Source organism: Sinohyriopsis cumingii, chromosome 13, assembly GCF_028554795.1.
Source record: "Sinohyriopsis cumingii isolate HCF-2022 chromosome 13, ASM2855479v2, whole genome shotgun sequence".
Taxonomy (NCBI): Eukaryota; Metazoa; Mollusca; class Bivalvia; order Unionida; family Unionidae; genus Sinohyriopsis; species Sinohyriopsis cumingii.
In genome coordinates this window covers 33,883,843-34,028,021 of record NC_142973.1, presented here as the reverse complement: position 1 = coordinate 34,028,021, position 144,179 = coordinate 33,883,843, and the positions used below count along the sequence as shown (strand labels likewise).

The 144,179-nt window shown below is 35.0% G+C and overlaps 3 protein-coding genes across 3 annotated transcripts; 2 read left to right on the top strand and 1 right to left on the bottom strand.

Annotated features, from left to right (window-relative positions):
- Positions 1–35,505: 35,505 nt before the first annotated feature.
- On the bottom strand, positions 35,506–85,503 carry LOC149785178 (methylthioribulose-1-phosphate dehydratase-like). The gene is made up of 8 exons (XM_089978977.1): positions 85,330–85,503; positions 80,468–80,562; positions 79,456–79,504; positions 68,777–68,894; positions 64,454–64,576; positions 45,802–45,875; positions 43,679–43,785; positions 35,506–36,467 (listed from the first exon to the last, which is right to left on the bottom strand). Exons 1-8 carry the CDS (start codon positions 85,348–85,350, stop codon positions 36,362–36,364), a joined length of 693 nt encoding a protein of 230 aa, XP_089835103.1. The 5' UTR covers positions 85,351–85,503; the 3' UTR covers positions 35,506–36,361.
- LOC149785179 (uncharacterized) lies at positions 38,134–66,974 on the top strand. The gene is made up of 3 exons (XM_089978979.1): positions 38,134–38,449; positions 66,094–66,287; positions 66,592–66,974. Exons 2-3 carry the CDS (start codon positions 66,137–66,139, stop codon positions 66,699–66,701), a joined length of 261 nt encoding a protein of 86 aa, XP_089835105.1. The 5' UTR covers positions 38,134–38,449; positions 66,094–66,136; the 3' UTR covers positions 66,702–66,974.
- Positions 85,504–89,318: 3,815 nt separating the features above from the next.
- LOC149785177 (pyruvate dehydrogenase protein X component-like) lies at positions 89,319–134,026 on the top strand. Its single transcript, XM_089978976.1, has 11 exons — positions 89,319–89,462; positions 97,177–97,254; positions 102,017–102,117; positions 103,103–103,320; positions 106,325–106,417; positions 118,704–118,971; positions 121,129–121,204; positions 125,881–125,942; positions 127,448–127,606; positions 129,093–129,157; positions 132,529–134,026. The coding sequence occupies exons 1-11, from the start codon at positions 89,339–89,341 to the stop codon at positions 132,800–132,802; spliced, it is 1,518 nt and encodes a 505-aa protein (XP_089835102.1). The 5' UTR covers positions 89,319–89,338; the 3' UTR covers positions 132,803–134,026.
- The last annotated feature ends 10,153 nt before the right edge of the window (positions 134,027–144,179 follow it).

Sequence of the window (144,179 nt, the reverse complement as noted above, 5' to 3'; positions counted from 1 at the left end):
TTACCGTTAAACAACCAGTCCACAAACATGCATAGCTTCCTCAGCTCTCGGCAGTGTGAAAGTGGGGGTGGGAGTGGAGCAGAGAATCTACCAACTCTTCCTTTATTTGTTTTGCGTCATCTGGTGTATGTCCACATCGATATACAGACGGACGCCAGAGAACGCAAAACAAATAAAGAACATTAGTTGTTACCGCTGCTTCTCCCGAAACGCTTGTGGTATTACAATAGATCATGAACATCCTAAATAAAAATGATGCCCCCAATAACGATTCCTCGCCGCCATGAGACCATCTGTAAAATAGTGTTATATCACGTATTTCCGTCTAAAAGACGCAGAGAGAGGTCATGACACTTGATTTAAGCATATGTCCCTCGGGTTAGTGGATCCAAATGAAAAATGTCGATTGTCTAGAATTCAGTATTGCAAAAGGCTACCATAGCAGCTATCTCATAAAGCTTCGATTCTTCCCTGGCAGCTTGTTGTATTGGCCAAGGAGTTTCATAACGATATTTCTCACATCACGAATCTCAAGATTGCCACTCGCTTCCATGCACTGCATAACTCTATATTGGTTAAACTATGATACCAATCATTAAGACAATGCAAAACAGGGATCACTTATACAGAAGTACCAGTGGGTTATTAAATGAAAATGAACCTATTTCTTTTCTTATGTATCAAATTTCCCAAATCTGAGAATGATATTCGACCCGATCATTACTTTTCTTTTGATATCTCTGAACAAACGAAAAGAAACAAAAGCCCTGCTAAGTGTGAAGATTTTTCGCCGCTGTTTCTCGTGAAGTAATATAATATTTAATCAGATATGCAAGAAAACTTTATTGTTATATTTACATGTATGACACCTACATATTTTATCACACTTTGCTTACTTTATAAGGAAATGGCCAAATGCCCGGTCACGTGACTGTCTTATTGACACTGAAATTTCAATTAAAAACATTACTAAATCAAATTAAAGAATCTGTATGTTAATGATGCTACTGTCATATCAGGTACATATTTTGTTCTGACCATCCTGAAAATTTGCCTTTAGTTGTTAATGAATAAACCATGCAGATCATCAGTCGAAATCTCAGGTTACGGCTTTTTTTTTAATTTAACTAACATAATATTATATTGTTTTAAAATTTTAATCCGCATACATATCGGACAGAGAGCAGTAATCCTTTCAAAGGACTCTTGTCCCTGTTCTTAATAGTATCGATGAATGACTCAGTTCATGCACCAAGTCAAGTAAGTTTATTTGTGACCAGATAAGAAAGCAAACAATCAGTACATCACTACTGAGCTTGTATTACTAACTCTAAGACAACCTTTCAGACAATAGTGTTACACACAAGATGTCTCACTCCCGAGGAAGTAAAACAACTTTTACGTGATTCTGGTTTGTATGGTCCATGTTGTCTATTTCCAAGGACCGCAAGACAGTAGTTGTTGTCAATTGATCATTTTCTTCTAATCGCCTAATGACCACATATGACGAAACTCTAATACTTTCACACTTGCATGGTTTTTGGTGTTTCACATCTGTATGATTCACAAGTATAAATTTCCAAGTCGAATATTAATACTTCACGCCATGCAATAGAAAACACGACCCAAAAATGCAATACAACAACAACGAATTATTCCTAAAATTTATCTCAAATTACTGAACACATTAACATGTCTAGATAATTCCATAATATTAAGAAATTAGAGAGGGTCCAGTTTAGAAACTAGTCTACGATGTCATAAAGTCTCGTGAATAATTACTCGGATTGAGATATATATATATATATATATATATATATATATATATATATATATATAGTGAGAGTGAGAGGGGGAGAGGCATTCGTGCATATGTAAATGTCCTTGGCATAACCAAGCATACCCAGTATGATGCAGTAAATTCCGTTTTGTATCTTCCGATTCACCTTGCTGCTAAGTCGATCAAACTTGCATTAATTTTAATTCGGACAGAAAAAAATAAGTAAAAGATCGATATGACTTAAAGTACTGGCTCATGTACCAAATCATCCTTACAAGCATGTGTCAGCTATTGAATGACATTACACATACACACCCCCCGACCGCAATAAATCTTTTAGATTTGCTTGTGTCATGAGCACACAAAATAGTCTTGTCGATTTTATTTATTCGTCATTATGGACAGACCTTCCGCTCTGCTTGTCAAGTATTGGGGAGATCTATCGTAAATTTCTATATCAATATATCTTTCAAATGTTTTATCAAGTCTTTTCTACTGCAAAAACAAATGTTGCTTGAATGATGCATGGGAGCAAACTTTTTAAGCCGTGTACCTTTATTAAAACAAATACACTTGTCTCTGTTAATCAAATGTGGAAAGGCGACTTGTTCTGATCAATTTCTTACAGGTCCCATCATTTTGTCCAGAGTGATCTGTCTCAACCTGACCGACATAGAAAACGCAATTAGTACTTGTCCAACATAGACAATGGAGTTAACACTTGTCCGACATAGATACTTGAATAGTTACAGCACAGAGCTATCTGATTTGTCGAGCTCTGTTCGGGATAGAATATCATGGATTAGGAGACGGCGATGGGGTGAAGGGGAGGGGGTGGACGTAATGATGCAAAATTCTTGATCTGCAGAATGCATGTGTATCTTTATATAAAGTTCGTCACAATACAAATAGCGTAAGGTGACCCAGATTTTAGTGCATGCTGCTCTTGCTACTATGGACTAGAGGCGAAAATCACAGACCATGATCTGCTGACGCATTATGCGACGAAAAATATGAGTCACGTGTCATTCTTCTCAGTTGGTGAGTATTATATTGGGCTAGACGGTATACAGAAGCCTCCGGAACAGCATGCAATGTACTGGGGTAGCGACTTTGTCCTTGTTTATCAGCATCCATGGTCATCGAGAAAAATGCATCTAATGCATGTCGGGCATCGATTTACAAAAAAAATAATCTTAAATTGTGTTGGTGTTAAATTCCTTCGCAAGAAGAAACCAAACTTGACAAGATCCGGTGCTATTCAAAACCGATCACTTCTATTTAGGCATTATGGACTGAGGACTATATGCACGATTAACTTACATCCGAAACTGAAGAGCTTAATACGTGCCAAACTACGCACCTTGAAATTGAAGATTTGACAACGGAAGTGTTCAAGAAAACTTTCTCAATTTTACGTTATCCAAAAGTATATGTTAATACATTTTGTTTACGAAGAACTGAACTAAGTTTTAAACAACAATCAAGAGATATAGTAGAATGACCTTAGTAAGTTAGAAAAAATAAATGAAGGAATGGAGCCAAATGTCTAGAACTATTTTGTTAATCGTAACAACCAGAAGTGACCTCCGAGTTGTTCCGCGTGTGGGTTAATATCCAAAACTGTATAGTATATCACCATATAGCCGAATCTCTTAGTTAGCAATTATGGGGTAAAGTGGAAAGAAACTGAAATATATTCGGATTACCTCGTCTATTTCTACAATCGGATTGACAGTAGGACTTAACGAGAAGTTGCGAATGAAAACAAGTAATTCGATGTATTCGCAACTTCTCCGTTAATCCTTGTTTCGCAAATAACCGAGATGGTTCGAACGGCACTTAATGGTAGATACCAGCATACGTTTAAAGAATAAACGGTATGCTTGACCTCGAAGTTACGAATGCTCTATAATTTTCATAGATGAAGACACCTGTGCATGTGCTCTTAAGTACATTTGTCGGGGCAGTTTCAAATTAACTTTTCAATCATTTGGACAGTGTCATTTTCTAATGAAGTTTATAAAACTAAAAAATAATCATTTTGTTTACGTGGCAGGTTATTCACTATTTGTACCCATTTTTGTTTGTGATTTGGATTTTTAACATAGTTGTAAAAAATGTTCAGTCATATCGCTAAGAGGACTGCAGTTTGAAAGTTTATAGTGATGTCTAGCATTGGGCCATCATGGTGTCACGGTATACAGTCTTCAAGATGACTGACCTGTTTGGTATACAGTATTCAATATGACAGACCTGGAATATAGTATTCCAAATGACAGACCTGGTATACCATATTCAAGATGACAGACCTGGCATACAGTATTCAAGATGACTGACTTGTATACGGTATTCAATATGACTGAAGTGGTATACATTATTCAAGATGACTGGCCTGGAATATAGTATTCGAGATGACAGACCTGGTATGCAGTATTCCAGATGACAGACCTGGCATACAGTATTCAAGATTATTGCCTTGTATACAGTATTCTAGATGACAGACCTGGTATACAGTATTCAAAATGACTGACTGGTATACAGTATTCAAGACGATAGACCTGGTATACAGTATTCAAGATAACTGACTGATATACAGTATTCAAGATGACTGAACTGGTATACAGTATTTAAGATGAATGACCCGGTATCAAGTATTCGAGATGATAGTCCTTGTATACAGCATTCAAGATGAGAGACCTGGTATACAGTATTCAAGATTATTATAGGCTCATTTTTTCTCCATTAACTTTACATTGTCAGAAACGTGCAATATTACCCGATACTGAACTCGCGTGCAAATACACATATTGCATTCACGTGCATAAAGGAACTACTTTCTATTGTAAACAAACAGTGGACGCAGATGCCAGCACTTTTGATTTGTAAACAAGTCATGTACACTCGCATAGTAGGCGCTTTGCGTTATGGTTATTTAAATTTGTTTCCGAATGAACTAAAGCATATGTTTCGTGGACCGCCACATACCAGCTGATTTGGCACATTCCGCGTTAACTTTGTTGGTACAATGTTCCGGATTTAGGCTAGTTATACAACAGACGCAAGAAAGGGTCCTTACAAATAACATACAAGTGGCAAGTCATATACTGTCTTCTTTAGCTGGTGATAAGAATGGCAAAAATATATACTTACAGTTTTACATCCTGAATTTCCTCAAAATGTACTTTCTTAGTTCTGCAAATCCGAATTACATGAGCCATGTCATAGGTTCTCAATCTTGATTACACATTTCGAAATTGTACTGTAATTTCGATGATAAGTGCACTTACACCCTCCTTACTACATTCAAAATGAAACAAGCATTAAATTCCATAGCGTCTTTCTGATAATTGCAATTAAAAGACTTCACATTTTTCCCACATTATGATTTCAAACATTCAATGACAGAAACAGAAAAACATTTGCAGATGTAAACAAGCTTCTCCCTAGCTTCTTCAATCCGACGTATTTCATGTGGAATTGTCATATATAAATCCAGTCCATAATCACGAAATTTCGTAGAATCGAAAATAGTACCAAAATCTATTCATTTCAGATCAAACGGAAAAATTGTTGCAATGGACATTCATTCACAATATGACCCCAAATTTCAATTTTAACTAGACACGCCACTTTCTTTCGAAAGTTATGTCGAGCGTGCGACTAAGTTCAAATTTAGCTGGGCGGAGGTATGTCCACAGTAATAATGTTGTTGTTGTATAATGATGAATCTGCGCTTGTGTACTTAGTTTGGAATACGGCATACATTCAGTTACTTTGTTTCTTGTAGTGTATTTTGTTTATATTATTAAGCATTAGGTAGAATAAAAAAAAATTAGCATATAATAAAAATGTTACCTCATTTGTATGGGAAAATATGAAGTCGTTTTGTCCGATGGATATAATGCACTCCCAAGGTCCTATTGTCCCATATAAGTGCAGTAACCTATAGTGACTGACTGGTACACAGAATTCAAGATGACAGACATAGTATACAGTATTCAAAATGACTGATTGGTTTACAATATTCAAGATAACTGACCCGGTATACAGTATTCAAAATTACTGACTAGTATACAATATTCAAGATGGCAGATCTGGCATACAGCATTCAAGATGACAGACCTGGTATACACTATTCAAGATAACTGACTGGTATACAGTATTCAAGATGACTGACTGGTGTACAGTATTCAAGATAACCGACCCGGTATACAGTATTCAAGATAACAGACTGGTATACAATATTCAAGATGACAGATCTGGTATACATTATTCAAGATGACTCACTGGTATACACTATTCAAGATGACTGACCAGGTATACAGTATTCAAGATAACAGACTAGTATACAGTATTCAAGATGACTGACTGGTATGGTGGCATCCTACAGTTTTGTGTTTTGCATAGGGTTAGAATTTTAAAGAAAAAGAATTTCCCCCGAGGTTCCTCGCTGGTTTTACTGACTGTTTAAAAAAGACATTTAACATCTTATGTATTGTTCAAAGAACCCATCACTCCCTTTATTTGGGTGTATGATTGATGGGTGTATTATGAGCTATAGAGTATACAGCTTGGCCTTACTTCACTTCAGCTGTGCACCTTTCAAAAAGCTGCTAGCTCCACTTGGTCATTTTCGCTTACTGGACTTCAGAGGTGAATTATAAAAAAAGAGCAGGTAACTCTTCTTACATTTGATATATTTGGTAAATCATCTATTGCACTTTCAGAAGCTGGTATTGTCTAGTTGGGCAAAATTCATTTTCCCAATTAAAAGGTGATAAAAGTTAGTATGCTTTCGACTAATCCAGGCTGATTTTGCTACCACAAGGGAGCAGTCATTTTAGTTAGCAGTGTCCATAAATCATGTACAATATCCATAAGTGCAATATCCAAAGAAGTGTCAGCCACATTACATCAAAGTAGCATATAGGTACGTCAACATTCTCTCAATTATGCATGTTTCAAATGCAAACAACTTCACCTTACATACGTCACTCTCTTAAAAGTACATAATGACTGGTGAGTGCCCCCTGTTATACAGTATTCAAGATGACAGACCCAGTATACAGTATTCAAGATGACAGGCATGGTATACAATATTCAAGATGACAGTCCTGGCATACAGTATTCAAGATGACATACCTAGCATACAGTATACAAGATGACAGACCTGATATACAGTATTCAAGATGACTGACCCGGTATACAGTATTCAATATGACTGAGTGGTATATACTATTCAAGATGACAGACCTGGTATACAGTATTAAAGCTGACTGAGTAGTATAAAGTATCCAAGATACTGATAAGTTATAAAGTATTAAGGGTGACTAAGTGCATTATCCTATTTTCGACCAATGTTAATGCTATACATACAAGGTACATCAAATAAACTAGTTTCAAGACGATAACATATTTTTTATATAATGTAGACTACTGATCAAATAGGTATACGTGCGATGTTCAAATCGCTGAAAATTCTGGTGCTTATCAGATATAGTTTCCTGGAAATTTTATGAATATGCATTCCACTGTTTGACATTAGTCTCTCTCTCTCTCTCTCTCTCTCTCTCTCTCTCTCTCTCTCTCTCTCTCACACACACACACACACACTTCAGACAAATTATTAGATATCTGATGCATATTGTACTAGACTTTATTGTATACCATATCATGTCTGGTGCATTGCATAGTTCTTAATCCCTTGTTATTTTGTCAGTTAATCAATATATATATATATATATATATATATATATATATATATATATATATATATATATATATATATATATATATATATATATATTTATGCATGTATTTCTTCATAATACTTGGATCCTCTAAGTGCAAAGTTTGTATGTTTAAACACGTCTTTTTAGAAGCTGATTTCAAGCCATTATACAACCACTCCTATATGCATTTCACAATTATCCTTCTGGTGGTATATTTTCAATCTTTCAAACAATCTTTAATGTCGTTTCTGACTTCTAACAACGTTCGCGCTTATATCTGGTTGAGCAAATGTTCAAGCATTGAATAGTAATCGCTATGCGACATCTCTGAAGCAGATCGATAAAATACAAATTTCGCTAAGGTCACTATAAACAAACATTATAACCTAAACAAATGACACGTAGATCATAGTATTTTCAAAATCCATGAGAAGATCAACAATGCATTCAGATCCTTACAAAATCGTTTAATAATCAATAAGCACTCCATTGAAACTGGATGGCTGCAATATTAAACCGTCTTTCACAAGTCTGAATAAATAAAAAATGCCTTTCGTTCAGGACTATCAAACGATCAGTTTGCACGAGACTATTTATTGTTCAATACAAACAATCGCATTTAATAATAACTTGTGTTCTGTTATTTCCATTGAGAATTTACTTTTGACGTCATTCCCATATTGATTCCCAGATACAGATCATGCCATAAACTGATGTTGGTTGTTCAAGCTTTTAATGTTGAAAGGCATTCTTAAAATGGATAATCGGATCTACCATTATATTCTGACTGCTCTTTATTGTATTTGCTTTACTTACAGACAGGTGTCAATATAGACTAGCTGTCAATAACTGGTATTATCTTAAATGAAAATTTATCTATTTGCATTACTAGCTTACAAAGATACTTAATCTGTCACTAAATCTGTATTGTCTATAAATAGTTAAACTTCCAAAAAATGCTTTGAAAAATTCCATCAGTCCATCAATAATCAAATATACTGTAAAATATGCACATACGTAAAGTATACATACAGTGGCGTAGCAACCGAGCAAGCGACCCTCTAAGGGATTGTGGGCGCAAGAGTCCAAAAGTCCCATCAAAATAAGTTTCTTTTGTATTCGGATGGGTCCCGTAATTAAGTTTGTCTGGAAATGGAGGGGAGGTAGAATTTCTTGTTCCACTACTGTTTACTTAGACACATAATTATTTATTTTTCATTTACCAACTTATTTACCATCCTACCTTTATCTTACATACCTATCAATCTATCCAATTACCTACTTTGAAATCTAACCGCCTAGCTACCTATATACTATTATGTATATTTCCTTTGTATTATTTGTTGGTTTTTCTCAATGATCATATGCAATATACATTTATATTTTGCACTTTACCGTGTCCAAAATCAAGTTCGCTGTGTACCTGATCTGAGGCAACAACAATAAAATTTAACAAAACTGGTTGGTTTTCGCTCTTTTCTGTTACTTAGGTTAAGACCAGAGAGTCGTACCATGGTAAAAATGGGGGTGATATATTTTGCCATCTTTTAATTATAGTATGCTGTTGAAACGAGAACCAACAGCCTTTTCAAAAGAAACACCAGGGTGTCTGGAACTAGCTGACTGGCTGATTTGGAACCCACTACTCTTGCATTGTGATTCAAACGCTCTGCCAACTGAGCTACCGTTGTTCTCTTACAAGAGAACGAACCTGAGTGATAGAGATGAGGAGCAATCATGATTACACATAAAGTAATTCTCACAGTATATTTCTGCTAAGAACTGTTAAGGACCATACATACTTCAACATATTCAAACACAGTAGTGATCAGGCTATTTTCATAGTAAAAGAGGAGCAGATAAATAATTATATTATATGTCAAATATGTATAAAATTTAATTATAATCAGGAATACACAGGAAAAAAATATTATTACGTTATTACGACCCTATGGTCTTAAAATAAGCAATAGTAAAGATTGAGAAACATCAAATTCTATAGATAATTTATTTCCCTAAAATATAAAATGAAACGTTAAAAAACGGAGCTTACGGAATTACGAATTAAATCCCAAATAATCATAGAATTACTAGTATAAGTACCAATGATTACAGTTGCGAATATATTTTAGTGGTAATACAAAATAAATCCAACGCTGCAGTGGTATTTTTTGGATCACAATAATAAGATCCAAGAATGTATCCTTATTTGAAATTTCACTATAAATTCAAGTTTCGTTTTCCAAGGATGTTATTTGTATGAGCTCTTAGTATTTCCAGTTAATAAATAATTCGAAAAAATAAATTCTAACCTCAACGAACACAAGAATGATTCTGTCTCAGGATCTTATGGCACGAATACATCATTGCTCCGATAAACAAGCCAGACCATCTTCTAGTTGACCTCAGGTCACAATTAGCATTTCCTAGGAGGAAAAAAAACATCCCCCAAAAACAGAAACCCGCCAAAACTATTATCTAATGGAAAATTTCATTCAGGAAGGTTCCAAATGTTTACGATATAAAATCTTACTTATAATTAGAAAGTACATTTAAAAAAATTATTATAAAGAGTACGGTAAACCCAATGCCTTTAACTCGGGCAAAGATAATAATTCTAATAGTTAACTCATTTGCCCTTTCCGTCAGTGGAATTAGCCAGAATCCTTTCAAACGGTCCTATTCGGTAACATACTTTGCATTTCCAATTTTATTTTGCAATGGAAATGAATCTGGTTTGGTCACACTGTTCGCCTTTCTATTATCTGTGTAGAAGCGGAAAATAGAATCTTGTTTCGGTACAAGAATACATGCTAAACTCCAGTCAGTTTACTCGGTTCAATTAAATCATTCTCCATCAAATTCTGAAGTTCTTTAATCAAACATTCTTGTTTGAGAGGGTTCATCTTATAAGGATATTGTTTCACAGGTGAGGAATCTCCAATTTCAACATTATGGTAGATTTTGTTCGTGTAGGAACATCTGGAAACAAGTGCTCATATTCATGTAACAGTTATTTTAGTTCATTTTCTTTTTTGTTGCAGATGTAAACGTTTCAGGTCCAGGTTATTCATAATTTGTGAATTCCGAAGATTGTTTACACCAAAAGTCACTACAGTTCGATTGCATTCCACCACTTAAATCCTAACTGTGTAGAACATGTACAACTAAATTAATTGCATGATTAACCTGGCTATCTCTATCAACCTGTACCTTTAAAAAAAATTATGACAAAGTTGTTTTGTGTTAAAAGCTTGTACTATCATTTTAGTTGTAATATTCCTCAAAAAATTGCCTCTGGGAATCTTGTAGACGCACACATTATGGTCAACAGGCATTGGTTGCCTGACTTTGTCTTAGATACAATTCCGACACAATCTACCATTATTCAGTTAAATAGTCAAATGCAGGAATGTGTTTCAGATGGGTCTTGGTATCTTCTGATTGGGTTTTATTACCATCTGAAAAGCGTGATAAGATCTGCCTTATGTACAAATATTACTTTTAGGTTTTGGCCCAAAAAATGATTCAAGATCGTATGATCCCTAGATAACCAGCTAAAGGAGGTCCATGAGCTAAACAAAGAATTTCCAGTGTATAGGACTTTTGAAGTAAAGTTGTTAATTCACTGAACACTCGTCACCAAATGGTGCCTTAGGTGGTATCCTTTTTCTCATAAGGATCCCATTTTAAACAAAATAAGAAAATTACTTATGTGGCTTCAGTTTTGCTAATAGCCTTGAAAACAAGCAGGATATCTCAGGATCATTATCCTGTTCGACGACAAGTGATTGTCGTTTTTCGTCATGATTAAAATGAAAAAAGAGTTTACCACCATGGTTAGAATGAAGAGAATGAGTAGTTAAAAAAGGTTCACTGTAATCAATACCTTTAGATTGATCATAACTCAGAGCAAAAGTGACTTCATCATAAGCCTGATATCATTCCCGTTCTTTGCCATAGCTCCCGTAACTGCACAAGCTGGGCATAAATCAGGGATATCGTTTTCAATAGGATGGACTTTCTGATCCAAACAAGGCTTGTGAATTACAAGTAGATTGATCACAACCTTATCTGCGGCTATATCATTGCTTAGTGTTATGTATATGAAATTGGCATTGTTTGTTTTGCTTTGGGGATTTTTTAAATAAACTTTAAAATTTCATTATATTTTATTGTAATATAGTGTTGTGTATTGGACTTAACTTTGTCTAAATTCAAGTTTATTTTCTACTTGAGCTGAATTACTCAATTTGTTATATATTTCATTCTGTAAACCACTAATACATAGCTAAAATATTCTCTATGTGTATGGGTGTATTATCAGGATCATTATTTATAAAAGTAAATATGTTTATGTTATTTGAATTTGCCTACAATTTACCAGACATTGACCAGGTTATACATTATAATTTTAGTAAAATATTTTCTAATAAACTAACATTTCATTGGGGGGGGGGGTCCCGAGTGGCCTAGTGGTCTGAAGCGTTCACCGTTCTTGATCACTGCCATCTCAGCTCTTTCTGCGCGGGTTCAAGTCTCAGGCTCTGCTTACGTGGGGTATGTGAGAAAGCCTGCCAGTAGCTTCTCGTGGATCGGTGGTTCTTCCCAGGCTTTTCCAGGGTTCTTCCTTCACCATTTATACTGGCCGTCATGTATAGCCTATCTTGTGCTGAAAATGGCGTTAAAGCCTACAACAACGACAAGAACAACATTTCATTTTGTAAACAGTAAGAACATTCTGGAAGGTTATCTTCCATTTGGTACATTTTTTAGAAAATGTTATTGTGACCTGCGGTGAAGTAGAGGATTACATAATTTTGTCACTGGAAAGACTATTCAGAACCAATTTATATTGTTGTTGTGAAGATTAGTTTATTTGGGCTGGAATTTATTTCTTTAAATTATTCAATGCAAGTGATTTGTCTCTGGAAATACAAAAGTGTTCTGATAACATTCTTGGAAATAGAGACTTGAAATGCGAAAATAGGACATATTTTCTGATTGTATTATTGTGATGCAACAAAACACTGTTTGCACATCATCATTACACATTTCATCACAGACACTTCAACACCTTCAGCGTTGGACTTTATTTCTACTAAAGTGTATTCAAAACTTCGAATTATTAGGACCTGTGTCTGTCATTCTACGAATGTTTTAGGATTTAATTCGCAATACAGTAAGGTTTGTTGTTTTTGTTTTTCAATTTCACGTGTACTCTAGGAAAATAAATTATTTGTTGAATTTTACCGAACTTTTTGCTTTTCACTCTTTTTTGATACTTATTTTAAAAGGATAGCCTCTTAACACTAGTAATAAATACCCTCGATGGGTGAAGACGAACCTGTTCCGACTGTCATGGGTCCAGAGACTAAGTCTGATGTCAAATTTACACAATAAAGATGAAAATTAACAAATCCGAACTCGACTCACGGAATAAGCACATTTCCATTTGAAGAAGACCTATCAGAGAAATACAAAGTACTTGAAAATGAAAGACTCTGAGAAGCTTCCGTGTCTCTTATAATGTTAATAGGGATAGGATTGGTAGAGTTATCAATAAGTGTTATAGAACACTTTAATGTGAATGGTTCAAAATTCTCCATAATAAAATCAGACTCATGTGTGTGTGTGTGTGTGTGTGTGTGTGTGTGTGTGTGTGTGTGTGTGATATTTGGATTTTTAACGTAGCTTTAACACTTTTTCAGTCATATTGCTACGAGGTCTGCAGTGTGGCAGTTTATGTTGCTGTCTTGCTCTGGGACATTATGCTGCAGACATGTAGCATCGTCTCCCACCTGACACCAGACCGACCAGTCCTAACACTAACGTCTTAATGCTGTGCGCCTAGCGAGGTAGCTGTTAGTACCCCTTTATATATGTCTTTGCTATGACTCGGCCTGGGTTCGAACATGCGACCTCCGACTAAGGCTTGTTTGACTCAACAGATATATTGCTTTAAATACATGTTCATGACCTAGACCTCTTAGAAATAAGAATATTTGGAATAGGTCTGTCTTGATTCTGTTTCTTATTTTCCAGTTTGATGCAATCAGAAATAACGTGCATTCTTCTGGCAATAGGTTCAATAGGCACAAGTAGGAAGAGACAAGGATTTCTGATCAGATTAAGATTCGGTGTGCTCGTATTGGACTGGAAAGGAACAAATAAATAGAAAGAAAAAATCAAAGAGGAGAGGAGGAAGAAGCAAAGAATAATCTCGTTAGGTGAAGATCGCAGACCTAGTATATGTCCATATGAATTATTGGAAATATTTCGGCGTTAACTTTTTTCTTGTGATTTGCAAGCAAAAGTGACGATGTTAGTACAAGACGATAACCACCAATGATATTGTTGATATCTTGTGTAAAAGTATCAAATATTATTTGCCTTGCTTCACGCCATAGAAAAAAAAATAACTTCATTTTGAGAATAATAAATTATCAGATCTTTAATTTTCAGCAATAAATTTCCTTAGCCAATATATGACCAGCTTAGATATGACAAAGCCAGTATGTGTATTGTTACGATTTGAAACCAACAATCTCAGTCAAATTAACAACCGATTTTTTATTCATCTACAATACAAAGTGAAAGTTTACGAGGAACTTACAGTAGTGTGACTTAAATCCCAAATAATCCTTAATGTTCTATTACAAGGCGAAAATCATAGAATACTTCAAATGAATTCCGGTAGTCTTGAATGTGCTGTTGTACCAATAATCTTGAATGTGCCGATATACCAATATTCTTGGTGTACCACACTGATTTGATCCAGAATGTCTTTGAATAAGTCCTCAATATTCCCAGTGTAGTTTTTAGCCCAAAAAGTCAATGAGTATTTTGTAATTCCAATGAATAATTTGAATAATATTTCCTCTCTAATTATAACCTAACACAACAGTAAATTATTCTAAAGACTAATTTTAAGATAGGAATTAACAATTGCTTCTTTTATCCTTTATTTGCAGACTGTCGCCTGACTTAATTCGTAAACAATGTCAGGTCTAGGACTTAAATTTAGTTAACATCTTGTTTACCGCTCATAAGCATGCGAAAACTTAGGTAGACATAACATAAGTCAGTTAGGCCAAAACATTACCCTCAGTCACGGACAAAGGTAAAGCAGACAATATAAATTAAAAATACACAACAGTATTGCCTATACTATCATGTAATATTTGTAGAAGTGGTTTTAATTTATCTTTTTATGCTTTGTCTTATACAAAATTATTGGATCGACCAAACAATATAAACTGTCCTTAATTACTATTATAAAAAGAATTAAACCGTATTTTTTTTTATTAAAACGAGTACTACACAAAAACAAAATCATTTTAAAATAAGAACAAGATTTCTACGATTACCCAAGTGCACAAATCGTGACGAAGTAATAAAGTTCTGAAGACAAATGTGCAATCATATTATTGGTAATTTGTATTAATTATCTTTTTAAAAAAAGACTTCATAGGTATTAGGCTTGGTTATTGATTTAGTTTTCGTGCGAAAACATTAAAATTTGCAAAACTCTGACTCGTAAGTTCATGTTCTGATAAGATATAAGGGCGGTGCCGTCTTTCGGCGCACATGAACTAAAGTAATTTTTTTAGTGCCGAGGCATTTGAAATAAGGTGATTTGCCTAAGTACGCTATATTATGATGAATGATCCAATTCACAAACTTCAAGGGGAACAATGGGATCGTGCTGAAAAGTTAAAGGTAGTCGCTCTGAACGGCTTTGTCACGAGTGCGTTTCTTAGATAAAAATGAAATATGTTTTTTGACAAAGAATATTTGCAAAGCCTTATTTGATACGGTCTAATTACATTTGCTGACCTCGGTTCTGATTTTAACCATCTCATTCCTCTTGTCTAAATTTCGTCCATTATACATATGAGGACTAATGAAAAGCACACGTACATGATTAGGGTCCAGATTGTTGTCGTTTTCGTAAAAAGTTATTTTATTTGCCCCCTAATACAGCTCAAAAGGAGTTGTACAAAAGTTCTGACAGCTTGGCTATGATTTCTATTTGTATCACATGAACAACTGGATACTAACATTGAACTGTAAACAAAACATGCCAATGAGAGAGAAAAAGAGAGAGAGAGAGAGAGACGGACAGACACACAGACAAACAGACAGAGAGAGAGATACAATACGTCAATAGTATCCTAATATGACAGACAAATGAAGTAAAGAGAGTATGTGCATCAAATTATATTAGAATATACACAAAAACAAAGTCCACATGCCATGACAGGCAGAAAATAAGAAAATAATAACTGGTATTGAGTGAACCTTGACATATCTACGAGTAAAGTTCTATATAATTGATATGTTTTAACAATTTTAAAATTTGCATGTGCATCAAACATGGAAATGATTCGTCGAATAATGAGAACTGGAGGTAACTGTACCTACCAATTAACGTAGCAATGGATGTAAAACTTGTGTGGTTTTTGTTCAAAATATTATCACTTCTTTTAGGCTTATAAAGAACATTTCGAACAATTTGCGTGAAAATTAATTAGAATTTTTACATCGCATGTAGTGCAAAATGACCATATATCTAACCTTTATGGATGCAGACGTTCCCTTTGACCAACCTTAGCACAGACCGGTGTCATTACATAACTTATGGCGGAACAAGATTGACTAGCAAGCCATTTGAATTTCAAATAAACAATAAATGACTGACAGCTTGTTGAAGATTCGAAGTTGGATTGGGTTTGAATTTTTAACGTAGCTTTTAACCATTTTTTCAGTCATATTGATACGATGTCTGTAGAGTGGCAGTTTATGTTTGATGTCTAGCTCTAAGACTAGACTGCCGCTTACAGGTGACATCATGTCCCAACCAGTCACATTATCCTGACAACAGATCAACCAGTCTTAACACTACCCAATTAATGCTGAGCGCCTAGCGAGTGCCATTTTTTAAAAATAAGTCTTTGGTATGACTCGGCCGGGGTTTGAACCCGCGATCTATCGTATTCGATGTGGTGCTATAACTACTTAGGCCACCGGAGCTGTCGGAAGACAGGAAAAAAATTTCTTTCGTTAATTTAAATTCTTATTAGGTGTGCCATAATTTGGATAAGACTGAATATAGTCCAACTATTAAATAATTTGAAAAAATAAGTCATTCGTTGCATATTTGCAGAGAATAGTATACTACAATACTTAATAAATTACAATAGAAGTCTAGAAAACGTTAGCGTATTGCACATGTTGTTATAATCCATCAAAATGACACAAGTCACAAAGGACCAAGGTTCATTCGGTTTATATACAGATTGTTTTCGTTTTTCAGTTATATAAAATTTTAATTTTCAATATCATAAGCAAATAACGCAATGAACTCTATGTTTCACTGTCGATCCAAATAGCAAAACTAAGTGTCTTTGAACTATTTTCATATGATTTTGTACCACTTTTACAAGAGTTTATGTCCTCCATTTTATGTACCCCACATACATATTACTCCACTCTGTCACAGTGGAACTCAAACACTCGTGTGCTGTCCAAATACCAATATACCGTATATTTACATTGCGTGTATAACAGGGCTCTATATCGTACGGCAGCTAAATTAATCTCAATTGCCTTGATAAACGTCTTGTGAATTTGAGAATAAAGACCGACTTTGAATGTACAAGCGAATTAAAAAGCAATAAGTAGTTCTTATGGTATAACTACCATTACCTTTAGATAAATATTTACTTTTGCGCCATGGGAATCAATTAGCAGTTATACTAAAGGCTGGCAAATGTAGAGTTTCTCCTGGATAAGATGATCTGTTTAATTGTGAACGCATTGAAGCCATGATACTTATAAGTCATGGGTCATTATACACGTCGACGAAAAGTACTTGTACATGAATTTTTAAAGAACACAATGTTTTATGCGAGAAGCGTTAATAATAATAATAATAATAAGTCCGCGATGCATTTAGTCTGACCTGCTAAGACTAACTCTTTGGACCTATTTATTACAAAAAGAAGTTAACATTACTGACGTTGCCGCATTCGGCTAAATATATAACTTCATAAACTAACTTAGGGGAGAAAAATATTGATGATGATAATGATAACGATGACGACGACAAAGACAACGATATCGATGACCATGATGCTACTACTAATACTACCAACAACAACAATTGGTTACACTGTTAGAACAGTTACATATTTTAATCGAGGCAAAAGCATGACGAGGCAAGCTTGCATCTTGAGAGACTCATATACCCGCCCCCCCCCCCCAGCATTTATTAAAAAAGAAATTGTATTTAATTTTCTTTCCACAAAATGAAAGTGAATAAAAAATATGTTTAAAAAGAAAGTTTGCTCAAATAATAATGGTACGTATGGGGGGGGGGGGAGTGTCTCGCCTGCAAAGACTTTTGGTTATTTATGATCTCGCTGTCTTTCAAAAAGCGATAATATATAAAGTCAACGGTCGCAGGCCTTCCAGACTGACAAGCCAATGGCCGCAGGCCTGCCGGACTCACTAGCTTTTCGCTATACACATAATGTCAGTGAAAAAATATTATATTGACGATGCCATTGATAATGCCCTGATTGTAATAACGGCATGTGAGGAAAAAAATATTCGACTCCGAGAAATGGGGGTGTTAGGTTGCTCGCTAGTTGTATGTTTACACATATGTACGACTCACGTCTGTAATTGCAGGACTACACGTACCAATCTTAGTACTCCGTGCAATAACATAAATCCCTTATGCTTTCTTTAAAAGTCTTGTTCATATTAAAAAATATTTTGCATTCTTTATAAACTTTGTCCAGAACGTTTTGTCTTCATACTTTGTATTAATTGATCAATTTACACAGGATAAATTGGACCAATTATGGACGGCTTTATGGACTTTGGTGTTATAATTTTCAAGATTCGTATCGTGCTTGGCCTTGGCTATCAAGTGCACATGCACTTTATTTAGGTCAACGATACTTAAAAACCGTTAAAACAAAATAAGCAACGAAAAAGTATAAGCAATGCTGAAGAGAGAGAGAGAGAGAGAGAGAGAGAGAGAGAGAGATATTAATGATTGTTAAATGTAAGCACAATATATCCTTATAGACGAAAAATTACCATTTACGTCCATATTAAATTAAAATATCGTATGTACTGGTTAATAAATCTAGTTCAAATGCAAACTGCATTTATCCGGGTCTACCGTCTGTACAGTATTGGTTTATGCAAGTTTTTAGGAGTTAATAATAGAACAAACAATACATTATGCGACGGTAGATCATCATGTCTATTGTTTTGTTTTTTCTTATGTTGGGCTCGACTTATAAGTGTGTATATTTTATATTTTCGACTTATAAGGGAGTATATTTTATATTGTCGACTTATAAGTGAGTATATTTTATGCTCTCTAATAAATATTCAGTAGTACTCCAGAGAAAATCCTCAACATGTTTTCCAATTAAAATAAATTCCTGGTTTTTAATTTGTAAAACATCTAAAATTGCTATTGTAACTAAATAACAAACTATGCCCATAACACGCTTAAAAATACGTCTTAGTAAAAATAAATCAAGCAAAACAATGTGATAAGCTATTTAAATGAATTCAAAATTGTTAAATGTCAGAACAGTTATAGACCTCTCCGGTGTCCTAGTGGTTAGAGCGTCCGCCTCTGATGAAGGAGGTCGCGGGTTTGAAACCCGGCCGAGTCATACCAATGACTTGTAAAAATGGTACTAACAGCTGCATCGCTATGCGCTCAGCATTAAGAAGTTAGTGTTATGATTGGCTGGCCTGATGTCAGGATAATGCCACTGGGTAGGAAATCATTCTACATGTCTGCAGCATGATGTCCCAGTGTTAGAGATCACTATAAACTGCCACAAAGCAGACATCGTAGGAATATGACTGAAAAAATGGTTAAAAGTTACGTTATAAATCTATATCAGACACACACAGAACAATTATAATTAGGTTAGCTGTTTTTGTATTGACAATATTTTAATTACATACATAAAAACATGCATATTTAGTTTCATTAGTTTACGTCAAGTGTCTTTAAAACTGAATCATGCAAATAAATAACTGAAGTCATAAAGGTTCCAAAATATGAAGAAATTGGGACAAAAACTGGAATTATAATTATATCAAAGGTATACAAAAATATGCTTATTGAACTGAATGTGTTTACGTTGAGTGTACGAAATAGCATCCCGTTACTTACGGACAGACGGACAGGACCAATCCAAAATGTCAACCCTGCAAACAGTGGTACATAAAAGCATTGATTTATGTCAGTTGTAAATCAATTTATTTAAAGAGCTATAACTGCCATAGACGCTATTGGCAACATTACAGGATGCAAAGTTTCTTAAAGTTATTCTTGCATTAACTTGTTAGTTTTTGGTGTTTGTGCACATTTGTTACTCTGACTACACTCAAACATTGAACTTTTGAGTGCTTCTGAAGTTCATACCTTTTTCGTTTCTAAAACCTCCCTTCTGAAGGTATTTGGTATATAATTTAAATACTTTTGTATTAATCTCATTATATAAATCATTATATAGATTTGATGTGTGCAGATGTTTGTGGCACATCGCTCGGAGAAGACTTTCACGGTCTCAAAGACTTCAATTAGGCAAATGTTTGAACACAGCAAAAAGTGCATAACCTCTGTACACGTTCAGCACCTTTGAAAGCTTAAATCCGACAAACAAAAGTTTATAAAAATTATCTTTCTTATTTTCTTTTTTGTTTTCTCCCTTGTAAGAAGGAAACGGAAAGATTTATAACAGAAAACAGAACATGTAAAATCAACACTTAAAGGACATTACCATACTATAACACATCAGGCAACAAAAATAACCGAGAAAATCAAATCGTGTGTGTGTGTGTGTGTGTGTGTGTGTGTGTGAGAGAGAGAGAGAGAGAGAGGGGGGGGAGGGGGAATTAAAACGGAAAGTGGACTATTCCTCTAGTGGAAAGTATCCACACCAGCTACATAAGGACAGGGTTGTAGTACTTTCAAATAAATCTTTTATCTGAACCTGTTAAAAGGGGACTTTTTGCATCGTACATGGCCATACTTGTTAAAAGGGGACTTTGTGTATTGTGCATGATCATACTTGTTAAAAGAGGACTTTTTGTATTGTACATGACGATACTTGTGAAAAGGGGACTTTTTGCATTGCACATGATCATACTTGTTACGTACATGTACAGTCAGTACAAACCTATTGTTCTTGGACATTTCCAGGAGAGAACAATGCGGTGAAAAAGTTTATTCTCCCTTTAATTGAATCGAAACGATACGTTACGCCTTTACAATCAACCACAGGGACATATTCCTTGGGTCACACCTCCAAGTCATTTATCGTTTCGTCATTATGCGCAACAGTCTAAATTGCTGATACGAATCAGGACATGGTAGACTGCAGTTAGGTTTTGTTTTGCTGACTTCCTGCATAAATCATTACGCTCCTGAAGGAATTCGGTAAAAAGAATTCAGAACATTTCTCCACCATCTAAGATTTTGCGTTATGAGGCAGTTGCTTTTCATCGTTGAAAACCGAGCCAAAGGCAGCAATATCATTAAAAAAAAGACATAAGAAACAAGCCTGATATTTATTTTTTCTTGTTGATTTGAATTTCTAATATAAACAGTACTCGTCTGCTTTTGATTACAAAATTAAACAAGACCATCTTCAGAAAATCTTAAAGAAATTCACGTTAATTCTGCATTTCTGACTAATGTCCAATGTAAATTACAGAACCAAAAACAGGAACGACATCAAAAACCGTATGCTTGGGTGGAAATATATTACATAGTAGTGAATATTTTCAAAGTAATATTTTTCATACATCATTTTTTTTCTTTTCTAATAATTAAGAAATCTTACAATAAAGACCCAACAAAAATCTCCTGACATGCTATTGTTTCCAGCAATCTTGGTAACGGGAAATATTTGATCTTTCACACATTCCAGGGATAAAGCATTTTTGTCTGTCTTGGAATGTATTATCAGTTTGCAGATTTCTACGCCAAGTTTGAAGACAGAGATCAGGATGCAAGAAGTATGTGCGGTTTTCTTACACGAACAAGAACAGTTTTGGTGAAAAATATTTTCTATGGCTTACCTTAATTACCTATACTGTCATTCAGAGATAAGTCTCTTTAATGGGACTTTGTTCACCATAGAAATGTGCTATGAAAAAAAAAATAGTAATCAATGGCTAAAAAGAATTTCTTTTTTTTTAAATTGGATTTTGGGGGTTTTTTTTCCTACTTCATTATTATCATATTTATGTGTTCTTGTACAATATTATTTAATATTTAAGCTTCAAATGTGCTTACAATAACTGCAATGTTTGACAGTTTTAGGCTAAAAGTGCTATAGAACACAGAACTGAATTTCTCTTTATAAAATATTGACGAAAAAAAGAATAATATCATGACATTTATCTTTGAAAATATCAACTGGCGATAACATTTTGAGAACAAAACTATTTGTACGACAGAGGTATATTAGAACATTAAAAATTTACATGCAAGTAAATTAGGCATGCTATCGAAATAACAAACATTTAAATGAACGCTAATTTTTGTTTTCATTTTTATTATCAATAACAACGTTTGCTTGTTGAGCAAACGTCCTTGACTGAAACCCTAACCTCTGTCAAGTTTTTCGAACAAGGCTATGACCCAAGTCTTTAACACGTGTATGCCCCAATTATGGTCAGTTATCTTACCTAAAATCTGTATTGTAATTGGTAATCAAGAATGTTAACGACAACAAAGAGCACTGACTACGGTCGAATTTCAGGACGTGTGCTTAAACATAGTCATAATCGTACGATTTTAATGTTTACTCCTGTTCGAGCATGCATTGGTTTTTATTAAAAGAAACTGAGCAAATCATGTCACAAGTTTAAAGCACACAGATTGAAGAAGAAAAAAATATAGAAATAAAAGAACAAATGTAAAAACAAAAACAATTAAATAAAAACTTACATATAAAAATATTTTGAAATGTTAACTTTCACACACTCGTATTTGGATCTATTATTATCATTATTTCTTTAAGCGAGGTGTGTATTTTGATTGATATTTTAATAACTCAAACTATAATTTTAAAATATTCCCACTTGAAGTTATTTCGATCTGTATATTTGACAACTTGTGAGTACCAGTTTAAACGAGAAGTGAAAGGGTGACTTTTATTGTCAACTCTCTCAAGATTTATATTTAGCCTATAGCACTCTACATTGGTACACTGTCGATTCGACGAAGTGTATGTACATGTCCATTCATAACTGTCACGCACTTTCAGCGTGTTTGTGGTTTGGTTTTGGTTTTGTGGGTTGATAGACTGTACAGAATATTGGTAGAGGAAGTACCTGGGTAGAACCACCGACCTACAGGAAGCTACCGGCGAGCTTCACATACGCACGCTGGCCGAGCCGAGACTCTAACTCACACAGACAGAAGTGAGTTGTCTGTGTTCTGTAAACACGCATTAGACCGCTCGCCCACACCTTCGGCGTTTTAATAGCAACTTTAGTGTGTCAGACTAGGTGCGTGTTTTGGCGGTCTGGATTTCCTGGACCCTAAATATATAGTGGAGCTCCATGCACCCCTGGGCAATATTCTTTTGTGGCAAGCATACATTGCTACAGAGAACAGTTTTATGTCAGTTGGCAACCTCCCTCCATCCAAGATATAGGTTTTGTGAAGAAGAGCTTCCGTTACTCTAAGGAGAAGGTGAAATACTATGAAAATTTCGGCTGCAAAAAAAATAAAAAAATAAAATAAACCGACGGCGCCCTCTTTGCTTGGCATCTAAAGGTAATTATACCCCCCCCCCTCCAACCACGTGCAGACACATGAATCACTGTATCTTATTTCAAACGCAAACAGTTTTGGTCAAACCAGACATTTAACAAATTTTCATAAATTTCATTTACATTAGAATCGCCTTTGTTTACCACTACCATAAATGGACATTATTATTTTAACCTTAACAACCGTATCGATTAATGAGCTCCATTTTGCGACTTATTTTGTCTTAGTGTGTAAGAACACACAAATGCTTACCAGTTTGCGAAGATTTCATAATGGCAATAGTGTTTCTTTTGTACATGTAATATGTGTTATTTGTTGGCTTTTCTTAATGACTATATTATGTATATCTATATTTTGTACTTGACCTAGTCCAAAATCAAGCTCATGTTGCACCTGATCAGTAAGATGGATTTTGTACACAACATAATGCATAGCTAATAATACTCTATGGCCGTGGATTTAATATTAAGATCATTATCAATGGAGGTAAACATGTTTATTTGAGTCTGGATCTAGGGCGTCAGATTTCTACTTGGAAATTCCTAAACTTGTTGACAACTTTGAATGTTTTACAGAGAAGACTGACAGACATCCTGACTCTTTTCTTGCAACTTAACTTTTTACATAATGTTGTTTACCTGACAAATTACTCATTCTTGCTTTAATATCTGAAGAAGAATCATTATTACTGTTGTGTTCAGTTTTTTATTTGGGCGGATTTATTTATTCAGATAATTATTCACTGGAATCACAAAGTGCCCAATAATGTTCTAAGAATGAAACATTGATTTGGAATTATAGTGAATTCAGATAAGAATATTTTGGATTATATTATTGTGATACAACAAATGGCGTAACAAATCATCACACTCCAGGCCTCACCAGTACATTAAAGACTACAGATACGTTCAATATTGGAATTTAATGCAAATGTCACTGGAATTCAATTGGATTTCATACATTTGGACTTATGATACAACTTTTAGGACTATTTGGGATATCATTCAAAATACGGTATTTTAATGTTTAAACTTTCATTTTTATCTGAGGGAAGCGAATTCGTTGTTGAATTTTACAAAATTTGTTGGTGTTCGCTCTTTTCTGAAACTTAGGTTTAAGACCATAGAGTCGTATCATGGAAAAAATGGGGAATTAGATTTTACCATCTTTTAATACTTAAATTGATCAAAAAGATCTTTATCATAAATCCAGCTTACATTTTTTTTAGGAATAGACTGAGATAATATCATTTTAGATGCAAAAATTTATCTTACGATTTTACCAATTATCCTTGTCGTGATGGCTCTACGCTCCAACCCTTAAAATCACCATGCGATCACATGCGCCGCCATTCAAAACTTTTTCCACCGGCGGCGTGCGGTGAAATTTGATTTGTTTTCCCCGTTGCTTTTGCACGGGAAAAAAAATCAAGCGGCCTGCAGGTCTTTAACGGACGCAGGTAATACATATCGAACGCCGAAACAAATTTCTCATAACCAGCACGCCGTCGAGAAACAATATAATAAATAAGCGCAAGAAAATGAAATCCGCCACCACAAATTGCTAGATACACATGGAACAGCGAGAATGACACCTGACTGTAGGTATGTCTCAACATGCGTCCCATTGGCTTAAAGGACGGGACCTCTTTGACCATAATAACACCGAGTGGGTCAGGTCAATTTTGTATGTTTCGTTCTTTATCAATATTTTTCATTTATTAGTACAGTTTTCGCGTTCTGTGCACAGCATATCTGGTGTCGAGACAGGTACATAGCAGTGGGGTGAGTTATGGAATGCTCGCCGCGCACATCAAGACAGGTATTACATTTGTGATTGTTTGGACTGGTTGTTTAGCTCCTGGACGGCCAGCCGGTTCTTGGTCACTAACATTATCCATACATTGAGTCGAACAGGTGGGACACCGAACGGTTGAATTCAGCGTCGTTAATTGCGCTATCAGCTCTTTTTATTGCTTACATGTTTAGCATGTTAGCTCTTAGCGTCCTTATCAATTTGACCACGCAAAAACTTGTGCTCAACTGCTTTTTGCGAAGTCGCAGTTACATGGCGCCATTCTGCTAGATGTGCCATCGGAGCACTAAGCACTACAGATATCTATATCATCTATTAAATTTATAATATAATTTGGGTTTATGACATTTATATTTCAAATTCTTTAACTCAGTGGCTGTCTGTTACTATAATAAAGTACATCTTCAATACGTTTATAATTCTCATTCAAAGTCAAAGCAGATGCCTTGGTCTCGTGAATGTGTGTGAGAGAGAGAGAGAGAGAGAGAGAGAGAGAGAGGGAGAGAGAGAGAGTGAGAGAGTTGACGCATTTATAATCGTTTGTTGGAATAGCAGAGTGGAAAATATTTAATTTAAACAGTCAATACCCATCGGATTATGAGAATTTATTCAAGGACATGAATAATTCAATAATTCTGTCGGAGCATGTGAAACTTCGAAGGACTTTAGTGATATTTCACTTTCATTGGATAATCTTGAAATCAAACTTTTGGATTTAGAACTGGATTCTATAGTGGCACTAGCACGTTAGCAAATAAACACATTAGAACCTTCGTTCAGAATACCTTTGGATACTTTCTGGATTGATGCGAAATTGACAGAACGGTGTGCACCATTACGGTACAGGCAAGTGAAGTGGCACTGGTTAGGGCACGGTCATCGCTAAGCACACCACTGCAGGTACAGATGACCTCTGCAGACCAAAATGCTGCCGATTCGCTTGGAATAATTGTAATCTTTGCAGGCTTCAGAACACCCTGCGATTATTACGCATCTCTTTTCTACGTTTCGGATGATCGGTGCTGTGATACAGCACATACTCCTTGCTGCTGACGTTGATACAGATAAAACTGTTGTAGAAGCCTCGGCTCGCTTCTGCCCTGAGGGCAGGTATATTCAGGGCTGAAAAGTCTGCATAGATGATGTACTGCGCGTGCACCTGGTTTTATTGTTTGAAAGCCTAAGATAAACTTCAGATGTGTCCGGCTTTGGCATCTCAACACGCTGCGATGCATCCTCAACTCCATAGCAATCAGGCGTTTGGGCCTCAAGCAGATCGGAGCGATTGGAACCGTGAAGACAACGGCGGCAGACATGCTTCCTTTCATTGTGTTTGTTGTGCCGGCTGGCAAGGCGGCTCAGTTCCTTGATCCACATGAAGCGAGTTCTGGATTCAGGGGTTCCGCCAGAAATCAGCAACTCTAAAGTCAATCGTTCCATCGGCACTAGCTCGTGATCGCGGATCGGTAGTTGGTATCGCCGCTTTCCCACCTAAATACATCTATGGCGAGAGCCATGTTTCCGGGCCCAAACGTAATGACGGTGAGCGCACTGTAAAGTCATTGTCTTTAAAGTTTAGCTCGCCCAGGTACGTCCAAGTACATGCCTCTCTGGCAGGCGTTGCCGCTCTGTGGAGAATGTAGGGCAAGAAGAAGAGCCAGTCAAAACAGAGGCTGTCATCGTTTTCTATTTTACTTTTTTATATTGACGACCACACGTGCACATCGTAGGGGTTTTAATGTAGCCGCGGCTATGAAATGGACAGTAATGGAACAATTTAGATCGAGGGTAACTCAGCGCCCAAAAGTGCAGCCCGAGCCGTCACTCATATGTGATTGGATAATTCGGTTTATCTTAGCTAATACGCAGATAGCAGCACGAATTCCTGATCCCGCAGATTGTGAATACTGTCCGAACCAAAGAAAGGGTATGTTTCAATGCCAGCGTCCTGTAAGGGCTGATTTAACCTGGCCCATAATATCAGATGCACTGTCATGTTGCCCGTTTACCCGTGTTCGCGAGACAGCACTGCGAGCACGGCTGGCATTAAGAAATTAAAAAATGCTGAGATTGTATCAATTGTTATGGTGTTGTAAATATCTATATTTTTTGTAACTTTTGGTACATGACTATAAAAATATTGTATGTAATTTTGTTCATGACTGTAACTTGTAGTGATCCTCTATTAACAGTGGTTAGAGCGTCTGCCTCGGATACGGGATGTCGCGGGTTCAAACCCCGGCCGAGTCATACCAAAGGCTTACAAAAATGGTACCTACAGCTGCCTCGCTTGGTGCTCAACATTAAGAGGTTAGTGTCAGGATTGGTCAGCCTGGTGTCAGGATAATTAGATTGGGTGGGACATCATGCTACATGTCTGAGGCATGATGCCCCAGTGCTAGACATAACTATAAGCTGTCACACTGCAGACATCGTGGCGATATGACTAATACATTGTTAAAACTACTTTAAAAATCTAAATCACACACACACACACTATAAACAAAATAAGACGTAGTTAATTTTTGTGTCCATGTGTATAGATTTTATTTTTTTATAAATATTAATCTATAACTAGTTGTATTCAGTCTATATACTGGATATACTGAGTTTGTAGTAATTTTTCACTGGCAGGTCGGTTCGTAAGAAAATTGGGTACTTTATTTTGTATTGCTGTAAGTTCAAAAAAAAGCAGCATAATAACGACAGTGCTGTTCCAAATGTACTTGTTCATGAAGTCAAGGTCATGATCATGTATTATAAACAATACATTTGTTGGATCAAACAAACTCCAGTCGGATTTTTTTATGGAGAATTATGAACCATTCATGTCGAAAGGTTCTATATCACTCATGAGTGATGGTCCCAATCCTATTCATATTAATATTTTAAGGAATACATGAGCTTCTTAGAAATGTTTCTCAGGTACTTTGCCTTTGTTGTGACAATTCTTCTAATTAGACTAGTCTTGTTCAGAGAGTAGAGCGCGGATTTATTCAAATTCCACTCCATAATGGTAATTTGTCATCAGACTTATTCTCAGGACGAGCGACCATTGGCGCTGTGAATTACTTGCCCATTAAGGGTTTACATTTATTGTTAGGCAATGACTTAGCTGGAGATAAAGTTGTGGTTAACCTACTTGCAATTGACAAACCTTGTTTAGATCAGAACGTCGATTGTTTTGAAAATAAAATCCCTGATTTATACCTTGCGTGTGCAGTTACTAGAGCTATGGCAAAAAGGGCTACAGAGAATGAAGTTGATCAGGAAACTATTCCTTTGTCTTACACATTTATTGACCAGGCTTTTAATAAGATCGCTTTTGCTCCAAGTATTGATCAATAAAAATGTATTAATCACAGTGATCCTCATTTCACCACTCATTCTTTCATTTTTAATCAAGATGACAAAAGAAAATCATTTGTCACTTGATAAAGTTCTGGCTCTCTTCTCCATACCTAAAAGTTTGCCTCAGGCTATGTATTTGGGTCTTTAATAAATTATAAAGAAAGCTATTTAAATTATACCATTATTACTATTGGGAGGTGAAAACAAAAACAGCTTTGCCATATAGATATCTTAAAGGAAGATACTGATAAAGATAACCCAGTTAATCATTAGGTCAAATTAGTTATACCTGTCCCAGACAGTGGATATTTGAACGATGGCGTGCAAAAGGATTGTAGTGACTTTGGCTTAACCAGTCTTCGAAAATCTGGACCAGAAACATTGACAACTACATCCATAGGAAAAAAGAATTAAAGCAGCTAATATGTGAATGTGAGCTACTTGCTTCCAGAGTTCCACCCCGAACAAGTAAATTCTACCATTATGTTGAAATTGTAGATTCCACACCTCTAAAACAGCATCCTAATAGGATGAATCTGCTCAAGCAGGAACGTTTGAAAAGGAATTTAATATTTGTTGGAGAATGATTTTTTTTAACCAATCAGAATTAATTGGAGTTCAACGTGTATTATAGTGCCGAATCCAGATAATACTTTCCGCATGTGCATTGACTACAGAAAAGTGAACTGTGTCACCAAAACCGATTTATTTCCAATACCAAAAATTGATAACTGTAATTAGAAAATTGGATGCAAATATGTCACCAAGATCGACTTGTTAAAAGGCTTCTGGAAGATTCCACTTATGGATGGAGCGAAAGAAATTTCGGCCTTTGCAACTCCAGATAGATTCTACCAATATAAAGCAATGCCATTTGGTATGAAAACTTCTCCCTTAACAATGCAGCATTTAATGTCCATAGTGACATCTGGTGTTGGTAGCTCTGATTCGTACATCAATAATGTCATTATATACAGTACACATGGAAAGATCACCTAGAAACAATCTGGAAATTCTTTGTTCCAGTGAATGAGGCAAAGCTGACAATTAATTTAAGTAATAGAGAGCTTTTGTCACATTTTTAGTATATACTGTGGAACATAGTGAAACTGAACCTGTAGAAGTTAAGGTCAAGCTATCTCTCATTTCCTAGAGAAAAAAGTTCATCCAATTTTGTATCCATTAGATATTCCTAAAGAGGCATATATGCAATGGAAAAGTGCTGTCCTGGAGACCTTTGAAAAAATTTTGCTTTCTTTTTTTAATTTGAGTTGACATGTTCAGATTTATGCTTTGAAATAACGCAATAATCTTCTCTGACAACAGCCTCAAACTGTGGTGATTGAAAAATCACAGAGAAATAGCATTATCTACCTTCATGAAAGTACTGAATCTCCATCGGAACTGCCTCTGTTATTTCTGCGAGACGAAATTATTACTCAAGAAATAAACACAATCTGCTCAGACCACAGGATTACTTGTTTACCATTGGACTGAATGCAGGATTGAGCAAGAAGTTATGAAGAAAAAAGAAACTAGTTCGACAATTCGTAAATTATATTCTTTGTCAATCCTGGTTTCATGCCACATTCAAGTTGCATTTGAGGTATAATCCAGCTGTATGACTTACTGCGTGCATTAGTCTGGATCCCTGCTTCGTATGCTGTCTGTCACATACTCCAAATCGGAACATCCACGACCTTTTCCATCAATCTCAGACATAATTCATCGCCAGTGATAATGAAATTCTGTGTAAGGGCCAACCATTATCTTGTGGGGGGGGGGGCTTGGAGTTGCTTTCCAGTTGAAATATTTTTATTTCTTTTGTTTAATTCAAGATCATTTTTCAAGTATTATAATGATAACATCATTTTGTACTTGAAAAAAATCAGAACAAGAATATTTTTTCAAGCTATTTGAGAGCCGGAAAATAAAAAAAGCATGTTCCCTCACATAAAAAAGTTGGTCCCATAGAATACATGCCCTTCTTGGTCATTTACACCATGTATTTTGACCATATGAATTCAAATGAGCCCAGTAAAAAATATACATTGTAATTAAATTTAAGAAAGAGTGTCATGTTGCAATTACAAATAATGAAAATATACATCAATAAATGCAACGTAAGCAAGAAATAAGCAAAGTTGAAAACATTTAAAAACTGTTTTGAAACAGCTCCAATAAATGTACATGAGAGGATATACACAAGTGTCTTCACAACAGTGTTTATCTATTCAAATAATAGATGTCATGATCACTGAGGCTACCGATGAGTAAAAAAAAAATTCTATTCAAATCCATCAATATAATCTTCTACTATACTTTCTTTTGTACGTAAGAAAAATAAATATGAAATAATGAAATTTCAAAGTGGTCTTATCCAAATAAGCCAGTCAAGACATTGCACAATAGGAAACAGCATCACATATTACAACTGCACCAAAAAAATTCTTGCATTCATGAAATGAACAGAAATATATTGATCCCTGGCAAGGATTACTATTACTCCATGCAGAGGCATCAGTGTGCACATAAAGCCGATGGTCTGCAATGTCACTGTGTTGCCAACCCTACTGTTTGCATGCAAAACCTGGATGGTATCAGATGCCATGTCAAGGAAGTGATCCATTATCACATAGGCTACCTGTAGAAAATGAGGAGGATTAGATGCCATGTCAAGGAATTAATCCATTCTCACATGGGCTACCTGTAGAAAATGAGGAGGATTAGATGCCATGTCAAGGAAGTGATCCATTATCACATGGGCTACCTGATGAAAATGATGAGGATTAGATGCCCTGTCAAGAAAGTGATCCATTATCACATGGGCTACCTTTAGAAAATGATGAGGATTAGATGCCATGTCAAGGAAGTGATCCATTATCACATGGGCTACCTGTAGAAAATGAGGAGGATTAGATGCCCTGTCAAGGAAGTGATCCATTATCATATGGGCTACCTGTAGAAAATGATGAGGATTAGATGCCATGTCAAGGAAGTGATCCATTATCACATGGGCTACCTGTAGAAAATGAGGAGAATTAGATGGCAGGTCAAGGAAGTGATCCATTATCATATGGGCTACCTGTAGAAAATGATGAGGATTAGATGCCATGTCAAGGAAGTGATCCATTATCACATGGGCTACCTGTAGAAAATGAGGAGGATTAGATGGCAGGTCAAGGAAGTGATCCATTATCACATGGGCTACCTGTAGAAAATGAGGAGGATTAGATGCCCTGTCAAGGAAGTGATCCATTATCACATGCGCTACCTGTAGAAAATGAGGAGGATTAGATGGCAGGTCAGGGTCCCAGACACTGAGGGTCTCACATCCAAGCAGTTCTAAATGAAAAACAGATGAAATAGGCAGGTCATGTCATCAGGATGTCAGAAGAGAGACCACAAAACATTTTCCTTGATGAGCTTAAGGAGGAAAAGTGATCTCAGGGTGGTCTAAGAAATTCTTTGAAGATTCCATCAAGTCATCCTTGAAATACCTGCATATATATATATATATATATATATATATATATATATATATATATATATATATATATATATATATATATATATATACACACACACACACACACAAAGAGGAGAGAGAGAGAGGTGTGTGTGTGTGGTAAGAGACAGAGAGATGATACAATAAATCCTGGTTTGTCATGTACTAAGTGCAAAATCTTAATCTATGCCAGTTCAGTGTGAAATGTAGGTTGCAGTGACCTTTATTTTGCTGTAAGGGTATGATACTAATACTAATGTAAACAACTTTCAAGTTTGATGATTCAAGCACAAGCACAGTTGGAGAAACTAACAACAAAGTTTAACCAAAGTCAGTGAAGCATAAAAATGGTCACAGTAACCTAGTTTGGCAATGTGGGTATAGTACTTTATCAAGCTGCATCTTATATTCTGTCACCAGGTATAGCATTATGTACACACTCTGCAAAACGTCTGAGCTTGTACAACTTATATCCATGTATTTACAACGTTAGGCCCTTGAACCCTCTTCAGCTGGATAACTGCCATAAAACCCACTCTAAGCTGTTGCTTGGGACCGAGGAAATAGGAACAGTTTGATTTTGTATATATTTATACGCTTTTATGGGTACCAATGTCATGGGTAATATTATAGCTTTCCACTAACTGGAATAAGTTAACTAATAAAAATGTAGATAACACATAAGTAATATAAAGACAGGCTCCATTGCTTACATGGCATGGTGTCTTTTGATAATGTAAAACATAACAAATTTTAAGATATTTCAATGGTTAAAGAGACATGAAGAAAACAAAACTATTTCTTTTTCATGGACACCTGATTTAGACAGACACTTATTTATAATGGACATAATTTTATGGTATAGCACAAGGGAGATAAATTGCAATAACACCAGCCTAGGTGTCAGAATGCAAAATCTGTTGCACATAAACACCTATTTGTGTGTGTGTATATATATATATATATATATATATATATATATATATATATATATATATATATATATATATATATATACACACACATATATACACACACACATGATACACATGTTTATATACACACATGTGTATATAATGTATGTATATTATGTATGCTGTATCAATGATATACCAGAAAATGTATAAATTTTCCATGAAAAGGAAACAGGGCTTGCTGAGTTTCCTTTTAATGAAAAATGTATATGATCATTGCTATCTCACCTCTGTCCATGTGGGTTCAAGTCTTGTTCTTGTTCAAAGTGGGTATGTGAGAAAGCTTGCTAGTAGCTTCCTTTGGGTTGGTAGTTCACTGTGGGGTTTTCCTGGGTTATTCCAATACCAAATTCCAATTCCAGTAGTAAATACTGTCTGTCATGTACAGCCTATTTACATACTGAAAATGGCACAAAGCCATAACAATGATGGATTATGCAATTGCTCAGATTACAAGACAGCTTTTGTGAGAGACCTTTGATGATTAGGGAATGAACAGAAGCTTCCTGTACTGTTGTTAGTAGCACATAAACCATAAGGGATATCACAAGTTCAGCGTATATCTATGCAAAATTAATTTTTGTTACCAATGGAGATAGATGTAATTCAATATCTTAAAATAACAATTAGCAGATTGTTTTTATTTATATTGAAAACAAAGAAAATTATTTTTAAATAACCTTACATTAAATGGGCTATGATACAATAAAAGCTTCTTTTTGTTGTTGTTTGACTGTTAAGTCTGAAGATGACCATGACATCACTAATTGGTATGGTTTCTGTGGTACATGAATGACTAATCAGTCAATTTGCACTCTTGAAATGTATGTGGCATACTTGACAGTAAATACAGCTTGGGTTTGCTTGATCAATAGAGGATGTGCTGCAGTTCTGAGATTTCTGCTGCTCACACTTCTGCTCTGCAGTTCTGAGATTTCTGCTGCTCACACTTCTGCTCTGCCTCTCTTCCATTCAAAATCTGTATGAATGAGACTCCACCTGGCGGAACAATCCTGTGTGAGATCTTCCCAAGACTCAGGGTCAATGTTGAAGTGTTTCAGGGAGGCACTCTTTGAAGCTTTCTTCTGACCACCCCCAGAGTGCTTTCCCTCCTTCCTTCAGCTAGCCACTGAAGATCTTCTTTGGTAGTCACTCTTCAGACATCAGGGTGGTGTGGCCTGCCCATTTCACCTGTGATTTCATTAGCACAGTGTGGATGCTTTAGATATTGAAATAGTCCTGTCATACTGGCAGTAATACAATGGTAATTCTGTCCTTTGATCCTTTTCCCCTGAGACATCTTCACCCATGACAGTATACCTGGACTTAGTTGTTTCAAGGAAAAAATCATTGATTCACATGACTTTGCCTTTATCTCAACAATACCTTTGCCTTGCTCATCAAACAAAAGAAATATTTAATTTGCATACCTGGAGTGGTCACTGCTGATACTCTTCAAAGACTGCTAGTCTAAGAAATTTAAATTCATACTCTACAGAGATTCAAATTAAGGTCATGGAAAGTGCTATCCCTGGATTGTACAGGAGAATGATTGATAATGCAAGGCAGAATTAATACAAATAATTTCTATCATACAGGTTACAGAATTTTTAATTTGTACTTTAATGAGATTCTAACCCAGTCTACTACAAATTAAATTTTCTCTAACATGTATGATAGTATTTGTGGATATTAGTCATTACTGAACTCATATGAGATCTTAATGATATACACCTACATTCAATGTTTGAACAAAACTGGATCAGTAATATAGGTTCAAGACTGATAACAAGCAGCTGCTGATGTATGGATGATACATGACAGACAATGCACAACACATAATGGATGCCAGGGCTCCAAGTGACTGAGTGGTCACAAGCGCTCACCATTACAGATCATTGCCATCTCAACTCTGTCTACATGGGTTCGAGTTTCAGGTTTAGCCAATGTGGGTATGTGAGAAAGCATGCCAGTATCTTATCATGGTTTGGTGGTTCTTTCTGGGGTTTCCTAGTGACTTCTTCCACCATGTATAATGGCCACCATGTATAGCCTATCTTGTGCTGAAAAATGGCATCAAACCCTAAGACAACAACAATATAATGGATGCAGCACTATGCCTTAAACTCAACTGTTCTTATTGCATGGGAAGCTTAAGTCAATAAAAACATTTTGTAACAAGGTCAAATGTGACAGTATTAAAAGTCAATTATAGCATTAAAAAATTTACTCCCTCTGTATATTTGAACAAGGACAGTAACAAACACCAGCAGTACAAGCATCCCTAGTAAATTACGACAAAAGTGTTTTACAAGTTCAGCAAGAAATGATTCAGTTTTGTGTCTTACTGCACAGCAATATATGAAGCAGCAGGTTAAAGTATTTTACCCAGGAATATAATATCACAGTAGCTGATCTAGGCTGGTTTGATCGTAGGATTCAAACCAAGAAAAATTAAATACCTTTCAAAATAACGAGTGGATGTTAATCAATAAAAAAAACACTTTCATGATACTGAGGGGAAACTGACCTGTTTTCACCAACAGTATTTAATTTATTAATATAATACACAGCTATTTCAGACAACTTTAGTACAAATAATATACATGTACATAAAGTGAAATCCAATTATAACATGCTTTGTTATAAATAAATTCAGATAGAACATGATTATGGCATGGCTACTGATATTTTCATAATGATTTCAGAAATTTCCTTAAGTACAGCAAACAAGAATTTGATGTAAGAATTTGTAAAGATGTACTTTGTTCTTGAAGAAAAATCTTATCATTGTGTCTTTCCTTATATGAATCAAGCTACTAAAATTTTCTATTTGTGCATGTTTTTCTGTAGTCTGCACACTGCACACCCCATTAATGATCATCAATTTCAAGCTGTGCAATTTTAAGCAATATAAAAATGTCTTCATTTTTGCATGGAAACATTCATTAATTTGACAAAATACATAATTTGAAGCATTATACATAGTCTAAATTTGTACAAATTTAACGCCCTAAAATTATTGTCAAATTTCCAAACTTCTTGTAACTGAAGTATTAATGCATCATTAATCACACTGACACAGAACAGAGAAACAAATCCATACACACTGAAGGATTTTGCCTTTAAAATATATAATTTAAAAATATTTGTTTATTTAGTAGATATAAGAAAATATTTCACTTATGAAGTTGGAAACAGCCACTTGTGACAATACAATGCCTCCACTTCACTCGTGAAATATTTCCTTATATCTACTCAAAAAATGTTGATATCCTCTATATATATGGTATGTGAAGGGTATAGACATGAAAATTATGAAACTTTAATTCTTTTATTCAGCTGTGAAACTTTGTCTTTTTATTGAAGGTAGGCATCTTTTGGGTGTGTGGGTACTTTTTCTGGATCCAGTCCTATTTTGTGCATTTGTACTGCTATATCAAAAAGGTAATCATAGCATTCACACCTGGAAAGAAAGAAAAAAAAAAACCTGAGCTAAATGAAATACATTTTTAAAGAGGTTATTACAGCCATTGTGGTAGTATCGATAAAGCAGGTAGTTAAACTCTGTTCTGATAATAGTAAATCAACAGACCAGAATAACAAGGAGTCAAAAGTCAGTATAGCTCTCATACCATATTAGTATATTTAACCTTACTGGTATAAGCGAATACTAAAAAACAAAAAATTACTGCACACAATGATCTTAAAACAACAATTTAGATTGACAAAAATACAAATTGACTTAATTACAAGTAATGTCCTTGGTTTTCTGATGGCAAAGTTTTCTCTCGTACATAAAAAAAGTTAAGTGTAAAATCCCACCCCATGAAAATTTATTTTCTTACTTTATTCTACAAGTTCTAATAATGCATCTATCATGCAGAAGCCATAGGTTAATCAACTATTGTATAACATAGATTCCATAGCATCACTGTGTAATCCAATACATTTCTTTTGTAGTTACTGACTGTTCTTGTAAAAAGTTACGTTCCTTAGCTGTGATCAATTGGCTACATGCATGTAAGATAACTATAAGTGGTGAGTGTTTATTATGACAGGTGTCAACATTACTGTATCTAATGTCATTTATGATTCTATCTTACAAAAATTATGCAGTTTAGATTGCAATAAGAAGTGAAACAATATACAGTAATGTAAATCAATGATATATTATTTGCATAATAGTGTTTTCTTTTCTTGCTTTATCTACTTTTATCTACTTTACTATTCCTACTCTTAAAAAAATTATGTTGAAAATTGATTGCACACTGCATGAACAGCCATATTCAACCAAATTCAGACAGAGTCTCTGTGGCATGCAGTTTGGTATAAATTATCAACCGAATTCAGACAGAGTCTCTGTGGCATGCAGGTTGGTATTTATCAACCAAATTCAGACAGTCTCTGTGGCATGCAGCTTAGTATTTATCAACCGAATTCAGACAGAGTGTCTGTGGCATGCAGGTTGGTATTTATCAACCGAATTCAGACAGAGTGTCTGTGGCATGCAGGTTGGTATTTATCAACCGAATTCAGACAGAGTCTCTGTGGCATGCAGCTTGGTATTTATCAACCGAATTCAGATAGAGTCTCTGTGGTATGGAGCTAGGTATTTATCAACTGAATTCAGACAGAGTCTCTGTGGCATGGAGCTAGGTATTTATCAACCGAATTCAGACAGAGTCTCTGTGGCATGGAGCTAGGTATTTATCAACCGAATTCAGACAGAGTCTCTGTGGCATGGAGCTAGGTATTTATCAACCGAATTCAGACAGAGTTTCTGTGGCATGCAGGTTGGTATTTATCAACTGAATTCAGACAGAGTCTCTGTGGCATGGAGCTATGGCATGGAGCTAGGTATTTATGAAGATAGAAATAACATGGACTAAAGAGACAGCTAATGTGTAAGAAAGAGCAAGCTTCATTCAAGTTATGCAGATAAGCCAAGGAAACAGGTAAAGGTTTTATTGTTATTTACCTAAATTTAGTACTCTTATTCTTCAAATGAATATCCTATTTTTCCCCGATGTTTTTCTTATTTTTCTGTGTAGAAAATAAATTCCACTTTATTCCTAATTTTTCACAAAAGGTTTATGGAAAGGGAAGCAGCCACAAAACCTCACCGACTAACTAACTCCGAGGATTAAATCAATCCCCAAAAATAGATCTAACATGTGTTTTGCTCACTTACTGGAATGGTGAAAGCACCTACAAAGTGAAGAGCTCACAGCATAACTACAAGGAGCTTTCTTGGTATGTACAATCATGTACATGTGACATCATATTTCACATTATTTATGTACACTTACTATGAAAAGCTTATACCTTACAAACGTACCTCAAAATAATCTTTTAAGCGCCCAGCGCAAGTGTTAAGCAGGATTTAATTTTCACTATAACATATAGTTTCAAATTTATGCATTCTTATGCGGCAACATTACACTGGTAAGGAATATCATGTTACTCATTTTTTTCTGTCTACCTATCTGTCAGTTATATAACACGTTGGTTAAGTGTTGCATTTGGGTCGGTGTTCATACAATGCAGTGCAGCATGTTTGCATTTGGGTGTTTTCAGGCAATGCAGTGCAGCATGTTTGTATCTGGGTCAGTTTGTAAGAATTTCCATGGGGAATGTCCTCAAGTCTGCAAAGGGATGGGGGGGGGTCAATGCTGAAAATGATAACATTTGGTGCACATAAAATCCTCTATAAAAAATATAAACAAATCAATTTGAGTAAAAATTCAGAGATGAAAAACATGTTTTATTGACCTTCAATATTTTACTTTTCACCTTAAGACTGATTTTGATAGTTTGCTCAACTCAAGCACAAGAAAACCATTCACATATTTAATAAAATTATACACTTTCAATAAAATGTAAAACTATTAAATGATAAGTATTCTACATTTATGCAAAGCTCTAACTTTCGATTGCATTAAAAATTAGACATATATCACTTATCATTTTAAATCATTCTGTAAACTCAACAGAGATTTTAATGGAACCAAATTTTGTATTTGTACACACATATATCTTCTTTGTTAAGCACAAAATACAAAATATATGTGCTTATTATATGTTGAGTCCATCTGCAAGACATGGACCCTGCAAATGCAACAACATAAACCCTTATATCCCATCCCATAATGTGCTGGTAGATTGGGTTATATGTTCTTCGTTCTACTGATTCCTCGAGACCCAGATCTGACAGCATATTGTGCAATTACAGATCTGGGTCTATGCAATGGGACTAGGCTTACAAGTGAGTACACTGTATGTGTGGTACCATTAAGTTGTTTTCTTGAAAATTAATAGATCTGAATAGGATTTCTCTCACAAGTAAAACCCTTTAAATAACATAAGAATTTCAAGTTATTTATAAGAAATGAATACATTTGCCTATTTCCCCATGATAATAATGATGACAATTTCAGATATAATTGGCACTATTCAGTCTTTCAATACACAAAGTAAACACTCTTAGAACAGGTAAACACACTGGTATGAGCATTGACCTTGACAATGACCATTTATTCATTGTTACCATAACAAGCTTGTCACTACTTGAACCTTTAGTTAAAATACCAGTACTTGGGTCACACAAGAGTTCCTTCAAAAAATAAGCCAGTATGTACATCAAAATCATTTCTTGTCATATAAACTGAATACTGATTTTCTAGCACATTTACAAAAGTTAAATATCTTCTGAGCAAAACCGATTTTCTATATTGGCAAGAATAGTTAGCAAAAATAAATGCCTAATGAAAAAATAAGGTTAATTTTTCTACATTTGTAGATTTATTTTTTTAATTTTCCACCGGAGGAATATTTAAACTGAAGTCTTCATTTTTGGCTAACAATTTACTATTAATTCACTATTTTCATGGGGTACCAAGTTTTCTAGATTTACTGTGGTTGACAAATTGCTATCTGGTCAGCGCCAATGAACAAAAATCTAACTGTGCAAAGGAAACCATGGTAACTCAGCTGATAGAATGTTGGACCTGTAAACCAAAAGCTGCATGTTCAATACATGCCCAGGCCAACTACCTTCATGTGTCCTTAGAAAATGCAATTAGCTACCATTTCTTCAGCATGGTATAGCCAAATAAAGTGCTAAAAGCACCAATAAAAACAAGAGCCTCATGAAGGGATTAATGCTCTACTGCTTGAAAAGAATTTCCAGTCATTCAGGACAGGAATAGTTCTTCCTGATTGGCACAAATTTCCTTTACGACATATTGGGTATCATTAGAGGACTTCCAGTGAGACCCTGATGTTGATATGACCATTCGTTTAGAGTAATTAGTCTCAAGATTTACAAGATGTTCATTGTGCCAGACATATTTTAGGTCAGATCAGCCTCATTTTTATTCAGGATCAACTAGATATAAAATTAGTCTTCTAGTGAAAACCCCATGTTGATATGACTTTCCATTTAGGAAGAATAGCAATAACAAGATCTTTAAGATGGTTGCCTTAATGGCCCTGATGGATGTCAGATCAGAACCATTTTCATTCTGTTACAACTTGACTTCACAGAAAGTCTTCAGGTAAACCCAATGTTGATATGACTTTCCATTTAAGATGAGTTGCAATAAGATTTTCAAGATGGCCACTACAGTAGCCATATTGGAAATCAGATCAGCACAGTTTTTATCAAAGACCAACTAGACATATACAAGGTCTTCAGTGAAACACCACACTGATATGTCTTTTCATTTAGAAGGAGTAGAAAAAGCAAGATTTTCAAGATGGCTGCTGTTGTGGCCATGACAGATCTCAGATTGGCACCATTTCCATTTAGGCCCAACTCGACATCATAAGAAGTCTTTCACTGAAACTCCCAGTTTGATATGACTGCTCATTCAAACTAGAGCATCGATGACAATGTGTGTGTGGGTGTGGGTGTAGATTTTTAATGTAGCTTTAAATAAAATTCAGTCATATCGCTATGATATCTGGAGTGTGACAGTTTATAATGATGTCTAGCACTGAGGCATCATACCGCAGACATGTAGCATGATGTCCCACCCAGTCACATTATCCTGACACCAGGCCAACCAGTCCTAACATTAACCTCTTAATGCTGAGCACCAAGGAAGGCAGCTGTTAGTACCATTTTTTAAGTCTTTGGTATGACATGGCCCAGGTTCAAACCTTCGACCCCCCGCATCCAAGGCAGACATTCTAACCACTAGGCCACCGGAGCGGTCATTGATCACAATATTTTCAAGATGGCCACTGTCTATGCCATATTGATATGTGGGTGGTACCATTTTCATTAAAGACCATAAAAACATTGCAAGAAGTCTTCTGGTGAAAACCCAATGATGATTTTTACCTACCAGAGTGAGGAGCTGCAATAAGAGTTTTCATGATGTCTCTGTGGCAGTCAGATTGGATATCAGATCAGCACAATTTTTATTTAAGACCAGCTTGACACCATTATGGGTCTTCTGGTGAAAACCCCATGTTGATATGACTATCATTCAGATGGATTAGCAATGACAAGATTTTCAGGATGGTCACTATGGTGGCCATACTTGACCTCTGTTTGGCACCATTTTATTTCAGGATGAACTTGACATCATAAGAAGTGTTTCTGAGAAAATCCCATTTTGATAAAAGCATGAAGTTTTAGTACTGCTAACAAGGTTTTCAAGATGGCCATATGGTGGTCTTACTGAATGTCCAAGAGATACAATTTTCATTTTGTACAACTAGACATCATAAAGAAGCCTTCCTACAAAACCCCTCATCAATATGACTTTCCATTCAGGAGGAGTAGCAATAACAATATTTTCAAAATGACTGCTGTGGTGGTCATATTAGAGGTCAGATCAGCATCATTTTCATTTCAGACCAACTATACATTATAGTTAGTCTATTAGTGAAAGCTCCATCTTGAAAAGCCATCCGTTCAGGTGGAATAGAGTTAACGAGCTTTATAAGATGGCTGCTGTGGTGGTCATACCGGATGTCTGAGCAGCACTATTTTCATTTATTTTCATTTACTAGACCTTGGGATGAATATGTGTATAATGTTTCATGGCAATCCTCCAAGTATTTCAGGTGGAGGAGTGATAATAAACATGTTCTAATGGCATAATGAATATCTGATGAGAGATGACATACAACAGGGCATTCCATAAGCTCTTCTGGTTTATGACCAAGAAATGTAATCAATCAATGAATCATTTGTGAAAACAGCTTTAGCCCCTCACCTGAAAAATTCAATTACTAACGAGAATGCAATTTTTTTTCAAAACAAAGACAAGAGACTCACAAAAGGACTGATGCACAACTGTTCAAAAATAATTTCTAGGAATTCAAGATGAGCCCATTTTTTTAAACTGTTAAGTGTCGAAAACATCTCTGATAATTCTTGAATTATAAGATTTTTAAGTAGCTACCATGGCAGCCATATTAGACATATGCAGCCATATTGGATACAAGCAGCCATATCAGATGAATGTAACACAAATACTAACAATAACACTATTTTTTTGCAAAAATTGAGACGAGATTTTTTTAATGGGTTTAATGCTCAAGAGTCCAAAACAAATTCAGGATAAGCCTTTTTCTTACTGCTGAGTGTTTAAAACATCTCTGATATTCTTTAACAATAATAATTTCAAATTAGCCACTATGACGGCTATACTGGATGTAAGATCTGAACTATTTTTCATTTAGGACAAACTAAACACCATTAAAAAACTTTTTGGTGGAAACACAGTTCTGATATATGTTCATTTTGGAGGCTATATTTGAGGTCATATTGCACCTATTTTCATTCAGGACAAGCTAAATAACAAAAATAATCTTCTAGTGAAAATCCCATGTCAGTATAACTTTCTTTTTAGAAGGAGTAGCAATAACAAGATTTTCAATATAGCTGCCATGGTGGCAATGCTGAATTTCATACCAGCACCATTTTCATTTAATAATATGACATCACAAAAAGTCTTATGGTGAGAACCTAATGTCGACATGACTTTCCATTATGCAAGAGTAAAGATAATATATTGGATATCAGATTCGTACATTTTTTATTTAAGACCAGTTTGACATCACAAAAATGTCTTCTAGTGAGAACCCAAGCAGATATGATTTTCCATTCAGGAGGATTAGGAATAACCCATTTTTTTTAGATGACTGCTGTGATGGCCATACTGGATGTCAGAATGGCACCCTTTTTACTCTGGACCAACTCACCATCACAAAAAATCTATCAGAGGAAACCTCATGCTGAATAACAAGATTTTCAAGATGGCTCAGTGGTGGCCATATTGGATATCAAATCAGCACCATTTTTACTGAGGACCAATTAGACATTATAAGAAGCCTTAATTGAAAATCCCATGTTGATATGACCATCCATTCATGGTGAATAGCAATACCAAGATTTTCAAGATGGCATTGGAGATAAATCAGCACCAATTTCATGTAGGACCAACAAGACCTTCCCAGGAATGTGTATAGCAAAGGAGGAGTAGCGATAACAAACTTTGTGTTAATAGACAGATGGACACAAGCCAACAGACAACTGGTCATCATCATCATCATAATAATAATAATAATAATAATAATTCAAAAAATAAATATCCTAATGTTTCACCAGTAATTAGCCTTCAGACATAAAATACAAAGAATGAAAATTATACACACATTGTCTTTGCCTTCTCCCAAGTTGGACCCCACACATAAAAGCCATGTCTCCTGACAAGTACAGCAGAGGATTCTGGGTAATCTTGCATTGCATGTGCCATCCGTTTCTGAAACAGAATGAGCCAAAAAATAGTTTTCAGTATGGTAGATCTTTTAGTAGGTATAAAAGTGTTTTGTATCTAGTGTTTTTTTAAAACTGCTTAATTAAATTATGCTAATGTTTTCATTGCCTACTTAGAAAAAGCTTTAATTTAATCTTTTAACCCAAAAAATGAACAAACAAACAACTTGCCATCTCTCTGGCTATTCCATTAACATTATTCCCAATTTTCTTGTCTAAGACAATGACAGGTTTTGTTTGTAATGCTTATAAGAAATAATTACAATTCAGTTATCATCATACTGAAATGTAAACCCCAAATTTATGTGTATATTGCATTCCTGAAAATCCTGGATTTATGTCAAATCTGCATGACTTAAATCCATTCATCAATGGGGAACCAATATTCATCCAAGTCAAACAAAAACAAAAGATGTTTCCTGCTGTACATTTGCATATATATGTGAATGATGTGTGTCTTTGGGTGTAATTTACTGCTTGTGTGTTAAAAAATATTAATTCCTGTAAATATGAGATGTAGGTAAGTCAAATATGTATAAATCTGGAGTGTATAGTAATTGCATACGTTCATTTAATTCCAAATTTTGGTATAAGAATTCATCCTCAATGTTTGGTATATGAATTCATCACCACCTTTTGGTGTTTGAATTCATCTTAATCCAGAAAAAGCAAAAGTTAATTTTGGAACTACTGCATAATTTCATGATCCCAGATCACCACCCTGGCTGTCACCCCACCAATATTTGATCTCTTGCTATTCAAAAGGTGCTCAACTTTAATATAAAATTTCTACCAAAAAAGATGAGCACAAGGATATCTGAGGTTGCCTCTTTGTTTTGGAGAATGTAAAAATGACAAAACTGCCTACCCGATCTGTGTTCAGGAAAAGAAGCTTGACAATCCAGTATGTAAATTATGGTTCATCACTAAGTATTAAAACATTCTAATTTATTTTCCCTCATGAAAACCAGTCCCTGATCATATTTAATGTTTCAAAATATAAGAGGAGGGAACAGAACTATATAGCTGGAGAATCCAAATAACTCTGGGTGCAACTGAAACAAGTAGCCCAATGTAAAAGCAGTCTGGGTGCATTCAAACTTAGAGAACAAGTAGCCCAATGTAAGGCCAGACTTGGTGCATTTCAAACTTAGAGAATAAGTAGCCCAATGTAACACCAGTCTGGGCGCATTTCAAGCTTAGAAAACAAGTAGCCTAATGTAAGAGCAGTCTAGGTGCGTTTCAAGCTTAGAAAATAAGTAGCCCAATGTAAGAGCAGTCTGGGTGCATTTCAAGCTTAGAAAATAAGTAGTCCAATGTAAGAGCAGTCTGGGTGCGTTTCAAGCTTAGAAAATAAGTAGCCCAATGTAAGAGCAGTCTGGGTGCATTTCAAGCTTAGAAAACAAGTAGCCAATGTAAGAGCAGTCTGGGTGCATTCAAACTTAGAGAATAAGTAGTCCAATTTAAAAGCAGTTTGATGAATAATCCAGACTAAAAGGATAAAGGACATTCCAAGCAAACTCTTCCAATTTTGTTAGAGCATTCTATAAGAAGTTGTCTGGCAGTTTTTCTATTTTTAGTAATGGGAACCATACTGGATTATAGATCTGCATCATTTGTAGAAAATTCAATGGTTTTTATGCCAGGATATTGTCAGGTTTGATAAACTCTATTGAGTACTTTGTTTTTTATAGTTATAATTTCTTTTCTTCAATTTTTAGTTGGGTGACCATATTGGAGGTTGGATTGGCACCAGTTGTACCAAGCCAAAATGCTTCTGTTAAATTTGGTCAAATTCTGGCAGGACTATTGAGAAGTTAAATATAGCAAATTTTAATGGAAGATACAGGACACATCACAAATAATGCATGACAGACACAGGGATATAAACTTATTGTGTGACCACAGGGCCATAAACTTACTTAATCATATGACCCTGTGAGCTGAAATATTAAACGTGTCCAAATATATTTCACAGCAATGGTTAAATGAAGGCTGTTACCTTCAAGTCTTTTTCTTCAGGTGTGTTTTCCACAATGGGTACCACCAGTTCATCATCATACTTGTAATACTGATCTGAAAAAGTAATCAAAATACTCCTCACATACATATTTTACTTATATTTTGTTTATATACATGTAGCATTCAATTAATATCATCATAACATTGTTTATAAACATTAATCCACAACATCCAAAACACAGAATGTCACACCAGTAAATTATTCAACGAAAGTGATATGCTAATATGCTTTAGTTTATCTGTGGTATATTTAATCAGGAGGACTTAATTCACACCTGTTTTATTTCTGAGAAAATAGTTGTTTAGATTGTGTATGTGCTGAACAAATGAATACACAGTGCCAACCATCATAAAGTATGAATGAATACACAATGCCAACCATCAAAGATATGAATGAATACACAATGCCAACCATCAAAAAGTATGAATGAAGCCAGTGTCAACGATTAAAATGTATGAATTATACAGTACCATCATATCAAAAAGTATGAATACACAGTGCCAGTGAGTATGAAATACACACTACCAACCATTCAAAAGTATGAATGAATACACAGTGACAATCATCAAAAAGTATGAATAAATACTTAGTGCCAACCATCACAAAGTATGAATGAATACACTGTGCTAAACTTTAAAAAGTATGAATGAATCCAGTGTCAACCATTAAAATGTATGAATACACAGTACCAACTATCATATAAAAAAGTATGAATAAATACACAGTGCCAACCACCATATCAAAAGTATGAATGAATACACAGTGCCAACCAACATATCAAAGAGCATGAATGAATACACAGTGCCAACCATCATATCAAAAAGTATGAATGAATACACAGTGCCAACCAACATATCAAAGAGCATGAATGAATACACAGTGCCAACCATCATATCAAAAAGTATGAATGAATACACAGTGCCAACCATCATATCAAAAAGTATGAATGAATACACAGTGCCAACCATCATATCAAAAAGTATGAATGAATACACAGTGCCAACCATCATATCAAAAAGTATGAATGAATACACAGTGCCAACCATCATATCAAAAAGTATGAATGAACCATGATATCATAATTAAAGTAATGTCAAACTCTGTGTGTTTTGATGTTAAACAATACATTTTATTTCATGCAGATGACATGCATAAATGAGCCCTCCCACATTTGACGTAGTTCAAGACAATGCGAATGACAATTTACTAGTAAAATATTTGTAGTTATTAACCAATATTCTGGTTAGCAAGAGATGGAGGGACATCCCATATCACCCGATAAAATTCCCACCCCTCTGTTCCCTTCAGTAAACCCCTTTGCTTCTTGAACAGCAAAATTAGTATAATTTTCCACATGCTTCATTAGTTTAATTGTTTTAATTCTTTTTCAAGGATGAATCAATTGGTTAAATGATTACAAATCACATTCTAATTGTATTAACACCTATATGTTAATTGGATTAACACTTGTATGTTAATTGGACAAACACCTAGTAGCAGGTGTACATCCTTTGCCTTAGTTTAACTTTAAACTCAAGCATTCCTGCTTTTTGGAGGCATCTGTCTCATTAAAATTCACTAAACCCAAAGATGACTTAGTTCATTCTTACTGCCACAAAATACAACATTTCAAACATCAATTCTGGAAATGAACAGTTCTTCCATGAAAACAATTTTTACATTCAATTTCTTGATAAAATTGATGCTGCCATTGTTTCCCTCTACCTGCCATATTACATGATATACAACGTTATGGTCTGCCTTGTTTTACCCAACTTCTGTCCATTCACTCTTATTTCATTCTGGATACAACTCAGGGTGGCCGAGTGGTCTAAAGCGCTCTTCGTTACGGATCACTGCCATCTCACCTCTGTCTGCGGCGGTTCGAGTCTAAGATTCAGCCAATGTGGGCATGTGAGAAAGCTTGCCAGTAGCTTCTCGTGGGTCGGTGGTTCTTTCCAGGGTTTTCCGGGTTCTTCCTCCACCATTAATACTGGCCGCCATGTATAGCCTATCGTGCTGAAAAATGGCGTTAAACCCCACAACAACAACAACAACTCAGGGTTGTTTGTCATTAGCTGGGTCTTTTCAGCACTAATCTCCATCCCATACCTTAGTGATGCTTGTTTGAGACAGTTTACTAAGATTTCCAGCTCTTGTTAATAACATGCTAAGCCAATGATATGATCAGCAAAGTGCAAGTTGGTGATTGTTCTGCCTCCAACACTGTCACTGCCCTCAAGATCTTCCAGGGCATCAAACATGATCTTTTCCAGGTAGATATTGAAGAGCGGGTTAGAGAAGGCATCTCTGACTCTGACTGTGGTTCTGAACCAATCTCTTATGTTGCCATTGACAAGAACTGCACTAGTCACCTTTTCATACAGGCTTTCTATGGTGCTGATTGGTTTTGAGTTTATGTTGTATATCCACATGGTAGCCCATAAGGCTGCATGCAATACCCTGTTGAGAGCCTTCTTGAAGTCAGTGAAGACATGATAGAGGTCCTGTTGATACTGCAGATACTTTTCACCCATGATTCTAAGAATGAAGATCTGTTCTATGGTGCTATGTCCAGCTCTGAAACCTGCCTGTTCTTCAGCAATAATGTGCTCTTTCTTGTGGATGATCTCAAGCATAACCTTACTTATGTGACTGATGAGGCAAATTGTTCAGTAGGTCTGGTACAGCTGCAGATTCCTTTTCTTAGGAAGAGTGTTGCAGTGTGCTAGCAGTCTTTTTATGTTATCACAATAATATAATCCAAAATGATCCTGTCTGAATTCACTATAATTCCAAATTAATGTTTCTGTCCAAGAATATTATTGAGCACATTGTAATTCCAGTGAATAATAATTTGAATAAATAAATCCACCCAAAGGAAAAACTGAAAACAACAGTATGACTAATTCTGCTTCAGATGTTAAAGGCAAGAATGAATAATTCTTAGGTAAACAAGATTATAAACCCTCTATTTGACCTAGGCCACAATTACCATTTTCCAAAAATCCTCTGACAACTAACAGAAAATTTGATTTTTGGAAGTTTCTTAGGTCAGAATCAAAGCTGTATCTTTAAATCAAATTCAAGTAAACATGTTTACTATTAATAATGATCTGAATATTTGATCTATGATCTTAGAGAAATATTAACTATATATTATGTTGTATACAAAATAAATGTCACTGGTCAGGTAGACCATTAACTTTATTTTGGACAAGGTCAGTTACAAAATACAGATACAAGTAACATATAATCATTAAGAAAATCCAGCAAATAATACAAATTAAATATACATATCAATATTTAGCAATTAAAATTCTGACACATGCTAGAACAGATTAATTATGGTTAACAATTATTGTTGTAGTCTGATCTGTGAAACAAGGACCCTGAAAATGTCTCAGGGGTACATGTGGTTAAAACGATACTTGACATGTGCGTCAACACAGATTATGGCTGACAACAGGCTAATCTGAAGTCACTGCACCATACAAAATAGCCAGCTTTTTAAGGCTAATTACATGTATTAATAGCTAAAAGCTTGTAGGTAAGCCATTTAAGAAATACTATGCTTGTTTAATTGCGATTGATGCTATTCATTTGTATACATGATCAACAGAACAGTTTTTTGTGCTTGTTTCTTTAAAAAAAGTCAAGACTTTATAAACCAGGCATGTGGCCTCACTTATGATGCTTGCCAATGGAGACTGACAAAGCAGTATTCCAAAAGCCCGATTCACTTAAATGATTTTAATAGAGAAATATCATTTCATACATTTATTTATTAAGTAGCCATGACAGTTGTTTGTCTTCAGTCACAACAGTGATGTTTCGCATGCAGTGCAACGGAGAGAAATTTAAACCACTTGTAATCGGCAGGGCTCTGAAACCCTATTGCTTTAAGGACATTAATAATGTTATAAACTTGCCAGTGACATATTAGATAACAGGAAATCGTAGATGACTACATAGACATGCATTAAATGGATAAACAATATAAACAAACAAATAAGTCAGCAGGAGAGACAAATCATTATGTTCACGAACAATGTTACATCACATGGACCTGATCTGAGTCTGAGTCTCATGACTTTGAACCTGTGTCATGATTTCATTATAATGAGTCAGATGATGAAAGCAATGCATACAATTGTACGTTCTGAGCCACCTGGCAATAATATGACATACCCTGAAGTTTGAGAGCTTACACATGGCAATGATATAACATACCCTGAAGTTTGAGAGCTTACACCCGGCAATGATACGACATACCCTGAAGTCTGAAAGCTTACACCTGGCAATGATATGACATACGTTGAAGTTCGAGAGCTTACACCTGGCAATGATATGACATACCCTGAAATTTTAGAGCTTACACCTGGTAATGATATGATATACCCTGAAATTTTAGAACTTACACCTGGCAGTGATATGACATACCCTGAAGTTTGAGAGCTTACACCTGGCAATGATATGACATACCCTGAAGTTTGAGAGCTTACACCTGGCAATGATATGACATACCCTGAAATTTGAGAGCTTACACCTGGCAATGATATTACATACCCTGAAATTTTAGAGCTTAAAAAAGATATTAAAAAACTTTGTGATTGCTAAGGATGACGTTATATTGCTATGAAACAAGAAACAAAGTCGTTTACATAAGCCACACTAGTTAAAGAACAATATAAGAAACAACAGGCAATTCGCCATGTCTTCTTCAAGCCAGGCTCTTGAACTGTGAACATTATCATTTATACAGTGTGTAAATGTTATGGAGTATCATTCAGAATTCCAATGGACTTGTAGTAAAATTATAAAAGTACCGTATCTCAGATTTTCTCAAGATGAGGAGAGTATTTCTATGTGGAGCAACTGTATTTATTCATGTGACAGGATATTAGTTTTTGGTAGGAATGTATACCATTTAGCTATTTCTGTGTGGAGCAACTGTATTTATTCATGTGATGGGATATTAGTTTTTGGAAGGAATGTACACCATTTAGCTATTTCTGTGTGGAGCAACTGTATTTATTCATGTGACGGGATATTAGTTTTTGGTAGGAATGTACACCATTTAGCTATTTCTGTGTGGAGCAACTGTATTTATTCATGTGATGGGATATTAATTTTTGGTAGGAATGTACACCATTTAGCTATTTCTGTGTGGAGCAACTGTATTTATTCATGTGACGGGATATTAGTTTTTGGTAGGAATGTACACCATTTAGCTATTTCTGTGTGGAGCAACTGTATTTATTCATGTGACAGGATATTAGTTTTTGGTAGGAATGTACACCATTTAGCTATTTCTGTGTGGAGCAACTGTATTTATTCATGTGACGGGGATATTAGTTTTTGGTAGGAATGTATACCATTTAGCTATTTCTGTGTGGAGCAACTGTATTTATTCATGTGATGGGATATTAGTTTTTGGTAGGAATGTATACCATTTAGCTATTTCTGTGTGGAGCAACTGCATTTATTCATGTGATGGGATATTAGTTTTTGGTAGGAATGTACACCATTTAGCTATTTCTGTGTGGAGCAACTGTATTTATTCATGTGATGGGATATTAGTTTTTGGTAGGAATGTACACCATTTAGCTATTTCTGTGTGGAGCAACTGTATTTATTCATGTGATGGGATATTAGTTTTTGGTAGGAATGTACACCATTTAGCTATTTCTGTGTGGAGCAACTGTATTTATTCATGTGACGGGATATTAATTTTTGGTAGGAATGTACACCATTTAGCTATTTCTGTGTGGAGCAACTGTATTTATTCATGTGACGGGATATTAATTTTTGGTAGGAATGTACACCATTTAGCTATTTCTGTGTGGAGCAACTGTATTTATTCATGTGATGGGATATTAGTTTTTGGTAGGAATGTACACCATTTAGCTATTTCTGTGTGGAGCAACTGTATTTATTCATGTGACGGGATATTAATTTTTGGTAGGAATGTACACCATTTAGCTAATTCTTCAATAAATGGAGGCATTTACTCTTGTCACACAAGTACTCAGAAAGAGACTCTTTTTCACATCTGCAAATACCTCAGTAAACTGAAAACTTCTCAAAGCCAAAAGAATTTGGTTCCCAAGGATTTTCAATTTTTATGCTTTGCTATATAGTATTTTCTTCACTCCCTAATGCTTATTATTATTATTATTTATTGTTGCTATATATTTTACTGACATGATACAATAAAACTGATAATATGCACAAAGTAATCAGTCCACAATACATAGTATAACTTTTGTGAATTATGTTTCTACTAGAATACTTACCTGATCATATTAATGTTAGGAATATAAGCCCCACTACTTCCCAAATCCAGCCCTCCATAAGATGAAAAATCATCTTTCTGTCTATAACACATAGACAAAGTGCAATAGCTCTTACTCATTACCTCCCCTTGCCATCAACAGGGTGTTGCCATTTTCAAGCTAAGTGGAACAACGTGTAATGGGACACTCACATTTCAGAGAGGATGGGAGGGTATTAAAGTAATTTGATCCAGCAAATATTCTAGGAGAAATATAATTTGCTAAAAAATTTGTTTTCTCCTTAGAATATGTTCCCCAACCACATTGACATAAGGAGAATGGGTAACAGGAGAAGGGAATGTAGAGCATCCAACCTACACCCAGGTAACTTCTGAGGGGAGAATATTGGATTCCCCATATGAAGGTTAACCCACTCGCTGAATTGCAAGCAGCACAGCCAGAGGTGATGTGGATTATGTCTGGAAAGAAATAATGCAATATTTTTACCACATAAAATTTTCAGGTGAATCCAAAGAAAGCTAAACAAGGGTGTTTATCTGGAGAATGTGCTGGAGTGAGTGGGGTCTGGTAGCTTGTGTGACTGTGCCTACCATATCCATAGTGGGCTAATGTGGGGCCAAGTCTCAAAGATAAGAACAAGAGAAAATTAGCTGTGCATGATAACCAACTGCCTCGACATTATCATACAGGCTTATAGAGGTTGCTCTTATTTCTTGAGGTGACTCTGTTGTTGCAATGAGTCAGAGCATGGCATGTGTATTACCTACTTCAGCTGCAGTGAGAGGGCTTGAAGGGTTATGTCCTTTTTCCTAAGTTTAGCTGGGAGAAAGAATCATCTTTTAGCCCCACAAACTTGCTCAGTTTACTGCAGATAAACTCTAAACGCTCATACCAGGCACTGTCTCATAAACCCTTGTTATATGTCAGTACAGGAGATAGGTCACAAATGCCCCTTGGGATGTGTCAATATAGAAGAGAGGCTGTATAATGACTTTTTGATTGCCCACTGATGGCAACCTGTTCATTGAGATGAAACCACATTGCATCATAAGGACACTGAGCCATCTGATTGAAAGGAAGTTAGGCAAGGTCACTATAGAGGCATGCAATTCACTGACTCTGAATGGTGATGCTAACACTATCTGGAAACATATTTTGCATGAAAGGTGCTTCAATAAGGTCCAGACCAAACTGCAGAGTTGGGGTGATTTGGTATCACCCTGTTTGCGGAAATATATCACTACCACCGAGTTGCCTTACATGATGTGCATGGCCTTGTTCTGAAAATGTTCACTCCAAAATTTAAAGTCTCAGATAATAGCTTTCATCTCAAAGACATTACAGTGGAGACCTATGTGTTCTGGACAGTGTTGAAGTCTGGGAACCAGCTGTGGTCATACCACTGGTCCAGGTATGATATAATCTCACTTGTTATGCTGACCCTGTAATTGAGCGTCATAGATCAAGCAACGTCATCTTCAAATAGTGCATGTATAGGGAACCTAGTGGGTTAAGATCCACTATTCCATTCAATAATCTGAGAAGCTGCAGTTATCCATTTCATTTTGGAAATGGACTCTACAAGATAGACATGTGATTGTTGTGTAGAGAGATAGAATGGCAGTTCCTGGACTGCCTTTATCATACTTCCTACTTCTTGCCACCAAACTGTAGAGGCAATCCAAAGGGAGTGATTCACAGGGTCAGTGTGTAATGAGGCTTGAACAAGGTAAGGCATAAGCATGCATCCTGTCACACAAAATCCAGGTTAGTGAAAGCCATCAAAGCATTCACCACTGCATTAGTGCACATGCTGCATGTAGCTGATGATGTATACTTGGTACAGGTGATGTATGGATCATGTGAATCGTCACTTGCCTTGATTTTTTTTGTTCCACTTCATTGTCATTATTATGTTCTGAAATGACAAAGGAATAAAGAAAGAATAATAACAGTAATAATAATAATAGTTGACAACATTAACAATGTCAGAGACACACACTATGCTAGGGTGTTAAATAAACAAACACGATTTTCTATTACTGTTTGTGTAACAATATAGCCACGAGAACCACGCGTCTGAAATGCATTGAGCAAGTCCACATAAATTCACATAAACATGGTTGAAATTCAAAAACAATAAAGCATACCACCTCGAGAATAAGATGTAATAAGTCTGAAAATAATGGAATCCTCAATGGATCGATGCAATGTGCGAAACTCACCAAAATATCCTGCAAGCCCACAGGACCAGTAAGCTAAAAATGCTACTGGTCCTGTCCATAGGCAATACAAGAAAATAAAATGTAGTCAATGGCTCAATAATAAACTTGGGTAGACATGCCCTTACTAAGGTTATTTATACAATGAATCATGGAACACAAAGAAATACACCAAATAAGATATTTATATCCCATCCATTTTATTGAGTTTTATTAAATTCATCATAGAATGGCCGCTCTTTACTGACCAGGTCAATGATGCTTACTGTCCAGCAGATCCAGATACATACATGACTCATCAAGATGCTGGGTATCATAATCTAAACAGTGATGAACCATCTGAATCAGAGTCCAAATAGGAATCAGGATCCTCATCCATTGACCTATCGTCAGTGACTGTCAGAGATCATGGAAATGCTTAATTACGTGTATTTGGACACCAATTTTTGATCTGGGATGCAGAAAATCACTGAGGCGGGAGTCCTCCATACGCATGTAATAGGTGTGCAGCAAAATTCAAAGACTTGCCAGTCCTGCTTCAGCCACCTACGTTGTGGGAAAATGTGTTGATCAGTTAGCTGTGCTTATATTTACAATGACAGAATTCAGTGACTGAAAGACTCCTTGATGTACCTATATGTTGCCATTATAAGAGTACATCAAAATCAACATGATGCAACAGGTGGGTGGCAAGTTCAAAGGCTTTGACTGGTGGCCAGGTGATAATGTACTGATATTTACAGTGATTGAATTCAGAGGCAGAAAGACCCAGAGTATGTGGTCATTTATAAAAGTACATCTAATAAATAACTCTTGCTTTCGTTATTGTGTTCATTTCCGAATGTAGCGGAATAAGCAGTTCACATGACCTCAGAATCAAGACATGTTGAGGCTTAGACAAAATGCCATTCATAAATTTGGATAAGTATTTTGGGGTTAAACTGCAAACTTACAAATATTGTAACAAGATTCAGAAGAGTGCTAAAGCTGCTAGAATTGATAGTTCGGATGGGACAGTAGCTAAGTGTAAGAAAGTGTGTGATGCCTAGCTTAGTGTTTGGAATAAATCTTACTTGGATTGACAAAATTCAGTCTCACTCTGATGGACGAACAAGAGCTATGTCTGTGTTATAAAGAATGTAGAAATTAAACTCAGTGGCAACCAATAGTTCTACTAATTTTCATAACTTTTTGGGGAGGGCCAGGGGTCACGCTACCAGGCGGAGTGGGTGACCAAGTCTCCTAAAAATGTAAACTCTGCCTTCTTCTGTCAGGAAAGCGAAAACGACTTATTTAAGAGGTACATTAACTGACCATACTTTTTTAAATGCCCCTCACCTTAGCCTGGTTAGTTCTAGTGTTGTAGTGAAATGTATTCATCAAGACATCAGTAGCTAGGCTTAGTTTTTATATCAATTACACTGACAAACTCTTGCCCATTCACAAGCATATGTTCTGATAGCTGACTGACCATTACTCTTTTCCGAGTAAGGTAGAAGCTATCAATTTCCTGCATGATATCCTTTGATGATAAAACATACAAACATGTGTTTTAAGATCAGAATTGGTGATCTGGATATATATTAGCTGCCTCTTGCACACTATTTCATCATAAGATTAGTTTGAAACTGTAAGTGAACCAGTAGGCCTAACGGGAAATAATGGCGGACTTCGATAAGTCTGGGATGTACCAGATTATTAGATTGTTTTCTTAAATCATCGGGCAAATATATTTGAAAAAATATACAAATCATTGAAAGCATTGCTGGAACCTGAACTGGATCAAATACATCCACATCAGCATAATGCTGCAGACTGCTGGAACCTGAACTGGATCAAATACATCCACGTCAGCATAATGCTGCAGATTGCTGGAACTTGAACTGGGTCAAATACATCCACATCAGCATAATGCTGCAGATTGCTGGAACTTGAACTGTATCAAATACATCCACATCAACATAATGCTGCAGATTGCTGGAACCTAACTGGATCAAATACATCCACATCAGCATAATGCTGCAGATTGCTGGAACCTGAACTGGATCAAATACATCCACATCAGCATAATGCTGCAGATTGCTGGAACCTGAACTGGATCAAATACATCCACATCAGCATAATGCAGCAGAACAGTAATAGTTCATTTAGCTCAGCAATGTGAACAATATATGTGTATTCATTTTCACATCAACACCTTGAAATGTGAAGATGGGAATCAGAAGCTGTATGTGCCATCAGACATCAAAGAGATGCTTAAGCATCTTTATTCGTAAATATCAGCATCTAACAAGTGCAAATTAAATATACCCCAGATTCATGAGTGGTCATTATTAATTATTTTAGGGTTTATAATATTTCCTTTACTCTCATAAAAAGACAATATTTTTCTAGATTAAATTTATTCAATATGCCTCAAAATCGAGCTGGCCAGATGGACTGGCTGATTTTTGGCCTCAGTCTGCTAGGAAATTGGCTGGCATCAAACCGGCAGACTGAAGGCAATTTTGTACTCTGGATGGATGAATATAACTCAAAATCCAATTGATTTTCAGTAGGCAAAAGCTTTAAACTGGTGTCACTTGTAAGTGGCAAGGGGAGGTAATGGGCAGGATTATTGCCCCCTGTCTCTATTTATAGAAAGAAAGACAAATTTTCATCTTTGGTAAGGCTAGGTCTGGGAGGCAGTTACATTCCTAATATTAATCTGAATGTATTCAAAGGAGAAACTATAAATATCATTAAGACATTACAACTTTTGATAACGGCCCCAATCTCACAAAAATACCATCTTGGTAAAAATTACCTTTACCTTCTCATTCCACTCTGTAAGAAGTTTATGCTCAAACACTGATTCAGCATGTGAAATGATTGCAATTATAATGATTAGGACCCTTCCAGTAATTATGCCTATGTATAAAACATGCAAATCTGTGAGGTCAAAAAAGTTCATGATAATGAAATCTATGACCTTTAATGCAAAGCTGTAAAATTACTGGCCAGGCATGGAATGAAATCAAGTTTCATTGTATTATCTCAATGGATATTAGAGGAAAAGTGTCAAAGAAAAGGTAATAATAAATTGGAGAAAAAAAAAGGCAAAAATTGGAATATTTTAAACAAAAAATAGTAAGAAACTATGTAAATAACTAAAACACTAAAACTGATACTTATCTTCATAAATTTGAACAAAAGCATGCCACTACACATATGCTATATGTCTCTTTGGTCTTGTTTGCTCCAGTCTTTATAAGCACCCAACTCCACATCACAGAAACTATATCTGAATTTGTTTTACTATGGCTTTCCATGTTGCGTGTAATTGACTTTCATGATAAAATTGGAAAACAGTCGGGATAGTAGGACCATTTTTAAAAAAGTATGAAACAATAGAAAGTCTAACAAAATATAGGACAAAGTAGGGAAGAACTGGGGCTGCTAGAAAGACGGCATGAGATGCCATCAAACTTGGAAGTTTAGAAGTGTACCATGGTTCTTCCCTGTGTTTCAAGCAGCTTTCATCATACAAAGCAAAAGCATAAAAACAAAGCTATAAAATGCAGTGGTTATGTATGTAGTAGTGTTTAACGGCACCTTAGCACAAAAGTGGTTATGTGATGCAAACAAAATGTTATGCTCCAAAAATGTAAAATTAAATTGCCCAAGCATTCGGAAGAAAAACCCTTCCAAATAAACATATAATTAAGTACAACAAGGTAAAATATAAAAGGAAAGATGTAAATATTCTGTAATTAAGTACAACAAGGTAAAATATAAAAGGAAAGATGTAAATATTCTGTACAGTGTCCATAAAAATAACAGACATTATTAGGTAACACAGGTAGAATCCTTGAAATATGATCAAAATTGTATAAACTGCATTCCCTTAAAAAAGAATTTCTTTGTACATCCTCATTCTGGCACAGTTTCTTTAAGCAGTTTACACAAAATACTTCTGTTTCATAGGGTGGATATTGACTCGACAAAAATGTGCCATATCATTATTGGACACTGGCAGGGTACACACTCTGATCAAGGTTCACTTTTCAGGGAGTATGTAACAGAAAGACAAATGTTCGTCTTTGGGAGGGCTGGATTCAAGAGGGTTGTAGTACTTGTATTCCCAATGTTAATCTGATCTGGGAATGTATTTGAAGGAGAAATAAAGATTTGCTTTTCAGGAGGTATGTGATCACCACAATACCATCTCATCTCTCTGTTCCATATGAGAAATACAACTCACACATTTGTTTGTGGCATTTTCATTCCACACATTTTGCCAAGTATGATGAAAATAGACAATAAATGCAAAGTTTAGGCTTTAAATCAAGCTTAAAATACAGAAAAGCCTCATTCATCCAACTTCATAAATCCAGATTATTGGTTTATTCAAGGTGCATGCATGTCCCCAAAATGAAAAGAGTTGACAGATCCCAAACTCCTTCATCTTAAATACTTGTACCCTGCATATAAAGAGTTGACAGATCCCAAACTCCTTCATCTTAAATACTTGTACCATACATATAAAGAGTTGACAGATCCCAAACTCCTTCATCTTAAATACTTGTACCCTTTGCATAAAGAGTTAACAGATCCCAAACTCCTTCATCTTAAATATTTGTACCCTTCATATAAAGAGTTGACAGATCCGAAACTCCTTCATCTTAAATACCTGTACCCTACGTATAAAGAGTTAATAGATCCCAAACTCTTTCATCTTAAATACTTGTACCCGAAATATAAAGAGTTGACAGATCCCAAACTCCTTCATCTTAAATACTTGTACCATACATATAAAGAGTTGACAGATCCCAAACTCCTTCATCCTAAATACTTGTACCCGAAATATAAAGAGTTGACAGATCCCAAACTCCTTCATCTTAAATACTTGTACCCTACATATAAAGAGTTGACAGATCCCAAACTCCTTCATCTTAAATACTTGTACCCTACGTATAAAGAGTTGACAGATCCCAAACTCCTTCATCATAAATACTTGTACCCTTTGTATAAAGAGTTGACAGATCCCAAACTCCTTCATCTTAAATACTTGTACCATACATATAAAGAGTTGACAGATCCCAAACTCCTTCATCTTAAATACTTGTACTCTACATATAAAGAGTTGACAGATCCCAAACTCCTTCATCTTAAATACTTATACCCTACCCTACGTATAAAGAGTTGACAAATCCCAAACTCCTTCATCATAAATACTTGTACCCTACATACAGAGTTGACAGATCCCAAACTCCTTCATCGTAAATACTTGTACCCTTTATATAAAGAGTTGACAGATCCCAAACTCTTTCATCTTAAATACTTGTACCCTACATATAAAGAGTTGACAGATCCCAAACTCCTTCATCTTAAATACTTGTACCCTACATATAAAGAGTTGACAGATCCCAAACTCCTTCATCTTAAATACTTGTACCCTACGTATAAAGAGTTGACAGATCCCAAACTCCTTCATCATAAATACTTGTACCCTTTGTATAAAGAGTTGACAGATCCCAAACTCCTTCATCTTAAATACTTGTACCATACATATAAAGAGTTGACAGATCCCAAACTCCTTCATCTTAAATACTTGTACTCTACATATAAAGAGTTGACAGATCCCAAACTCCTTCATCTTAAATACTTATACCCTACCCTACGTATAAAGAGTTGACAAATCCCAAACTCCTTCATCTTAAATACTTGTACCCTACATACCGAGTTGACAGATCCCAAACTCCTTCATCGTAAATACTTGTACCCTTTATATAAAGAGTTGACAGATCCCAAACTCTTTCATCTTAAATACTTGTACCCTACATATAAAGAGTTGACAGATCCCAAACTCCTTCATCTTAAATATTTGTGCCCTACGTATAAAGAGTTGACAGATCCCAAACTCCTTCATCTTAATTCCTGTTTGTCTGAATATATTTTGAATATTCTGTGGACTTAGGATAAAGAGGATAAAGTTAGTTTCATTGAATCTGCCTTTCAAACCTGACGCACGTAACTACTTAAAAACAATTTTATCACACACCATTTGTTTCCTGTCAAGAACGGTTGTTTCATTTCAATCATTTGAAAGTTGATGTTTCATGTATTTTTGAAAAATGCAGATTGATTCTTTCATTGGCAAAGGTATTCGTGATAGATTCAATATGCATTTAGATTAATTGGCAGGGAAACTTGTGATAGATGAAAGGTGTATTTAGATTAATTGGTACAGGAATCTGTGATAGATTCAAGCTGTATTTAGACTAATTGGTACAGGAATTTGTGATAGATTCAATCTGTATTTCGACTCACTGGCACAGGAACTTGTGATAGATTCAAAGTGTATTTAGACTCACTGTTGCAGGGCTTTGTGATAGATTCAACCTGTATTTAGATTAACTGGGACAGGAACTTTTGAGAGATTAAAAGCTGTATTTAGACTCGTTAGTACAGGAACTTGCAATAGATTCAAAGCTGCATTTAGACTAATTAGTACATGAATTTGTGATAGATTCAAGCTGTATTTAGACCCATTGGTACATGAATTTGAGATGAATCTTCAAGTTATATTTGGATTCATCAAAATGAAAATATCTTCAAGGAACCTCTGTTTATTAAACTGAAGACCATTTTCGATCAAAGCTCCTTTCTGATAATAGGTAACTTGTAAATAAAAATCATCCGATGATCTGGGAAGAATAACAAAAACATAGCAAGTTTTCTACTTTTCTACACTGACGGAAACACCTTGGAAAAAACATTGGGAATTGTTTTTCAGGCTTTGGTTTCAGGTTAAAAATCTTCCAGTGTGTTCCTGGATATACTGGAGCTAGTAATCTGTCCATGATTCTTATAACATATCAATCTGTGCATATGTTCTAAATTTAATTCTAATGTATGTCCAAAACTTGATAAATTGTAGTGCAAAACATCTCGTAAAAAGCCCCATATAACTTGTGTAACATTGCTGAATAAATATAAAATGCTTTATGTAACATCACTGAATAAATATCATGTCTTGTGTGAAATGTAATATGCCTTGTGTAACATCATTGAATAAATATCATGTCTTGTGTGAAATGTAATACGCCTTGTGTAACATCACTGAATAAACCTAAAATGCCTTGTGTAACATCACTGAATAAATATCATATGCCTTATGTAACATCACAAAATAAATATGCCTTGTGTAACATCATTGAATAAATATCATGTCTTGTGTGAAATGTAATATGCCTTGTGTAACATCACTGAAAAATACATACCTTGTGTAACATGACTCAAAACATATATGCCTTGTGTAACATCATTGAATAAATATTGCATCCCTTGTGTAAAATATCATATGCCTTGTGTAACATCACAAAATAAATATCATATGCCGTGTGTGAAATATCATATGCCTTGTGTAACATCCCTGAAAAAATATATGCCTTGTGTAACATCACTGAATAAATATTGTAAACCTTGTGTGAAATATCACATACCTTGTGTAACATCACTGAATAAATATGCCACACCTAATATCAAACTGACTTTGATTCATATACCTTGAATGCTTGCCTCATAACTCAAGACTGATACCGTTTTCCATATCTATCATCAAGACTAATATAGCTAGAGTTTTGCCCCTTTAATCCAAGATTGTGTGATCTGAGCTGTGTCTCTTCAAACTAATCAATAATGAGTTGAGCATAACATTATTTACTGCATAACTTGGAACAAGATCAAAAAAAAGGATTTGTTTGGTCCCATCATGTATAATTAAGCTTTCTTCACTTAGACCATCTGTCCCTAAACTTACAGCAACAAAACAAACTGTGTTTAATTTGCACCCCCCATGACAATAAAGTAAGTAAATAAGATGGTTATTTGATAACCAACAAAAAGAAACTAACCTTGTACTGATCTCATTTATTCCTTTTGGGGGGCTTCTTAATAAGCAATTTATAGACAGAAAACACAATGCATGATCCAGTCATGTAGCATATACGTCCGTATCACATATATCAGGCAACAACAGACACTGTTTAACGATATGAATATACATAGATAAATTGGATCCAAAAATCACATCCATAGTGTGTATCACTTATATCAGGCAACAACAGACACTGTTCAATGACATGAATATAGATAAACGCATCATGTTGGGTTGTCCACAAAGGTTTTGAATATGTTAAATTGGATCCCAAAAAATCACAAAGGAGAGAGAGAGACAGAGAGACAGAGAGAGAGACAGAAAGAGAAACACAAAACAATTAATTGCTTGAAGGCACCATTAATTCACTCATGACAGTGTATGGTGCAAAATTACCATGTGTGAATTGTATCCAATTTAACATTTTTGCATATAAAAACCATTAAAGGAAATACATTCATTATGCATACAAATGACTATTATTGTTTGCATGGATTACAAAAGTATTGTTAAGGACAATTAAGGTTGTGTATACTTTTGTACCCTGCTGATAAAAATGTCTGTTTCTATCAATTATAATGACAGGTTGAAAACAGTAGAAGCTTGTGTGGTGAATAAACATGCTGAGTGCTAAGCAAGGCAGCTGCTAGTACCATTTTTATAAGTCTTTGGTACCACTTGGCCGGGGTTCAAACCTGTGGCCTGCTGCATCTGAGCTGGTGGAGAGTTATAAGCCCAATGTTTCAAATACAAGGATTATTTTATCACAAAGCAAGCTGACCCCAGAAAGCAGACTTTGGATTGTTTTAAGTGTGCAGATTGTTTTAAATACAAAATAGGGTGTTCAAGGGAAGCTTTGTTTATTTACTGGTGCATACAGGAATAAACTGAAACAATGGAGCCATTTGAAATGAAGACATATCACATAAATATTACTCACTGCAAACTGAAGTGTTCATCAATGTTGTTTATCATAGGTTGTTTACCAGCAAGTATATTGCATCCATTTTCCTGCAAGTCCAAACAAACCATATTTGTATCACGATTTGTGTTTTGCTGTATAAACATATTTTGTGCTCAATGCAATAAAAGTTTTGGTTCAAGTTATCTTTGCCCTTTTCACATGCCATATCTAAATCCTAACTGATAGTTCCTGAGTTATATGCCAGTGCATGTGGTCTGATAATCCATTTGACTTGTAAAGGCAGCACCCACTTTTGTCCCAGTTGATAATCCTTTGATTGAGCTACAAATTTGTTATCAGGTCAGTATAAAGTAGAGTCCAGCAAATTCCTTCATGTGTCTAACATTAATCCCTTTGCTTGCAAAGGCATCACCTATTGTGTTTTCCTAGCTGATACCCTTTGATCGAGTCACAAAGAGGATACTTGTTCAGTTCCAAGCAGAGTAATATATTCAGTTAATGGCTGTGCTTATTTGAACTCCTGTGACAATTCCACACAACTGACACATTTCCAGCTGCATCCTTTAATAGATTTCACAGACAGTATGATTAAAATGTCACTTACTGAGCCCAAGATCAGTCTCTGCATAAGCATCTGCTGATGACAGTGAAGATGAAGAATTGGAGTTGGATGCTGTTTATCATGACCATATGACAATGGAGGATTTCATAAATTTATTTGCCAGCTCTGACAATGAGGATGAATTCCTGGATTTTGTATTAGATGACAGTAGACAATGGGAGAGTTACAACATTACATGGTATTGTTAATCAGATTCTTCTGGGATACCATTTTATTCTGGCAAGTGATTTATAATAGAATTCATGGATTAATCAAGTGAATGGATTTAAAATGTCAAGCATTATGGATTGCAATTTTATTACCTAAAAAGAAATTATCTTTTTGCAGCTCATGAAAAAAATGATGGGGGGAGGCTTTTAGTTGAGTCATCTTTTAAGCATGTATCAACAGTAATCATGTTTACCAGGTAAGCATCAATATTTTGATTGAAAAGGTGCCCCAAAGCTTGTGACTGAAGAAAGATTTGTCCAAGATCAAAATGTGCACAAAAAGTTACTTCCTGAATGAATGTATGGTGTCCCAACATATACAGTATACCAACATATATGGTAAATACAGTAGTTTGAACTCATAAAAATTTATCATAAACATTTGTGATTTGTGCCATAATAATTGCATACGAATTTTTTCCTAAGTATTTACTTGAATTGCTCTTCTTGATTCCTTTTATCATTTCTTGGTGTGTAATCTTGAATTCAATCCCTGGGAAAATGAGGGTTGCCATGACAGATGCCTTGGAATGTGAATGAATCACAGCTCCTGCCCCTGAAATATGAAAATCAGTATTAATATACAGTGAAACAATTATGGAATATGAGAAGTGTTTATCTCCTCAGATGAACACATATCAGGATATGGTATTCAAAAGATTTTACAAGTCAGAACTGTAACCTAGAGATAAAAACGTGTAATTTATCATAAGTGATTATGAGTTTGTGCATGAAGATAAATATAATTATTATATGCTCAATTTTTTCTCCATCAACTTTAAATTGTTAGAATCATGCAATATTACCTGATACTGAACTCACGTGAAAATACACATTTTGCAATCACGTGCATAAAGGAACTACTTTCTATTGTAAACAAACAATGGATGCAGATGCCAGCACTTTTGATTTATTTTATTTGTCTGTGGATGAAGTAAACCAACTGTTTGAGCCATTTGAAAGTAGAGATGCCAAAGTTGACAATGTAGATGAATTCATAGAATCACAAAAGAAACTTTCAACAAAGCAGGTGACTGAACGTGATATCAGAAATGTGCAGCAATGGCTGCATGATAACAAATGTGAGACACGCTGCATTGAAAATATCATTCTGAATCATTTAAACACATATTTAGCCGAGATGTTTATAACGATTCGCAAAGTCAATGGTTCTGAGTATGAGCCATGCTCTTTAGATTCCATAAGAAACAGCACAGAACGGCATCTTAAGGCTAATGGGTATCCTGTGTCTCTTAGAGACGGTCCATTTTAGAAATCAATCAAAGCACTAAATTTTTAAAAAATGCAACTGAAGAAGGCTGGTTTTGGAAGAAAAGCAAGAGCATCTGAGCTGGTAAGCCACAATGTTGAATAAGCTTTATTTTCAGCTGGTGAAATAGGCTCTCACATGCCAGCTGCCTTGTAATTTTCCCTGTTCTACTTTTTTTGAAAAATGTTTGGATTTAGAGGCCAAGATGAGCAAAGAAAATTAAAGTTTGGAGATGTATCAGTTTTCACTGATTCAACCGGTACAAATTATCTTCAATATGCTGAGAGGGATATCAAAACCTTTGAGGGTACTGGGAAAGATGACTACAGATCAACAATACCTCGCTTTTTTTCTACTGGAACAACACTGGAGCAAGACCCTGTTCATCTTTACCTGCAATATTTGAAACGAAGGCCCTTGGAAATGATGGATGCTGCCAGCCCCTTTTATTTGACACCAGATCCAATGCAAAAACTGACAGAAACTTCCCAGATATGGTCATTATATTTCTAAAGATTCAATTTAAGTCCTTTTTTAAAATAAAAATATAAACAAAGAACAAAATATTTGTAACATTTTTTCCCGGCAATAAAAAGAATAAACGAAAATAAAATTATATTAAAGTAAACAAAAAATATTGGAAAAATCTGGAATAAATTATGTACTCTGCAAATACCAAACAATTTTCACGATGAAATGCATCATCCAACCTTGCAAAATATAAGAAAACAGATTTTTATGAATACGTGCATTTAAAAAATATATAAAATATATTTTACTGGACAAAATATTAAAAATTGCAGGTATTATCCAAGACCATAGGGGGTTAATCAACTGGGAACTCTGATGAAACAAGCCACAGAAAGGGCAGAAATCCAGGGGAGAATTATCAACCATTCAGTAAGGAAGACTACTGTAACAACCCTGTCGAAAGCTGGTGTCCCTCCAACAAAGATCATGCAAGTGACTGGGCATAAAAATATGTCATCTTTAACTGGTAATAATAATGAGAATAAATCTACTTGCCTTTTTGCATCCTTAATCTCCTCTAAATGTACTTTGTGGGCTCTTTCTGCTAATAAGAATTAAGTTGTTTTCCAAATACTGATCCACATCGCAGAAATGTACTGTAATATGTAAGGCTATAATCCAGACTACATTTTTTGAAATCCAAATCACATTACAAAGTAGACTGTAATGCACCCCAAAATGATAAAAATTTGTTGTTGTTCTCTAAAAAACAATGTTGAATCCAGCATCTCCTTGAGAATTTAGATTTAAAAACTTTCTTATTTTTCCAGCTTATGATTCCAAATTATCCATGGCAGAACAAACAGTTACGCAGCTTGTTGTCAACACCATTCCCTCAAGTTACATGTACACCGTGCGGAAAATACCCAAAAGGAGATAATCAGAATTAAGCTGGATTGACAGAACAAATAAATTCCTCCATTCCTGACCAGCTGGAAACTTTGTTCAATGGCGTAGTCATTCATAATATGACTTTAAATTTCAATTTTAGATAGAGCAAAATGGGAATTTTTTCTTCAAATGAGTGACTGAGCACATGGTACGCTATGAAGTTAAAAGGTTGGTGGGCGGAGCTATGTGCACATGAATACTATTATTGTGTATTGAAGAATCTATGGTTGTGAATTTATTTTGAAATAAAGGATAAAACAAATACACTGTTTCTTGTAATGTATTTTATTACTAAGCCTTAGGTAGTTAAACAAAAATGAGCATATAATAAAAAGGTTACTGCATTTGAATGGGAAAATATGAACTCATTTTGTTGGATGGATAAACTGCATTCCCATTAAAAAAACTCACTGATATTTTCCCATACAAATGCAGCAACCTATAAATATTAATTATTAACTATAGAAAATATAACCATGCATACTGTGATAAAAGTGATACATTTTGGGGATTTGTTGGAAACATTCATCTTGGATGCGTTTCATGCAAGGAAGCTCTATTTTCAAATAACTGTAAATGGGAATGAGTGATTCAGGAATAGCTAAACTTCATTCATCAGCAACAATGTCTCTGTCATTCATTACAGATTTACATTTCTTAAAGGTGTACAGTTTAAAACTCAGCATGGTCTATGTGTGACTCATGTAATAATAACTGCAACTAAAGTTCACAGTGGCTCAGTGGTTAGGGTTCTGGATTCATGAGCAGAAACACAGTGGATCCAAATTTTTCCCAGGTCAGGCCATATTGGCACTGTGTTATATCTGGACAGGATACTTTGCTCCAATTGCCTCACTGTAGTATAATCTTTCATGTGCTGATGTGCCATTAACACCAATTAATATCAAGTAATCAATCAATCACAGTCTCATTTGCAGCAGTGATAAAACAGTATGGTCTGACATCTAGATATCTTTCACAATATAATATAATAATTTAAATTATTTTAACTTCATTCTCTATCATTAATGTAGTGAAACTTTTTTATATACCATCATATAAAAATTTCTATTCTGACATTCGCTTCAGAAAATCGTTGTAGACACCGTTATCTCAACTCTGCAATACTATGCCAATTGAGTAGACATGGTTATCTCAACACTTGTAACACTATGTTACAATGCCAATGAGGAGACATGATTATGTCAACACCTGTAACACTATGCTAAAGAGAAGACATGGGTATCTCAACTTTGCAAAACTATGCCAATAAGTAGACATGGTTATTTCAACACCTGTAACACTATGCCAATGAGGAGACATGATTATGTCAACACCTGTAATGCCATGCCAAGGAGAAGACATGGTTATCTCAACACTGCAATACTATGCTATTGAGTAGACAGGTTATCTCAACTCTGCAATAGTATGCCAATGAGTAGACAGGTTATCTCAACTCTGCAATACTATGCCAATGAGTAGACATGGTTATCTCAACTCTGCAATATTATGCCAATGAGTAGACATGGTTATTTCAACACTCACAACACTATGCCAATGAGGAGACATTGTTATCTCAACACCTTTAGAACTATGCCAATAAGAAAACATGTTTATTTTAACACTTGTAACACTATGCCAATAAGACATGGTTATCTGAACAGTTGTAATGCTATGACAATGAGTAGACATGGTCATCTTAACAGCTGCAATGTGATGCATATGAGAAGAAATGTGTATCCCAACATTTGTAATGTCATGCCAATGAGTACAAATGGTTATACTAACAGTTGTAATGTTATGCCAATGAGTACACATGGTTATCTCAACAGTTGTAATGTTATGCCAATGAGTACACATGGTTATCTCAACAGTTGTAATGCTATGCCATCAAGTACACATGGCTATCTCAACAGTTGTAATGTAATACCAATGAGCAGACATGGTTATCTCAGCAGTTGTAATGTTATGCCAATGAGCAGACATGGTCATCTCGATACATGTAATTTATCAATTGTGGGGAAGACTCTAAAATGGAGTAAAAATGGTATAACTTATCCATACCACACATGGTGTAAGCATTCATAAAGAGAGGTGTGCATTGGCTTTTCTTGAGCTTCTTTTCTGGAGGGGGACCTGAAACATCCTCCTCTTCTACTGTCTGAACAAACAGGTCTTCAGGCTACAAGTAAATGAATAAAATTATAAAAAAATAGAATGATATTTGAGTTAGGTACAGTCAATTCTTTTAATCTGACCACTGCCAAAAAAATGCATGAGATCCAAAACTTTGTATTAGTAGTTTTTATTTTTACTATTGATGTACTACTGCTCCCAATAATATTATAGGAAAGTAATAGATAAATAGAAGATGGATTAATGAGAAGACTATATCACATTTGTTCCTCTTCAAAAAGGTTAGCTATGTTACTATAATGAGTGGACATTATGCAAAAGATGTTAAACAAGGCTGTATCATATAGTGCATATAAATGCAATCAGAGGACATTTAATGATATGAAACCATAATACTGACCAGGTGCTGGCAGCCTATGGCATGCAAGCCCATAGTGGCACACAAGACTCTTTGGAGAGGCATGCTGCATGAGTTGTAGTTTGTATTGTATGTACTAAAAATGATAATTAAATTAAAGGGATGAATATAACTTGGCATTCAGCACTTTACAACTGAGTGGACCTGGCACCATAGTTCCAAAAGGCTGCTGATGCCTGAAATAGTTCCAATTTAGCAAGAAATCAAATTAAATTAAAGTACAAGGCAAGAATAAAAATAAGTTTATCCAATTTAACTGAATCAATGACCATGCCTGTGTTACAAGAGGGGAAGCAATATAAAAAGTTACTTTATAATGAGGGAGCACTGTACATGCACTGAAATAAGTTAAATTAAATAAAATTATTTTACAATTATTTCTGAAAATGTCAGCATTGTGAGTTACTTAAAGTGTTTTATTAATAGAGTAATGGTTTCACAACATCTGGTATACCTACAAATGAACAGCTGTAAAATATATTAAATTCTTATAATTACCAAAAGTTATATAAAAAAATTATGATGAATCTCAAGAAATAAAAAAAAAACTTTCTTCAAAAAGTCTTTATGATTTTCAGTCAATATCTGATTAATGAGTCACATGAATGTTCCATGATACAGACTTTATTGTAGATTGTATATACTCAGGTCATTGTATTAAGCTCAGCAAAGTACAAAAAAAGCAAGCAATTATGTTAGACTTGACCCCATGATCAATTAAGCATGGCTTTCAAAACTCCTTCACACAAGAGTGGATATATCCATGGTCAGATCTGCACCATTTTTATTCCAGTTAAAGATGCATTGTAATGAAATCCTAGCATTAATGCCATCATATATGCAAGACGAATTAATAATAGCCAATTAGTAACCAGTAAAACCTAAAGCTGCACCAATTAATCGGCCATACTCATAATCGGGCCGATTATTAGAACAATTGGTATAATTGGTATCGGCAGAAATAATCAGTGCCGATGTAAACAAATTTCCAAAATATAAATTCATTCATAACATTCATCTTGACATGGCTTGAATTTTATATCAGAATTAAATAGTGGAAATTAAGGAATAAACATATGATTTGGGGGTTAACTGAAAGACAATATATTCTTAAAAGTAAATACTTTTTAACACGTTTGCTGTAAACTACCACTGATTGTCTGCACACAACAAATTATCAGTACCATTCATGCACTCATTCCAATCACAGCAGCCAACCAGCCAATGAGGCCTCGTGTATCTGTTGAACTTCAGCACACACATTAGCGGATGGCTAGGGCAGATTAGATTGCTAGCGAAATTTCCAACTACTATGAAACTATGACTCACTATAGTTAATCTGTTATTTAGCCAGTCCTGCAATGCTGTTAATCAATGAATAGCGGTTGCATGCTGAAGCATTGATATTGGCATGCCAGTGCCAGTGACGTTACCCCAGCTGCTGAGCTGCTTCAGTGCGTGAATCGCAGCGTGGTGCGTGCATCCATCCATGTGGACAATTTAGTAGTAAAGTACTTGATTTAAAACATTATTTCAAGAGCGTGAATCAATTGGACTATTAATACTGACTAGCAATTGTACACTATTAAATATACTACCAAGCCTATGTATAATGTCGACACATTATGCCCATTCGTGGACATTACCAAGGAAGTAAGTGATAGCGAAACATCAGTATCCGTCATTCTTAATATGCTTAAAATGCTCTGAATGTTGCTGGCTCAAGAGCATGAAGCAAGTCAAGGTATTCAGACAATGCACCATACGTTGACGTTACTGAACACATGCTTTGCTGATGTTGCCAGCAACAAGAAGCTTGTCTTGGCCACCATCTTGGATCCACAGTTCAAACATTGCCTATTCAGCGAAGAATTACTTGTGATCAGATCCAAAGAATGGCTTATAGTAGAATGCATCATATTTGCATCAGCTGACAAGCAGGAGGAACCCCCGACCAAAAAAGGAAAAACTGAAACTGAAACAAATGCCACTGGACCATCAACGTCGCGTCTCTGGGATTTTTTTCAACGAAACAACCCACGTGGATGATGCCATTGACGCGATGCTTGAATTGTATATGTCCTGCCCTCTGTTGGAACAAGAAAAAATATATGGCTGGTGGAATGCTCACAGGTTTCAGTTTCCCTACTTGGCCAAATTAGCTAGATGCTATATGTCTGCACCAGCTTCAAGTGTTCTGAGCAAGCAGCAGTTTAGTGGCACAGGCCAGATTATTTTTGATCGTCGTGGATTGTTACTTGGCGAGAAAGGAAAAATGTTACTGTTGCTTACATACAACCTACCTCAACTAGGCTTTCAGTAGTAGCTGCAGCCAGCATACAGTGATGTTAAACTTTAGTCTTAAAGCCTGCATATTATTAATTTTAATTATTATTGGGCTATCGTTATTAACATTTTTAGTCATTTAGTGAAATCTAGTAATGGCGACCTGCATCACTGAACGTAAGTTAAAAGACTAGCTTAATACATTTTTATTCATTTATATCTTGAATTGGCAAACCATAAGTTTTATCAGAGTTAGTTTTAAAGTTGTTTAAGTTTTATGTTTGTGTGATCGTTGCTTTCTATAAATAACAATCTACTTCTTAACCGGCTTCTGTTTGTTTTGTAAAGAAGTTCAGATTCATTTGCCGCACAAACATCCTTGTTTTAACTCATACTGCAAAATACCTGCTTGCATCATATTATTAGATTTATATTTCTGAACCAGTCATTGTTATAAAACAAATACTAAAGAAATAATCAGCCTCAGAAATTTTAATAATCGGCTATACGCGGTATTGGCATAATCGACAAAAAGTGGAATCAGTACAGCTTTAGTAAAACCTGACATTAATGACACCATTTATTAGTCAGTGTTTCCCTTTACCCTTATTTATACATCTGAGAGCCCCAAAGTTTTGACACCAAGTAGATTTTCTACTTCCACTCTGGCCAATCAGTAATCAGCAAAACCTGACATTATGGACACCATTAATAAAAACCTGACATTAAGGACACCTGCCATAAAGGACACCATTTAGGCAAGAGGATTAGTCATAGCCTGATTTTCAAGATGGCTATGGTGCCATGTCAGCAGTCAGATGAACACCATGCTCATTTGACCAAGCTATAGACTGCAAAAGACCGACAAGACAGCATAGAAACTCTTCTAGTGAAAACACCATGTTAATATGACTGTTTGTTCAAATGAATGTGTGCATCCATTCAGTGTGACTAGTGATAAGTTTTCAAGATTGTGAATGGATGTCCAAAGTCTGACGGGTACCATTATAATTTAGGACCAAGTAGCCACCATAAGAAGCTTTCCAGTAATAACTGCATGTTGATATGATCATCTCTTCAGATGGATTAGTGATAACAAGAGTATCATGTTGGCCATCTTAGATATCCTAGGGGCACTATTTTCATGTAAGACTTTAGACAGCCCAATTGGCTGTCTGAGGGTAAGTCCACTGGGCAACTTTTTCTTTGCGGAAGAACTAGATGTTAGAAGTAGTCTTTTAGTGGAAACCCCATGTCAACATATCTATCCATTCAAGATGAAATGCAGTAACAAGTTTTATGTGCTGGCCACCATGGAAACCAAGTTATGTCAGACTGGTACCACTTTCATTTAAGACCATATATACATCATATGAAGTCCATGGCTTAAAATTAATGTTAATCTGCTATCATGCATTTAGTGATTTTGCTGACAGATCATTAAAACCCAGTTGTTACAGTTGTGAGTCTGCATTCCTTTTAATGATCTATTGATTATGTTGACTGAGCATGTACCAACATTCTGCACTTGATGAAGCCCAATAAATGTTTGACCTGCAAATGGACAGGTGTACTAGTAATCATCTACTCATGAAGTAATTTAGTGTGATTACTGTCAAAACAGTCTTCACACATGAGGAACTAGACCGGTGTACTGCCCCCAAGCACTGGTTTCATTGCTCATGATAACAAAAAGCATAGGGTCACAGGCTAGAAATGACCAACTGGTTTCTTAAGGTCTCACTGGATAGTTTTGTATTTTGACACCTCCCTAATTTTTAAGGTAGAAGGCATGAACCTAATTATCACAAGCCTAGCATTTATAAATTCACACAGTAGCTAAATCTGTAATGTGTTTGAAATTTACTTTGAGTTAGGCTTGGAAATGGGTTGGCTTGTTGGTGACTGCCTGTCACAGTTAGATGAACATTGGAGGTCAAATGCGTAACTTGGGCTGCAAATGAGCAGCCGACTTGGCTTACATATTTACATGCATCTGCTACAGAGGTAAATATCTAAAAAAATCTTGATGGTGGAGGGGTGATGAAAAGTATGCTAATTTGTTATAGTACTAGTGAACTTTATTCATGCATAAGGCACATACTGATTCTTTCAGCTGCCTTCTCACAGGAAAATATCCAAAATAGCTCTTTGCTGTCAAAAATGAATGTAATAAAGAGGGGTTGGTGGCAGTGATGGTTCAGTAAAAAAGCCACCAGTTGTATAAGGAATTAACCTGATTGCCACAGTCAAAATCTCACTTGTATGCTTTCTACACAAATCATTAGTTTGTTTTTAATTGTATCTTCAGTGTAAAATTATTCTCATTTTTCTGCAATAGGTCATTGTCGGATGAAAATTCACCAGATAAAACTGTCCAGTGAGACCAAAAGATTTGCCAACTCAACCAATAATCCAGATTTATACAGAACAATGTATGTTAATATTTATATTGTTGTTGATAAGCATTCAGTGCTAAGTGCAATAACAACTGTATCCATGTGGAAGTATTTACAAGGTGAACAGCCAACATCAAATGTCAGAAATTAAATGTTGATATGGCATTCAGAAGAATGATTGATACCAAGATTTTTGCTGCCATGGTGACCAACTAGACTCATTTAGAACTAAATAGACACCATTGTCTTTTAAGTTATACTCAATGTAACTGTGTACATTGTTTCAGAAGGAGTAGCAATAACAATGTTTTCAAGATAGCCATATTGGATATATGAGAGGCACCATTTTCATTTAGGACCAGTTAGACATCATATCAAGTCTTTATGACCCAATGTTGATATGACCACATAATTAAGAGAAGATGCAACAGCAAACATTTCATGAAGTCTGTAGTGAAAACCCAATGTTCACATGGCTCTCCTTTCAGAAAGAGTAGCCATAACATGATTTTCAAGATTGCCACCTTGGAGCCAATATTGGCTGTCTGATGGGTACCATTTTCATTCAGGACCATTTAGGCATTAATAAAAGTCTTATAGTGAAAACTCACATCAACATGACTACCCAATCAGAACAGTGAAAATTCACATCAACATGACTACCCATTCATAATAGTAAAAACTCACATCAACATGACTACCAATTCAGAATAGTGAAAACTCACATCAGAATGACTACCCATTCATACTAGTAAAAACTCACATGTACATGACTACCCATTCATAATAGTAAAAACTCACATCAACACCCATTCACAATAGTTAAAAGTCACATTAACATCCATTCACAATAGAGAAAACTCACATCAACACCCATTCACAATAGTGAAAACTCACATCAACACCCATTCACAATAGTGAAAACTCACATCAACACCCATTCACAATAGTGAAAACTCACATCAACATGACTACTCATTCAGGAAGTGCTGCAGTAAAAATATTTTAAGCATGACCACCATGGCTGTCAGATTGGCACCATTTTCATTTAGGATGAACCACATGTCATAAGAAGTCTTTTAGCAAAAAGACCAATGTCAACATAACCATTCCATCAGGACTAGTATACCAATGTTAATATAACAATTCCATCAGGATTAATATATCAATGTCAACATAACCATTCTGTCAGGAGTACTATACCAATGTCAACACAACCATTCCATTAGGAGTATTATACCAATGTCAACACAACCATTCTGTCAGGAGTACTATACCAATGTCAACACAACCATTCCATTAGGAGTATTTTACCAATGTCAACACAACCATTCCATTAGGAGTATTATACCAATGTCAACATAACCATTCTGTCAGGAGTACTATACCTATGTCAACACAACCATTCCATTAGGAGTATTTTACCAATGTCAACACAACCATTCCATTAGGAGTATTATACCAATGTCAACATAACCATTCTGTCAGGAGTACTATACCAATGTCAACACAACCATTCCATTAGGAGTATTATACCAATGTCAACATAACCATTCTGTCAGGAGTACTATACCAATGTCAACACAACCATTCCATTAGGAGTATTATACCAATGTCAACATAACCATTCCATCAGGAGTATTATACCAATGTCAACATAACCATTCTGTCAGGAGTATTATACCAATGTCAACAGCTCATGTGGATACCGTCGCACATTGGAATCTCTGGCAATGGAACAGCAGACAAAGTTGCACAAATCAAACTAGGAGATCAAAACTCTATCAAGCTTAACTATAGCTCTACAGAAGCACTAAGCTTCGCACAAACATATATAGACCAAACATGGCAAGATTTTTGGAACTCCTCCACAAAAGGTAAAAAGCACCATGAAACCCCAAAAAACGTAGATAGGAACATACAGCTACCTAAGGGTACCTATTTAGAACAGAAAACCATAAACAGGATAATAACTGGAAAAACTAAACTAGCAAGCAGTTTTGGAAGGTTTATAGGACCCAAACCAGCAACCATTAACTGCTTTAACTGCCACACCACCGAAGATCTACACCATGTATTCAATATATGCCCAAAATATCAACCCGCTCAGAAAATATTTATCAAAAACCAAAAAGAGATTGGATCACCACACACATACCCAGAGTTACTTATGGACTCTAATAAAAATAAACAATCAGCATATAAAAATATAAATAAATTCATAGACTCAGCAGGACTTAGGAACAAAATATAATTACTCTCTCCACAAAACCAAAAGACCCAGTAACTAGCTAAATAAATTTAGAAGCCAACACATAAAAACCCATAACATATCATTCAATTTTATAAAAGTATTAATAAATAATTCATTTACGAAGCACCTATAAAAAACTAAGGAAACCACAAAATCAGATGTCCTAGATGTCTTAACGAACCGAGTAATCGGCTAGGACTCCAGTCCTAGATGTCCTTAATGAACCGTGTAATCGGCTAGGACTCCGGTCTCTTGCTAAATAAAGTATAAATAACATTCAATCTCTAAAAACATTAATAAATAAATAACTTAAAGAGGCAATATCTAAAAACTTATAAATAACATAACGTAGGAAGCACACCCTAAACACCTTGACTAGTAATACCATAATAACCTTGAAAATCTCTCTTCATACATGATTTCTGCTAAGAACCTCTATAAACAGCATAGAACATCCCCCCCAACCTTTTTAGAACATTTTGAAGAAGAAAAAAAATCGAAAAAAAAAATCGCAAGAAACACCAGGCAAATGCAACAAGAAACCAGCGATGTAAAGCAAGCAGGACCGTTCCCGAGCTCTCCTTCCCACTAATGACAGCCAACCATTCAACTGTAAGGGACCTTTATGGATACACAGACTGAGGCCAAACTATCAGGGTTCCTTGAATCCATAAAAGCCTGGGGGAGGTGGCACCATTCCCTTCCCCAAGAACAACTAGCAGGCTGCAGTGCAGTCAGAAAAAAGTGGCACATGCACAATTGTGCGCACGCCACTATAATTAAACTCAACAACAAAAAAATGTCAACATAACCATTCCTTTAGGAGTATTATACCAATGCCAACATAACCATTCCATCAGGAATATTATACCAATGTCAACATAACCATTCCATCAGGATTATATACCAATGTCAGCATAACCATTCCTTTAGGAGTATTATACCAATATCAACATAACCATTCTGTCAGGAGTATTATACCAATGTCAACATAACCATTCTGTCAGGAGTATTATACCAATGTCAACATAACCATTCTGTCAGGATTAATATATCAATGTCAGCATAACCATTCCATCAGGAGTATTATACCAATGACAACATAACCATTCCATCAGGAGTATTATACTAATATCAACATAACCATTCTGTCCGGAGTATTATACCAATGTCAAAATAACCATTCTGTTGGGAGTTTTATACTAATGTCAACACAAACATTCAATCAGGAGTATTTTACCAATGTCAACATAACCATTCCATCAGGAGTATTATACCAATGACAACATAACCATTCCATCAGGAGTATTATACTAATATCAACATAACCATTCTGTCCGGAGTATTATACCAATGTCAAAATAGCCATTCTGTTGGGAGTTTTATACTAATGTCAACACAAACATTCAATCAGGAGTATTTTACCAATGTCAACATAACCATTCCATCAGGAGTATTATACCAATGTCAACATAACCATTCCATCAGGAGTATTATACCAATGTCAACATAACCATTCTGTCAGGAGTATTACACCAATGTCAACATAACCATTCCATCAGGAGTATTTTACCAATGTCAACATAACCATTCCGTCAGAATTAATAAACCAATGTCAACATAACCATTCTGTCAGGCGTATAAGCTATAGAGAGTATATTTAGGCACCATCTAAAGTTAGACCAACTAGACCTTGGAATGAATGTGCTTAATAAAGCTTCATGACAATCGTTCCAGTAGTTTTTTCAGAGTAGTGATGACAAACTGGTACGAACAGATGATGGACACCTAACAAAGGATGAAAGGCCATCATATAAGTTATTCTGGTCTATGATTCCAGCTAAATAATTTGTGAAATTAACATGTGTTAAAAGTCTATGGTCTTAAAATAAGTAACAGACAAGAGTGAAAAACAACAAGTTTTGTAACATTGAACAATTAATTAATTTCCCTAGAATACAAATTGTGTGTGTGTGTGTGTGTGTGTGTGTGATTAGGATATTTAACATAGCTTTAACAATTTTTCAGTCATATCGCTACGATGTCTGCAGTGTGGCAGTTTATAGTGATGTCTAGCACTAGGGCATCATGCCGCAGACACGTAGCATGATGTCCCACCCAGTCACATTATCCCGAAACCAGGCCGACCAGTCCTAACACTAACCACTTAATGCTGAGAGACAAGCGAGGTAGCCGTTAGTACCATTTTTGTAAGTCTTTGGTATGACTCGGCCGGGGATCGAACCCATGACCTCCTGCTTCCATGGCAGACGCTCTAATCACTAGGCCACCGGAGTGGAGTGATGTAGAATACAAAGTGAAAATCATTAAAAGAACTTATAGTATCATGAATTAAATCCCAAAATAATCATAAATTACAGACACAAGTTCTAATACTTTAAAGTTCTGAATAAACTTAAACAGAAACACTGAAGATGTTGATGTGCCCATGGTGGCCTGTATTGTACTGTTGTACCAACAGTCTTTTGTTGAAATACTGTGATATAATTCCAGGTTTGAATCCACAATAAATCACAGTGAATGCCTCTGTCCAAGAATATTATTTTTTTATATGAGGAGTATGTATTTCCAGAGAAAATAATCACTGAATTAAAAAATTTGAAGAAATAAATTCCAGCCCAAATGAAAAAATGAACACAATAATAACACAAATTGATTCTGCTAGATCTTAAACACAAATGAATAATTTTTCCAGTGACAAGATTATGTTGTCTTCCACTTGACCTCAGGTCCCAATTAACATTTTTCAAATAATAAAAAAGTCATTACCTAACTGAAAATAACCTTCAAGAAAATTCTTAATGTTTACAAAATAAAATGTTACCTATAATGAGAAAGTCTGTTACTAAAAGTATAATATATAATTCAGACTATGTCAGGTATGCCAAGTATATTGTAGGGGATTTCCAATACCCTATACCCAGACCGACATAAACATTTTTGCTTTTATTAATAATGATCCTGATATTGAACCCATACACACAGAGAATATATTTAACTATGTATTAGCTGTTTACAGAATAAAATAAAAATCGGGTCAAGTAGAAAACAAACTTGATTTTTGACAAAGTTAAGTCCAACATATAATATTACATTACAATAGCAAAAAATGAAATAAAAAATATAAAAAAATAGCAAACAATGCAAATTAAATATACATAACACATGAAGCCTCTCTAGACTACTTTTTCTGAACATATACAAAAATATTTAATACTGAGTTGCTTACCTGAATTCTCTCTTTTTGTACTCCAGAGGGTGCAATAAAAATTTCATTCCTGTAAAAATATTCATAAAAATAATGTTCTTTTATTGGAAAATACAATTTACGACTAAACAAAAAGACGTCTCCCAGAACATAAAATGCATAAAACAATTACTTTAAAAATGAATTTATGGTGTCCCAACAAATTAGCTGTCCCAACATATACAGTAAATATGGTACATCTTGTTTCCATGTTGTTACAACAACAACTTTATAGTATATATCTAGGCCTAGCCCTAGTTACGTACATCACATGGTGATTTCCAGAGAACTGCATAATATCTTTCATAAAACACCAACTGCCTAATTCTTTTCTTTAGAAGTACACATCAAAAAACTGAAAAGAATGTGTGATTTGAAAAAATATGTAATAAATACAAAACCACATAAATGCTTTGTTCCATTTTGGGATATAACTTTTTGATATGGTGTAGGAACATAATTTTTTTAAACTCCATTGTCAGAAATCCATGACTTTTACAAAATGTTGCAAGGTTTTGAGAAACTCCATGACTTTTCAAGGCCCTTGGCATTTTATTTTAAATATCAAAACTTTCCAGGATTCCAGGGACCTCTGGAACTTTGATCTAACTTCCGTATTTCAAGGACACTTCTAAAAAATACTTCTTTTTTATTGGTACATGCTAGCACTTTCTAGAAAATTCCAGGAATTATCAAAAATATCAATTGAGTCTCATTATCTTTTTTCTCATCAGGAGAAAGGTCTTGGAAAGGCTATTTATTATCAGTAAAAAATCAAACAATGTGTCACTTGTTCTTCGTCCTTTTCAAATTTCTTAATAGCAACTATTTTCAGCCAGGTTTTTCACCAGTAGAAAAACCATAAAATGGATAAAAATATGTGCTAATGTATATTTCAAACCCTAAGAGAGAGTATATCCTAATCTATCAGCACATTTTGTGATGACTGATCAGTGAATATGCTTTTTACAGCTAGGTGTGGATTATATCATACCCATATTTAATACTGATGCCTCCTCCAGTTCCAGTGACCCAGCCCAGGTTGTAAAACAGTCGACACAGCTCTGGAATTAGATTCCTTGGGTGCTCCTGTAAAAAACATGTATACTACACAGTGCAAACAGTCAGAGAATTAGATAAGGATAGAAATTTAACAAGTAAATCTTGTCAATGATTCCTGAATGTTGAATAAAATTAATGTAGCTTATTTTGAAACAGCATAGTAGATTCATTCAACTTTTCAGTTTAGTCACATAACCGATGTCTGTTACTAGCCTATGATGGAAGGTGTAGTATGTAAATGATGACCTAATAAAAGTTGTCTTGCTCTGAGAACAACATCTGGTTTTATCTGCCTGTTAAGCAGCTGGCTAATATGTGCCTTACTAGTGGACAATACATATATCAATATATCAATATGGTGGCAGCAGTGACCAACTAAGGACGTATTGATAATTCTGCAGTTCTATAGGGTAAACTGACTTTAGGAGTAACTTATTTTGCATCCTTTATCACAGTGTCACGTACTTGTAGTCCATTGGCAGGAAAAAACTAACCATAACATGGCCGACGGTCTCTAAAGCATATTCTGCTTACTGCCAATATTAAATGTAACTGATGGTAACATCTCTGAAAACTTTAAGCAATGGAAAAGACAAGTGCAGATTTACCTAACTGTAAGTGGAACAACTGATAAAGAGGATGAGGTACAGATGGCCATAATTTTGCATTGTGCAGGGCTGCATATTTTGGATATTTATGATCAATTTGTATGGGACACAGGTAGCGACAAAAACAAACCCAGCAAGGTAATTGAAAAACTTGTTGCATATTGTAACTCCAGAAAAAACGAGGTCCTGGAATCACATAGGTTCTGGAATGTACCGTACCAAGAACTTTTTGACAGCTTCCTAATTAAGCTTAAAATGAGAGCTTCAAAATATAATTTCAGCAAAAAGGAATGATAAGAGATAAAATAGTTTTCACAGTTATGGGAAAACTTCAAGAACTGCTACTCAGAGAAGACAAGCTACACCTGGACAAAACCATACAAACAAGTCATGCATTTGAGCAGTCAAATAAACATATAAAAGAACTGAGGGAAGCCAGCTCTAGCAGTCAGACTGTGAATAAAATACCTCAAGGAAATAAAGCACCAACACAAAGCCAAAGGAAATGAGATACTAAGTCAACTGGGGATTGGCAAACTACAAAATAAACTGTGTCTTTGCCAGTTCAGGGTAAAGATAGCGTTTCACTTCAGGAATGCAATTTCTGCGGATGCAAATGAGAGTTGAAGAAGGAAAAGTGTCTGGCATGGGGCAAAACATCTGTGTGCAAGGGGAGAAATCATTTCAAAGTGAAATGCAAAAACATTCACTTAGTTAGTGCTAGTACAACACAAGAAGAACAAACAGATGATGATGAAAATACCATAGAACCCAGTCAGAAAAGTAGAATTTCTACATTAATGAATGTCAACAATTGTAAAGTGCATTTCCAATTAGATCGCCAACATCAACATTATATTGCAAGAATTATGTTTGTAAAGAACAAGTCAGATCAAAAACACTAACCTTAAAAATGTGGAATAAGTCACATATGAAACCACATGGAAAAACTGATCTGAAAATTATTAATCTGACCAATGGAGAAAAAACATCTACTCTGTTAGTTGTACCAAATGGTAACATGAATCTCCATGGATCAAAGGCTATTCAGCAAATGGGATTGATTACTGTTAACAGTGACAGATTTATTGCTATGGTTGACTCTATGGAAACTTGGTGATCTAGGGGTAGCAACTCTTACAGTTGACAATGACATTCCAGCGAAAGTATTGCCATGTAGAAAGTTTCCACTCTCACTTAAAGAAGATGTGAAGAGAGAAATAGATAAATTAGTTGAAGGAGAGGTTCTAATATGTGTTACCGAACCGACTAAGTGGGTTAGTCAGATGGCTGTTGTACAACAAAAGCAGAATGGAAATTTTGCGTATTTGCATAGATCCACAGCCACTAAATACTGCGCTCATGAGAGAATATGCAAAACTTCATGATGTTTTACCAAAACCTGCTAATGCAAAGGTCTTCAGTAACCTTGAAGTTCGTGAGGCATACTGGCATGCGAGACTTGATCAGAAATCAAGTGAACTAACTACAATGATTACACCTTTTGGCCGTTACAGATGGGCGAGGTTACCATTAGGACTAAAGGTCTCGAGCGAAATTTTTCAAAGAAAACTCACAGAAGCTGCTTTCCAGAGAATTAAGAAAAGGCTGACTGAAGTACCAGTGCTAGCGTATTTTGACGTAAACAAAGAAGTACTACACGTAGATAGTAGCAAGAATTGACTGGGTGCTGTCTTACTTCAGGATGGTAGGCCAGTTGAATTTGCAGCGAGGGCACTAAAAGCATCCAAAAGAAAGTGGGTGCAACTTGAAAAGGAAATTCTTTCATTGCCTGAAGCTAGAGATAAAGTGCGATACTCAGCATTACCATATTCTGAAATGCGGGATGTCCTTAGCATTCAGGATGGAATAATTGTCGAAGGAGAGGCAATTATGATTCCTACATCATTGAGATAGGATATGAAGAATCATATTCACAGCACTCTTCAGGCCATGATAGCATGATCAGGCGAGCTAGAGGAAATATATTTTCACTTGGAATGGCAGGAGAAATTAAACAATTGGTTGAATCTTGTGAAGCATGTGAGGAATGCAAGCCTAGAAGCCAATGAGAGCTGCTTTTACAGCACAGTCAAGGAGACAGACCATGGAATAAGGTGGGTATGGATCTGTTTGAAATCAGAGGTAGACAGTATCTCATTGTGATCGACTATTTTTCAAATTTCATAGAAGTGGACTATTTAAGTACGGCAAGCTGTCAAGTTGTAACTGTACTGAAGAAACAATTCTCAAAATTTGGAATTCTCACCGCAATTATATCAGATAATGTTTACAGAAAAGGAGTTCGCACAGTTCATTATAAAATGGGTCATTAACCTCAGAATGTCAGCTCAAAATCATCAGCAAGCAAACATAAAGACTGAATCTGCTGTTAAAGTCATTAAGAATAAGACACTCATAAATGGTAGAGATCAATATGAAGCCTTGTTAGAACTTAGAAACACTGTGTCAGGATACTGGACTTAGTCCGACTCAAATGTTTTTCGGAAAAAACATCCAATCAATGATCCCATCGACAAGTGATGTGAATAAAGAACCAAGAATTAACGAAAATGCCTGATAAAGAAGTGGTACGATAAGAAAGCAAGAACCTTACCACCACTGAGTATCTAAGGATCAGTATACTTTGAACACAATGAAGGAAAAAATGGAAACTTGGTAGAATCAAGGAAAGACTGAGTGAATGCTCATATGTTGTGGAAAGTCAGGGTGAAGAAATGTATAGACGGAATCATGTGTACATATGATCCACAAAGATAAAAGCACACATCTGGGAGATTTCACCTTCATGTGAAACTGAGAATATTGATGTACCGACAAATAGCCATGAAGATCAAACAACTGCAACATAAAGTGAATTGATTAGCTCCAGAATTTCACCATCAGAGAATGTTAATGGTGGCGTAGTGCCAAATTCAGATATAATGACAATGAATGTTCCAATAGTCAGACCCAAGAGAAACATCAGGGAGCCTGCTTATCTGAGAGACTTTGTGAGCTACAAGTGAATTATTAACTCTTAACATGCAGACCCTAGTAGGTTTAATTTTACATTGTTTTGCTTAGTAAATATGAGCTGATAATCTGATAATAGATTCAGACAATAAAGATTTAAAGTGTAGCTTTCACTCTAACTTTATGTCTAGCATATCCCAAGTATTGGTATTAATCATTTAATGAAGTAGAGATGATTAGTTCTTTAAAAAAAAGGGTATGTAGAATAAAATTAATGTAGCATATTTTGAAACAGAGCATAGTAGATTCATTTAGCTTCTCAGTGTAGTCACATGATGACCTAATAAAAACTATTGCTCTGAGAACAATGTCTGGTTTATCTGCCTGTTTAAGCAGCTGACTGGTATGTGCCCTATATCAACAATGAACATGTGTAATGTTGTGCTACTTACCAAAACGTTTTATAGAATATTATTTAAAAAGAGAATTTGTTATCCCAACAAAGAATATGGAACATATGAATAACAAATTATTTGTCAATTTTGTCCGTATGTTAAAGATACAAGAAATATATGAAAAAATATTTCAATCATTCTCTTGATATTCCCCAATGTAGATCAAAATCAACCAAAAGACCCCTACCTGGACCCAAATGAAGACTAAAATAAAGACCAAAATGAACAAAAATGGACTCATGCAAACAGAAACCAAAACAGTCACAAAATGAAGACAAAAACTGACCTAAGACCCTATGGATCTCACTGGACCTAGGAGAACTGAGTCTGAATTTTACATATTTTAATAGTAATGTTTCTATCATAAAGTATCCAGATATTTCAATCAGAATATAAGTGGAAAGTCAGATAAAATAGGATTCAAACAATTCTATCAAAACGGAGTTACATGAAAACAAATAAAGACCTAAACGAACCAAAATGGTTAAGCAACAGACAAAGTGGCCCTCATAAAACGGAATAATAATCCAAATGGACAATGAAGTAGACCAAAAGGGAATATGAAATGAAGATGTCCAAATAGATCATTTTGCAACCTTTCGACATCTGAATGTCGGTAAAAAGCTCATTAGAGTTGATGTTGAATTGTGGTTTTAAATTATGTCGTCGTTAAATAAATCTATTTTATCAGAGAGATGGGCTTGAAGATTGGAAATCCGGAGAGAGAGAGAGAGAGAGAGAGAGAGAATATTTACAGGTGAGTATTTTGAATCCATCTTCTTTTCTGTCCGGAAGGTGACAACGGAAATGTACTAAATGTTAAGTAAAAATGTTCTATTTATTCCAGCCGTCACACTTCGCAAACAAGGAGATAAGATATTGACCTACATCTACGATATCACATGTACTCAATATAGCACGTGTTAACTCTAAAGGTATTCCGAATTTCGTAGAAAGGTCATGGCCGTTCATGGACTGGAATTTCTGTTACTAACTATTACTCCACTCTAACTATCGCCGATAAGATAAACACGGGCACTTATAAGTTATATTTACAAACCCGCCTCACAAAAGATCTCGGTATGCATTGTTGCTAATCGATATAGGGAACGAAATTACAGACAAATACTTGTTTGTGATCCTGAAAATATTTGTATAGCCACCTTTGCTATAAAATTCATAAATTGAAAAACTTTATAATCCAACCAATTTCAATTATGCTATATGAGTGTATGCCAAAATTATTTTCAAAATAATAATTTATTGAAATATTATTTTCTTCTATATTCAGTTTTACAAAAATACATTTTAATATTTATTTATTTATGACATGAAATCACCTATACTGTCTATTCATCTGTTTCAGTTTGTTTTAATATTCAGCTAATCATTTATCATAAGATAATCATGCAATAGAAAAGAGAATGACCATTTCATTGTAGGTAGGGTAGGGGCTTAGAAATCTTTAAGAAAAAATTGTTGACCAACAAATAGCTAGAGACATACTCTTGCTATGATTTTAGGAAAAGAAAAAACTAATTCTAACAATCATATTAGTTGAAGAAAAAATATCTTTAGATAAAACAATCTAAACAATATCCTGTTTCAAGCCCCCACCCCATTGAAATGGTTGGTCCCTAACTTTTATACATATCCAGACATCTTAAGAATATAAAAAAAGAGCAAGATTTGAAGTCTTTGACAGAATTTCCATGTGAATTCTTCAGGGCAATTTTAAAATGATTTATTGACATAAAATGTGTGTATATCATCAAGTGATAAATAGAATATTTCATAGGGATTTGATTGATATGACATTTACTCAGTTTTTTATACTAATAATTTGCATACCATATAGACAAGAGAAAAGACAAGACTTTATCACACTCAAGTTGTAAAGGTTACATCATATGATATATAAGAAAAAGTACATGAGTATATAGTGTTACGAGTCTATACTCTTAAAATAAGTTTTAAAAAAGAGCGAAAGACAAAAACCTTGGTAAAATTTAACAGATAATTTATTTCCTTTTAACACAAAGTGAAAATGAGAAAAAAGAACTTACACTATTGCAAATTAAATCCCAAAATAATCCAAGAATTACAGACACAAGTCCTAGTAATTTAAAGTCCTGAATAAAACTCAGTACAAGTTCTGAAGAAATCCAAAACCTGAAGGCAATGACGTGTCTGTTATAGCTTTTATAGAGTATTTATGTGTCAAAGGTCTTTCATTGAATCACATAAATATAAATCCAGGTTTGAATTCAGTATAAATTCCAGTGACTGTCTTTATCCAATAATTTTATCAGAGCACTTTTCTATTTCCAGAGAAAATAATCACTTGAATTCAATAATTTGAACCAAAAAAAAGTCATTCCAACTGAACACAACTTGAAAGTGCTAGATGTTAAAGCATGAATGACCAAGTCTCACAATTACATGATTATATAGTTCTCTACTTGACCTCAGGTCACAATTAGCATTTTTTCTATAAAAAAATTAGCTAATGGAAAATAACCTTTTAGAATGATCCTGATGTTTACAAAATAATATTCTGGATTATGTATAATTCAATGAGGAAATTCCAAAACCCTGACCCAAATAAACATACTTTTGCTATTAATAATGATTCTGATATTAAGCTGTTAGACAGAGAATAATTTAGCTATGTATTAGGTGTTTACACAAAATAAAATAAAAAAAGTAAATTAGGTCAAGCAGAAATGAACTCAATTTTAGACAAGGTCAAGTCCAGCATACAATGTTATATTACAATAGCATGTAATGAAATACAATTTTTTTTACAAATGAACAAACAAAAAAAATTATACATAACAATAGCATGTGATGATATTACATAATTGGAAAACACAATCTAACAACATGCAAATATTTTTTAAGAGTTGTACCTATATTCATTATTTGATTATATTTATAAATGTTAGTCCTGGTAGTGTAAAAGTGAGGTATAAATTTTCTTCTCTCATTGAAAAAGTGTGTGATATCTTTCAATATCTTTCATTATAGAGATAATTAGCCCAACTACCAGTTTTTATGGGAAACCTATGATTTGCTGTTCTAAACTTAATTAAATTTTTTGATATATTTTTTGGTAATATGAAATAGATTTTTTCTAAATTGTAATTCATTTTAAATATCCTGTAATTTAGACCTTTAGATGTTATTTTGATTTTAGTTTCCCAGTTTGTGTGCTTTGATCTTTTAGTCGATGTTCTACCAAATTTGTTAACCATTTAACTGATAAAAAAAATATTTTTCCATATGAAACTTAACCCAACATTATCTAATATAGATTTTACTTCTATTAACCATTTACTGTCACATGAATTAACATCACAGTGTTAGTATAAGAAAAAATACTTATGATAAGATAATTTATTTTCATGACCATTAACCACTTTAGGGGGCCCTGAGTGGCCAAGTGGTTTAAAGCGCTTTCCATTATAGATCACTGCCATCTCACCTCTGTCTGCGTGGGTTCGAGTCTCAGGTTCGGCCAATGTGGGTATGTGAGAATGCTTGCCAGTAGCTTCTCATGGGTCGGTGGTTCTTTCCAGGGTTTTCCCAGGTTCTTCCTCCACCATTAATACTGGCCACCATGTATAGCTTATCATGTGCTGAAAAACGGCGTTAAACACTACAACAACAACAACAACTAACCACTTTAGCCCAATAGTTTATAATGTGACTTTTAATGTTAGTAATCAAGGGGACACAACCAAGTTTGCCAGATACCATATATAGAGGGGTACATTTTTTGATATTCAAAATATATCTGAGGAAAGGCAGATGAGTTTTCTTGACTATATCAGATTTCGAGACTATATATATATATATATATATATATATATATATATATATAAACTCACTTATAAGTCAATTCCAACTCCAAACTACGTAGACCCTGATCATGATGGCAGATCTGGATCCATGCAGTTTGTAGTTGGACTCAACTTTTGAGCGAATATATATGGCATTTAGCATTCCAAGGCTTGTAACAGATGTAAATTATTAAACATTTCAAAAATTGAATCTGAACTAAAGAACGCATAAGATCTTGTGCTTAATTTTTAGCAATAAAAAGAACCTATCTCTGAAAAATATGTTCTTAAATAATGTATTTAAAAAATACAATCAATCTTAAGCAGGTTTAAAAACAGATCAAAATGATTGCAGTCATTTATACAATTAGAGGTATAAAAGAGGGGATTTCTGCTTGATATAATAGATCAAAGTAAAACTGATGATGTGATTCATTTATTTAAAATGCAGCTGACGTATATTTATAACTGTATATTTCATAGTTAAAGAGTCAGTATTTCCCAAGTTCAGTAATAAGAAAATTTATATTGTTTTAATGAAGGCTTTTTAATTAATTGAATGTAAATGAGGGCTGAAATCTGCATATGTTGGCATAGAAACACACAATGCTCAGTCGTTAGAGTTTTTAACTAACCATACTATGAAAGTATGTATAGTTAGTTATACACATATGGAGATTAAAAAAAATTATGATTCTATTTTACTTCATGGTATTTTACATGGAAAACTGTTTCCACAAGTAAATACTTTGTGGATTTATACATGCAAAGAATTTGACTGGAGCTAACAATATTGAGATTAACACGGTTTGATAGGATGAATATTTCCGGTCGAAGACCGCAGTGGAACTGCTTGTAAAGGTGTCGGAACCTTATCTCTTGTGCAAATATAAAATCAATCAACGCTGTGCAGTCCAACATGGCTGCAGCTTACCTGAATTTTGGCCGGGGACTTTCGATTCTAAATTATTTCTTGAAGCTTCATAAAGTGTCAGCAGTCTTGCATTTAAGCCGAAACATTAGGATACAATGTGGACTTTACGGTAATTATATAGCATTCTATAATTCGTGGTTAATAGAAGAAAATTAATACATGCGATCGAGAAAACCTTGACACTGGCAAAAGTCCTTGGAGACTGGTACTGTTGAATTCCGATCACTTAGGCTGCATTTCGTGAATGTCATTGCTCACAAGCAGCCCCTCAACTGCAAAAACAAATCGCAAAATTAACATTTCATGGGCTGTATATAGAATTGATTCAGGCTTCTTAGGAACCAGTTGTTTGGAGTTTCTTTCAAACCGCAACATTTTTTTAGCGCACGATTATTTAAAGCTAATATATTATATTATGGATATAATGTTTTCTACAAATCAGAGTCAGAATGATTTTGAAGCTCTTTTAATGCCCGAAATCTTCCAAGAAGAATTCCAACAAAACCTCAACGCTTTTGAAAATTTAAATGGTCTGCCATTTACACGGAACTCGGTCGGGTACACCATCACAAAATTTCGATGGTGACCTAAATTCGACAGAAATCGAATCGCTTGTAAAAAAAAAAAAAAAGGGGGAGGGGGGGCTGCAATAAGTATTTCTGCGTGATTACTGCATTATACCATTATTTTGTATTAATTACAGATTCTAGGCAATGCGAATTCTCAGTTGGTTTCATTGAGATTTCCAATATGTTTCAAAAGTACAAGACCAAAGGTTATTTTAGGCATGCAGTGCTGAATACTTTAGCTATAGGTGTAATTTTTTAAAATTTAGCCATTGATGTCATTTTTGAAAATCAAATTACATGTACGATGTAAATCGCAGTTATTAAGTTTACTGTGCTGCTTGTTGATCAGTATTCAGTTAGGGTTGCGCTGACTTTAAAAGACTTGTTGCCCAAATAACCACCAACCTATATATTTTGTCACCGATTTTCAACAGATGTTGCCATTTTCATAATACAGTACTATCCATTTATCTTGACATCCTCGGGACCAAGGTAATGTTGACATAAGCGGATGTTTAGATAAGTAAGGAGGGGACTGAAAATAAATTGAAATTTTGCATACAGGCAAAAATTTTAAGAGTTTACCAGCCAATAGTGAATAGGATTTACACAGAGAGAAAAAACAAAAACACAAAAAACATTTTAGATCTGCCTTGTCCTGTATTCTATGTGAGGATGCTTACTGGGAATTTTTTTAATTTGCCTGATAAGTTTGATTGTGCTGATGAAATGTGTAAATGTATTTTCAAGATGTTGACATACCTGCCATAACATAAATCAGACCACCACTATCCTACATGAAACTGAGCAGGGATCATGCTACCAAGCGAAGTGCATGACCAAGTTGCCTAAAAAATTGTAAATTTTGTCTTCTGTTAGGAAAGCAAAAATGATTCCGCCCTATGATTTTGTAGTGGAACCTTGAATGACCGTCCTTTTTTATATGCTCCCTCACCATGGCCAGATTAGTTTCAATGTTGTGTTATAGCTCAATTTGAAATATAGACTTCAAGTTTCAAGCCATCAGATAGCTGGTGTTGATATCAACTGCACCAACAAACAAACTATTACACATTCACAGGCATTTGTTTTGATAGCAGATTGACCATTAGCCCTTGCCGAGAAAGTTAGCAATTATTCCAGCCCAATTTGTGCAAATTATCCTTTGATGATGAAAACATACAAACATACAAACTTGTATTTTGAAACTTAAACTTATGTAGAAAATAGAATCCATTTGGCTACAGATCACTCCAGAAAAACCTAAGCCCTATTTAATAGGTTTTGTGTAGAGACCTCCATCATCACATACTGATTGGTGTGAATATTTTGAACTTCAAGTAGGTAAAATTTCAAAGGAGGAGAAAGAATTTGACATTCTTGGCGAAATAAATAGTGACCTTGTTGATGATCAAATAAAAGGGAATTGGATGAATTTTATTGCTTCATTAGGTTTGAAGCAACTAGTATGTGAACCCACCAGAATTACATCTACCTCTAAAACACTTATTGATCATATTTATACCAATACAAAAGAAAAAGTTTTTTGGAAGTAATGTTTTGAAAGATTGGTATAAGTGACCAGTTTGCAATTTTTCTAACACATAAAGTCTATAGCAAATCAACAAAAAATAATATCCATAAATCTATTATTTATAGATCTTTTCAAAACTTTGATACTGTTAAATTCCTTGAAGATCTGATTCCATGGAATACAGTCTAGATCTTTGAAGATATTGATGATGTTTTAGATACCTGGGCAGGTCTGTTCATCAGTATAGTGAACAAACATGCCCCTTTAAAAACACACAGGATAAAGAAAGACCACCAGCCAGAATGTATCTCCCCCGAAATTTTAGAAGCAATAAAGCAAAAAGACCAACTAAAATCAGTAGGAAATTAAATTGAATATAGAGTTTGGAGGAATAAAGTTAATTAAATGATACTACAAAAAGTGCTGGATGAAAACCAAAACAACCCAAAAGCTGTCTGGAAAGTGTTTACAGGGTTTGGTGCCTGGCAAATGTAAGAGTAAAACTGAAATTTTATTCCTCAGTCATGAGGGCATTTATACTGATAATCCAGCTGAGATCTCAAATATTTTTAACAATTTATTGTTCAAATTGCTGAAAAACTTAAAGAACCCAGAACTTCATCTGATCATCTGGAACTCAAACATTTTTGTGCTTAAAAAGCTACCAAACAATATAAAGTTTGAAATTCCTGAAATGAGTCCAAAATTTATGTTGAAATATATAAAAAATGGATGATTGCAAAGCTACAGGACTTGATATGATTGGACCAAGACTGTTAAAGGTAGCTGCACCTGCAATTATAGAGAGTATAGCTTTCATTTGCTATGAAAGTATTGGGTCTAATAAATTTTCACAAATATGGAAAACTGCTAAGGTTATACCATTGCATTAAGCAGGAATAGAAGATGATGTAAATAACTACTGACCCGTCTCTATCCTTCCTTGTCTCTCCAGATTACTAAAAAAACATGTACATGAATCTTTTCTCAGCTGTCTGAACACTTATGATCTTATTCATGATAATCAGTCTGGCTTTCACCACAATCACTCCTGTGAAACTGCACTTGTATCTTTGATTGATAAATGGCTGAAAGCATTAGATCAAGGAGAAATGGTAGGCACTAATATGGTTGATTTTCATAAAGCTTTTGATCTTGTAGACCATGAAATTTTGCTTGAAAAACTAAAAATCTATCAGTGCAGTGAAAACTCCCTAAACTGGTTTACTTGTTACTTAACCGATAGAGTGCAAAAAGTAACTTTAAATGGTCAACTGTCTCAAAGGAAAAATATTAATTGTAGAGTACTGCAGGGCTCTATCCTTGGACCTCTTGTTATTCCATTTATCAATGATTTACCTTTTAAGATTGGAACTTCAGTTTCTTCCAGTGATCTCTAGGCAGATGATACTACACTGTCTGAGATGGGTAAAACCAAAATGATACTTGAAGCTAACTTACAAGATGCTCTCAACAGACTTCAAGTATGGTGCATAGAAAACAGTATAATCATAAAATACAGAAAAAATGAAAGCCTCATACTGTTACAATGCAACAAAAACGAGCAAGGCTAGATGACAACAAACTCCAGGTTCTCATTGACAGTGTGAGCCTTAATATGACATCTCATGATAGAATTCTTGGTGTATTCGTAGATAACAATCTTACTTGGTCTATTCACATTAAACATGTTTCAAGAAAGGTTAATTCTTATCTTTGGCTACTGAGGAAAATCAAAACATATTTTCCTCTTCAGTATAAGGTCATCTTTTATAAAAGTTATTCAGCCATATCTGGACTACTTTAGTGTAATTTGGGGTAATACCTCTAATTCAAACATAACAACACATTTCAGACTCCAAAAGAGGGCTTGCCATTTAATTCTAGATCAATGTATAGCCAATTTTCAGGATGCAATAAATAATATAAAGGTTTTAACAATACATGAAAGAATAATTCTTATAAAGGCCAAATTGATGTGTAAATTATCCAGAAAAGCCATTCCTGTCTGTCTAAGCAATATCTTTCACCAAAGAGATGCTGATGGTACTCCAAAATGTAAGGTCCATAAGAAGTAAAATTACATTATACCAAGGCCAAAGGAGGAATTGCTTACACGAAGTTTTCAATATACTGGTCCACTGGTATGGAACAACATTCCTAGTGACATAAGGCAGGCTCCTAGCATTTCTTCTTTTCATAATCAAGGTATTATATGGATGAAATCTTTAGAAAATTGAACAGTTCTAGTACAAAAATACTGCCTGCTTTTCTGTAATTTTGCATCATTTTCATAGTTGAATTTTTCAATGCAGGATGATATTTTGTTTTATATATGTTTATGTTTTCACAGATGCTTGTGCATGTGTTCCATGCTTGATAATTTGAATTTTAAAATTACTTAATTATTTAGTGTCAAGCCAGATTCTTCACATCATACTGTATATACTGTATATATTTGTACATAACAGATAGAAGGTCTCATGGTAGATTAGTTCTGTAACTAATTAAGTTACCTTCTCTAAATAAAGTCTTTATTATTATTATCATTACTATTAAATATTATTATTATTATTATTATGTAAATAGCAATTTGTGTTTTAAGAACAGAATCAGTCAAATGAATATTTTAACTGCTACATGTACATTATTTTCTTCATAACAACAAGTTTGAAATCGTTAGTGAACACGTCATGGAGAAATAATGCAAACATTAATGAATTGGGGAAAAACTGCTTTATTAGATTGTCTCCTTTTGTAACCAATGGGCAAATATATTCAGGAAAATATACAATTCATAGAAAACAGTCTAAATATTACGTTATTGAAAATTTAACTTTAAATGCTATTACCGTATTTCATGTTATTTTTCGTACTCTTTAATTTTTCATACACCATCAAGCCATAAAAATAATAATTACACAAAATTTAATATTTTTTTTAGTCATCCTTTTATTTTTCGTACATAAAACGATCTACTGTGAAGATTTACTTTTGCCAAAGAGATCAAAAAAAGTACGGCCCTTAAAATTGTACAGCTAAGAATAAGAGATAAAATCATTGTTTTAGCTGCATTTTTATTTATCTATTATTTTTATTTCATTTTGTTAAAATTGAAGACATATTCCCATTTGAAATGGATTCAAAAATGTTCAATTTAGGTACATCAAATGACCAGGGTATTGTAGTGTATACAAATGGAATAACACAAAGGTAACTTTACAATAAAGATTACTCTCTCACTCTCACTCTCTCTCTCATAACAACAATCAGATTCTTGAGAGCAGAATGAGACTGGATTTTTACATGTTTTGTATGTTAGGTTGTTGAGAGTTATGTATTCTGCAGGCCTTGTCCAGGTATGATCCCTTTATTGCTTGTACATGGTCATTACCACAAAATGATAATTATTTTACATATAATTTTTCGTACACTGAAATTAATAATTATTTTTTCACATATGAAAATTAACGTGAAATCCGGTATGTAGGTCAGAAACATACAGGACAGTACTATGTTATGGAATTCAAGAGACACTGTATTAAGGCTCAAGGTTGTATTCTGAGTTCACTCATTTTTGTGAAGATACAAAGAAAAAAAATCCAGCAAAGCAAATATTATTTAACCAATGCCTAACGTTACATCAAGTATGTTGACAAATAATAAAACCTTAAATTTGCAATCCTATCAATGGACTGTTGTAATGAAGCTATAAAGTTGGTGGTTACATTACGAAAACCCCTCTTTCTAAAAACAGATGCTCTTGCATGTTGGCTGTGTTGATTCAGTTCAAAAAAGTTATTTCATATACTGACTTAAATTTTTGGAGAAAACACAATTTCAGTAATCTTCACTAAATTATTTTAAAATAAAAAAACACCCCTCCCCCAAAAAACACCTATCATTTTCAGCATACATGTATGCCCATTACATGTAGATGTATATAAATGGTAAACAGTCATGATTGGAGCTGATGTAAAACTATCCCTTGGGCAGTTTAAATATTGGCAATTAAAGGCAAAGCGTTCAGTTACAAACAACATTTCACATATTAAATGGCAGACAGTAGCTATTGAGATGTTTTTGAATGCTGCAGTAGGTGAGCCCATTTTGCTAATTTGTATAGGTAAGATCAGGAAGTGGATCAATCCATTATAGGTAAATCAAAGAAATGCTACATGCATGTACAAGAACAAAAGTTATTACATATTATTTCCTTAAATGAGAATGCTTAAGCAATATGTATTTTATTTTTGACAAATTGGTGAACAGCAGAAAGGTTTCTTTGAAGTATTATTTTACTGCATATCTGAATGCAAAGCATGATCATTTCAGTTGTCGGAATAGTGTTGAAGTGTAATTAATTTTTGAAGCCAAATTAGGAAGCAATTAGCTATCAGCAAAGCCCAACAAAAATAAATTTCACTCTTGATTGACAGAGTTTTACTTTGCAAAGTACTCCAGCCAGAAAAGGAAAAAAAAGATAAATGGGGGATGGTTGGGGCTATTAATTGTTAGCACATACTGTAAACAACACATCAACATATGTCAGCTTGGTTCTGACCATGATTCAGTAAGAAAATCCAGCAAAGAAGTTTGAACACCAAGACCATCAAGTTCTATTGAATGTAGTGATGAACGCGAACGACATTTGCATCACGTTCAATCCTCTTATGGACCCAGTTGAATTTATATTCGAATTGTAGCTATTGCAATGTTGTCTGACAATATTAAAAAGGGAAATTTTGGGCATATGGAAATTGGAGTCCAGGCTTGTGGAATTTTAGTCAGGGCTTGTGACCTTAATTAAGTCAACTGGCCTGGGTTCCATGTCTAAATATTTGTTTCTTTGATCACTGAGTATATATATACAGAATGATTGTTGCTTCAAAGGTAATCATTTTTCTTTGAAGTTTCAGCAAAACTATTTTTTCTGGTACATTTCTCAACCAATTTTTTTTGCCATCGTCAGGTCAATTGTAGTTTGTTCCCTGTTCCTGCCTTTGGAGATGGTCAATTGTAGTTAGTCAGGTGGCATGACTGTGTTGGTTATATTGCAAAAAATTATGAATAAATAGAGATAAACAGTTTTATTAAAAATTTTATTATGTATAATGCACATTTTTTTAAAAAATGCAACAAAAAAAATATATCTTGGTATATTATTGATGAATGTTCAGTCTTTCATCAGAACTCAATTTATATAATAAAAATTTACGGTGTGCATAATACTTATAACCAAGTATTTTATAAATAATTAATCATAATATATTGAGAATTAATTTTTGAAAAGCCCTTTCATTTTTAAAGAATTAGTAAAATTATTTTTATGATATTATTTTAAACTTTCACTAGTTAAGTTATTCTGTAAATTAAAATAATATAAAAATATTCTTAACTAATTTTAGACAGGGGACATAATTCATTTCATAGATTATATTACAGGATACAGAGTACTAAGGCCAGACATCAGCATAAGTGGATTATGGTATACCAATGCATTGTTACTGTGGTTTGTCAATATGAAGAAATGGTTTGTTTATGTAATAATAGATTCCAGTGCATTTTATCAGTCATTAGAAAGAGAGATATGGGTGAGTGTCCAAACTTTCAGACATTGATTAAGGGTTTAGTTGTGTACAAGGATTGTTGTGATGACAGATTTTATTTTAATCACAAAAAGGGTTTGTTAAACATTGATTTTATTTGTTATTTTCCAGGCACAACAAAGATCCTGATGCCTGCTTTGTCACCCACAATGACAGAGGGTACCATAGTAAAATGGTACAAGAAAGAAGGTACACACATATTTTGTATATCTTCAGTTCTTTAAAGTTTTTATCACAAAAACATGACATACAATAAAGAAATCAAATATTGAAAACTGGAAGATGAATAATTATCTGCATGTGTCACAAAAATTTATGAAAAATTCATGGTCATCTGTTTTTGTATACTTGGATATACTTGTATTCTGTCATATTCTGCGTGAGTTTATATTCCATTTTCCCTTATAATGAATATACCTTATACCTTACAATGTAAGATCCATATCAGCTATCTCCCCATCCCCCTTTAAAAAAAAAGGAGAATGCCTCATCTACTGATCAGTACATCTCATTATTCTTCAGGTACTTGGCCTGATCATAATACATTTAAGAACATCCCCTACATCACAGAGACTGGTCTCCTTTTCTGTAGGTGAATTAATGCCAAGCCCACTAATTTGCCAGTTATTATTTCTTCTTGTGCCAGTTTGACATAGATACCATTTTGTACCTTTTCTTAAGTTTGAGTGATCTTCTTGAGTCTTCTTATCACAAGGAAGTCTAATCCATCAATTTTCTTTCTCAGTTTTGTTTTGTCATCATGGAAATGAATATTTTGCATCTCCCAACCTGCCCCCTCTCCCCGAGCAAAATATAGATACACTCTCCCATCCTGCCAACACTTATATCCTACTGGCAGAGCACACATTCAGCTCCATTAGCAACTGAATCCATTGATAGGATTTGGTGCTAAGCCTTGTATCCTACGGGAGATCACTCTTATCTGACTTTGCATGTGGAGACAACTTTGGATTTTTTTATTGCTTAAGGACAGTGAAAGTGAATTTGGGATGGATATATGAATATGGCTCATATCAAACACTCCTCTAGAAAGAAACATTTCGGCAGACAGGTGGCAGAGAGAGTTATTTGGGAAAGAAGATCCAACACTTTGAAGGAATATGGAGAGTCTTCCATTGGAGTGAGCTGAGACCATCTCTCTTTTTAAAGTTTGCATACTGTAGGTAGATAAATTCCTCCTAAAGCCTATCAATTAGATATTAGACCTGATCATAATCAAGGGTTATCACTATGTGATATCGTCTGTGTTTCACTTTCATGAAACGGAAGACATGGGCCAGATTAAAGAACTTTCTGATTTTGTTGCCAATTTTCATTTGCTTTGGCCAAAAGCCTTGGCCCTTTGTTTGGAATGGAACTTTTTGTAGGTTTTGATATGGTGAACAAGCCATCCTTTCAATCACTGTCTAAAGCGTCACTTTTTATGTAAGACCTGCTTCCTGGCTACCCTAACCTTAGTTGGTAAAATCAGTTTAATTCATGCCTTTTTTAAAAAAGAAATCAGTCTTCCAGTATGAAACTGCTGCTTCTTGAGACTTTTCTTCCCATGTCATCTTTAGGACCCCATTTGGGTTTGAGGTGGTATCTGAAACATACTGAGCCAGTCAGAATGGAGATCTCACTGGTTGTTACAACTCACCGAAGGAAATAACTTACTATAGGAACTAACCCAAGACCATATATGAGTTTCCTACATATATCAACTTATAACACTGCGGCAGTTACCACCAGCATGGCATTTTAGTTAAACTCTTCTCCAGCTGACATCATTTAAACCTTGGGATGGAGGTCTGATATAACATTCTACCACTTCCATCTGACAGACCATTCATCTCAAAGCATTTAATTTGACCCTGTGTGACATAAATCATCGGTGCAAAAGAATGTCTTCCCGGGTCATTCAGCATCTTCATGATTGTGGCTTATTCTGCATCATGGATTTGTAGGAGTGAAATTTTATCCTTAAATCTTCTAGATGCATCTGTTCATTGATCAGTGTTGATCCGAACACTTATCACAAATGAAACTCCAAGTTGTTTAACACATTTTAGTAGACTGTAGTCCATGCCAATCCCTGGCTAAAGAGGTACAACTCTCTCCACTTCTTACCAAATCTTCTGTGAATTGTGACTGAGTATTGTATTTCAGGGGTTAAAATGTTTCCTACCCAATCATAATATAGGCACGATGTGTAATTACATCCCAGAGAAAGTGTGCACTTCAGTAATTCCTATCCAATCATAATATAGGCATGATGTGCAGTTACATCCCAGAGAAAGTGTGCACTTCAGTAATTTCTATCCGATTATAATATAGGCATGATGTGCAATTACATCCCAGAGAAAGTGTGCACTTCAGTAATTCCTATCCAATCATAATATAGGCATGATGTGCAATTACATCCCAGAGAAAGTGTGCACTTCAGTAATTCCTATCCAGTCATAATATAGACATACCCTGCAGTTACATCACAGAAAGAATGTGCACTTCAGCTCCAGGAGTAACTGACAAATAACTGGATTTGGCATCAGTCCCTCTGTTGAAAGGGAGAACACTCTCATCTTCAGCCATAGCATGAAGAGGATACTTGTAATCCTAAACCAATACAATGGATGTGATTATTTCTTGTCTTTCTTGTTAGAGCTGGATCTCTGAGGTAGTTTATGTTCTGCTAAGTTAAACCTATTTTAATTTGATAAGTATTAATAAAGAAACACATTTTACAGCCAAAATTTATTTAAACTTGCATTTTACATTTTGATTCTTTAATTTTCCCATTTTGTTAAAGCATTCATAGATTTTGTATTTGATATATTTTACCTTGTTATAAATGTTCTTAAGGTGTTAAATGAACATTTGAAAATTTGTCAATGAGGAACCACATCTTTGCTATACATCCAACAACTGGTATCATATGATGAATACTGCCATCCTGATGAAATATACTCAAACTAAGCTTAAAATGGTGTACAGATCAGGGATGATGATGGCTTTAAAAAAAGTTGTAGCCCCCCCCCCCCCCCCCCATCTCCAACCGCAGTATTTTGTTGCCAGTTTTTAAAAAATGGCACCAAGCAAGGAATCTATAGTTTTCTGCGTATATTAATGTAGTAGGCAATGAAAATTGAAAAAGATGGGGTATTATTACTTTATTGATAACAAACAGTACAGTGCAAGAATATTACAGAATAAGTCATTGCCTGTCTGTTTTGCATGCTTATTTATAATGTTTTGCACTATTAAAAAATGTGCTTCCTAAAAATATTTTTCTTTTTAAAGAAACATCATCAGGTTTTATGTATAGCTTTATTACATATATTATTTTTGTAATAGTTTTGTAAGAGTCATTTGGTTAGTGCCATTTTGATACTAATATCCTATGATCATTGCAATGTAAGATTAGTCATGTGTAATGCACACATCGATTTCATTCCAAGGTTTAGATGTATTTATAGTTAATATAAGCATCACATGATCAAATAAGGTCATGAGTGATGTGAATGGGGGTTATACATGTTCTGGAAAAGGCTCCTGACTGCAGTGCTCAAAGAAACAATTAGACACAGGCTCCAGATTATTACCCAATACATTAACACCCGAATATTGTCCAATACATTAATACCCCAGATACTACACTGTACTCCACATATTAACACCCAGGTATTACCCCATATATTAACACTCTAGATTGTTACCCCATACATTAACACCCGAATATTGTCCAGTACATTAATACCCCAGATACTACTCCACATATTAACACCCAGGCATTACCCCATATATTAACACTCTAGATTGTTACCCCAGATATTAACCAATACATTAATACCCCAGATATTACTCCATATATTACTCCATATATTCACACACTGTATATATTACCCCAGATATTAATATACCAGATAATACCTCATACATCAGTGGTCCTGAATCTATCATTCAAGTGGTTGATGTAAAAGATGGGAAGCATTTTACAAGAGCTAATACTGGTAGATGTGTAATCAAGTACATGCTGAGATTGTCATGGTGACTGTGCTGAAGCCATCTGACCCTTCTGACTGTAACCCTAATATATTTTGTGGACATATAATCAAGTACATCCTGAGATTGTCATTGTTGCTATGTATAAACCTTTTTGACATCTTACTTTGTAGACATGTAATCAAGTACATCCTGATATTGTCATTGTTACTATGCCTAAACCTTTTTGACAGCTTCTGACCCTAACCCTAATACTTTGTAGACATGTAATCAAGTTCATCCTGAGATAGTCATTGTTACTATGCCTAAGCCATTTTGACAGCGTCTGACCCAAACCCTAATACTTTGTAGACATATAATCAAGTTCATCCTGAGATAGTCATTGTTACTATGCCTAATACTTTTTGACAGCTTCTGATCCTAACCCTAATACTTTGTAGACATATAATCAAGTACATCCTGAGATTGTCATTGTTACTATGCCTAAGCCTTTTTGACAACTTCTGACCCATACCCTAATACTTTGTAGACATATAATCAAGTACGTCCTGAGATTGTCATTGTCGCTATGCCTAAGCCTTTTTGACAGCTTCTGACCCTAACCCTAATATTTTGTAGACATGTAATCAAGTGCATCCTGATATTGTCATTGTTGCTGTACTTAAGTTATTTGACCCTTCTGAAAAGGTACAGTAAACTTCTTGATGATTAAGACATCTTTACCACAAGTTTGTGTTGTAAGGTGTTCACAAATACATTTTGAAGTTGTTAAAAATGGAGTTCATTCCAAACCAGGTGTTTAAAAAGCCAATTCATTAAAATTTTATCTTGAGCTCTCTTTCTGAAAGCATGCACTGTACTTTCATGAATGGCAATTAAAAGCAAAGATAATGTTTACCCTGCACCTTAGAGAAAATTCGACATGTTGTCAAACTTTTTTGTATAACAGGTGACACTGTTAAGCCAGGAGATCTGCTGTGTAATATCAAAACGGATAAAGCTGATGTGGGCATGGAAACCGAAGAAGGAGGAATCCTAGCTAAAATCTTGGTAACATCAACTTCTTTTATGCAAAGATTTCAGTTAAATTTTAAAATGGAAGTCTTGGGCCACATTTCTTAAAAGTGAAGTGCAGTATATAGAAAATTAAAGACTCAGTTTTGCAATTCTGAGATAGTCACAGTTGTAAGGTGAAGTTGTTTACATTAGCAATATGCACACTGGAGAAAATGTTGGCGTACCTCTATGCTACTTCATGTACTGTGGCTGAAATTTCATTGGATATTGTACTTGTAATTTTACATGATTTAAGCACACAGCAAATAAAAATGAATGCTCCTATGAGTTCAGAAAATCAGCCTGAATGAGTCTAAAATACACTATCTTCAGCAGTTATTAAAACAGGGAAAATGAATTTTGTCGGACTAGACAGTATCAGTTTCTAAAAGCACAATGAATGAAAAATTATGGAATATATAGAATATAAAAAAGTTATCTGTTCTTTGATTATATTAATTTCTGAAGTCCAGGAAGGGAAAATGACCAAGCAGGGCTAGCAGTTTTTTGATAGTTGCACATCTAAAGCAAGGCCAAGCTGTAGAACCCAAAGTACACCCATTAATCATACACCAAATTAAAGGGAATTAAATCATGTGCCAAAATAAAGGGAATTAAATCATATGCCAAAATAAAGGGAATTAATAATTCTTTAACAATGCCTAATATATTCAAGGTCAGTTTTAAATAGCCAGTATAACCATTGAGGAAAACCAATGAAATTCTTTTTTCTTTAAAAATTTAACCTTATGCAAAAGATGAAACTGTAGAGTACCACTGTTATCGTGTATGTTAACGATGTTGATAAAATCTGCACATTCCATATTTGTTTGTTACTTGTACGTGGTTGGTATTTACCTCAATTTGTTGGTTTTTGTTTTCACCAGTAAAACTCTTTTTTTTATCAAATATTTGTTTCTTTTCTTAGAAATGTTTCATTCCTGTCATTTTTGCATAAGACTTTTTTTCTTGTTTACAGAAATCTGACAACTCTGCCGATGTCCCAATTGGTACATTGATAGCTTTACTGGTGGAGGAAGGAGAGGATTGGCAGAAAGTACAAGTCCCCAACGATGTGGGGTCTAATGTGATGGCTGCAACATCTGGTAAATCTGCACCCCAACCCACTGTTAGTCCTCAGACCCAGACAACAATAGTGACAGAGACACACGAAGAGGCAGGTCATGCTACATCAGGGTAAATATGCAAATTAAAAGTTACTCCATTTTCAAGCCAAATGAATAAATACAAATTTAGATTTCATACCCTATGATATTTTCTTCAAATTTTTATTTATCTGATCTTAGATTATCCGTTTTATTAGTTTATTTGAACTTAAAACATATTCATCCAACAATAATGTTTATGTCTCTCCTCGAACAGTATGTAATACACAAGTATCACTTTTTGGCAAAGACAACAGTGTCCATCTTTTTGTCCTTTTCAGTGTTTTTGCAATGGATGTATCTCAGCCTGAGTTGGCTGCCTCTCTGTGTCCCTGGGAAAGGCACATAGCTCCCATTTTCTTAGCATGATGAAGCTAATATGTTAAAACAAATCTTAATCCTCTTGTCATCCTCATCATTGTTCTGGTTGTCCTTGTCAGTGCACTTATTGTCATCATAGACACTGTCCTTGTTGTCATCATTGTCACTGACATTGTTGTTCTTGTCAGTGTTCAAGTTATCCTGGTGTGTTGTTTTGTCATTCTTGTCAATGCCTTTATTGTCATCTAAATTAATTTTGGAATTGACATCCTTGTCAGTGTTCTTGTTATCCTTGTCAGTGACCTTTTCCTCTTTGTTAGTGTTCTTGTCAGTGTCTTCATAATCCATATCAGTGTTCTTGTTAACCTTGTCAGTGACCTTTTCCTCTTTGTTAGTGTTCTAGTCATTGTCTTTGTAGTCCATATTAGTGATCTTGTTATCCATGTAAATTACTTTTTCATCTTTGTTAATGTTCTTGTCATTGTCTTTGTAATCCATATCAGTGTTCTTGTTATCCTTGTCAGTGACCTTTTCATCTTTGTAATCCGTATCAGTGATCTTGTTATCCTTGTCAGTGACCTTTTCATCTTTGTAATCCATATCAATGATCTTGTTACCCTTGTCAGTGACCTTTTCATCTTTGTAATCCATATCAGTGATCTTGTTATCCTTGTCAATGACCTTAGTCAACTTCCAGAAGAATTTCATATTTCTGGAACCAGTAGCAAATAGCTGTCAGTATTATTTTTGTTTAATGTAAAATCGGTAGGTGTGTAGTTTAAACCATCTGGCAATTATTTACAGGTAGGTGGCTTTTATTAATTTTGAATTAAAGCTGACAGATAGGTCCTGCATTGAACAAAGATAGCACTTGGTGTCATTGTGGAATGTTTACGATGGCTCAAGGTGAGGAAACTAAATATCTCTGCTGTGATTCAGTGATTCAGTGGTATACAGAAAAGATGATTCACCATACCCTATTTCATAATGAAAAGAAGCCAACACAGATTTTGGTCCTTTATTATTCTTTATGAAAACATCCAAGTTACAAGACAAACAGGTGGGATTTCAGATTTACGACAGAACACTTTTGATGGTGATACAAATACAATGTTTAATGACAAATGATTTGAATGAGAAAAGAATTATGATTAATACTTGTGTATGATAACCAAATACTGGCTCAGTTAACATAGTCTGCATGAACTAAATAATGAGAATACAAATAGTTGACCTTACACAGTACAAGGACAAGGAGTGGATGATTCACAGTGATTTCACAATGAAAGAATGATGTGTTTTACTCAAATAGTAAAACTGGTGTTTGACTCATATAGTTAAAAAATGTATTTACTCAAATAGTGAAAGTGACGAAAACAAAGAGACATGTACAAAAATATCTTTACAGTCCCAAAAGCACACTGGGTATTTCATACCTCAAAGATTAACCCACAGCTAAAAGATTGCATGTATGGACTTACACACTCCGTCACCAGCACACTTGGCTACCAGTCACACTGGTCAATAAAGCATTCAGTATTCCAGGTTGGTCAATCAATTAATCATCACCCACCAATATCGGTCAGCAATGCCTGATCACCTGCTACTCGACCAGTAACACTGTTTACTCAGCTCTATGGCTGCTATGGTTCAGCTTCACAGCTGCTATGGTCAACTTCTGTGGTTAGCTCTGCAGCTGGTACCACATCGACTCCAATCACTCTGATAACTCTGATCACTCTGGTGGTCAGCTATACAGCTGCAACTCCGATCACTCTGGTCAGCTATACAGCTGCGACTGTGATGACTCTGACCACTCTGGTCACTTTGGTCATCACTCCAATCACTCTGGTCATCCTGGTCAGCTATACAGCTGTGACTCCAATCACTCTGGTCAGCTGAAAATACATCTAACACCATGTACTATGCATGACACAGGCATATATGATAAAGGTAATGACGTTATATATGGTAAGCTTACATATCGGCACAATAATTACAAACCAATACACAAGTTCAGAAGTGAACCTAACTGTGCCTGACAAGAATCCTATGGTACGAAATGTTTCTTAAAGATGCGACTTTATATATTGCTAATATAAATCTCTTGCTAAGTCACAAACAAGAATAGAAAATATTTACATGAAACTATGTAAGCCGAAGCTACATAGCTAATATACAAAAAAGTGTGGTAGTACAATAGTTATAACTTATTTTTTCCATACCAACTTTTGTCAGAGACCATGTATTGTGACCAGAGATTGTGGATAAAGTATGAAAGGGTTGATTTGGGGCCAAAAGTTCCAAGATCAGGTAATTGTAGCTCAGAGAAAAATGTGTTTTGCAGAATAATGTTTATTCTTGAGAATGCTTCTTGACCAAGCATTTTTAGATGGCTTATTGCTTGGGTAATAAAATATTTTATGGATTCTGGGGTCTAGAGGTCATGGCAACTCTGATTGGAAAATAATGGCTTCTGCATATTAACTTTAGTTTCATTCTGCCTGTCGCTGACATCTATTGGTCAGAATTAACCATACCCTACTAGTTTCTACTCAGGGGAATATTACACAAATGGATGCTGTCCCATCAATGATACTCTTGTTTTACTCTGTCCCAGATACAGGTTGAAAAGTCATCTTATTAAAAATTTAAATCAGCAATTTGTCATCATTGACAAATATTTTATTGGTATTTATATTTGTTTTTACTAGGATTGGTCCATCTGTAAGAAAATTGTTGGAAGAATATGGTTTGACAGCTGGGCAAGTGACTTCAAGTGGACCCCATGGGAGACTTTTGAAAGGGTATGTCAAAGCTAGATTATTGCTGATCCATAATACGTCATTTTTATTCTGTTTTGCAATGGAGGGGTGGCAGTGATATTTCATAAACATTCAGTCTTGTTTCAATTTACTCAGCTCTATAGTTTTAAAATTGTATGCAAAAGATTGTTTTTGAATGAGAAATTGCTAGTTGCCATGAATCTATGGTCTTAGGTTTAGTGAAATTCAACAAATACTTTATATCCCTAGAATACAAAGTGAAAATTTAAAAATAACTTAAAAATATTGTGAATTATTTTCTAATCCTTAAAGTTATATCACAAGTCTAAAGGTAGAGAGTGTTCCAAATGAATTCCAGTGGTTGCTCCAAATGAATTCCAATCTTGGATGTTCTGAAAATCTTGATGTATCACGATGATATAATCCCAAATGTGTTTAAATGAATCATCAATAATCCCGAAGTAATGGTTTTGCTCAGAATATCAATGAGCACATTGTAATTCCAATGAATAATTTTTACATAAAAGATTCCTCACAAATTATATCTGAACACAACAATAAATACTTGTACAGACTGAAGTTAAAGGAGGAAAAAATAATCATATTGATCTCAGACACATGTACATCCCCACTTAACCAATGGTTCAATAACATTTTCTGACAAAAACTCAATCCACTTAATGGAAAATTAACCCAGACTGTAAACAAGTTCCTTTCTTGATTCTTCTAAGGTCATAATCAAGGCTGTGTCTTCAACCAAATTAAGCAACTTGTTTATAACTTTCAAACAAGACAAAAAGCAGCAAACACCACCTGTCTTTCCTCAGTCATGGACAAAGTTCAAGCACACAAATGTACATGTTGAAGCAATATCATTTTTTTAAAGCCCACCAAACTTCAAAATATTTTTCTTTGGTAGCAACCATTTCTTTGAGTGAAAACATTCATGCACAGTATTTCCAGAGTGAGCTACATCTTACCCCTTTTAATTGTGCATGTGTCCTAGTATTTGACAGGTCTTGTCCGAGAATCAACTTCATGGTATCCAAAATTCATCAAGGAATGTGTTCCTTCTTAGATTCTAAGTGAAATAGACTACTGTTATTCAGGTTCATATGCTTGGTAAAAACAGATCTTGTATGGGTAAGTAATTATAGAGTACAGTTGTTGATCTGTCAGATTTTGTATTTGAGACCAAAGTATAATAGGTTATAATTGTGTGCCTCCAGTTCTTGAGTACAAACACTAATAGTTCAAACACTAAGTTTTTTGTTATGTCCCAGTGTTGTACGCTGTGAAGAGATTTCAGTTTTCCACAAGGTTTAGACAGATGTACCAAAACCATGACTTTTGTGCATGGTTTTTAGTCATCTTTCATTTTATTAGTTTGAGAAACTTAAAAAAAATATCTGTGAACAGTTTTTCTTGTGTTGACATTTGTTATGTGAATGCATCTATATGTTCCATAGAGGTTGCTAAAATGGCCAAAGTGATAAAAATTTAGATGGGAATTTATTTTAATTTAAAAGACCAATTTCAGCAATTGAAATATTCCTTATTTATTCAATTATCTGTAAATGTTTAGAGCAGAATCACTAATGGCAGAAACTGTAACTTATTTTCGAAGTTGAATTTATTACCAAAAGACTAATTTAGCATTTATTTAAAGATACAATAGTTTTGAAGAAAAATAATTCAGATGAAAAGGGAATAATTATATAAAGCACAGGTAGGTAATGGCTGAAAGCAGAGTTCAGTAAGAACAGGATCTGGAATATAACACTCCACAGTGAAGCTCTTTTCTGGTAAACCAGATGTTTGAATATATGTGTATTTCTATGGGTTGCATGCATGGTTGATCAGACTATAGGTGTCAAAGTGTTTTTACAGGTTCCTTGAGTTAATGATAAAACTAAATAATTATATTTATTTTTATCTGTTGCATGCATGGTCAATAAAATTAAATATATCATTGTGTTCATATGGGTTGCATGAGGGGTTGATAAAACTTTATTACACCAATGCAATCTATCAAAAATTATTGCACTGCAATCCCAACAAGAGAATTGTGAGTGCAAAACCAAGAAAGCAATTGAGCTTATCTCAGTCTTTTACAGTTCTAGTATGTGGAATTTTGTAGTATTGATCTTTGTCCATTTATAATTTGTTTGCCCCCCCCCCCCCAATTGTTCTTTGTCCCATATAAATTTAGTTTATACCACAAAATCGAAATAAATTCAGTTATCATTGAAAATAAATCTTGATTTATTTAAGTCTGAATCACATGTACAATACTTGATATAATATCTTGTGATTTTGCCTACTGTTGCAGTGTGATAGTTGTCATTATAATGACCTGCTCTGACATCGTGTCATTAGCAACAAATTTGTATGGTGCTTGACAGTGTCCAATAATAAGAAAATACACTAGATGTTCTCACAGCAAGGGATTTATAAATATACCACTTAGTCGCTATGTTACATTATTTTTAAAAAAGGATCAAAATGACGAATCTATATACATCACTCCCTCGTTAACTCGCTCTCGGATAACTTGCGATCCCACTCATTACACAGTGTCCAGCGTGGCTTCCAATTTTTTCCCAAAGAAAATATTTTTAAATATCTTTAAAATGTGCTGAATGTGAAAAAAAATATGATAAGAATTGGTAAATTATACCTTGATACATTGCTCATTTTAACATGGAAAATGGTGATTAATGCCCGTAAAGATAGAATCCATATTGTGAAATTTGCAAGTTCTAAATAAGATATCATATATTATGTAAGTTTTTATATAATAAATAGTTGTCAATACACTGTAAATAAACAGTCTGGTGAAATATCGATCAATGAAAACTTCTGGTAAATGCTAACAGGTGACAGCAGAGAATGAAATAAACACCAGTTAAATGTCTTGCTATGTGAAAGTCACGTTCTAATCCTTTAATTCCGTTTCAGTGTAAACATTATAACAACAACATATTCTTTTCTATGAAAGCATGAAAAGAGTCAATCGACCTTCACATCGAAACCCATGAGTACTTCTGTGAGAACCTAATTACGTGATGGCTTTGTTTTCATCAACAACTTGGGGAAGTGTTTGTTGCATTAAAAAATCAATTAAAAGAGGCCTGTCTTGTTTTATCACTTTGATTATGTTTTTTATATCAAATCAAGCAAGGGAGGTACAAAAAAAATATTCAAAGGCGTGCAAATCTGAGCATAAGTTCTTGTGGTCACTACCGTTATCAAAATTCATTTTATTTGACCAGTCGAAAATGGTTTCACATTTTTATGTACTTAGAATCATTAAAGTATATGTTACCAATCAGAAATGTGTCTTAATCTTTTGTAAACGTGACCATGGAGAGTAAAGGAATCAAGCGAAAGGCATACTCAGTGACTGAAAAGTTGTGCATCATAGATAGGGTTCATAATGGTGAAGCGAGAGCCAAAGTTTGCAATGAACCAAAAATTGCTGAGTCGACACTTCGAGGTTGGCTTAATGATGAGCAGAAACTTTGGGATTACTTATTCGATGTTGATTCAGTTGATAGGATCAAACGAAAATGAGCATGGACTGCACAAGATACCAAATTAGATGATGCTGTGTAAACATCGTTCTGACAGCAAAGTGAACATGGTGTTCCCATCTCTGGAACAATTCTCAAGGCCCAAGCAGAGAAAATGGCAAAAATTATGGACAATGAATCTCATTTTAGGGCAAGCCAAGGATGGCTTTGGAGATTCCAATGCTGACATGGAATTAAACAAAATTCTTGTCGGGAGAGATACGCTCAGGGAATCAGGAAGCCGCATGTAGTTATCCTAACCAGCTCAGAGAGATAATCATCTGTGAACAATATACAGAAGACCCAAAATGTTGACTATGTAAAGATCATACAGTTGAGAAATCTGTGGATTTTGCTCGTGGCAGAGAAATCAAAGAGTAACATAAAAAAATTCACTGATTGTTTTCAAAATGTGAAGTTATATTTGTCAAGCGTGTTACAAATGGCAAGTATTATCATGTTCAAATTTATTTCATTTTAAATTTGTAGACCCATTAAATTCATGTTGGTGATGATTAACCCTTTTTTCTTTCATATTTCTTCTACCACAATCAAATCTATTGTTCGTTCGATCGATCGACAATGTTTCTCAAAAAGAGTGTTGATCTTTTGTATTAAAAACGTCTAAGTTGGATCAAACAATAAAACTTGAATATATCCAAATCAACACACAGATTAGTGACATAGTACACAATGTGTGAAGTGGTACACGCGTTTAGCGAACGGAAACCATGTGGAATAATGTTTTTGATGATCTCCTCAATATGCTGTAATTTATCCTGAAGTTAATGTTGCTCTGTGAGGAAAAAATAAAGTACACCGTTATGAAGAGATATTTATTCACAGTTAATCTCAGCTCGATTATAAATTGAGTATTCAACACTATAGCCTGCCTACCCACCCACCCCCGTTTTGTCATTACGTTGATCCCTTTATTGGTTTTGGCTTTTTTTATAGGTACCTTGATAACTCGCACCTCACTTATAGTGCTGTCAATGTTTTTGGACCTCGATGTGCGCGAGTTATCAAGAGGGAGGTGTATAATGAAAAATGGTTGTCCATATTATTAATTTTTCCATTGGCAGTCAGTAAATCAGAACTGTGGTACACTCAAGATTAGTTAATACAGTGTGACCCACTATAGTGCGCACCGTTATAACGCGAATTCGGATATTACATGGTCGTGGTGTGGATCCTGAAATTTCATATACATGTATTTTTCTTGTACAGAAAAAAAGAAAAATTCTTTCTTAAAAGTACCAAAAAAACCATACAAACTTTATTATCATTTTGGGGAAGATATCGCGTATGCATAATACAAGATGATTGTGGCGTGGCTCCTGAAATTTTATATGCATTTTTTCGTACACGAAAAAGTAGTTTTTTCTTCTAAAAAGTACAAAAAATAACACATAAAAAATTTATTCTGGGATCGCTTAGGTCTTCGCCAATGTTGCAAACTTGGATTGTTTTTCCTTATTGGCGGCAAAATGTACCACATGTAGCGATTTTTTTTCATTGGCGACATTGTTGGCTGTTTGAACTTTTATATACAACCATTGGTTCGGAGTGCAGAAATTCAGAGGCCCCATGAAAGGAAGCCGCAAACTGGATATAAAATGCACTGAAATTTATCTATTGTTACATAAACAAATTCTTTGTCCACATTGACAAATCATCTAAGCAGTGCATTGTTATATCATAATCCGCTTATCTTGACATCTAGCATGAGTACTGTATGTTGTGAAATATCCGCTTTTTTGTAGTCGACATTTCTGGTAACGGAGATCAACTGGACCGGGAATTATCTCGTAATCTATCCTTCATTGGATTTTTGGCCGCTCACTAGTAACTAAAATATTTGCAAAGACTCACATTTGTATGGTAAGTAAAATTCCTCTTCTTTTCACTCAGAATTAAATCCTTCAGAACACTCACATTTTCTGTAATAATCCCTGTCATCAGACCACAACACCTGCATCTCTTTCGTCCATCGACCCTTTTTTAATTTTTAGAAGCATGCATGGAAGGCAGCATCACGCTGCTACCACAGATGTAAAAAAAATAAAAAAATAAAAACTAAAAACTGCATCTTACTTATTGGTTTATTCAATAGGCATGGAGGGACAGTACCTAGAATAGTCCAAATGACGGACAATTCCATTTTTAAAATGTACCCAGATAAAATTATTTGCTGAAATTTCAAAGGAAACAGAATGCCTTTGAAGCACCAATTGTTATGAAAACATACTCAGCAAATGGAAAAAAAATCAGTCTCATTCATGCAATACAATTATTTGATGTTGCCGCCACAATAAGAAATGGGCATTTGTTTGGTTCTCCAAAGCTGTCCTTTAGCGGTGACTTCAATAATGCATGCACCCTTCATCAAAGAAAGCCGACTACAATCTTTCAATAAAAACAAGAACTTTTCTTCAGAGGAAGTCAGTACCAATCTTCAATAAAAGTGATGGAATCTGACGGATTTTTGCATTTTCCAACGTGACTGGAACACGTTAACTGTGCCGTGAAAGTTTTCTTTTCGTAGGGAAAAAGTTTATGCTTACGAAAGCTACCAATGACGACTTAAAATGCAAACTAACTTTTAATGACTTGGGACATACTGAAAAGTAAATGTGCTTCGTCATTCTTACATGATTGTGCTGTTTTTCCACTAAATTCAGACCAATATGACCTGTGATAAAATTATTGAATATTTTAAAGCTGTGTGTGTGTCTGCATATTTTCGATGTATATGATGGGGTTCGTGGGTGAGTACACAGTGTTGATACTCTATTCATGCTATGCATTAGATATGTATATATAAACAGTATTCGCGTATATGTACCAATTCGTGGTTCTCTAAATAAAGTAAACTATTATATGTCTTCTCTGTTTTCACTAAAGGTGTATTTCTCATTTAATATGCATCAATTTAAGATGGTAACTGTGCCGATGAAGCACATATTTTACCGCCCGTATTTATTACCTACATACCCCACCTCGCAATTTTTTTGGGGTACATGCATCATTTTCTTTATTTGGAGCTCCAGATGTTCTTGAGCTGTATGAAAGCTGCTCTCGCCTTTCCGATCCTTGCCTTGACATTTGCGTCTGTGCCACCCTGCTGGTTGATAATGCTGCCCAGGTACGTGAAGTACTCCACCTCTTCCAGGGGACTTACCTGCAGTGTGACTGGGTTGTTACTGGCATAATTGATCTAGAAGATCTTGGTCTTGTCTTTGTGGATGTTGTGGCCAACCTGTGCTGATGTGGCTGCCAGTACATTGGCCTTGTCCTGCATTTGCTGCTGACTATGGGACAGGAGTGCTAGGTCATCGGCAAAGTCCAGGTCCTCAAGTTGACTCCACAATGTCCACTGGATACCATTTCTCCGCCCATGGGTGGACATCTTCATAATCCAGTCGATGGTGAGAAGGAAGAGAAACGGCAACAGCAAACAGCCTTGCCTCGCGCCAGTCTGCACTAGGAAGCTGTCTGTGTGCTGTCCTGCATGAATGACTGCAGGACATTCCATTGTAAGTGTTCTTGATCAGGTTCACCAGCTTGGTTGGGATGCCATAGTGGCAAAGAAGTTTCCAGAGTGTCTCTCGGTCCACGGTGTCGACTGCCTTCTCGTAATCGACAAAGTTGATGTAGAGTGAAGAATTCCACTTCAACAGTTGTTCGACTATGATGCGAAGAGTAGCTATTTGGTCCGTACACGATCTGTTCTGCCCGAAGCCCGCTTGCTCATCTCGTACCTGTGGGTCAACGGCCTCCTTCATCCTCTCCAAGAGGACCCGGTTGAAGACTTTCCCTGGTGCTGATAAGAGTGATTCCTCTGTAGTTGGAGCATTTGCTGAGATCGCCTTTCTTTGGGATCTTGATGAGGTGTCCCTCCTTCCAGTCAGTTGGTATTTCTTATTCCTCCCAGATCTTCTCAAAGAGGTGGTATAGCATTTCCACTGAAGCATCTAAGTCTGCTCTGAGGGCTTCTGCTGGGATGCCATCAGTTCCAGCTGCCTTGCCATTCTTCAGCTGGGTGATGGCTTTCCTGATCTCATCTCTGGTGGGATTGTCATAGCTTATGGGGAGATCTGCATTGGCTGGGTGGATTTCTGGGGGATTTAGTGGGGCTGGCCTGTTCAACAGTTCTTCAAAATGTTCTGCCCATCTATTCATTTGGTGTTCTGTACTTGCTATGGTCTTTCCATGCTTGTCCTTTATGGGTCTCTCTGTTTTGCTGTACTTGCCGGATAGCTTCTTGGTGATGTCATACACCTTCTTCATGTTTCCACTTCCGGTCGCATCTTCTGCTTCTGCTGCCATTCCTTCAACACAGTTTCTCTAGTCTATCTTCATACATGAAATCGATAGGAAAATTATTTATTTTTTCAAAAATGGCAAGTTTTATAACCATTATGTCTTTAATCCGCTGACAGTCTAGATGAAACTCAGCATAGATGAAACCTGACCCGCTACTAGCCATTTGTGTTAATAGTCACATAACTTCACAAATCTTAAACAATGACATTTGAAGTCCATTAGTCACGTGACATCAACAACAAACTCCTTTTCAATGTTGTTGTACAAAATTTCAATTATATTAAATGAAAGTCTGATACCTTTTGTAAAAACCAGAAAGAACATATAATTCTCATCATTTTTATTTCGAAAACAACTACAAGAAGTCAGGTCAGTCTCATTCATCAAGCAGAGTAGTCTGGTTCCCTGCTTCGTATGCTCCCTGCATGAGAGAGCACATGTCAACGTGGTAGTCACGTGATACAACAAAACTCTGGAAGTTAGTCTCGGAATAAATATAGAGAATTTTGTGCCCTTTCGTTTTTTTATTTTTGTTCAATGACTTTCATTTTAAAAAAATTCTACAATATTTGAAAATGACAGTTGTGAGATTGTGTGTTCTTGTGTGACTAGCAATTGAAATTGCTAATATCAGTTCAAATTTCATCAATGCATTAGTTTTATTGTCGTTCAGCAGATTAAAGAATGGCGATTTAATACTCGCAATTTCTGAGAAAATAAATAATTTTCATAGCAATTTCATGCAGGTATAAATCGATTTAACAACATTTAAGTTTGCTAGCCATCTGCTAAGCGGCTGTGCTTTAACGCCACCATGTTGGCCTCTTGTGATGCTAGACTGGTTTTCATACCTTCCATAAAAAATAAAAATAATACGGATATCGAGCTGTGAAACAAAAAGTCTGCTAGATGAATCTAATCCACTGAACATTTGGATTGATCCATACTGCAACCTCCAAATATTCTGGTTAGAACTTGAAAAATTTAACTCATGATCAGTTCAGTTACAACTCAATTACGTAATTGTTTTGGTCATCAAGTTGTGGAGAGAAATTCCCGGGTTTTGCCCAATTTTCATCAGTGTTTGCAAAATTCAAGGACTTTTCATCGTCGGGAAAAAAGTTATCATTTCTTCCAACTTTTTCCTGATTTCCCAGTAGCATGGGAACCCTGTAGGCCATGATTTTCTATTCACAGAGTTAACTCTTGTGATCCTAGGTTAATGCTGCAAAAGTTTTTCAGTAGTAGTCAATTGCCATATTTGCAGCATCTCATTCATCGTAGACTGGTTCCATGCATTGAATCCAAGCTTTGAATTTATTATGAAGGTATACGAATTAAAATCAGTATGTGACATAGAAAAATAACTTCCAGTTGCCAATGTAAACCTGATATTGACCGTCAAACATGGTTTAGCCATTCTAAGCAAAACATTTAGAAGTTGTAACTTTCAGAATAGAAAATGATAGCCATAATAGTAGTATAAAGTATGTGAATTTGTTTTAATCAGACCGCTATGGTGGCCTAGTTGGTAGAGCATCCGCCTCGGATGTGGGAGATCACGTGTTCGAGCCCAGGCCGAGTCATACCAAAGACTTACACAAATGGAACTATCAGCTGCCTCACTAGGCACTCAGCACTAAGAGGTTAGTGTTAGGACTGGTCAGCCTAGTGTCAGGATAATGTGACTGGGTGGGCAGCATGATGCCCCAGTGCTAGACATCACTGTAAACTGCCACACTGCAGACATCATATTGATATGACTGAAAAATTGTTAAAGCTATGTTAAGAATCCAAATCACAAACATACACTTGTTTTAATCATGATATTGTATACTGCATTAAGTTAAAAAAAGTATAATATGAATTGGTTTTAATCATGATATTGTATACTGCATTAAGTTAATAAAAGTATAATATGAATTTGTTTTAATCATGATATTGTATACTGCATTAAGTTAATAAAAGTATAATATGAATTTGTTTTATATTGTGCACCTCATTACGAAACTTGTTTTACATCTTACAGTTATAATAACTTAGTTTAAAACAACTTGTCAGTGATTTTTAGTTCGTTTCTAAATAGCGATACGATGAAATTGCATTGCCTTTGTTGAACATCACAAATAATTACGAGCAGAAATTACTTTGCTGCAAAGTGAAATTCATTTTATTTACATGTATATTTATTGTTGAATATAATTGGTTCAGAACCTGATCTGCACTTTGCTTGCTGTACTCAAATCATTCATTATACTAATGAGTTATTAATATTGGAACAAAATGCTTAATTACAGCATACATTAATTAATACTGGTGCTTTCATAATAGAAAATTTGTTACCCTAATATGTAACATGTTTTTTCACATGTATACTCATCATATATTTTGATTAATACTTATTTTATCAAAAATACTTTTAATGGATTTTGTCGTTGCCTTGAACCATGAATCTAAAGACCCAAGGAAAAATTAGCTACACATGATCAATAAACAACCCCACCCCCACTTTCCTGCACTGTTGACAAATAAACAACCCACCCCCACTTTCCTGCACTGTTGACAAATAAACAACCCCACCCCCACTTTCCTGCACTGTTGACAAATAAACAACCCACCCCCACTTTCCTGCACTGTTGACAAATAAACAACCCCACCCCCACTTTCCTGCACTGTTGACAAATAAACAACCCCACCCCCACTTTCCTGCACTGTTGACAAATATACAACCCACCCCCACTTTCCTGCCCTGTTGATATATAAAGAAACACAACACCACTTTCCTGCTGTTTCATTCCTAGCGATGAATAATGTTATATGATGTATTTGCATAATTTCTTTTGTAGTCTGTGAATAAAAATAGTTTTTTTGTGTGTTTATTTTATTTTAATCCTTGTTAGAAAAAGGAATTATAATACATTTGATATTGTTTCAGTGCATGTGTATCTTTAAGGTATCTGATAGTTGCAGCTTCAAATCACTGATTAAAATTGATCTTTTGTACCATAAGTAGGGAAAGAGAGAAGAATCACAAGGTATTCAAACACTACTATTTTGGAAAAGGAAAGAAAGAATAATAGATTATACCAGTGTATGACAACTAAATTTAATATTTATTCAGATCAATTGTTCATTTAAGTAAAATTAATTAAAAATTTAAATCGATGTATGTGAAAGCATGGCTTGTTTTATTTGTGATAAATCCCAAAGAAGAACATGATTGTAAAATACTGTTTGAAGCACAGTCACTAATGAAACACCATGTATATAGACTAATTAATGCAGAACATTAAAGTTCATGCTTCACTAATTCTTGGACAGAACTGCTGAATCAACATAGTGTCAATCAAGCCAGCTGGTTGCAAGCAGATGTTTGTCAGAGAAATAATCCTGAAATTGTTGAATTATATGAATCTAGCATTCTCAAAGCTACAAATAGTTAGGTATGACCTTTCACTCATTGCAGTTATTCATTTAGCATGAAATGGCTTGATTAATTAAGTAAAGTATAGTCATTGAAGTTTATTCATAAATGAGTCAGTTTTGAACGGGAGTGATTGCATTGTATTTTCATTTTGGATAGGAATTTTCACGCTTTGATGGGCTTGGAACACATCAAATGTTGACACTGCTTGTTAACATCAAATGTTGACACTGCTTGTTGACACTGCTTGTTAACATCAAATGTTCATACTGCTTGTTGACATAAGATGTTGACACTGCTTTTGACATCAAATGTTGACACTGCTTGTTAACATCAAATGTTGACACTGCTTGTTGAAATCATATGTTGACACTGCTTGTTGACATCATATGTTGACACTGCTTGTTGACATCAGATGTTGACACTGCTTGTTGATTACATTGAGCAAGGGGCAGCTGATCTTGTATTTACTGGTAGCTCATGTGGAATGAAAAAATGATCTAAACAAATGGGGATCTAAGTTGAATTTTACGACTCTTAAGCCATTTTGTTAATGCCATGATCATTAGAAAGTAATAGATGGTGCAACTTTATTGACATTGTTTTAAGAAATAGAGCATGTGCTTTGATAACCAGTTAACTTAGTGTTGTTTGCTGTATTGGCTCCCTTTCATGTTCTCAAGTGATTGATCTTTGCAGGTATTTCATTTGTGCTCGTACTGGTGTTAGTATTGTTTTAACCAGTGAAGTGACTGCCATTTATTGTTGACATGGCTTTCTTTAGTATTTTTTATTTTAGGTATCTGTAGAGGCTAATCCATGAAATTAAACACCTACAGATATGTAAAAATTTGACAGGCAAGACCATGAATTTAAGTACATGTACCTACAAAAATGTCTTTTAATTTTTTTTTACAAAACCATGAAAATTGAGACTTCTGGAAAATAATACTAAGATGTGTGTATGTGTGTTTCACAGGGATATTTTAAAGGTAATCAAGCAAAAGAATCTTCAAAGAAAGGATGTTGAGGTCAAAATGAAACCACCTTCAACATCACCACTGCCACCACCACCACCACCACCACCAGTGTCTGCTACTGCCACAGCATCAGCTAAGGCTCATGTTAAAACTTTACCTCCTATTACACGTCCATCTCCATCACCACCAGTTGAAGGAGAGGAGTACAAAGACATACCTAATACTAACATAAGGAGAGTCATAGCGAAGCGGCTGACAGAATCTAAGGTTGGTGTGTTCCCTTATGTAAGATTTAGTTGATTGGCTAAGATATATGTATGCATTACTTAAGTACTTAAGTATGCAAGTACTTTATTAATCTTCTATTTACTCAAGACAAAACCAATATTGATGTAAACATAACTTCATTAAGTGGATATTTATGTGTACTATAATGAAGAACATCCAAGTTTCTTGGCTAACATCCCTAAACCCTATCGTTGGCTTAAAAAATGTGGCTTACTGAAATTGCATATATCATCTCCCATTTCCCTCTTGGGTCATGATAAACTATATTTTGCCATATATGAGGGCAGAGATAGTTAACATTTCATAGTAGCCTGTGACTGTGTTTGAGGAGAAGAGAGTTAGAAGTGGCTTCACTTTTGAAGAGTGTTAGAAGTGACTGAACTCTTTCCTTAATAACCTCCATCATCATTGAGTATCTCTTTACCATCAAAGTATCTTCATTTAATTTCCTTTCACCAGCATGGTATCTTCATTTAGTATCCCTTCACCAACATAGTACTATATTTTCATTTAGTATCCATTTACCAACAATTATCCCTTCACCAACATAGTGCTGTATCTTCATTTAGTATCGCTTTACCAACAATTATCCCTTCACCAACATAGTACTGTATCTTCATTTAGTATCCCTTTACCAGCAATTATCACTTCAGCAACATAGTACTGTATCTTCATTTAGTATCCCTGTGACTACCAAGTTTCTTTGTTTAGTATCCCATCAACAAAATTGGAAGGGGATAAACCCAGTCATTATTGTGTTAAAGTTGTTTCTTTGTATATTTGTACATTTGTGTGGTTCTTTGTACATTTGTTCATTTGTGTGTTTCTTTGTGCATTTGTTTGTGTTTCTTTATACATTTGTGTGTTTCTTTACAGATTTTTTCATATGTGTTTCTTTGTACATTTTGTTCATTTGTGTATTTCTTTATATATTTGTTATGCATTCTATGTTTTGGATGTTACTTCACCTACAGTTATGAAAATCATTATATGAATGCATCCCAAGCTGAGTATCGCAGTCTTACCAAAACTTGGTCACTTTTACCTATTTCTCATGAATGAATGACTTTTGTTGGCTATATCCTCAGTATCTTGGACCACATTACAACAACACTCCAACAAACTGGTGTGTGGATATATCTCAAACTGAGTTTCTTGACATATGAAAACTAGAGCAATGTGACCTAGTTTTCAATCACAAGTAACTTGTGTATTTTCAGTTATCTATTCATTATAACCTTATCTCTGGACACTGTTCATACTCTCTTGAAAACTTGTATCTGGATGCACCTCAAGACATACAGATCAACTATACCAAATTGAGGCTAGAGTGAGCTGTTTCATGCTTGAGTGACTTTAGTATTTTCAGTTATCCATTCATTACATCATTACAACCTTATCTCTGGACACTGTTCGACATACACTCTTGAAAACTGATATCTTGATGTATCTTAACACATTCAGGTCAGCCATACCAAATTGAAGCTGCAGTGAGTTATGTTTGATGCTTCAGTGAATTTGAGTATTTTCAGTGATCCATTCATTACTTGCTCAATATCTCAGCTGTGATTTCATCTACACTCATGAAAATTGTTATGTCAGTGCATCTCAAGAAAAGTAACTTGACCACACCAAAACAAAGTCACTATTTTCATGCTTGAGTGACATTTCAGTATTTAGTTATTAGTTTGTTACATCAAAGTTCACACAGTCTTGAAAAGTTCTTGACATTTGGTTGTTACCTTGAAAAGTGCTTGAATTATGGTTGTTGCCTTGGAAAGTGCTTGAATTTAATGTCAGTTCCAGAAAGTACTCAGAATTTTCAAACAAACATTGTTTCATTGAAAGACACAAATATACTGACATAAATCACAAGACAGCGATGAAAACAACCCAACAAATTACTCTGAAACTTTAACCCCTCTGCAAGAAGGAATAGTCCTAATTCATTTTGATATGGATTTGGGATCTTTTGCTGAACAGTTCATAACAACTCAGATGTAGTTAAAGTTTAATATAGAACCAAAGGGATTGTAGATAATATTTTAGAACAAAAATCTTTTAAAATCAGGGTTCATTTTATTGAACTTCAGGTGATTTATGTAAGATTTCTGTACGTTTTTTTCTCTCTTGTAGACAACAATACCCCATTCATATGTGACCATAGACTACAATGTGGGACCTGTTACAAAACTTAGGAAACAGTTTGCAGGTAAGTTAACTGCACAAAAAAGTGAAGCATCAGATATTATAGAGTTTATGTGTAGTGTAATTGTTCACTGAATAGATGTGTTTTCTGTAATGCCTAGAATAAGGTATATACAGTGCGACCCCGCCATAATGTGCCCCGCGATAATGCGATTTCGGATATAACACGATCATGGCGTGGCTCCCAAAATTTTGTGTATTCATTAACACATGAAAAAATATTTTTTGTTAAAAGTATGTGAAATAGTGTTTAAAAAATGTATTATTTCACTGGGTTCTTGAAGTGTTATGCCAAAATAAACATTATCGGAAATGTTACTTATTACTGATCCATGAGTAAAGCCAGTAAGTCGTCTTTGAGATTGTCTTCAATTAATTCTTTATACAATCGTTGCTCAAACAATAGCCAAAATGTGTTTCTTTAACTGAATGCACAACCAAGCAGCAGACAATGAGGTGGTTGATAAAAGACTCTCACAATTTAAAAAACATCAAAAAACAAAAGTCACCAACATGTTTGCTGGGCTTGGCGGTGTTATTAGATGCAATCAGTTCACCATTGAATAATGTCTGCTTTATTAGCTGGAAATTAAAAGGGTATGAAATTGTACATGCGTTCAGCTTAAAACAAATTTATAAAAGTGACTTGTGACCATTGCAGACCTACTCCACATAGTTCTCGGGGTTTTACATGTATATGGTGTTTGCTTATGAACTCATTATTAATTTCCTGTTTTTTATAAAATTATTTTACCATTATGGAAAAGCAAGTTCACAAATGCAGGGCCTTCTCTACACTTTGCGCAATGATTAGCATAATAGTTTTCACACGTTTCTATTGATATTCACAAAATCTGAAGTAAAAGTTACATGCACACTGAAATCATGTGTTGTTATTTATTCTTGCTGTAGTCGTTCAAATGAATAGGCGGCGTACAAGCGTTAATTATTGAAAATTTACAATGGATAATTGCACATGGAAATGCATGTGAGAAAATTTTAGCAGTATGAAATTTGTAGACACCGTTCATAGACCCTGTAACGTAATGAGCCATACGTATGCTTCATCTTTCTTAACCTAATTTTGCTGTTATTTTTTCCCCATTGAATTGGGACACATAATGATCTGTGATAAAATTATCAAATAGTTTAAATAGGTATGCAATTTTTTAAATGGAATTACATGTATTATGGATTAATTGCAAGCCCCAAAGGTATGATATCAGATGGCAAGAAAACGGTGTTAATACTCTGTTCATGCTATATATTAGATGTTGAATTCAGACACATGGATCTGGGACAAAATTATTGAATATTATAAATCTGTGTGCAGTTTTTCAATGGAATTACATGCATTATGGGTGAACTGCATGCTACGATGGCACAATAGTAAACGATGTTGATACCCTATTCATTACATACATTAGACATGATTACACATATATGTGCCAATGAGATGTTCTCTGAAAAAAGTCAAATAATGTAAAATCCCGCATTAACATGACCTGCAATTAAGGCGATCTAAATTTCTTTTACCTCAATCACGCGTCTTAGCTGGGTTCCACTGTATGTATGTGTATATGTATGTATGTATATATATATATATATATATATATATATATATATATATATATATATATATATATATATATATATATATATATGTGTGTGTGTGTGTGTGTAGGTGTATATATGTGTACATATACACATTTACCATTGTCTGGTCAGAGTGAATAGCAGTACTTAACATGATGCAGGCTACCAATTTGTAATCAAAGCTAATGAAAGTGTCATGTAGGGGACACATTTTATTTCAGGAATAGTCTATCAGATACAGTATTTTCACCAAACGTTTATTTTTTTCCTTTGGATCTAAGTTTTTGTTGCTTTACTTTTACTTAATTATCATGGTAGTATCTGCTGAATAGGTGACTGACACAGTACAGCCGATGCAGTTTTTCATTCTTTTTTGGTGTTAATAGAGACAGGGAATGGAGACTTAAAAGAAAGCCCCTCATGGTTGACTGCTTCAGAATCACCTCTTACACCACACAAACTGCTCCGGTGGCATAGTGGTTAGAGTGTCTGCCTCAGATGCGGGAGTTCGCGGGTTCAAACCCCGGCCAAGTTATACCAAAGACTTACAAAATTGGTACTAACAGCTGCCTTTCTTGGTGCTCAGCATTAAGAGGTTAATGTTAGGACTAGTCGGCCTGGTGTCATGATAATGTGTCTGGGTGGGACATCATGCTACATGTCTGTGGTATGATGCACCAGTGCTAGACATCACTATAAATTGTCACACTGCCGACATTGTAGCAATGTGACTGAAAAATTGTTAAAGCTACATTAAAAACCTAAATCACACACACACACATACACCACACATCCTTCAGGAGCATTGTCTCTAACATTAAGTTGATAGACATGGCCTGGCCAACTGTTGCAAATATTGCAAAATACATGCAAAGAAAAAATATTGTCATTTTTATAGGTACAAATATCATCATTGTTTCAAGTATGTAAGGATGATAGGAAATTTGTTTATCGTGAAGAAAATCAGAATTTTAAATGCAATTCAATTGGTAAAATATAAAAAGTCATTAAAATTGTTACAGTTAGACACTGATGAAACCCATATATGTTTGTGGGAAAACTTGAAGACAGGATGACAGAATTATGAAGAAAAATGAATTAATTGCATATAAAGTAGTTTTGCAAATGAATGTATTAATTGCATCACAGAGTGCAGAGATGTGATTGCATGATTCTTGCAAAATTTGTATGAATTTGCACACTTGAAAATAGGTGATGCACAAGAATTCCCACAAATTTTTTCGTTGTGCATATGAAAATATACTCCCTAAAAGTGCTTGTAGAAAAGATAAAAATATTGTGGCACTTGTCATAATGTGTAATTTTTCATAACTGTTTACATACATGGTTTCTTTGCCTGACATCAGTGATTGTTAAACTAAATTCCATTGGCACATTGGCACTCATAAGAATCATTGTGTCAAAGTTTGAACCTTGCATCAAGGAAGTTTTACCAATGTGCGTTTATAATATGGGCTGTCTAGACAGAAGAACCAAAATGGACAATTTCCAGTGTTGTTCACTTTTACATGATGATTTTGTTTGGCAAATACTGGCTGATCATAGTAAGGAAGGCAATTTATTTTTAAAGTTAGGAAGTATATCAGACTATTGGAGCTGGGAAAGTGTTAATGGAGATACCAGTGACTGATGTTGAACCCAAAAAATGGCATTAAATTCGAATCCGATGCATCTGCTGGATGGGCAAAACCAACAGCACTCTAGTCTACCCCTTATTTCAGCGGTATTATGAAATGAAATGTAGAAAGTCAGACAAACAAACCAAATTAAAATACAAGTTAAAAATTGATTGCATTTTGTTTTTCTGTTCACATTTTATCCCTATGGGATCATGTGCTACAAAACCAAATAGCCCTAGCATAAAGGTTATGATTAATCTAATAAATAGGAATCTAAAAATGAAATTTAAAAGGAAAGATATTTATCTGATTTAATTGCCTCTGTATGAACATGGCATTGATGGACTTGAAATCCTAATACAGCATTATGGAATAGTAAGTCTGGCATTGATGGACTTGAAATCCTAATACAGCATTACGGAATAGTAAGTCTGGCATTGATGGACTTGAAATCCTAATACAGCATTATGGAATAGTAAGTCTGGCATTGATGGACTTGAAATCCTAATAAAGCATTATGGAATAGTAAGTCTGGCATTGATGGACTTGAAATCCTAATACAGCATTATGGAATAGTAAGTCTGGCATTGATGGACTTGAAATCCTAATACAGCATTACGGAATAGTAAGTCTGGCATTGATGGACTTGAAATCCTAATACAGCATTATGGAATAGTAAGTCTGGCATTGATGGACTTGAAATCCTAATACAGCATTATGGAATAGTAAGTCTGGCATAGTAGTCAACAGAGTGCTGATTCAAGAAAGTCAAACTTTGTCAGAACTTATGAAAGTGAAAAATCTTATTTTGGAGCAGAATTATGCAAAAGACAATGCATGTGAGCTGTGAAATGGAGTTCTCAGTACAGAACAATATTCATACCTCGATAAGAATCAGATTACGCTGAGTAAAAATGAACATATTGATGCTTATGCATCATCTTTTAAAGTCTTTTTTTTCAGTAGGTGTTTTACAGAATGGATCAGAAGAGACGGATATTGAAGTGTTATGTAAATTTAGAACTATCATTGTTCCCCTCCCCCAATTTTTGTTTTTCTTGCCTCCCCCCTTATTTTGGTGACAAAGGGTGAAATCCAATCATTCAGATAAAATCCTGGTAGTATCTCAGATAAGGATAACAGATTGTGAGCGGTTGCTGAAAATTGTTCTGGAGAACACTAAGTTACAGCTTTAAAATGAATGTTTGATTAGCATGATTGAGAAGAAACAAAGTACAAAAAATGTCCAGATGGACGTAATGCTCATGTTTGATGCCTGAAATATTTCAATTATAAAAACATGCATATGCAACAAATGCCTTGCAATAAAAAAAAATTTATAGATGCAAAATCTTTCCATTAGAACTATTCTATTTAATTAAACTCCTTTATATTAAACTCTTAAAATGTAGCATTTTCTGCAAGTAATTATTTGGTTTTTCAGATGAGAATGTTAAAGTTTCTGTGAATGACTTCATCATAAAGGCAGCAGCTATAGCCCTTCAGGTAAGCCATCTTGTACCTTCAAATTTGAAGTAAAGCAAGTCTGAAACCTGCTATAAATATACTCAAAGGACAACAAATTGTACATGTAATCTTTATATAGAAGTTATATTGAAGTGAGAATGCACATTTCATGTGTAATGTTCATTTGAGTAATAAACAAGACTTACATTTACAGGAAAATCTGTGAGTTCATTTATTTGATTGACAAGTAAATGAATTCAGTTTCAGTTGTAGCTATAATTTATAGCAGGTGACCATAAAGATGGGAATTATGGCATAAATCTGCCATTATTGAAGTCATTTTGGATTTTAATTTTTTTTAAGGTATTATGGTTGTGACTGGCAATAAGTTCTAGATGATTGACTTTATCTTTATGCTTCTCCATTGTAATTTACAGTGCCATCATGAATGCATCATGTCATCTTGTAAGCACAAGGGGACAATCCTAGTGCAGAAAACCTGTTCATGTTAGCTGGGTTCAAAATTAAATTTTGCCTACAATGTGTACATGTGGCTTCCCATTTTCTCCTAGCTTTGCTTTTATGTATTAATCAAATTTTTATAGCAAGTTATTTTGCAGGAAATAAGTTCATTCATGATCCACTTTCAGTTTCATTCAGTTAATATCTGGTATGTAATTGGCACTGCCTTGTATATGAAATATATTCAATTTTCTTCATTGTAGGTTCATTACAAGGTTGTATATTATGAGTTTTAAGGATTTCCTTGTATTGAGGGGAGGGGCTTCTTGCAACTGTGTATATGATCGGATGATCATAGAACTATCTGCTTTGTCTTTCCAGTCATTTTACTGATGGGATTCCTCCATTTTCTGATGAACTTAAAAATGTAATCATGTTAATATTTTTGACTTTATTTATATGGCTTCTGTGGCCATAGCTGAAAAATGTTTAGTGCCACCTCTCCATTGGTTTATTTACATTGATATAGAGTTTTTCATGGAAAATGTTTTAAAATTTTTCCAGTTTTACTCAAATTGCCCTGCAGAGAATTGTCCACATAAGCTGGAACAACAAGCCAGTATGTACTTGAATTTCTGTATTTAGCATTGTTGGCTATAAATTTTACTTCTGTCTGAAATTGGCATTCATTTACCTTTTCAAGATTTGTACTTCTAATTTTTAATTTAGTGAAGTCTTTCTTTTTCCTGAAAATTGGAAGAGTATACTTGTTAGACTGTGCTAAAATGGACTTTCACTTACACTGTGAAAGTGAACAAACCTGGCACATCATTGATAAATTATTTTCTTTATTGTTTTGATAGAATGGCCTGGCTAACAGCAGCACAGGTGTAATCAGTCAGTTTGAAAATCCTATCTTGAATGTATAATACATAATACACTGTTGGTCAAATTCTAAGATTTGAAACAGGCTGATACTGCAATTTGTATGTGGCAGAAATAGCTGTAGCTACTCTATCTATGTAATAATTTGACTTAGAAAAGAATGACACATTTATATTTTTGTTTTTCTTGCACTGCAGAGAGTCCCAAAAGTAAACTCTGTGTGGAATGGAGAAGCTATTCAGATGTCATCAACAGTTGACATTTCAGTTGCTGTGGCAACCAGTCAGGGTCTGATTACGCCTATAGTGAAAAATGCAGCTTATCTAGGAATTGATGAGATTTCATTAACTGTAAAGGTATTGTTTCTTTTCAAACCACAAAAAGTTATCAGAAGAAAAATACAGTAATTGTGCAGTATTTCTCCCAGATAAATGAAATGGCAATTTGTAAATGTCATTGAAAGTGGAAGATAGATTTACCATTCAATGTTGTAGAAATATTTCACATAACATTGCAGATTTATCATTCACCTTTGTAGAAATATTATACATAACATTTCAAATGTGCAGTCTGTGTCAGCTAACTGTGAGGAGGTAGAAAATTGATTTCCTCTTTGTGCAGCACTGGGTTTAGAACATTTGTCCTATTACACAGAATAACATTTCATTTTCATATGTGTCAGTTATTCGAAATTAATCAGTCATTTGATTTCTGTTGTATTTATAAGTAAAAATGTACTTCTTGCAACATGTAAAACATCTCATTTTTATAAACCCATCTAAATTTGTATTATGTTGTAGCATCGTCCATCTGTCTATATGTATATTGTTCCATCTGTTGTCGTGGCCCCAGGTTACCAAGTCATCTAAGATGCTTGCCTTTACAGGTCACTGACACATATCACCTTTGTCTGCACAAGTTTGAGTCTCGGCTCAACCAGTGTGTATAGGTGAAAGCTTGCCAGTCGTTTCCTTTGGGTTCATCCTGGGATCTTTTACATCAAATATACTGGCTGCCATGTATCGCCCATCATATGCTGAATAATGGCATGAAAGCTCCATGAAAACCAAACCATTTGTTTATTATTTGCTTGTCTGTCCCATAATTTTGTAACAGTTTGAAGTATTTTCATGAAACTCTTTCCAAGTATATATCTTGATTAGATGGTATTTTGTGCACAATAGCCAGGCCTTCTGCAACAAGGTCAGGGTCAAGGGAAAAAGATTCTGTGACTTACTTGTACCATTGACAGATATGTAACCACTTGAGGTATTTTATTGAAGCTTTATCCACTTGTTCAGCATGTATAGTTGGTGGGCTGTAGGCCATAGACATGTCCTCTGCCTAAAGGTCAAGGTTACTGCATTTTTGTGCATTGTATCCTTGTCCAGAGTACATTGTTTGAAACAGAAGACATTTAATGAATTGTTCTGAAATGTAACTAGTCCCAAGGTCACAGCAAGGGAAATATAATTCTGTGACTTGTACCCTATTCTAAAGTATAACTTTTGAACTACTGAAGATATTTAATGAATCTTTAGCCAGTTATATATCATTTTTAAACTGTGTTGCATACTGTAGCCACCCACCTGCCTCAAGGTGAAGGTCACAACAAGAGAAAATATAACTCTTAACTTGTATCCATGTGTGGAATATAGCTTTTAAACAAATGAAGATATTGTAATGACATTTTGAATTGTTATATATCATGACCAACACTAGGTTACTTGCATTTACAGAATATTTGAGTAGTTATTGTAGCCTAGGCACATAATACCTACAGTCAAGTGACCATTTTGTTTTGGTAGGGATATCAACATGATTCTTCCTTTTATTTTACAGGATTTAGCTACAAGAGCTCGAGATAACAAGCTTCAGCTTCACGAATTTCAGGGCGGATCATTCACGTAAGTATATATTTTTTCTTTTCATTAAAATTTATGCGAATCTCATGTTGACTCCATTGTTGTCAAAGCAAAGTTTCTTAGCATACAGATATGGCGAGGCTTTATTGTGACTCCATTTATCAGTGTAAAGGCTATCCATGCAGTAATGAAAAAATAATGTGTGAATAAATAATTGTTATGATAGGTATAAAATAAACATGCCTATAAAATTTATTTTCTCATAATATAGCATGCATAACATTGTAAGCTGTACATCATTTTCATCTGACATCATGTGTGTGTGATTTGGATTTTTAATATAGCTTTTACAGTTTTTCAGTCATATTAATATGGTGTCTGCAGTGTGGCAGTTTACAGTAATGTCTAGCACTGGACATCATGCTTCAGACGTGTAGCATGATGTCCAACCCAGTAACATTATCCCGACACCAGGCCGACCAACCCTAACATTAACATCATAATGTGCCTAGTGAGGGAGCTATTAGTACTATTTTAAAAAGTCTTTGGTATGACTAGGTTGGGGTTTAAACCTGTGATCTCCTGCATCTGAGGTGGATGCTCTAACCTTTAAGCCACCAGAGTGTTCTCTGACATCATGACTTGTATATAAGTATCAGAAATGTCAAAGAAAAAGAAGTTTATATATCTTACATATAAAAGTGTAATTCTTTGGGTGGCAGGTGTTCTTTCACTCAGCAAACAATTGGGATTTTAATGCTAAGGCAATTGGAGTAAAATGCTTTGCCATTGACGCACCAAAGTAGCCAGCCTAGGCTTATCATCCAGTGGTAGAATTTAAACCTACATTATTTCAGTAAGGAGTCCAGCATGCCAACTCCTTAGCCACCATTGCTTCTGCCCCTATAAGTAGCCGTTATGACATACATGAGAGTACATTTGACCTGTTCTAGATCCCTGAGGGGCTCTACGGGGTGTGTGTGTGAGTGAACCGGTTTGGGGAATTTAAGACATTACCCAAACTAATACAACATGGACATGCTACTTATCTCTAAGTCAAAAATTGGCTAAATTCAATTTGGCACATAAATTGGATTTAAGCATTGGCATTCAAGCGTAATGCTATTGGAATAGTCATAAAAAGCAAACAAAGTTGTTATTAGCTGTACTGGTTATTGGCCAGAAGAGATTATGAAATGGTCTTTTGTCCATCTGCTGATGTCCATTGGCTTGTAAGCATGTTTGTTGTCGCTACTTCCACTAAATGTCTTAGAGGAAACTTAAGAGATACAATGAAACCCAGTTATCTTGATTATGTCGGGGGGGGGGATATGGGATGTCAGGGTTCATAAAATTTGGTAACATAATTTTAAAGATGTTCTTGACCTTTATTCCTGTTTCTTACTCTTAGGTGTACGATAATGTTGCAAACAAACAGATTGTAGTTTTAAGACTAATTATTATTTGTCCAAAGTTTTAATTTAGTATCATGTATTGCAATTTCATAATTTTTAGATAGAATTCAGACCTCAGCTGTGCACAGCAGACAATACCAAACTGACAGCGTTGTTAATAAATTACTCTCCTGTGTGTATATTCATGTGCACTCTTTGAAATAAAGGTAGAATATGTGCTATATTTTCTCTTTTAATTACACAGTCAATGTGAACATAATATCATAGTTTTAATATTCCTCAGTAAATAAAATAACCTTACCTACTGAAGAAATTTTTAAAAAAATATGTTAAACCTGACCATCATGTTGACTTGTGAGTAGTAGCAAAATGTAATTAACCAAAATTGTTTGTGAAAATTGATCATTTTTGCTGATCATTTCTTGTCTATTTCTCAGAGATGGACATTAAAAGTTGCATTTCGTTGAAATAAGCAGGTCCACATGTTACTTTGGATCAAAACTTATGCCCATCATAATGGAGTTATTGACTTAACACAGGTGGAGATAAACGGGGAAAAAGTAGCATAACAATGAAGGATTTTTCAGGACCGGAACCAAAATGTTTGTCCTAAAAGGGTTCTTGAGATAAATGAAGTTTAGATAATTGGGTTTGACTGCATTCATCCCAAGATCTAATTGGTTCTAAATGAAAATGAAAATTTTGCTTCTCAGACATCCAGTATGGATGTCACAGCGGTTATCTTGAAAATCTGGTTATCACTACTCCTCCCAAATGTGTTGTTGTTGTTTGAGGGTTTAACACCATTTTTCACCACAGGATAGGCTATACATGGCGGCCAGTATAAATGGTGGAGGAAGAACCCGGGAAAACCCCGGAAAGAACCACCGACCCTCGAGAAGCTACTGGCAAGCTATCCACATTGTCCAAAACCGAGACTGAAACCTCTGCAGCCAGAGGTGAGATAGCAGTGATCTGTAATGGTGAGTACTTTAGACCACTCGGCCACTCAGGCTCCCCCACAAATGTGTAGTAAAATCAAAATGGGTTTTCACTGAAAGACTTCTTATGATATGAAGTTGGTCATAAGTGAAAATGGTGCCAATCAGATGTCAATTTGGCTACCATGGAAGCTATCTTGTAAATCATTATATCATACCTCCTTGTGAACTAAATGTCATATTGACATGGGGTTTTCACCAGAAGGCTTTTATGATATCTAGTTGGTTCCACCTAGACATATAGTATGGCCACCTCAGTCACTATCTTGAAAATCTTTTCAATGCTATTCCTGAATGGAAAGTCATATCAACTTAGGGTTTTCACCAGAAGACTTATTAATATAGTGTCTGGTTGGTTTTAAATAATAATCATACCAATCTGATATCCAGTATGGTCAGTACAGTTGCCATCATTAAAATCTTGTTGCTTTTCATCCTAGATGGAAAGTCATCTCAACATTGGGTTTTCACCAGAATTATTACAATGTCTAGTTGGTATTAAATGAAAATGGTGCTGATCTGACATCCATTATGACCATTTTGGTAGCCATCTTGAAAATCTTTTTATTGCTACTCCTCTAGAATTGATGGTCATATTGATATGGGCTTTTCACTACAAGACCTTTTATGATATCTCAATAGTCCTACATGAAAATGGTATCCTGCAAAAATATCCAATATGGTTGCCACAATGAAATCACAAACTCTTCTGAAAAGATGGTCATGTTGGCATGGGATATGAACCAATGGTGTCCGTTTTGGCCTAAATGAAAATGGTGCAGATCTTACATTGAATATGGCTGCCGCAGTTGCTAATTTGAAAATCTAATCACTGAAGAATATCAGCGATGGTTTCTGTACTCTGTTGTTTAAATGAAGAAATGGTCCTGTCTTGAATTCCTAGAATTCTTTTCCTTCATTAGAGCATTGGTCCCTTTGAGGGACACTTGTTTTTAATATTAGAAAATTAAATTACAGCTTTTGTCTTGCATTTCAGAATATCTAATCTTGGAATGTTCGGGATTAGCGAATTTTCGGCAGTGATAAATCCTCCACAGACAGCAATCATGGCAGTGGGATCATCACGTCTTACCCTTGATGAAGATGGGAAACCACAAACAAAAATGACTGCAACTTTGTCCTATGATAGTCGTGTTTTAGATGAAGCAGAAGCTTCTGAATTCTTAGAGGTGTTCAGAGACTTCATGGAAAATCCAAACCTAACAGTGTCTGGTTCTAGAGTGTCAAAATTGTTAAGTGCTAAAATTTAACATCCTTATGAGGTATTCAGCTTTATGGAGAATGTTTATATTTTGGATCATGCTAGAAACTTTTGAGTAATGAGTCAAAGTTTGAATGTAGACTGCAGATCAATTAGAATGACCATTTGGAACATGCTTGGGACTTTTTATCAGTGACTAGAAAAAAACATCCCAGAAATACTACAGTAACCATGATTGCATCTACATGTACCTTCTTCATCAAATGATGTCATGGAAACATCACACACTGTCCTAGTTATGACAACTTGACTGGGGAGATTTATTCAAGGCCCAAACTGTTTTTTTTTGTCAAGCATGAACTCACTAGAGAATCACTGATCTTATGCAAATAATTACATAAAGGTATCGTAATGCTTTTGACATAGTTCTATTTAGCTGAGTCTACTTTAGCACATGACTGAGTTCTTTATCAGTTTCCAGTGATTTCCCCATTTTATACCTTATCAGTCATCAGTGTATGGAAGTTTTTGGAAAATCGTTCGGTTTTCTGATTGCCAGAGTAGCATGAATTATCATGTATAGCCTCAATGCATGAATAATTGTATATGTAGATTCTTAATATGTCTTAAACATGAAATTGAATGGTTTAGTCCCTGATAATTGATAGATCAAACCATGTACATGTATTTGTGATCTGTCTTAGTGCTGGTTTTGCATGCCAGTGCTATATTTTGTTACTTTCTCCAGATTGACTTTAGCAATCCAGGAAAATATTGCAGGGTTTACAATCAGAAAGATTTGTTAGTGATATTACCTTATATACTCGCTTATAAGTTACTAAAAATTTGATTGATACAGAGTATTTTATTGTCTTATAAATAGAATATAAGAAAAAATTGATAAATCTTGGTGTAATTTTGGAAATGATGGATGTTTGCACAACATAAAAATAGTCAGTTGGGGTATTATAACATTATTCATGCCACTATTGCTATTTGGAAATGCGTATATAGTATGCACTTTTTATTTATTTCATGATGGTATTCATTTCACAATATCCGTATCTACAATTATTTGGATTTTTAATAATTTGAAAATATTATGGGTAAATTAAATACTAGCCACTGCAAAATGAAGTGTCAATCAATGTTTTTATCATGGATATTTACATGCAAGTATATTGTTTGTATTTTCGTACAAGTCCTTACAGCTTGTATTTTTGTATTAATATATCTGTTTTGCTGTATAAACACTGTGTATGGTGCTCTAAAAGTTTAGACTTAAGTTTTCTTTTGCTTTCCCATAAGTTAGATTTAATTTCCAAGTGATATTTCCCATGTTTTGTGCCAGTTTGCGTGGCTTAAAAGCACTTGACTTGTAAAGGTAATACTCATTTTGTTTTCAAGTTGACAGTTTTTTTGATTGAGTAGTGAATTTAATGTATTTATTTGTTGTTTGTTGCCAGGTAAAGTTCTGTAGCTTCCTGTGCATGTTTGACCTTAATCCCTTTGCTTGTAAATCCTTAATCCCTTTTCTTGTAAAAGCAGCACCCCTATGACAACCCTTTGGTCAAGCCACGAGTTTAACACTTCAAAGACTGTATAATCAAAATGTTACTTACAGAGCCCAAGCTCACTCTTTAATAAGCACCATGATCATGAAACCAAGAAAAAGGGGTTGGACAACATCTTTAATGTAGATGATCATTTACACTGACTTGACGATGATGGAGAATTTCAGAACTTTTTCAGATGAGGATGAATTCTTGGACTTTAGACCAGATGACATTTATAGGACGCTCTGAGTCACAAACATTTAGACTTAACTTTCATCGTTGACTTGTAAGATGTGTGGAATTAACATGATATTGTGAATCGAATAATTCTGAACTACTATTTTTATACCAGTATGTGACATGTAATTGAATTCATGAATTTATCAGATAAATGGATTTCAACTGTCAAGCATTATGTAGGCTATACATGGCGGCCAGTATAACTGGTGAAGGAAGATCCCTGGAAAACCCCGGGAAGAACCACAGACCCACAAGAAGCTATTGACAGGCTTTCTCACATACCCACGTTAGCCGGGCCTGAGACTCAAACCCACGTAGACAGAGGTGAGATGGCAGTGATCCGGAACAGTGAGCGCTTTAGACCACTCGGCCACTCCATTATAGATTGTAATGGATTAATTAGGACAAATTTTAAGTTGTCAGTTTATTTGTAACATATTGCACTCAATATTATAACTGCATGTTTACACTGGTTTTGACTTATTTTTCGTATCTATCCAGTTTGGCTTGTTTATTTTACCAAAGTGCAACCCTGACTCTGATAACAAGTCATGGATCTGATTTAAATGATACATCCTAACTTATAGGAGGGTGGAATAGAAATTTGCTTTCTATAGCCATAAAATGGTGGGGTCAGCTTATAAACAAGTATATACAGTAGTCGTTAGTTGAAACCAATGCTAGGTTCCATAAACCAATATAAATTTTTGTTACTTTGTTAATACACCTCATGGTAGATAGCTGCTAATCTGTTTTGAAAAGTATTTTAAATTTTTTTGTTAGTAGGAAAGTAAGGCAGAGGAGTGAGTGCAATTTATGGTTTACATTTACATCTGATAAGGATCACATAAGTTGCTGCATAGTTACAACTGAATTTGTATTATATGAAAGACCCCTGGGACATCTCATTATGGATTATAAACACCAAATGTACAAGAATGTTGCACTAGATTAATACTGAAAGGGTCATTTAAAGTCTTACATTAAATTTGTGAAAATTTATCTCTAGTTTTGAACCTTTTTATGAAGTAGAGGTACATTTCAAAACAAAACTAGTACAGGAAAACATTTCAGTATAAGCAATCACCACCATCCCTACCCTAACATTAAGACCAAAGAGGATAATTTTTCATTGCTGCTCTTTGTATTTCTAAAGGATTTTATCCATTTCTTAACAGCATTTTCAACACATTATTGATTATATCATGTCAAGGGAATGGAAGCCAAGGAACTACTACTGAGTCGGCTAATCTGAACTGACCTGGGCAGGTATTGAAGCTGCATCCTTTGGATTGTAATTGGATACTCTGTTTTTAACTGTACCATTTATCCAAACTTTGAATGTTTTAGTTTTGCCATTAGGTTAAATTATATAATATTTTGATATTTATAATAATGATATTTATAATCTTGTGACAAGTCATGTATATAAGTTCTAGTGACATGCACAAGTATTCCTTGCTACCCAAATGACCTCTAGAGCAGGACCCCCTTAAAACAAGGGGAAATAAGTGATGTCGGATTAATGATTTATTGGCCCTTGTATGTGCTAACTGAGGATCAAATGTAGGGTTGTGTTCTACAATACTCACAATATTTTTGGGAAATAATAAACTCATGGGTTTTATGCTACCAGAAAATGGGAAAAAGTCAAAGAGTAGGAATAGGTTTGTTTCCTACCAGGAAAAGGCCATTAATTTTGCAAATACTGCTCAGTAGGGGGAAAATCTGCAATTTTCACCTACCATTTTACTGCCAAGAAGATAAATAATTTAGTTGTAATTGAGTTCAGTGTATAGTTTTCTTTTACAGGAAGTTTTGGAAAAATATTCAATCAATTGATGTACAGTTGCCGTACGGATCATTTGTGTGCTTCTGCTTAACAGATTTGTGTAGTCAAATCAAGCACTCAGGCAATGATTTTGGACAAGTAGACTGGTTACCCTGTAGTTAGTTCATATCAGTATGTTTCTTAATATTGAAGGTATGTAGACCAGTCTAACTAACATCACATTGTACCAGTATGTCCGTGATATGTGTTTTAGATACGTTTGAGAAACATAAAGAAAGACTATCTTCCCATGTCCATTTTAATAAATATATTGCGACCAATGTTTGCTTATTATTTGGTACTTTACACTGGAAACAGTGCTAAGCATCATCATCAATAGTAACTTTACTACTCACAACCCAAATTTGCCTTTACAATGAATTATACCATTAGACATTGTTAAATAAATAGAAATCCACTGATTGCTGAGGCAATTATCAACGCAGATTAGTGATTACTTGACAGTAATTGCCTTTAATTTATAGTCCATATTGAGATTAAATTTAAGATGTTTGGGCATGAAACAGACATAAGTAGATTTTAAAAAGAAAATTCAGTCCTTCATTCAAAGGTATATAAAGGTATATCATTGGGGTGGGGGGATTTTGTCCAAATTTAAAACAACCAGGTTATGCAGTAAAGGCTGTAAATTAATTAACTTGCATGCAGATTTATATGAATTTCATTAGTTATACTTGTTTCTAGTGATATATTATCCTGTGGTTTTATACATGGTCTTGTGTCAAATTCAGTGGAGTGCCTAAAAATAGAAACAGCTTTTGTTTATTTTAAAATGTAGGTCTGAAGCTAGATTGTTGATGATTCCTTTTAGTGATTACTGAACGTCAAAAAAATAAAGTTCATCCAGATAAAATAAAATGAAAAGGCCCGCAGTTTATTGTTTGAAAAAGCTCGGGAACTCTGTAAACTGCTCAAACTAATTTGATTCATTTGTTAAGATTGATTGTTTCCAAATTGGCTAAGAATGATGAGAAAATGTACCTTGATTACTGTCATGTAGTTTTGTTTCAAATAGTGATGCAGTCATGTGACAGTGTGACATTGAGCAGTGTTTTGGCTACACTTCCAGGATACTTTTCTGTTTTGGAAGAGATCCAGCATTTGCATATGATCATGTAAGAATAAGTATATAATTGTTTAAAAAGGTCCTATATACAGCTGCTACAACGTTGAACTTATAATGTTTACAGATAAGCTTGCAAATCTTTTCAGATTCCTTTACCAGACTGAAAGTCTTGCATGGCCATAAATTTGACAAACCTTTAATATCGGAACTCTTACAAAAACATTATTTGTTCATACAACCTGGGAAATGTATTCGTACTGTTGGTTGTCTAGTCACATTGGTATTAAGGATAATGAGAGGGAAGATAAAGCAGCCAAAGCTACCTTACAGTCACCCACTGAATGGAAGGTTTCATATACTGACCTCAAGTGTTATATTTATTGATACATTCTGTATACTTGGTATAATATGTGAAATCAGCTCTACATAAACAAGCTATGGAACATTAAGCCAATCATGTTGATAGTTGATTGGCATTCCTCACTTTATACAAATTGCCAAGTTGGTATTGAGCTGATCTGACATAACAAAACACCTGGTTTGTATACCTTGTGAAGGGTGAAGTTCAGCTGCAGACACTGGAACACATTCTTTTGGATCTTTCGACATTCATGCTGTTATGGAGAAGATATGTTAACTTAAGCCACTTTATGGTGATGTTCCACTCGAACAAATCTTGAATGTTTTGATCCTATTTCAAAGGATTTTTAAAAAATCCTTTATTTTTTCCATTAAATATCTTTAAAGAACTTTTAAAATCTTTACAGTTTTATCTTTCATCTTGGCATGCTGTGTGTTTAAATTTATTTGGAAGGATTTTGTCTTTCATATGTGTTCTTTGCAATTCTTTCATCTTAAAATTTTGCAACTGTAACTTTTAAATGGTACTTCATAGCCAGTATTTTGCTGACCTGCTGTTAAACATGTATGTGACCACTCCAGTGGCTAATGGTTAGAGCATCCATCTAGGATACGGGAGTTCGTGGGTTTGAACCCCGGCCGAGTCATACCAAAGACTTACAAAAATGGTAATAACAGCTGCCTCACTAGGCACTCACCATTAAGAGGTTTCTATAATGTGACTGGGTGGAACAGTATGCTACATGTCTGCAGCATGATGCCCCAGTGCTAGACATCACTATAAACTGCCACACTGCAGACATCGTAGCGATATGACTGAAAAATTGTTAAAGCTACATTAAAAATCCTAATCACGCACACATGTATGTATGTATGTATGTATATGTCAGATATGTTGAAATACTGTTAAAAGAGTAGATATAAATGTAAGACAGGTTAAATTACTATTATAACAGTATATATAAATGTTAGGTCCTCCTACCTATCGTTCTTCTTTGACATGTGATTTTGTTGCTTTGAAAGCAAGTCTGGTCTGATTTAGTTCTTCTGACATTCTCCATTTCCAGGTAGGGTTTGGACTTCCTCTTCTTTGTTTTGTAATAATGGGAGCTGCCATTGCTGCTGCTGTTTCCAGAATCCTGAGCATGCACCTGATCTATTTCATTTTTTTTTTCTTGGATGGTATTAGATATTGGGCATTTGATTGCACCTCTTTAGGACAAATGTGTTGGTCACATGATCTTTGTATTTGATTTTTGATGTCATCTTGTAGGTTGTCTTCATATGTCTGAATATTGCAGGGTGAAGGTCTGCAAGTCTCCCATCCTTTCAAGGTATTCCAAGTGAGTGGTCTGTATGTGCCTGTCCCATTATGAAATCAGTGACCAGGAGGAATAGAACTGACAATAGGCTGCATTTGTGACTGATTCATGTAAGAAAAGGAAAGAAATCTGTCCTTGACGCAGTACCATTACATAAAATAATAATGCAGTACCATTACCTAAAATCTACGCGTGGACCGATACGACCCTGCCCTACCTAACAGTTGCATCAAATGTCTGCATAAATAAATTGTGTGAATGGGCGATGATGCAACAGATGACGGGCACATGCGTGTCCACAGGCACAATCGTAATTACGACTACAGTAGCGACGTGGATACTTTGAAGTCGACTTGTAATAACAAGACGAATTTGATCGCACACGACGATTACCCGCTGGCTCCGTAAGCACTGTCAGTGCCCCGCGAGTCTCTGTCTCTGTAGCACTGTGCGCTCGTGGACGATTCCAGGCCAACATTTATTGAAAGCACCAAGCTGGTTCCAAATCTTCATCGGAAACTCAACTGTGTTGTCCACGTACAAAACCTGCAATTTCATCTGCTGTTGGTGGTGTGTGATTGTAAAGTTCACCGGGTGCTACGTTTTTGTCAGCGTGCGTGAATGACATCTTACCTCCAGATGAAAAAAGATATGCGAACAGTCGCCTCGAACGAATTTGTGAAGGACTTCTTTAAACTCAAGAACAATACCGTGTTCGGAAGATTCATAAAAAGAATTTGCGAAAACGAATTCGCATAGACCTTGTCCAGGATAGTGAGCCAGACAAACTTCGCAGACTCATGCGGACCCAGCGCTCGAATCATGCAAGATATTCGATTTTGGATTTGTTGACGACCAAAGCAAGAAATCAAGGCTAACATGGACGAAACCTTTGAAAGTTGGATTTGTCAAAGTTGCTCATGTACTACAACAAGATTAAACCGCGGTACAACGACAACGTCACGATGCTCTACATCGACACTGACTCGTTGTCTATGCACATTACCACTACTGACGTCCACGCGAATAAGGGCGCTCGCGTGCGAGTTGGACACCAACGAGTTTCCGAAGGACAGTCCGCTGTTCAGCAACACGAACAAAAATTCACAGTAAATTGAAGGACTAATGCGATTGTAAACCGTTCAAAGAATTCGTGGAAAAACCTCCGAAAATGTACTCGTGATTGGCCCTGGTTTCCCCGGTTTCGGCTCTGGTGGAAATATTATAAAAGTCAAAAGAAAGTCTAAGGAGGTTGTGCAAAACGATTTCTTGCACATTTATGTGAAATGTTTTCAACAACGACATGAATTTATGCATGCGACAAATCTGTATAGTTGTACCAAGATGAGACTGTGCCGGCTGTATACTAAGCGATTGATTTTCTTCGATAGAATATACTACTTATGAGCACGGGCACGTGTAGGCCCCCAAATAGATATTGATGGTAGTTCCGTATTCGCAGGAATGATTTGTAATTCTCTGCTAGGAAACTTTATCTCCCGTAAACTTCATCCACACGCTGATGGTACCAAACAGTTGTAATTGCTGCCAACACCTATGCCGGATAGTGCTTATTTTGTACGTGTGTCCACGACAGAGTTCGCGGCCACGTACCCGATCATGTGTGAGAAACAAAAGATCAGTCTGGTGAAATTCTTTGAGCGTCCTCACCTCAAACCATCACCGGCAAATTTGATTTGACACAGGTAAACGAATCTACAAGAACGCTCGTTTTGCCAGCCACGTTTTGGCAACCACGTGGGTAACCTTTGCCGCGATTGCTAACTTACCAATGGTTGCTTCACCCCTCAAATTGTTATATATATTCAGTTTATATTATATGTTGGCTTTTCTTAACGATTATATGTTATATACATTGGTATTAAGTATTTGACCTTGTCCACAATCAAGTTCACTGTGTACCTGACCAAAGACATTAATTTTTTAAACAACATTATACACATATAATATTTCTCTATGAAAGTGGAATAAATATTGAGATCATTATCAATGGAGGTAAACATGTTTATTTGGTTCTGATTCTATGACATCAGATTTCCTCATGGAAATTCCGAAACTGGTTGACAACGTTTATTGTTTTATAGAGGAAACGAACGTACTATTACTGTGTCTTAGCTTTTTATATAAAATTGTTAACTTGAAAATTTTCTCATTCTTGCCTTAATGTTTGAAGCAGAATCAATCTTATTATTGTGTTAAGGTTTTAATTTGAGTGGATTTATTTATTAATGGACAGCTTCGGTGGCCTCGTGGTTCGAGCGTCCGCCTCGGATGCAGGAGGTCGTGGGTTCGAACTCGGGCCGAATCAAACCAAGACTTATAAAAATGGTACCAGCAGCTGCCTCGCTAGGCGCTCAGCATTGAGGGTAGTGTTAGGGCTGTTCGGCCTGGTATACGGATAATGTGACTGGGTGGGACATGATGCTACATGTCTGAAGCATGATAATCCAGTGCTAGACAATACTATAAAGTTGCACACTGCGGACATCGTAGCGATATAACTGATTTTTTTTTAAAAGCTATGTTAAAAATTAAAATCATACACACACACGCACACATATTATTCACTGGAATGTTAAAGTTCTGAATCATATTCTTGTACAGAAACATTAATTTGGAATTATAGCTAATTACGACAACGACATTTTTAGACCATATTATTTTAATACATTAAAAGACTTAGCACATTGTCACACTCCAGGCCATGGATACATTAACTTATTTTGAGAGTCTAGCACATCAACACATTCGATATTGGAACTTATTTGGAATACCACTAGAATTCGATTGGAGCTTCATACATTTGGACTTGTTATGGAACTTTTAGTACTATTTGGAATTAATTTACAATACTAAGTTGTTTTTAAATTTTCACTTTGTATTGTAGGGAAATAAATTATTTATTGAATTTTGCAAATCGTTTTGGTTTTTGCTCTTTTCTGTTACTTAGTAAGACCATAAAGTCGTAAAACAATAACCGCCTGGACTGTAACTCAGACATATGGTCCGTGCTTTTCGCGAGCTTATTTGTTATGTCGAGGCTTTGCCTTCAGTTAGGTGACTTTGTACGCCAAGTGCAATATTAACCTTCATGCCTCGTTTGAAAGTGCGCCTAGCGATTATTTTTTGACAGGCGGTCTGCAAAATGCAGCATCGACACGGTTTACAGGTTCTTCTAGTGGCTTTCATTGCAGTCATATATTAAATCAGGCCCACAGTAATTATATCCAGGGATATTACGGTGTTTTTGTTTTTGTTTTGTTGTTCATTTTTTACCAGGATATTTCTTCACTGTATTTTGGGTAGGTTTGACTTTTCCTGGTCGAACTGAAAGTTGTAGCGAATATAAACTCTTCTGCCCCACACCGGACACAATTTTCAGCGGGTGCGTCTTTGTTGTTAGCCGTTCGAACCCAGTTTGGATTCGCAGTAGTAGTTTTGGTGCGGCATCGCACAAAATAAGAAGGCATGACGATAAATGTTCAACAATTGACATTAAACATATCATCTTCGCGACAGTTTTCCACTTTTGATTTTTCTGCATCCGCGAAACCTCGGTCACCCCAGCTCAGTTCCATCAAAACTGACGCTGTGACTCCATGATGGCAGAAGGCTATCATTCCTCTATGGTAATCGCGGAACGTTCAGTGTGGCAGAAAACTACCACGCCAAGAAGATAGTTGTGTCACTTTCCTCGTGTCAGAAAACTGCCATGTTCTGTATAGTGGTCTGATTTACCCCATGTTATGTTTCATAAGAGGACCCTTCAGGCTAAGAACACAAGCTGAAAGGTCACTGGCCACATATATTGTACAAACGTGTGATATTATTATAGTCATGAAAACATTTTTTATGTATGCACACCAATAAAAAATGTTTAATTAGGCTTAAAAAATCGCAGTTTTAAAAGAAACAAATATTCGGTAATCTCCGTAAATAATCGGTAGTTTCCGCGTGCCAAAAACGAACATGACGTACATTTTTCCCTTCTATTCAACAAAGCCATTCAAGTGTTTAATTTCCCCAAGTAAATGACAATGTGATATATCTTACGATCATGCTTTTGTACAGCAAATATGGTACACTATGTTACATATCGATGTAACCAAAAGAGTGATGATGGGACAAAAAGGTTCGTTCTTTTTCCGAAAGACACTGTTTGCCAGAAGAAGAACAAAACGTAGATTGAAGCTGTCGGATCGAAGGATGGGGAAGTTGTATCATTTATGATAACAGCAACATCCCGCTTGTGCATGCGGCATTTTGAGGACAGTTGCTTTGTACACCTTCCTGTGGTGATGAAATCCACTGGTGTACAAAAGAAATTGAATTTGTCAAAGACAGCAGTGCCTACAATATTTCCAAAGACTGTCAAATATAAGAATAAACCGTTCCGTCACCCGAGAAGTTTGAACCTCCTAAATCCCGTAGAAAGCCATGTGGTGCATATGAGAAGAGAGATAGAAAGAGCGTAAGTAAAATATGTCAAATAAAGATTACAGTACAGTAATATTACTGCAGATGAAAACTATTATTGTTTAATTTAATCATGATACTTTTTTTGAACGTGCAGAGTGAGTTTCTATTATCAAACTCTTAATTATTATAACCAGTGTGAACTCAGAAAGGGTGTAAAAAAGAAATATGATATATTACTCTGGGACGTTTATAATTTATATGTCTACACGTCTGTAGAATCAGTCATATATATATATATATATATATATATATATATATATATATATATATATATATATATATATATATATGAAGGTAAATGTCCTAAGACTTAAGAAACGAAGTAAGTTTGGGTTGAATTTGTGCCCTCCCCCTCCCCCAGCTGCACGGTACAGTATAATAGATAAACAAAAAACTTAATTTAAAATTGAAATGAAAGAATCTAACCTTCCATTGTTATAATTTATTCCTTCTTTTTTCATCATGTGAAATTTATCAGAGAAATACATATAAACACGAACTCCGTACATGTAGCGGATGCCGAATTGCGC

What these genes read in the sequence shown, in the direction of transcription:
- LOC149785178 (XM_089978977.1), bottom strand. Translation starts at nt 85,350, where the DNA reads ATGGATTCAAAATACTCACCT. An exon ending in TGGATTCAAAATACTCACCT is followed by an intron (nt 80,563 to 85,329) that starts GTAAATATTCTC and finishes TGTTTTTTACAG; the next exon opens with GAGCACCCAAGGAATCTAAT. An exon ending in AATCAAGAAGAGCAATTCAA is followed by an intron (nt 45,876 to 64,453) that starts GTAAATACTTAG and finishes TTACTTTTTCAG; the next exon opens with ATCAGTATTACAAGTATGAT.
- LOC149785177 (XM_089978976.1), top strand. Translation starts at nt 89,339, where the DNA reads ATGGCTGCAGCTTACCTGAATTTTGGCCGGGGACTTTCGATTCTAAAT. An exon ending in CATGGGAGACTTTTGAAAGG is followed by an intron (nt 106,418 to 118,703) that starts GTATGTCAAAGC and finishes TGTGTTTCACAG; the next exon opens with GGATATTTTAAAGGTAATCA. An exon ending in AGCGGCTGACAGAATCTAAG is followed by an intron (nt 118,972 to 121,128) that starts GTTGGTGTGTTC and finishes TCTCTCTTGTAG; the next exon opens with ACAACAATACCCCATTCATA.
- LOC149785179 (XM_089978979.1), top strand. Translation starts at nt 66,137, where the DNA reads ATGAAACAAGCCACAGAAAGGGCAGAAATCCAGGGGAGAATTATCAAC. An exon ending in AAATATGTCATCTTTAACTG is followed by an intron (nt 66,288 to 66,591) that starts GTAATAATAATG and finishes TTATTTTTCCAG; the next exon opens with CTTATGATTCCAAATTATCC.